The following is a 144,179-nucleotide window of genomic DNA, read 5'->3' on the forward strand; positions in this document are numbered from 1 at the left end:
TCATTCGCATTCTGGTCTACAGATACTATTGGTCCATTCCCTCAATTCTCATTCCTTCCTCTCTCTCTCCCCCCTGTCTTCCTCTCTTCCTCTCTTCCTCTCTTTCTCTCTCTCTTCTACTTCAGTTTCTCTCTTTCTCCAATCCTAATTCTCTCCATCTGACATTCTGGCACTTTTTGCATTTATACACATTTAGCTGCCCCTTAAAGAGAGGGGAGAGAGAGAGAGAGAGAGAGAGAGAGAGAGAGAGAGAGAGAGAGAGAGAGAGAGAGAGAGAGGGGAAGATAGAAAGGGGGAGCTAAAATGAACGACCATGTTGAAGTTATAGGATTGGACTGGTACAATTAAAACACGTAGAGCCTCGATTTCATCATAAAATTCAAAATTGAATCAAAACAAAAACTAGTTTTGTGTTTGTAGAGCTGCTACCAATCTGTTGTACGACGAAGTATAGCGAACCCTTCCTTTTTATAGATGAAGAATGCTATCTGCAGCAGAGCCTGGTTTCTGCAGGAGGCACAAAAGGGCAGTTCTTTGGCCTCGGGGTGGGTTAGCTCCAGGATTAGAGGACTGCCTTCATGGGGCCGCAGGGACCCACATCTCACAACCTTAACAGGCAGGTAGAGAGGAGGCTGACGGGCTGCATGTTTTAGCTGTTGGAGCCCAAGTACCGGAGAGAGGAGTTTGGGGATTGCGGGCTATTTCTATGCTTGGGTGTGTGTGTGTGTGTGTGTGTGTGTGTGTGTGTGTGTGTGTGTGTGTGTGTGTGTGTGTGTGTGTGTGTGTGTGTGTGTGTGTGTGTGTGTGTGTGTGTGTGTGTGTGTGTGTGTGTGTGCGCGTGTGCGTGTGCGCATGCACGTGGGAGTTGAGATATATTTAGAGGCCTGTGATATGGAGGGATGCGTCTGGGGTTTGTAGGATGGGGCTATTAACGCTAGCGCCAGGAAAGCACACGTGCGTGTGTGAGTGCGTGCGTGCGCGTGTGTGCTCGTCTTTAGGGGGCAGGATTGGGTGCCAGAGGTGGTACATCAGAGTGCTATCAAACCAAAGCCGCGGATCATAACTGGCTAGACGGAACAGCATGAGAACGGAAGGTGAGAGGAGAGGAGCACTGAGAGAGAGCAGAGGTGAAGGGAGCAGTGCCGAGAAGACAGAAGATATGGTGGTGGTGCTGGGGTGGGGTGGGGGGGGGGGGGGGGGATAACGGGATGGTGAGGAGAGGTAAGGCTGCAGAATGCAGCACAGGGAAGGGGGGGGGGTTATGCTAGAGATAGGGAGTGAGAGCGGTGGGGTCATTAGGAGGATGTTAGAGAGTGCATGGGGAGAGTAACGGAGGAGGGGAAAAGAGGTGGGAAGGCATTATAGGTAGAGCAGTTGTTCTCAAACATTTTCATGCCAAGGACCCCCAAATTGACACAGACCCCCATTTTTCAAAAGTATTCACATTTTTTCAAGATTTTTCAAAAATAGATCTGTAAGCTCACATGTGAGCTTGTAGATTGGCTATACTTTTGAATAGCCGAAAAAGTACAAGATATTGTTGAGGTGGTTCAACTGAATTTGATGCTATATTAGCAGGAACCCCCTGACGGACACTTGGGGGTCCCTGGACCTCATTTTGAGAATCACACTGAGGAAGAGGGATATGGAGGAAGGTGTTAAGCAGAGCTGGTGGAGTGAGAGAGAGTGGTGGTGTAGGTCGTTGGTTCTCGGGGACCCCCAGGCGTCCACAGGGGGGTACCAGGGGGTCCCCAGCAAAATTAGTTGATATAGCGTCACACTCATTTTAACCACTTTAACCATATTTTATACTTTGGCTATATTCAAAAATAGCAGATATACAAGCTCATCAAGTGCCGTGCCGTGCTATGAGCTTGTAGATCTGAAGAAAAAAAAGGATCCCTGGCACAAAATATTAATTGAGATGGGGGGGTCCGCAGCCAAATAAATATGACATGAAAAAGTTTGAGAACTGCTGGTGTAGGTATACAGTGTAGCAGACATGCTATGGGAAAAGTAGGGGCACGGAATGTAGGTGAAGGTGAGAAAGAACTGATTGGGGGCTATCAGGGAAGCAGGGGATATACTTGGAGTAACAGAGAGGCTGTATGTCCTTACCCAGCTACATTTTTTGGCACAGTGCTCGTTCACTCAACGTCCTGTGTATTATGTGCAAGGTTTTATAACCTGACTTTTTTAACCCATTAAGACCGGGGAAAGCATCTGTGTATTTTTTGTATTTCTTTGGCAATTCAAATAATTGCAGATATACAAGCTCTGGTGCTATTTTTTGAAAAATCGTGGAAAATGTGTGCAAATCTTTGTATGTATGTATGTATTTTTTTAAAGCGAACATTTTTAACTCAAATCTTTATGGGGATTCTACAAATGTCTTCTAAATCCTAACAGTTTTTTTGTTTAAACGTATGTTGCTATCAGTGGTGCTCAAGCTCTTTCATGTCAAGGACCGCCCAAAATGATATGTATTTGGCCACGGACCCCCATCTGAAAATATTTTGTTCCAGGGACCCCCCCCCCCCCCCCCCCCCAGAAGCAAAGATTTGAGTTACAAATGTTCGCTTTGAAAATATATATATATTAAAAGATTTGCCCAAATGTTCACAATTTTTCAAAAATAGCAGATCTACAAGCTCATGAACAAAGCTCAACAAAAAATGACGCGTTCCTGGTCCTAATGGATTAATCACCTGAGAACAAGGCAGGTGCGGCCGGCAGCCAATGGCCTGGAGCATGAGGAGCATGCCGTCCGAGTTGGCACACCGTGGTGGAGGGAATAGGTTATCTGGGTGACTCCAAAACCTTGGTCCGGGGCCCACTTTTCTTTAGAACCTTGACAAAATGTGTCACTGTCTTCAAAGTGATACCAATAAATAAAAACCTAAAGTATACTATCGTTGCTGCTGGGCAGAAACCTCTTATCTCCATATTCTAACTTTTTGAGTTTTTTCGTAAATTAATGCCCTACTTGATCATGCTTCATCGTCACACAAAAGCATTGCAGTTTTTTTAAATATATATATTTTTTTTGGGGGCTTTTATGCCTTTTTTGATAGGATAGTAGGTTGACAGGAAATGGGGAGAGAGATGGGGGGTGTCATGCTGCAAAGGCCGTCGGGATCGGGACTCGAACCAGCAACGGCGCAACGCGATGTCAGACTACTTTAGAGCCTAGGCGCCTGGTCCAGGCCTGCATTGCTGTTTTTGAATTTGAATCCTGAAAAGTAACAGTTTTGAACATGTGAGGTTTCCACCCGACAGAGACGCTATGTTGATTCCATTGATACAAGATTGATCTATAATTTAAATGAACATGCTCCACAAATGCATGCGTCCCACCCGCCCATCTGTCCACTTAAAACGGCAGCTGAAAGGCTTCCGTGTTAAGTGGTCAGATGGGTGGGCCGCGAACGCCTTGAAAACTTTCATGTGGGCCCTGATCAAAGGGTGGGAACCACTGGGCTATCACATGAAACAAAACGAGAGCTCCCTCCGTGCGTCAGAGTCCTGCACGGGTCCAATTTTGACAACTCACATCCGCCCCGCCCGTCAATAATCAGATCCGTAGACCGACCCGCCACCATGATTATATCAAAATACAAACCACACCCGCCCCATCCGTCAAATAATGGACCCGTTGTCTGCCGCGTTACCTGTGATTACTTGCAGTAAATAGCCAACAGACAGTCACTCAATTTAATTTTTTAAACACAAGATAGCAGCCTTCAACAATAGCAGTACATTCAGTGGTCAGGTTCATTCAGAAATCTGCATGTCAAGTGAAGAACGGAGGACAGTTGACTTAACTCACAAAAACATGTTGAACATCCTGTTCAACCTTTAAATGAAAATAATCTCACAATGTAAACAACTACACGTATGTACTGTGTATATGCGTGTTCACCTGCATGCTGTGTTAACTGCCAGCTTTTTGAATTTTTACCTTCAGCTGGCTGCCAGACTTTTTCAATGAGAAAAAAAAAGCACTTAGGAGCCGAGATACATAATTTTTAAGTTTTCAGTTATAAGGAAGTGTCTGGGAGCAAAACTCTTCGGAAAATCATATCTCCTTGGTCTTTGGGTTTTTTTGAAAAATTAAAAAAAAAAAAAAAAAAAAAAAAAAAAAACTTTTATTTTGAAAAAAATTTTTTTTTGAAAGAACGCAGATCTGCGTCAATGGCAGCCAACGGGCTTTTGCGCAAATGAACGCAGATCTGCGTCAATGGCAGCCAATAAGTGACTTGTTAGGGTGGAAACACAATAAAATGTTACCTGCGTTTAGTGCAGTACCGCCTGTCCCCGTGCACTTATACAAGTATATTTTTCACCGTTTGTCAAACGCGGGTGCCCGTCGTATATCCGTGGGTACCCGGCCCGTTGCAGGACTCTGCCATGTGTCACCCGCTCCCTCCACGTGTCTCAGACAGACATACACACAGCAGAGAGATATTCCCATGGTGGCCATTTTGCTCTTACATCATACTCGGGAAACCTCACCCCATTAGGGTGGGAGGGGGGTATGGAGTCGGACGATGTAGAATAGAAGTATTGCGATATAAAAGACATATGGTATGGTAAGGATCATTCTACTGTAGATGTCTTCATCGCTCCGTCGGTCCATGTTTTATTATGGTCTACTCTCTACTGGGTCCGGGTCTAGTCCCATTCTATTTTTGTTATAGGCGCTGCATAGACGAGAATCATATTGCTGTCTATAAGAGTAAACAATACAAGTGAGATGGTGGACGGTTATCCCGTCATTGATGCTGTGTTTTAAATCTATGATATGGACTGCAAGGTGCCGTGGTGAAGCACAAATGGGCTGGGTTAGTGCAGTGGGGTCCGGCTGGGACCCCCAGGGGTCCTTGAGGGTTCCAAAGGGTCCCCATCAAAATGTGTTAATATAGCATCAAAATCAGTTAACCACTTTAACCCTATTTACATTGTCATTTTGAAAATAGCCGATCATTTTTTTTTATATTTTGGAAACATTTTCGCAACACAAATCCTGTATAGGGATTCCTCGCACAGAATGTTTTCAGATTGGTGTCTGTGGCCAAATACATATTCACACACGCACACGCACACGCACACGCACCCCATATACCTCAGAACCACTGAGGTATATGGGGTGCAGCAGAGTTGAGCAGGGCTTGGAGAAGGCATGGAGTTGGGGGTGCGGATGAGGGTGTGGAGAGAGAGAGAGAGAGCACAGTAGAGCGGTATGGGGATGTTCCAGAGATCAGGAGGTATAAGGAAGAGATACTTCCACTACTGTAGATGAGTAGGAGATAGGAGGTTAGGGTGTGTAGCAGAGGTGGTGGGGGTGGACGATAGGGGGTATGGGGGTGTAAGGGGTTTAGGGGCAGCGGGGCTGGTGGGGGGGGGGGCAGTACAGATGCTCTGTGACCGAGTGTCACAGCTCGGGCCAGGAGGCTGAATCCAGCGATTAATCACGGGGCCCCTCTGCCTGTAATCAAACAGGCCCCGGCTGTGATGTATGGGCCGTGTCACCACTACTGACTCATACACACACATTCACACACGCACGCACGCACGCACGCACGCACGCACGCACGCACGCACGCACGCACGCACGCACACACACACACACACACACACACACACACACACACACACACACACACACACACACACACACACACACACACACACACACACACACACACACACACACACACACACAGATGTACTATGCACACAGATGCTCATGTACACATATGCCGACATATGTACATGAATACGCCACAGACTGACACGCGTGCACAATGTAACACATGCACTTCATACTACACGCACAGGTGCTCATAGACAATTATGCGCACATGCTGCATGTGCATGAATACACACAAAAGACTGTTCACACGCACACACACAAACACTGACCAACCTCCGGCTGCTTGCTAGGATTATGGCCGACTAGCAAAAGGCCACTGGGGCAGAATTCACAGACACAAACATAAACATACTACAAAGCCGACACATTATAATCTGAGTCAGCAACACAGGGGAGCAGAGGAGGGAGAGGGAGAGGCAGAGAGAGAGAGAGAGAGAGAGCATCAGTGGGACTTGAAGACTAATGAGGAAGATGGCTGAGTAACAGCGGTGGAGGCGAGATGAAAGGCTATTGGATAAGACTGAGAGAAGGGAAGGGATAATAAGAGAGAGGAAATAAGGAGAGGAAGGGGGACAGAGAAAGGGGGGGAGAGAAATGGAGAGATGAAGAAAGACAGGTAGAGCAAGAGGTGCAAGGAGCTGAAGCATGCAAACGAGTAATGCCTAATTCTACTCCATCGTGCGCCGGTGTCCCACGCCGAAAATAGTAGATATGCAAGCTTGTGATGCATCGTGAGCTTGTATATCGGCTATTTTTTGGTGCACAGAATCGTCGTATACAATGACGTATAAATCAGGCTTAAATGGGAAGAAAAAGACGGAGTGAGGATGAAAAAGAGAGAGAGAGCCTAGCTAAGCGAGCAAAAGAGAGTGTGAGCGAGAGAGAGGAGGAAGTGAGGGCTGAGGAGGGGATAGAGGGGTGAATCCATGGGGATGCGGGGTAAAGCCCGTGGTCAGCGGTTTCACGCGTGCGATGGTGGACAGGCCAGCTGACAGGATGAATAATTTAGGACGAGGTGTGGACATCGATCCCACCATGCACCTCTGCCTGACCACGCTGTCCAAAGCACACACACACACACACACACACACACACACACACACACACACACACACACACACACACACACACACACACACATACTGTACACACACGCGCGCACCCACCCATACACACACATCACACACTGCACTCACACGCACGCAAATCATTCCCAGCAGTTTCTTGGATCAGAAGTGACCTCTTTTCAAATCTCCATGCATCTACAAAAGACATTTCTCTGTTCATCATCTCGCATCAACTGCCTCAGTTTTCGAAACATGAAACATTCCTTTTTATCTCTCTCTACAGTATTAGCAGTAATTCTCACCTTTAATAAGATGTGATATTCACTTATGAATGATAAAATCTGGACTAAAACATGTTTAGAGATTAAGGCACACCAGTCATGCTCTCATGCATGCGAACATACATACATGAAACAGAATAAAAGCAAAGGCATGTGGCATGTATATAGTACAAGCACGCACACGCACACGCACACGCACACACACACACACACACACACACACACACACACACACACACACACACACACACACACACACACACACACACACATGCACAGAGTATTTTCCAGTCCCATGCTGACAGACAGAGCAGACTGTGGATCCACCAGCGGTTCGGTAGCCTCCTCTGAGCGATGTCTTTCCTGTTTGATCCATGGACTTCCTGCCTACTGCAACCTGATACTTCCTGTTTGAAGTCAGATGTCTTTGACCCCCTGGTCTGCTGCCCAAAACCAAACACAGACACTTCCAGCTCTCCATCTCCTGAAGGGGAAGCCCGAATGGACGGACAGAGACAGAGGGAATTACACACTTCCTCTTTTTTCTCCATGCCTTGCAAAAAAAATCTCGTAGAAAACACAACTCCGCATTGAACGGGATAACATTAATATTTTACTAGCTTATTACCATGTTGGACTTGATATTAACCATTTGAAATGATGAACACCTTTCCAAATTGCAGTCTCGCATTTTTTTCTATTTTTTTCTTTTGCAACATTCCCCCCAGCCTCTGGCGTAACACAGAGCGATTTTTAACCCTGCACAACAATGTTTCTCCTGAATCTCTCCGGCTTTGCAGCCACCTCGCCTCTTCATTCATCACACAGCCTGAACGACTGACCGGGGAATGACCTCGCTCGAGCACACACACACACACACACACACACACACACACACACACACACACTCACACACACACACACAAACACACAATATCAGCTCTCCTGCACAAGCACAAACCATTTATCACAAACGATGGATACCCAGCAACACACTCTCATACGCGCACGCGCCATTCACTCACACACACACGCACGCACACAAGCACACAAACGCACGTAGCCGCTCCTATCACATCCGTCACAGATGGGTTCTCCTCCTCCCCGGTCCTAAATGAATATAAATATGTCGGTTTGACATCATTCGTCTGCCAAAGATGAACGCGCTCATACCCAGAGTGACCGGGAGAGGCAGTATGACTCTCCAACTGTGCTGGGAAGTCAAGGATGCGGCCGGGGGGAGAGGAAGGGGAAGGGGGAGATGGAAGCAGGGGAAGGAGGAGATGAAAAGACTTCCAGAGATAAGGGTGATCCAAGAGCAACTAATAGCGTTGGCGCAAAGCCCTAAATGAAATATGGCTTATGAAGTCTCTCGCTCTCTCTTTCCTTATCTTATCGCTCTCTCTCTCTCACTCTCTCACCCTCTCTCTTCCTCCCCCTCGCAAATTCACACACACACACACACACACACACACACACACACACACACACACACACACACACACACACACACACACACACACACACACACACACACACACACACACACACACACACACACTCTCTCTCCTCTTCTCTGGATTTTCCCCGCTTGCAGATACGCACACAGACACACAAAGCTTATATGCCTTTGAAAATGCATTTTATTCTGCCATCGTCCTCTTGATCAAATCTGATCGTATCTCGCCTCGCGGTGACAGGTTGCATTCACAATAAAGTGTTTGAAAGCCCATTAGCTCGGGGGCTCCAGTGCCGAGAGGACAATCCCATTCTGATACCATCAATAAGAGTCCAACAGAAGATGACAGCCAGACGACAAGTGAGATCTGGACAGCCCGTAGGACCTGAGAGGGAAAGAGAGAGATATGGGTGACGGGAACAAATTGAACCAAAATGGCGGTTGATGCTTCTGTCATGCGGCAGGGACGAGCACAGACAGATGTCACATCATCACGCACCGCTGGAATTTGTTTAAGAACGAAGGCAAATTGTCACACAGGGTGTCTTTCTAAAAACACTAAAGAAAAACAAACTGTCGTACACTTTGATTTAGCTTGTTTCCACTTCCAGGAACAGTGGAATAAATAGTCAAATATAAGTCTTCGAGGTGAACAAAAGATGTTGTGACTTATAATCTGATAACTGCGGAAGTTCAACAGACTTGACCTTCCGTGTCCTTATATCGTATTTGCCGTTGTGCTCAGTGTTGTACTGCTGGCTCAGGCCTGAGGGAGGCGGCAGTGGTATCGCCCTGCCGCCTCTGCTCCAATCTGGGCTTCATATGTCACTGAGCCCATTAGCAAGGCGCTACATTAACAACGCGGCTCACACCAGGCTTTGCTGTGGCTCCACGCTACCCTATGGTTAGACATTAAAACGCTGTCTCACTTATTCCCCCTTCCTGCCTTTGTCTCGCCACTCGTTTGACCAACCAGTGGCATTTTACTCTCCATTACTCTCTGCTAAGTGTATGCCCCTATTTCCTTGCCCAGACTTGCCCAGTCTGTCTTTCTCTCTGTACTTTTAACTCTGACTGCCCCCATGCTTTCAGCCAGTAGGGGCAGTAGAGGAAAGAATGTCTGCTGTTAGGGAGACTTGGTACACTTCAGTCTAAACGAATGCCTACTCCGAGACTCGCCTACAATGTGATATGCACTCTGGAAAGCATCATGGTGTGTTTGTGAAAGCTTTCTATAAGCGCGGTTTGTCATCACTCCGAAAAACTTTTCTCGGCAGGAAAAAAAAAAGAGGACCAATCAGAACATTCCTTACAGGAAAGTTCAGAGGCAGGAAACCAATGGGGCATGCTCACCTAGAGGTCAGGTGGAGGTCAGCCTGAAATGTCATGCCCCACCACCCCTCCCTCCCAGCTCCCCCCATCCTACTCCTCCGTTCCGTGACAAAGAGAGGCAGTTCGGTTGCCACGGAAACAGGCTTTTTTTCCACTGAGATGTTGGAGCACGTGGGGAAGGGCAGGGCGGCTTTGTTCCGTCCGTGATGAAGGATTCTCCCCATGCGTGTTTAATTGTGAGAGTGATGGTCCTCGAAAAGCCGCCAGCCCGGGCCCCATCTCACACAGCCTGATCATGTTCAATGGAGCCCCTGACACCATCATTTGACCAGTTTTATCATACGCCACAGCTCGCATCGCCAACGCCTCGGCTATTGTTGCAGAGTGTTCCGCCGAGTACAGCTGACACCACAGATAGCCAGACCAAACAAGGAAAAGGCACACATAGCGTCTCTTCAGCTAACAGCAACAGAAACACACTCGCTCAAATAAACACTCCCCTGCATACATACACACACACTCAAACGCAAACTGCACACAGGCACAGTCAGGCACACAATTCCTTTTTGTCTTTTCCTCCTTTCTTGCGTCTCGGCACCCACCCACCACTGTTTGGCTTAGCGCTACGGGAGGAGGGGGGAGAAGGGGGAAAAAATGGCTGATTGCCATGGCAACCGTGTGTGCCGTTCTGCTACAGCTGTGATGTATGTGGTGACATTTTTGACCCTCTGGTGAACCCTGTGAGGCAGGAGACGTGCAGAGTCCGGATAGACTTGGCTGATTGTGTCTGCCCTGCCTTCCACTGCCACGACGGCGTACCTTATAGCTTCTGTTAGCGTTCGCTAAGCCCCCGGGGCGCCACGGAATCTCAGGGAAAAGCAGGAACCAGAGGAAAGCAGGGGGGCGCCACTCGCCTCCGCGCCGCCATAACACAACATGGTCCCTGAAACACACCAAGCTGCTACGGCCACAAGAATATTACCTGTTAATTGCAGGAATTGCATTCCAGCAGCTGTTATGAGTTAAACCACTTTCAACTTGGCGTCCCTATTTTGTGCAAGTCATTATAGTTGAGAATTGTAAAAAACAAATCTAAGGTTTTCTAATATCTTCCTTAACATCAAAACAATAGTTTTTCTATAGCAATATTAGCAGATATGTTTGCTTTTTTTGGTGCTATTTTTGCTATTCGTCGTACAACCAAGTATATAGGGCGTAAGTGGTTAAATCAACAATGTATGTAACAATGTTTGATACACTTTTGTTTGAGTAAAAAAAAAAAACACATTCTCAAATGGATGAAATCGATGCTCTATAGGGACAAACCATTGTACCACTCACCAGTCCAGTCAAGGTGACTTTCCTGTACCCACTGTAAACATTTCACTCCCCATTTGTCATATTTGAAGCGTGTCAAATCTTTGGTTTAAGGGGCGGAGCTGGCCGAGATGGGATCAAAGGTGACGTCAGACACAGATGCACACTTCCGCAATGAACTCCCACAATGCCTTTGCCTTGATGTTGTCTGTCACAGCAAGAGCACCTGACCTGCTGCAGTCCCCATAGCCCGCAAAATCTTTGAACGTTAATTTGACTCTCACAGTTAAAGGAGTAGTTCACCCAATGAAATACTTATTTTCTATCAATTGCACACCCCGTGAAGCCTTGTATTCATGGAGATTGTTTTGTTTTGTCGCATTCCTGAGCCAATAATTTGATGACCAGCGGAGTCTCCTACTGACCCTCGAATTATTGGCTCAGGAATGCAACAAAAACAAAAAAATCTCCATGAATTCAAGGCTTCCTCGTGTGTAATTGATAGAAAATAAGTCTATTTTGGGTGAACTACTCCTTTAAACTAACACTCACTGTGTACGGGGGGGGGGGGGGGGGGGTGAGGACAGACAGCAATATATTTTGGTGTTGGACGGGGTTCAAGGGTTTGTTTGGCCCTCATGCATTTCATTGCCAGCTTGCTCACCTTTCAGTTGTGTCCACACAGACGTACGTGTGTGCACGCCTCTTTTCGGGGGCCTGTGTTGGCACGCCATCTCCAATGACATTTAAGTTTATACTTAACCCTACGATGGTGTCCCGTGCCAAAGAATTGCAGATCTACAAGCTCGCACATGATACGCTATTTTCATCACACGGGACACCGTCCAACGACGGAGTGTAGATTTGGCATTCGAGAAGATGATACACACGGCGCATAAATACCGCCGCTGAGAGGTCAAATGTGCAGCCACGCGAAGAGCAGTAAAGTGTCACACAGACACAGCCCTGGCAAGGATATACAGCTGAACACACACAGAGCCAGTGCTGTAGACAGGGTGTCCAATGATACGCTCTCGCACACACGCGCACACACACACACACACACACACACACTCGGGCTCAGGCTCGGGCTGCATACCACACACACTGGTATGCTGCTTCTTTAGGCCGACAGGCTGACAGACGGGCAGGCACATATGCATGCGCGTGCTAGCATCTCGCTATCTCATGCTGGCACAGGCGCACATATGCATGAACACGGACATGCTCGCCCGCACACACGCATGCAAGCACGCACGCACGCACACACACACACACACACGATAAAGCTGCAGACAAGCACAAAACTGAATTCTATACTTTCTTCATATGTGCTAATATATTTATAGACAGAGAATGTATACGGGGAGTAAAGACGTTTTACAGTGTAACATATGCCATGCAATTGGAGTACTCTCAATCATCACCAGTCTTCTGCATGGTGCCATTTCCAGAGCCCTGGTGTCCCACTGTGTGTTCGCCACTAGAGGTGCTGCAGCTTTGCACAAACCCAGAGCTCCAGCACCCTGCTGCTGCCTCTCAGCCATGCAGCCTTCTGTGTGGAGGAGGCAATGGGCGGGAGGGGATCTGACACCCAGTAAACGCAGACAGTAGACACCTCTTTAATCATTCACTTGGCCCTTTTTTTTATTACAAAACAATTGATTCCACATGGTGCCCGACACACTGTGCACACACACATATATATTACACAGTGCATATAGGCCAGGAGATAACGCGCAGAAGTGGCTGCGGTAATGACAAAAAGATGTTTGCTCCCGCCCCAAAAAAACTGTGGTGTCAAGATGTGCCGTTAAAATAAATACATTTATCAGCCCATTTAAAAGAAAGCCATTCGAAATGAGAAAGAATAACACGTCCAACTCCCAACCGCACATCGTTGCAGCGCAACTTTCATGATATGCTTAACGGTCACATAACAAAGTTTCTTTTTCTCTCTGTTTTCTTTTAAAGAATGCAATATTTTTTTTCGTCGAAGCGAATGTTTTCCTTTGAAGTGGAGAATGAGGAATTGTCCACATTTTCATCAGAAAAGAAGAGGCCAAACAAAAGCAGCAGAGGACATTGTGTGTATCCTGTTGCAGCTCCTCAGACCTGTTTGTCCACTTCACAGTCCTGGGGAGGTCGTGACCCTCTGTTGTGCCAGATGAACCACAAACTCAACCTGAGAGACAGCCGGAGAAAGAGAGCTGTTGGAAAAAGAAAACCAGCACAGGTGAAAAGGTAAGGTAACATATTCAATCTAATCTGATAACAAGACAAGGTCTAAAAATGGCATGGCGTCCATGTGGATCTATAACGTCATGTTGATGACACGTCAGTGTATGGAGGGACTGGGGAACAGTGGATGAATTCACAAAATTTGAAGAATATTCACACACAAAAGAAAATAATATTCATATAATATGTTAAACATATTCAGGGATTTACTTCCAAAAGGCCAGACCGCACCAATGCAACTAGTTGCAACTCCTTGCAACAAAACAGCTTTAAGGCCAGTCCACACCAATGCAACTGCCATTGGGGATAATATTTGCAAGTAGTTGCTAGTAGTTGCATGTTACAGGGAGTTGCAAGGAGTTGCATTGGTGTGGACTGGCCTTTAGAATTAGACTGCTGGCAGAGTGCAAAGAGAATTTAGACCCATAAGTAGCTATATAATTAAATAACTATTAATTCCATGCACAGCTAAATCTGTTCATTTGAATAAACTGTGGCAGTTATAATCCGCACAATTTGTATACATCCACCTGTGCATGTGTATGCATGTGAGTACACAAGTGTCTATATCTGCATGTCATGTGTAATTTGCATATGAGTGTCCGCATGCATGGCTATGTGTGTGTGTGTGTGTGTGTGTGTGTGTGTGTGTGTGTGTGTGTGTGTGTGTGTGTGTGTGTGTGTGTGTGTGTGTGTGTGTGTGTGTGTGTGTGTCTGTGTGATTATCTGCATGTCCGTGCGTCCCTTTCTTTCTGGGTGTCTATCCCAATGTACCCAGCTGCCAATTGTGATCTTCAGGTTTGGGGACGACACCCCCCTTCCCCACCCCACCCCACCCACCACGGTCCCCTCATCTCCCATTCCCCTGTGCCTGTGGGTCCCTGCCAGTGTGATGTTGAGCGGGTGACCTTTTCTCCCAGCTAATCCACACCAAAAAGCCCTAATTACTGCTGCCTCTTCAGCAGCCATCCCCTGGCCCGATAATCAATACAGCCGATCGGCCCCGCGGATCACCACGTCAGACGCCTGCACTCTACGTGCGGCTCATTTTGTGTGTGTGTGTGTGTGTGTGTGTGTGTGTGTGTGTGTGTGTGTGTGTGTGTGTGTGTGTGTGTGTGTGTGTGTGTGTGTGTGTGTGTGTGTGTGTGTGTGTGTGTGTGCACATGCATATGTGTGTATCAGTGTGTCTGTGTGTGCCTGCATGAGAAACGGGAGCAGAGAGACGATGGGGAGACATTTCAGAGAGAGAGCGAGAGAGCGAGAGAAAAAGAAAAGGACAGAGTGTGTGTGTGTGTGTGTGTGTGTGTGTGTGTGTGTGTGTGTGTGTGTGTGTGTGTGTGCACGCGCGTGTGTGTGCGATAAAGTAGTAACCAGGGTATACAATCTACATTTATGAGTGTCTTAACATGCTGGTATGAGGAGGGTGCAATGCAGCCAGTAACAAGAGAAAGAAAATGAGAACAACCAAATATAGAAACGGTGCAGACACCATATGCACAGTTGAGATCCTCATTTGGGTCCATTTTTACCCTCTCGGAGTTAAACCAACACTAAGGATTTCACTATGTTCTGGACTGAGTGTGGGACAGAGAAAGACTGCAAAGTACCCACACCCCATCCCTCCCTTCCTCCCCCTCCCTCCATCCTGGATGTTGTGACACCAGTTGACCTTATTGAGCCGGCCGTCGAATAAAGAGTCCCTGATTAGAATATCTTCCCTTTAACCTTTAACGGAGTGACGTATCTCTGGAATGTGGAGACCCATACGGGAGGGAAAAAAAAAAAAATATATATATATATATATATATATATATATATATATATATACATAGCGCCTATATATTAATCACTCTAACAAATGGCTCAGAAATGTGCACTATATATGCCAGATAATACACTTTGAAAGTGCTAAGATATATTTAGTTATATTAACATAAAATGTATCTTCATAGGCATTTTCAGAAATGTTGCTGTGCTCAGAAACTCACAACATATTGTGTTATTTCAGTAAACTTTATCTCCTGGTTGCATTGCTCCGATGAGGACACGTCTTAAAAGTAATATTCTTTTCTTGGTTGTGTGTACTTGAGAGTGCAGGTGTAAAGACTGCAGGGGGTTATACTTTGTGAAAAGCTGACAGTGTAGAAAGTATGCTGCCCTGAGCTCATACTTGTATCATTGCATTTTCTCACCTACGAGAGAGAGTGTGTGTGTGTGTGTGTGTGTGTGTGTGTGTGTGTGTGTGTGTGTGTGTGTGTGTGTGTGTGTGTGTGTGTGTGTGTGTGTGTGTGTGTGTGTGTGTGTGTGTGTGTGTGTGTGTGTTCTGTCCCGGGGCCGCAACAAAAGGACAGACACAATGTTATTGAACTATTGAAAGTTAATTTTAGATGTAGCTGCATGATGAGAGACATGACTGGCGATTTTCTCTCTCTCTCTCTCTCTCTCTCTCTCTCTCTCTCTCTCTCTCTCTCTCTCTCTCTCTCTCTCTCTCTCTCTCTCTCTCTCTCTCTCTCTCTCTCTCTCTCTCTCTCTCTCTCTCTCTCTCTCTCTCTCTCTCTCTCTCTCTCTCTCTCTCTCTCTCTCTCTCTCTCTCTCCCTCCCCCGTCTCACTCTTTCTTCTCGCTCACTCTCTCGCTCTTTCAACCCCTCTCCCCACTTTCTCTGTTGCTGACAGTCTTTGATTCTATCAGACAACTTAATGAAAAGCAACACGGAGGTAAAACATTGTCGGTTCCTCAGCCGGGCTGCACCTGCAAGCGTGTTTGTCTGTCTGTCTGTCTGTCTGTCTGTCTGTCTGTCTGCCTGCCTGCCTGTGTGTCCGTCTGTCTGCTTGTCTGTGCATACCTGCCAGTGTCTCTGTCTCTCACTCTCTCCTGCCCTCGGGTGAGCCAGCCAGTCAACATGATGTCGATGACAGTACCGAAGTGATGAGAAGCCGGTCCTTCGCTCCAGGGTGAAGTTTGGTCTAGCCACAAAAGAGATACATTCATACATATGAATATAAACTATTATTTCCCACAGTCACAGTGTGAGAGACAAAAACATTTGTCAGTAGGGAGTTGAAGAACTGCGGGCCGGGGCCTGAAATGGGTCGTAGTACTTCTGTCATATGGATTTCTTTAGCTTGGGTGTGAAGTAACTACAAATAAGGAAGTCTGTTCAACTTGGATCCAAGTCCAAAACGGGTTTGCCAATACGGCATCATGAGACTTTGAGCTTTCTACCATAAAACTAATGAACCTACCCTCTGAGAAAAAGAAAGGTGCTTAACAGCAGATAGTTGGCTGTTCAGCTAATAATCACCAGGAAATAATTTAAAAAATAAACACTTTGTGCCTGAAGGGCTTCATTAGCTTCTTTCAAGTACCATTTTCCCTTACAAAAATCCCCAGATGAAAGAGGCATAGAGTACAAGAACAACGAACAAAAACATTTTCTCCCGTAGCTTTTATGACCACGAGCTTCTTTCTCTAATGACCACCGCTGGTTTTTATTTTGTCAGCTGTGCTCAGTATCTCAAAGCACTTGGTATGCAAATAAAGATTATTTTTATGGTTATTGTTTGGATTATGGTTATGAGTCAATCTGCTGTTGACCTAACACTGTGACCTAAAATCAGTCATGGTTAAACCTATTGCCTCTGTGGCTCGTGACCTGGACAGAAATGGTCAATAGCTTATGAGTATTGAGTGTGACGATATGGCCTGTTGCCAATATATCTTCCTCACACTCAGACCTGGCAAGCCTGACATAGTTTCCCCTGCTTTTCTGCTGTGAAGTAACACAGCAGAAATGGTGTGTGCATGTGGTTGACCACTTATACCCCATTTCAAAAATACAAAAAAATAACAGATCTAGAAAATAGTTTTTCTCTATTTTTGAACATTTTTGAAAATTCTTTCTCATAAAAACATGAGCAGTTGAGCACAAAATAGGATTGCAAGGTTGAAAGGGGTGAAAGGGTGTGTGTGTGTATGTATGTGTGTGTGTGTGTGTGTGTGTGTGTGTGTGTGTGTGTGTGTGTGTGTGTGTGTGTGTGTGTGTGTGTGTGTGTGTGTGTGTGTGTGTGTGTGTGTGTGTGTGTGTGTGTGTGTGTGTCTCAGTTTGGTCAGGTGCAAATGCATATGCGCGTATCGCTGACTCTGACTGAGAGGATTTATATAGTCACTTATGTGACTATGTTTTGTACGCACTAACTACATATCCGTGTGCTAGTATCCGTGTGCGTGCGTGCGCGCGTGCGTGAGCCGTGTGATCCTACGTATGAGGGCCGACCGAAGACATGCAGCCCCGGAGAGAGCTGCCCCGGTCAGCCAGCCGTGCTGAGTGAGACCCCGTGGAAATGTTTAGCTTAAGGGGGGTGAAACAGAGTGTGAGGGGGTGGGCTGCATTGGGTTGGGGGTTGAGGGGGTAAGGGCAAGGGATAGTATGGGACTGCTGTGGGGGGGGGGGGGTCAAAAGCAAGAGACAGAGAGCGAGAGAGCGAGAGAGAGAGATGAAGGGTAGAGGTTCAAGAAGGGAGGCACGGGGGGGCGGGGGTATCATACGGACAGCAGGATGGGGTCATAGAGGAGTTGACGTAGAGAAGGGAGAGGGACTTAACGGATGAAAGAGAGTCCAACGAGAAGGAAAAAGGTGGAGGGAAAAGTAAAGAGCGGAGAGAGGAGAAAGGAGAAAGGAAGAGAGGGGAGGAGAGGAGAGGAGAAAGGAGGAGAGGAGAAAAGAGAAAAGGAGAGAGGAGGATAGGAGAGGAGACAGGGAGGAGAGAGGAGAGGTCCCCGCTCGGTCGGTCTTGTCAGTCAGTCGTCTCTCACTGACACCTGAACCTCTGCTGACCGGGTCGTGACTGCCTCCCCGGCACAGGAGAGACCATGGGGGGGGGCTGACCTGTGACCTCTCAACCCCCTCATCACCACCGCTTACCCCTGCCGCGCCTGTTCACGCATCTCCCACACCCCCGCCTCCTCGCCCACCTCCCACAACCCCCCCGCCCTGCCTCCTCACCCACACATCCCCGCCCTAATTTCTTCTTTTTTTCCTCCAACACTTTCCTAGCCGTCCGTGTGCCAGCAATATGGCCGTCTACAGCTGCGTGTGTCCATGCACACCAGGAGGAAGCAGCCATTTTGAAGGCTTCCTCGTCCTAACCTAAGGACATTTGGTTTTGGTTTGGGAAAAAGTATAATTCCAGACTAAATACAAATACAATGATTTCATTTCACATATTTGTTTTTATATACTTCATCTTGGATATGCCCTTGTTTGTCCCCATCCTCTTCCGCATGTTGAGGAAATTATCCTGCAATTTATTGCTGGCCTAAATTTATTTTTACCACTTTTCACTATTATAGATTGGGATTATAGAAAATGTCCTCTAAAGAAAGATAATGTGGATCTTAATCAAGGACGTTGGAGAATGAACCACTTGAGCCTCATTTATGCTTTATACGGCGAAAATAGCCGATCACAATGTTCACAACTCATGGTGACACCAGTGTACAACAGTGTATAAATAGGCCATGGCTATTTTGGAGAATTGTCCCCTATAATGACATGTCCAAAATAGGACACCAGGTTGAATGTGGTTAAAACAACTCAGAGGGCGAAATGGCAGAGGTTTGGCTCCAGAATGAGTTCAGGTGGCCAGAATACAAAATTGTTCTATAGTCATCAATGAGACAGAGTGAGACAGCAAATAGTTAAGGGGGTAAATGGTTACATTTAATTGTGCCAGCAATGTGCTTGCACAATTCATCACCAAGGTGACAAACACATAAGCAGTAAAGTACAACATGCTATCAACAGTGTCAACAAAGTGCTTAACTGAAGACTAACAATCAAGTGTCTTAGGAATGATGCTGAACAGAACATTGCTTGTTCTAGGTAAATGTTTTATTTAATGTGGAGTCAGTAGAACAGTACACAGGAAGCATAGTTACATTGAATTGTGAGGAGAAAAATATAATTCTCATTAGCAAAGCAGTTATTCTTGCCCATTAAGACAGAGGAAGTCAATACGTTGTTATACCTTTAAAAGCGGTAAATTATCTGTGTCATTTTAGATGTTACTATGTATATAGCAACAAGATTTCTTTCAAATTCTTTTAATGAAAAATATAAGTTTTTCTGAAAACTTTAATAGGTTAGGATTTAGAAGGCGTTTTTAAAATTGAATGGGCTAGAACAGTGGTTCTCAACCTTTTCTGGATCAGGGCCCACTTGAAAATCTTGAAATGTTCGCGGCTCGCCCATCTTATAAATAACATAGTATACTTTAAGTTCCTATTTATCGGTATCACAATGAAAACTCATTTTTCTAAGTTTTAAATAAAAAATACCATTACTTTCTTTTTTAAATAGTTTAGTTACATAATCAATAAAATCATATTGTTTTGTAAATTATTTGGGGGCCCACTTGCAATATCCTCATGGATGGTCTCCGGCCCACAGGTTGAGAATCGCTGGGGTAGACACTTAGGCTAAGTGCCTGGAATAACTGCCACATGCTGCAGGGTGACAATCGTGTCACATACTCATGTCACAAATCACACCGCTCAGGTTAACTTGATCCAAAACACAGGGCACTATAGTGACACTTGTTTTTTGCGCATGTGTATATTTGTTTGTGTGTCCTTTGAGAGTGAGGTTTTTAAACACTTTCAACCTGGCATCCCTATTTTGGGCATGTCATTTTATGTGACGATTTTCAGCAGGAATAAAATAAAATCTAAACAATTCAAAAGATTTCATTTTGTAAAAACAAAAACACTATTCACTATTCGTCGTACAAGGGCTTACGTAGGGCTTCAGTGGTTAAAATTGAAGGTTTACACAGTTAGGACAACACACACACACACACACACACATCCCCAGAGAGTTGGAGCTAATCCCAGGTTTACATTGTTGGGACAACAGGGCTAATCCCGCTAACAGGGTGTTTATCTAGGGGCTGCGACCATCGAATTAGCAACACACACATTATTGACCCAGACAGAGAGACAAAGAGAGAGAGAGAGAGAGAGAGAGAGAGAGAGAGAGAGAGAGAGAGAGAGAGAGAGAGACAGTTAGAGAGAGGTCCAAAAGGACAGCATGGAGAAACAAGGGGGGTATTTATTTATTTTTTTAAAGGGCAGTATGAGAAGAGAGGGAGAGAGGTAGAAGCAGAGAGAGGAAGAGAGATGGAGAGAGGAAGAGGAAGGTATGAGGAAGGTGGGAGAAGGTCCACGCTGTCAGGTATGCAGATGAGTGTGTGATGGCATCAATGCATGAGTGGACACAGGAAGTCCCCCAGGACCCCCCAGATCCACAGGCAGGCACACACACAGACACACACACACACACACACACACACACACACACACACACACACACACACACCGAATGACATACCAACGTGAACATAAGCCTACATTAAGAAGAGCACACACGCGCACATAAACGACACTCTCTCGTCAAGAGAATAACATCGGGGAAAGATAGACTGTAAACCTCCATAGGACAAAATAGTTGGCAAGCACAGTATAGAGAGACTATATGAGATTATTATAATAAATTAAAATTAACATTTACAAGAAAATCATAAACTGACAGAGTTTATAGAACATATTGTTTTTTATTAGTAGTAGTTTTATGAAGTTATTACTGTATCCAATTGATAACAAAAAAAAAGTTATTACTGTATTGATGATTTTTGGCTCGTATCTTTTCCATAGATTTTAAATAATGTCCCCACACACTGTGACCCCTGAGTGCCACTCTGTATCTGTCACCATCCCATGGAATCTGTGGCCACGCACACGCACACTTTTTACTTGGTATACTTTCACACACTCATGCCCACAATATGCATGTGAAGGGCGCACGCACACACACACACACACACACACACACACACACACACACACACACACACACACACACACACACACACACACACACACACACACACACACACACACACACACACACACACACACACACACACACACACACACTCCGCATCTCACTTTCACTCTAAATTCAGTGGCTAGCTGCCACTTCAGTATTGGCCCTCAATGTCTTAGCGCTGCCCGTCAGAATATTGCGCTGGCTGGCGTTAACTTCCTTCCTGTTGGGATACGGGAAGGAATAAGGGGCGAGGGGGGGAGGGGGGGGTCGAAGAGGAATCGGCAGCGGCGAGCTTTTAGCATGCACGTCAGGGCCAGTGGGGGCTGGGGGGGACACTCCTCGAGCCAAATGCCAGTCTATATAGATCGCGGAAGGGGGACGAGGGGTGTGGGGGGGGGTGTGGGGCGGCTAAAGATCACATCATCGTCCGCCAGGACACGGGTGACACTAGCCGGACAGCGGATGCAGAGGAGAAGGGTGGAGGAGGGGGGAGGAGGGGATGGTGGTGGGTGGTGGTGGGACCGAATGATCGCTGCCAGGACGAGCCATTATAGACAGCTGCTGTCATTATAGGCTGCGACATGCACACACACACACACACACACACACAGTCACGCACACCCGGGACTGTGGCGACGAGGTTATAGACAAGCGCTGTCATTAGGCCGGTCCCCACGGAGATCAAACGATAACGAGTGAGGAGGAGAGGACGGTGGAGGGGGCATGGATGGGGGGGGTTGAGGAGGAGCGAGCGGAGGGGGGGTGGGAGGGTGGTGAGACCAGGGTGACCGTCCGGCCGCCTGCAGGTGCGAACTCTGTTTCCACAACTTAAGCCCTATATAAAGTTTGAGAAAATAGCAGATCTACGAACATGCACCTCTGAGCTTGTAGATCAGCTAGTTTTGATCATTTTGTTTCACACACACAATTTTCACACACCACACCCTGCCACTGCTGACCCCTAATGTTTGGTCTTGGGGTGGGTGGGTAGACAGCCATGTGTGAGTGAGGAGTGAGGAGTTTCACTGGGAGGGTGTAACGCGTGTGGAGGAACACGCTATCCTTCCCAGTTCCGCTTCCTGCTGAACAGGCACCCTGACCAACCTGTAGAAGTCGCTAGCGCAACGACAAAGATCGTCCTCCCGAACCAGCTTCCCTAACTGTGAACCCGGCCAACTATGTTTGTTGGAGCACTCGGCCAAGCCAAAGGAACTGTGAAAGATTTGAACCCCAGTCTCCACAGTGATGGGCAGGAACTTTTCCCCTGTTGAGTGTTCACTTAGCTCAATAGCTCAGAGTTAAATTAGCACTAAGGATTATACAGTGCATGTTCATAAACACACCGTAAGTCACATAGTATTTGCGCTCTGTGTTCTTAAGCGGTACAGTAATGGGTGTTGAAGATTTACATCTCAGACTACTGCTTGCCTCGAGGGGACAGGCAGCCTATCTTTGCATAGTTTCACTCTGTCTCATCCTCTCACTGAGTTATGTGCTCCGGGGGGTGAACAAATGAGAGGCTTAGAGTTACTCCAAAGTCTTGCCACTGTCACTGAAACATCCCTGTCATTCTTTTGCGATAACAAGCTGTTGTATAACCACTGACTGTTTGGACAGTGCCTCCACTGTTGAATCTGTCACCCCCAGCAGCAAAACACACCCATGTTTAATGCTGGCTACTGTATAGCAAGTGAACCGCAATGAAACATGTATTTCCATTGCTGACCAAGGGGGCTGCCAGGCCAACTGTTGAGACCAGGCTTATGCTTCAGAATTCTGAGCCCTATTGCAGCTTGACACACAGGTCTGCCAATATTTTATTCAACAAAATATACAATCTATGACATCGTCCATCCAGCGCCCTTGGAAACTTCCTATAACGTTTCACCCCTGAATTCAGCACTATGGTCACCCACGGTAACGATTTCCTTAATTGCTATTACTAACATTAAAAGTGATACATGGCACAGCAGTGACAATAAAAGCCACATTACACTTAATTGTGTGGCAGTATCGCGTGCCAAAAATAGCCGATGTACGAGCTCACAACGTGTTGTGTTGCCACGTTTTATGAGCTTATAGATCGGCCACCTTTGGCATACAACACTGTTGCACAACTACGTATACATCAGGCTTTAGTAGTCGTAGCACAGTACACTTTGCCACAGAGCGCACAAATCTACAGTTGAGTCCGGATGGAGTGACCCCAGTGACAGCAGCAGCAGCAGCAGCAAACCATCAGACAAGGTGAAGGTCCCAGTGTGTGTCAGTCAACTCACAAATTGCTCCCTAATCTCTCACCAATTGTGTTTCCATTGGCCCTCTGTCACAGTGCACGTGAGAGCCATTGCTCTTCCAGGCGGGGAGACTGACAGCCTGAACACTGGAGCAGCTCTCAGGTAAAAACAGTGTCAGGTGAGCTCAAACGATCTGATGATCTCTACCGCCGCCATTGTGTTCCCCCCTAGGCAGAATCAAACGGTCACAGAACTCTCCCTGACATGGAGACGTTTAATCTGAGGTGCTGAAACCTCACTTCAAGCCCCAGGGTGCTGTGTGAGTGTGTGTGCGTGCGTGCGTGCGTGCGTGCGTGCGTGCGTGCGTAGGCTACTTGTGTGTATACGTGGATGGTGTGTGTGTGTGTGTGTGTGTGTGTGCATTCGTTTGTGTGTGTGTGTGTGTGTGTGTGTGTGTGTGTGTGTGTGTGTGTGTGTGTGTGTGTGTGTGTGTGTGTGTGTGTGTGTGTGTGTGTGTGTGTGTGTGTGTGTGTGTGTGTGTGTGTGTGTGTATTCGTTTATGTGTTCATCTAATTGTGTGTTTGTGAAAGATGCCTGTGGCTGTGTGGTTCTCAGTGATATGCTAGCAATGATCTCCTCAGGGTCATTTTAACACTTAGGTTTTCCACCTGTCAGCCTCACATCAAAGACTTGGCTTACGCTCTACCTGTTCATCAACAAGAGCACATCACCGTCTCATACTGAAGCAAATGCTTTTCACTTGAAACTGACTAAACTTTTAGCCTGGGACAGATTTAATTTAGATGTATTTTTGTAACTGAATTTTGCTTTTTGCTTTGCAACTGATCGGTGAAGACATGCTAGTGTAGGTGATTTAGATTACAGTGGCCAGCCCATAAAAAAAAAGCCACTTACAGTGAACGCTAAAAGTTTTGTAAACATTGAGTAAACTGCAGTTTACTCAACAACCTTATGTGGGGAGGGTTTTTTGTAAGTGATGAATGCAATATCAAGCAAACTTTGATAAAAACCCTCCTCACTGCCAGCATGCAGTATTGTAGATATATGTTTGTCAAAGTGTTTACGTAGCATTAGTCCTTGTAGTTGTCAATAGATATTAAATAAAATAAAAATGATTTAGCAACAGTAATGCACTATCCATGTATTCAAATCAAACTTAATTTGTTGGTCTGAAGCTTCAACATGCATTGTTATGGTCAATAACGAATGCAGACCCAATAGATGGTCAACAAGATTAGATATAGGTATCTGTGAAAGAACTAAAATACCAGATCTACAAGCTCGCAACGCATTGCATCGGCTATTTTTGGCACACGACACCGACGTATGTCGTAGTGTAAATCAGGCTTGCGATACAATGGAACCAATGAGCCAGTGGGACCAATGAGCCAGTGCTGCTAATGAGGCCTATACAGAAGCCTTGCAGAATGTACAGTGACACCCTAGAGACATCAATTGCATTTTCAAACAAGTGACCCTGACTTAATACAAATGTCACGACGACTAACTTACTTTTCGTAAAATGCAATTCAAAAGAGGACACAACTTCAGCCGACTGGAGGACAGAGAAGTCAGTGCAGTGCAATAGTTATGTTGCACCAGCAGAGATCAAATACAACAACATCTTTTTGACGATACAGTACGCTAACCTTTCTGATTACCCGACATTCTTAACTCCTTACACTCCTTACACGTACTATTTCCATCTACAACTATTCACCAGCGGTTGTTCCTGTCTGTCTGTCTGTCTGTCTGTGTCTTTGTCTCTCCCAGTTCCTTGAATGGTGCAAGGGTCTCCACCCTTGCACGATGATGTCAGTCAGTCAGTCTGTGTGTGTGTGTGTGTGTGTGTGTGTGTGTGTGTGTGTGTGTGTGTGTGTGTGTGTGTGTGTGTGTGTGTGTGTGTGTGTGTGTGTGTGTGTGTGTGTGTGTGTGTGTGTGTGTGTGTGTGTGCTCGTGTGTATGGTGCACAGTGTCTGGATGAGTCGGCTGTCCATCAGGTGTTGGTACTCACATTAGTCACGTAAAAACAAAGCATTCTGGGAAGCGATGATGGCTGACACAAAGAATATCCAGACGCCACTCAGCGCCACAGATACCCGATCCTTCTGTGTGTGTGTGTGTGTGTGTGTGTGTGTGTGTGTGTGTGTGTGTGTGTGTGTGTGTGTGTGTGTGTGTGTGTGTGTGTGTGTGTGTGTGTGTGTGTGTGTGTGTGTGTGTGGGGGGGCACATATGTGTGTCTGTGTGTGGTGGTGGGGCTTTAGGGGGTGAGGGCGCCTCATTGGCTGCCAGGGTGGGGTCAACCCGAGGTCAGGGCGTGCGTGATGGATGGACTTTTCTGTCTCTACACCGCTGCCCTTCTCCTGGCCCTTTCTCTCCCTCTCTCTCTCCCTCTCTTTCAATAGGCCTCAGACCGCAACAGCATTCTGGTTCTACGCACCTCTATTTGTCTCTCTTTGTGCCCCTCTGCCCTGCCAAAGTGGAACCGGTATACAACAGACAAAAGGATGTCAACGACAGCCAAGGAGAAGCTATGGAAGGCGTCTTTTGGAGGTGAGTTCCACTGGCCAGCAGTCACAGCAAGTACAGCGTTCATTCGAGCAATCTCTACTGTTCTCAGCGGCCTGTTATTTTTGGCACCTTTCTAACATCTCTCCTCTCAACCGCAGTGAGTCTTGACCGTTACGGATCCATTTTGACACTCTCAGGGTTTACATCAGCAGTCTGGATTTTACAGTGTACCATTGTTCGACCAAAGTGTCTGCTACCACCAAAGATCACACGTACCGCACAGCGGGCTGCAGCCAAGAACATGATGTCATCTCTCTCTCTGCTCCCTTTCCCCCCGCACTCTTCTCTTCCTCCATCATACTGTCAATTCCTCCATCGGCTCCAGCCCTTATATCGGCACACAGGGACGAGCATCTGTCGATGGAGGAATTCATTTCGCTTGCCAATCAGAACGGGGGAGTGGTCAATGAGTGCAGAGACGTGCCAATACCTCGACTAGCCTGATGAGTGACTTCTGTCTGTCCGAGTCTCTTGTCTATATGCGGTTCATGCTCCTCTGTCCCTCTCCCTGTCTTTCCACCCAGTCTAGACCTGCTAGAACCTCAGGACCAATTCATCTAGCGGGGAGCTGAAAAGGTCTTCTTTGTTTTGCCTCTTTAACTTATAGGTGCAAAAAAGTGTGTGTGTGTGTGTGTGTGTGTGTGTGTGTGTGTGTGTGTGTGTGTGTGTGTGTGTGTGTGTGTGTGTGTGTGTGTGTGTGTGTGTGTGTGTACTTTGTTGTACGTCTGTAATGATATATTTTAGGCTTGATGTGCCATTATCTGTTTGTACTGATTTACTCTCATCTAGAAGCATATAGATATTATACTTGCGATACCATTGTCTCCACTTTATCATTTACTGTATGCCCTGTGATGAGATGCAACTGTTAAAACATGATGTTCTTCAATGTAGATTAGTTGTCCTTAAAGTGTATAACAAGTATATAAATATAATGCTTATGCTGATGCGAGTGGATGAGTACAAACAGATAAAGGTTAAGCATGTCATGCCTGAAATATATCATATCAAATAGTGAAAATAGCCGACCTAGAACGTCTATTTTCAACTGTTGTTCAAATATTTGATGAATGCTCGCCTATTTTAGCCAAATGTTCGCCTATTACGCCATGCCCAGAATAGGGACGTATAGGGTGCATGTGGCCAAAAAAACAATGTCCAGAAACGTGATGATACGATGGATACGAATTGGTCCTCACTAATGCTCATGATAAAATGGTACTATTTTTTCCTACTCCTTCTGTGTCTCATAGGAGAGCTGTGGACACTTCAGAAACCCACCTACCAGTGACATCATCGTAGACAGGATTTCTTTTTCAAACAAGATTTTGTTTTTTTAATTTAGATTTTTATTATTGCGAGAACAATGGCTTCCATTATAGCATGCTAACTTTCCAGGAATAGAAAGCCTACAGTTTCTATTAGCTTGGATTCCCCATCGATTATGTCACTATAGGCGGGTTTCTGAACTGTCCACAGCCCTCCTCTGAAACACAGACTGAGTGGACAAAAATGGTACCATATTATAATGAGCATTGGTGAGGACCAGTTATGTGAAGATTGGTTGAAAATTGGTGAAGTCGTCCTTTAATGTTGGCTTGTCTATTTATCATTATTCGGGTATGTTTAGGGCCAGCTTACTGTGGGCAGCCAAGAGTGAGAGAGAGAGCTCTACATTAAAAAAGCAGAGAGTCATCAGTGCAGGTGCATGCAAAGATCTCCTAGTCACAGCCAGGGCCCGAGGACAGACGTTGTCATTGGGCTGTTGATTTCCCCCACACCTATCATTTGAATAATGTCCCAGAACAACACATATAGGCGTCCCCCATTACAAGGAAGAAATGATGCTTACAAAAAAGCTCCAGTCAATAAATTACAACAGCAACATGAATGCCAAATGGATATTTGCCGTGGGTGGTACGAGGCGATTCATCAGCGCGTTCTGAACTTTCTCCTTATGCTTTTCTTTCTGCACAACACCGTACACAATGAAACTTATGGGTCTATTTTCACACTCTCAGGAGTTAGACTACGCACTTAAACCCTATATACTTCAGTTATCGGAGTCCCCTAGGGGTCTATACTTGGCCCAATCCTTTTTCCCCTGTTCACACCAAATCGCTTTGCGCAAAATACAAGTAGGCTTGCAGATCAGCTAATGTTGCCAACATGCCCAGAATAGGGATGCCATAGGGTGGCACAGTGATGTGGTAGGATTTTTACAGTGCACGTTTTCTGTTTTGCTTCTCTCGTCTCTATCTTCCTCCTCATTTTCTCATGGCTTCACGGTCCATTCCTCTGCCTTTCGGTACGCCTCTCCTCTGCACTCATCCCTCTGAGAAAATGAAATGTACCGGGAGGGACTTTGGGAGCAGAGGCATCAATTTCACACTGCGGGGGTGACATCTGTTCAAATCTCTCTTCTCTCTTTTGTGTGTGTGCCCGTGCATGCATGTGTGAACTTGTCTGTGTGCCCTGTGTCTACAACGCTGTCTACATTTGCATGAATCTTCTGTTAGTATGCATTGGCTTTGGGACAAAAAAAAAGCACTTGTATATGAATAGACATGTTTGAGGGAGAAATAGAGAATGTGTGCGTGTGTGTGTGTGTGTGTGTGTGTGTGTGTGTGTGTGTGTGTGTGTGTGTGTGTGTGTGTGTGTGTGTGTGTGTGTGTGTGGGAGAGATATGAAAACCTACTGTACATGCCAATACAGAGGGAAATCTGGGGTGATAATTGACTGCAGAGTGTCAAAATAGACCCTTACAGATAAGGCTACCCTACCCTTATCTGGTAGCCTTTGGTTGGTATTTTGGCTGGTGGAAGCTACCCGCTGACATCATCTTTGAATCTGTCATTCAACAGTCTGAATGTATTTTTAACCTATATCATCCAAAACAAATTAATGCTTTATCTTGCTGTATAGTCCAACAACGCATGCGCACTTATGCAAAATAGCACTGGGCTGGCACAGAGACAAACACAAATAACCCAAATAGGCATGCACGAGCGTGTGCACACACACACACACACACACACACACACACACACACACACACACACACACACACACACACACACACACACACACACACACACACACACACACACACATGTGTGTTTGTATTACTATACTTGTGAGGACATCAAGATTTTAGGATGGTGATTTTATGAATGACATTTTTATCTTTTTGGGTCATTTTGACCCTAATCCTAAAGCCGAAAATAGCCAATGTACAAGCTCACAATGTGTCCCAGCTTGAGGCTCTGTGGGCTTGTAGATCTGCTATTTTCAGTAACACTGGTAAATCAGTCAATAAACCTAACCTAAATGTTTAATCCTAATCTGAATCTTTTCCTATTTGTAAATCTAACTAGCCCCCCTTGGGATGACAATGCATATTTGGGATGTAGGCTACCATCATCTGCTCATCCCAATACAAAAAGGAATGCAGTGTTCCAAAAGGGGCTAATCTAACTCTATAAGCGGTTTTAATTATTTTTTTAAAATCCAGAAAATAAAGTATGCACGCGTGCGCACGCACAAAAAAACACAGACACACACACACACACACACACACGGAAAGGAAATTTAGACGCGTTTGGCGGATATGTAAATCATAGTTGGCTTGTTTGGATATGTGTGCCACTTGGCTTCACAGTAGACCACAAGCCACTCGCCTGCCATACTTGCACGCACCTGTGAAACACTATCTAATTTCACAACACTGATTCACACCTAGAACAACAGAAACGCGCTGATGGAAAAAACAACCTCCGATCGTTGCCCAAATGAACCTGGTCTAGAGACTAGGACGTCAAGTCACTGATAGAGATGACATAAAGAAATAATGACAGCTTTTGTTTCTACGATTTAATTTGTGTACGGCTCCGACTTGTTCACAAACTTTCTAATAATAATAATAATATTAATAATAATACTTTTTATTATCAATAATAACAAAATAAAACTATAACTACAAACCACCAACCAGCTACAAGAAGATAAAATGTTCATTTAACATTTCTGGAGCCAGAAATGTTTTATTTTTTTTAAAGGAATTTAAAAAAGGCATCTCTATGGCTTGGACAAACACACGCACACACACACACACACACACACACACACACACACACACACACACACACACACACACACACACACACACACACACACACACACACACACACACACACACACACACACACACACACACACACACTTTGAACAACAGAATTTGAGATCACTTTTTAAATAATGTTACCTCTATTAATCCAGTTTTCATTATCATGACCTAACAAATGTATTGTCCACATAGCCCGTCTGAAACTATGACATTCACTCAGCAATGTGCTGAACAAAGCACACCAGCCAAACTTTGAATGCTATAAGTCATAATATATCAAAGGACATATTTTAGGTCGATAATTGCTCTCAACTTGAAAACATTATTTATGGCATACGCGCAGCCTACGAATGCTTTAGCCTGTTTTATTAGTACCGCTATTAAAAAAATGAGATTAGATTAGTATATTTGAAATAGAGATAAATGGTTTAGCGTCATGCCAAAGGGAAAGGCCTAAAAGCTATTACAACTATAAATAACACGCGCAAATTTCATTAGACCTGCTGAGAAATATTGGCCTCTATCGCTGTACAGCTTTGGCTGGTCGACTTTCAACATAGTTATAGGCCCTTATAGTTATTATGGTTATAGCTATTACATTCTGACCACTCTGTCAAAATGCGGTGCATTCCATCCGAGGCACAAACGACTGACTGGCACAAGATGTCGGTCTATTTGAGGCCCGCACGTCAAAGGACGCATATAGAGCCAGGCCTAAATGATGACTAAATGGTCAATCTAATTTCTACGTCAGCTCCTTAAGTCAAAAAGCTTTAAGGAGCCACTGTTTCTCAACGTCGGGTCCGGGGACCACCAGGGGTCAAAATGAGACCCTTAAAGCCTCTGTCTGTATCAGGGTACAAATGTGGGATATACAAGTAGCCTAGAGTGCATGGGCACTAAATGAGGAGTGGGCACCTCAATGCAAAATTGGCTATTTTGTCCAAAATGTTTTTTCTAAATGGAAAAAAAAAGAAAAATGGTCATAAGTAATGAAAAGTATAGTCTACATTATGTGAACATGGACGGTACATCAATATCAGACTTAAGTTTACCATTCAACGTCTTGTTTATGCCCAAAATGATTGGATATCAGGTTTTGTAGCCATTTGTATAGCAATTGTAGAAATATTTTTCTAAATCATGTATGCTTCACATTACTTGAGACCGTTTTCCAAATATTTAATTTTTTTAACATTTTGGACCAAATAGTTAATTTTACATGGAGGTGCCTGCTCTTCCTTGGTGCCCACTCTTCCTGTTACCCAAACGCGTATACACTCTCAATAAACACTGAGGATTTTATAGTGTAGATTGGGGTCCTAGAGATAAAGAAATACAATTTTAAAAAAATCGATCGAATGGGGGCCCGTGGCCAGCCTAGCCTATAATAGGCCTACATATCAAACTGGGGGTCCTTGAAATGAAAAAAGGTTGAGAATCACTGCTTTAAACATCTCTCCCCCCTTTCACAGAGCGTTTATAGCTGACGTAAGACGTCTGTCATCGTCCGGTGTTTAACCAAGAGCCTCTAAAGGGAACCAGGAACCACACGAGGCCACAAGCTGTTGGGTCGAACCGGGGACTATAATACTGAGGTCATTATACCTGTTTTAGTGGTGGACGTGTTTTACTAAACAGGCCGTGGTAGTGGTATGTGGGATGTGGACTGTGACTGTGTTGTGGAGGTGTGTGTGTGTGTGTGTGTGTGTGTGTGTGTGTGTGTGTGTGTGTGTGTGTGTGTGTGTGTGTGTGTGTGTGTGTGTGTGTGTGTGTGTGTGTCCTGTGTGGTCTGTAAACTGTTGTTTAGGTTTGGCGCTGCTGCGAGTGCATGCGACAACAACCCCTGCGGTGACCGACGCTTGACCCCACGATTCCTATTAGAGGGTCAGCTGCGTTTCTAATCCAGTCCTCTGGTGCACGGGGTTCTAACCATAGAGGTTCTTACGGGGGCTCTGGCGCTTTTTGCCTTTCGCCTTTCTTGGCTTCAACATGCATGTAGGCTTACAGCGATACATCCTAAACTTTATAATGCAAAAACGACACATATGGGCCAGTAGGATATAGGACGCCAGGCTGCAATATTATAAAGCTGTATTGAGCTACAGAGAAAAAAAAAGAATATTACAGTTTTTGAATGAATAGCCTGAACCCCAATGGAAACTAGCCATGGTGCTTTCTTGGGGTTAATCCCTTTTAGCATCCCATTCCCATCCCATTCTGTGCCTTTTTTGCAAACTGCTAAATAAAGTATTCAATCAATCAATCAATCAATCAAAGCTCAGCCATTGTCACAATCAAAATCAAATCAGGAGCATACATTTCAGAGATTAGCCAATCGAAAAACAATAGTACATACTCTATATATGTAAAAAATGTTCAATAGTGGAAGGTGTTGGTTGTTAGGTGTGATCACCGTGGTGCGCAAATTAGGACGCACTTCTTTCCTATTGTTTGTTTTTATTTTTCACACTGTGCAGGGGGTTAGAGGACATGCAGTTTAGTTGTGTGTGGTTTTCTGTATATCAGACAAAATACAGAAGGAGAAAAGTTACCCACATGTAAACAAAGAAACATAAACATAATTCGGTTATACTGCACATCAAACATCCAAACTCAAAACAAACTTACTTATAATGGACGCACACACTGCAGCCTCTGCTGTTGCTCTCTGCACCAGACCTGACACACTGACCAAACACTTGCTTTTAAAGTGCATGGGATTGGAAATCAAATCAACAGCAGGTGCAACTAAATGGCCAATTAACTGCTGTGCACTCAGCACACATTGAAGTGAAAACAAAGGGTCCATTTTGGAGGAAAAAACAGAAACAATAATACTAAACGTAGAGTTTGGGGAATCTTCTTAACAATATATAGTATGTATATATATATATATATATATATATATATATATATATATATATATATATATATATATATATATATATATATATATATATATAAATATATGTATATATATATATACATTACACACACACACACACACACACACACACACACACACACACACACACACACACACACACACACACACACACACACACACACTACATATACATATAGTAATCTCGCATTGCTCATTATCCAAACAAAAGGAATTATTTTGCTGTATGTGTACAGTGTAGTCCGTGTACTGCAGTCTATTGGCTAAAATAGCCTACACATTTGACACATTTTGTCAAATGTGCTTCTATAGGCCTGTTGACATGGTTTAAACTATACCTCCAGTAATCTTTTGATCTCTTTAATGCAACGCTTTTGGTTATAGCCTACTTTGTGAGTATATTAGGCGTATAATATAATATATAATATATATATATATATATATATATATATATATATATATATATATATATATATATATATATATATATATATATATATATACACACACACACACACACACACACACACACACACACACACACACGAATTAGTCTATGCATTTCACGTGTGAAATGCATAGAGTGTTATGTTACTATTCACCATCCCAATTATAAACACTTGATATTTTGTCTACAGATAATTGCCAAAATATACCGAAATGAAAGTTAAGAAATATATAAACCTATACGTGCCACTTTATGAAGTTGTCATACTTTTTTCTTTCCTTTTTTTCATAATGACGGCTATATCGTAGGACATATTTTTTGCTTTGTCTTGTCCTGAGTGGCGTGGCAAACCCAAACAGGACCTTTAAGCAAGAAGACTGTGTACCTTTAGATGACTATTTAGGCAAAAACAATTTATGCAGAAACAAATCTATTCAAAAATGAGGGTAGGCCTTCGTGGCTAACACTTAAAGTTTCCAAGATAACCATTCCAATAACGCCATTATTTTCTAATAATAAAAGAGAAGCCTTTGCAATTACCATAAAAATTACATACAATAAATACAATTAGTAAAATATTAATGCAATAACTCACTCTCTTTGTCATGTCTTTGAGCCGGGAATTTGGCCGTGTACTTGTTGCCTCGGCAGGCCTCCTCAAGTCCACAATAGCAGCTCGTGCAGGTGGATAAGGTGAACTTCGGTCATTAATCATGGCTCGATTTCAGCCTCGTGCTCCCTTTTATGGAAGCATGGACTCGCATCATGCACGCCAGGAATTAAAACATCAACGGAGACAGGAAGCCAGTGCTTTTCTTAGAGGTTAAGAAAGCGGATACAGGCTAAGTTTCTTTCTTTTCTTTTTTTAAGAAGATGGTTAACGCGACAAAACCATTGTGCATGTGATGGAGGCCTCAGGCCCATAGGCATTAATAATGCACAGCCATACATGAAAATACGCAGGCCACTATGTCGGTGCATAATGACATTTAATTTTATAGTAGCCTAAATATAATATTTAAAAGGAAAAAAAAGAGGAAAAGGAAGAAGTAGAACTAAAACAAATATATATAATGCTAATGTTGTCAATTTGAGTTTTTTTTTTCATAAGGCAAACGTAAGTAAGTCATGGACTGGAGTGGTACATTTGTATTGATTAGTTGTTTATGACACACTCCTGCAAGTTTTCACTGCTGATCTTGTCATCAGCGGGGATGATGATGATGACACCAACTTGGGGAGCTGAGGAGTCGACGTGCAGGAGGACCAAAGGGGCCCGGTCCCTGTCAATAGTCTAACCTCGATGTTTTAATCAATAGTTTCTTTTTGCCCCTTCAATAAGCCAAGGGCTCGATAAGGTTGTCATCACAAATGACGCTGACGTTCGCGCTCTCATCTCCTCCGTGGATAAACATGCCTTTATTATGCCAATAATTCCATACCCCAGGGACGGGAGCGCGCAGGACTGCATACATTGAGGGGTTCTAGTATATATGTGTAAAGGAAACTCATTCAGGCTGATCCTCAAATGAATTAACAAAAGGTTTGCCTTTGCATCATTGTAAAGCTTCGGACAAACGTTTTAGAAAGACTGTCAGTGTCAACGATTTATTTAAAACTGAAAACCACTTGAGTCCAAACTATAAGAACAATTGAACATGGAATCATGCCTATTACACAGGTGGTTTTAACTCTCTCCATCCTCTCTCGTTCGTTCTCGCTCTCTCCCCAGTGTACATGCAACAGAAGTTGCCCCTCGACAACAAAAAAAACAAGCAAAACATTTTCTTACAGGTAAAAGCACTTTAATACACTTTAATTGACCCGTAGACGTCGCTTTCGATAAAACACCTTGCGTGATTAAATAGATAACAGCTAAAAAGCCTACACAGGTCATACATCCAAACTCCCAAACTGATAAAACTCAGCGTCCATCAATAACAACATGAAAGCTTTACGCATCATGCAGATCTCACACAGAAGACATTCAGACTGACACTCGCGACACACAGACACGCAGTGGGACACAGGGTGACGGCAAGGAGGTAGGACTAATCTAGGAATGCAGCTACCAACGATGACTGATATTATACGAGGATTTACTCGTTGATTGTGTGATGCGTAAAACACGCGACATCCAGTGCAATCAAGTTGGCCAAGTGGCCTTCATGCACAACTTTGGCACACGTGAGGTATTTGTTTCTTTGTGCAGGTCGTGAATTTGCAATGGCACATTCAGCAGCATTAGACAGGAAATATAGATATACCCTCGCTCACTATAGACAGCTCTGCGACATTTAACGTCAACGTTAATAGGACGAAAATGGACACACATTTTAGACAATGGCCGACAACTTTGGTCAGCTTATGGTATCCTTTTCCTATTCACAGAACACAATATAAAACAAAGCTATAGCCCCGGGAAAATCATTGTCCATATCATTGTCCATGTGTCAAAGCCCCAAATAGTGCATTGAGTGATCCCAAATGTCCAATTTACGGTAGCTGAACCCCATGTTATCCATCAATGACTTTAACATGGTCTTTGGCATTATACAGGCCTCCTGTGGTGTACAAACGATTAAGTATCAGTTCGAGGTGTATGGATCAGCCCCGCTGGCAGAGGAGCCCGTGGAGGACGCAGGAGACGGTGTGGACGGGGCCGAGAGAGACTTTTCTGACGCGGCATCGTCCATTTTCTCTTGACCTCCGTCTCCCGGGTCGGAGGCGGGGACTTTGGCCGGCAGCAGCCCCTCCTTCTCCCGCTTCTTCTGCTTCATCCTCCGGTTCTGGAACCAGATCTTCACCTGAGTCTCGTTCAGCTGCAGCGCCGCCGCGATCTCCACACGCCGCGCCCGCGTCAGGTACTTGTTGAAGTGGAACTCCTTCTCCAGTTCCGTCAGCTGCTTGGTGGTGAAATTGGTCCGCACTGTGTTTGGCTGACCACCATAGCCGTATTCCCCTGACCTCCCTGTGGATACAGTAAAGCTTCAGTTATAGGCTATATTGGTAACTCCATCTCATGACGTTTATTTTCGGCAAGCGACACCATCGTAGCCTACTGCTAAGCTTAATTTCTGTCGTGCGCTGAAAATGTGCCACTTTGGCGCACAGAAGTAAGGCTTTAATTTGACAAAACAACGGAACAATCTGAAGGCTTGGCACACAACTTTTACGCACTATATTTTAGTCATTTCTGAGTGCAGCCAGCAAGCATTACGCACAAGCAACTAGGCCCCACACCTTAACGCTACGTTATACTTAGTTGTCCGCCGGTGTCGCACACCTAAAATAACTGATCTTTTAAAGCTCACAACACCTTGCAGCATAGGGGTTGTGGGCTTGTAGGTCTACTATTTTATGTGAGCAAGCAACACGGTGCTCAACCATTCAGGCATCTCTCTAGGACGAAGGCGAAGGTAGAACATCCGCACACTGGTTTAAAGCTCCCAAAACTTATTGTATTAATGGCATGTTAATACAATACAATAATGTGCGGATTTTACCATCTCCTTGATTCTTGCCTTGATGTCCAGTACCTGGCCTAAATACAGGCACAAGATGTGCACACAATCTCTTCTGTGATCTCTCTAGGACACCAATGTGCCATGCCATGTTGTACCAGGCTATAGCCTATACTGCCTATCCTTGAAAACATTTTACATCAAAATCTGCTTCCTGTCAGTCCAATAAAAGTGCCTGCAACAAAGGCAGTGTAAGTGGTGTGCTTATAATATCTAAATTGAATCCAAATGTTGCACTGTTCCAGCTCTGTCAGTAGACAGACATGTCATGCACCTTTACACCAATAATGGTTATTACAGCATGGTGAGTGTTAATCCACCCCTCATCATCATAATGGCACCCACCTGTTTTAGGAGGATTCCGCTTGACTTTCATCCAGTCGAAGGTCTGAGCTGACGACGCGCCCTCGGACAGGGGGGAGCAACACGCCTCCAAGTGGGCCGCGTGCAGCGGCGACAGCGGGTTCGAGCACCCGGGGAAGGGGGGCAGGCTCGCCTGCTCGTGCCCGCCGCCGTAGGCACTGGCGTGAGCGTATTGAAGCTGGCCCAGGGGCGCGCCCCCGTAGCCCTGGCGGTGTTGAGAGACCATGGACGACGAGATGTTGCCGGAGTACATCAGCGGGCCGCACTGGGGGAAGCTCCCCGACTCGACCTCCTGGCTGAGGGCGTAATGGTTATAGTTGGCACAGAAGGTCTGGGGTCCATAGCTGGGGCTACAGGTCGCGTGGGCCCCATATGCGAGACCTAGGGAGCCCGCCGGAGACTGATAGGAACCCGGCTGGTGAGGAATGCTGTCTGGGGAAGCCCTGCTGGCCATGAAGCGGTCATCCGCCCCGCAGTTGTTCACAGTCACCGCGCACGACTGGAAAGTTGTAATCCCGTGGTCGGAGTGGAAAGCCCTGACAGAACACGAGCCACCGTCTCCGCTCATCACCGAGTAGTCTAGGAAACCGCTCATTGTAGCATTGTCTCAACGGCAGGACTGAGGGACCGTCCGTTCACAGACCCCTCTGATGACACATGCACTCTCTCTCTCTATCTATCTCTATCTCTCTCTTCTGTTACCCTGAGTGACCGTGCCAACATTTACCTATACACTGTCCTTATCACCGGAGAGAGAGAGGGGGGACAAGGGCCGATATCAATGAAGGGGGGGATGTCACGTGGGGCCGGGTCAGCCAGTGAGGCACTTGTCCCTATCCTCTTTAGCGGTGACAGATCAGTGTTTGAGAGGGTATTTAAATTCCAGGCGCTCGTCGATCAAGGTGACGCGCGTCGCCACTAATGTATTGGCCGAGCAAACAATGAGCTGGGAGGCAGACGGCGCTGGACAGCTCCGGGGTCGCATGGAAGAGATGAGGAGGAGAACGGCAAACAAACACCAGGCGTCATTCAGCTATAGCCTACTAGTCGCCTTGGAAAGGTTCACGTTTCACCTTTGCAACCTCTCCCCACGAGGACAACGACCTACTCTGACCCCAAGCCAGGTACCGTATTTGCGGAAGAAAAGGGGTGGACAAATAGAGAAATCGAGGAGTGTGTGTGTGTGTGTGTGTGTGTGTGTGTGTGTGTGTGTGTGTGTGTGTGTGTGTGTGTGTGTGTGTGTGTGTGTGTGTGTGTGTGTGTGTGTGTGTGTGTGTGTGTGTGTGTGTGTGTGTGTGTGTGCGTGTGTGCACAGCGCGCGCGCAGGGCTGCCGTCATGTCATGCACGGTACGGTAGTGTTATCGTTCCAAGAAGGGCAACAATCATTTTCACTGGGGTGGATGACAGTACAGAGATGTCGCATGCTGCTGACACGCCGGCTATATCAGCGCGTGCAACAGGGTCCAGACGATGCAACGGTGCTTCTCGCTTGAATACAGTGACATAGTCACTCAGTAAAATATTGATAATGCCTAACGACGATGAAAAAGACGTTTTATGGAAATCATTATCATGCCCATTGTGACCCCATCACAAGGTAACAGGGACCGGGTGATTGCTGTTCAGTATTCCTGGAAGGTCACAGGTGACATTATGACAAGACTATATACAAATCTATAAAATGGTATCATTCATTTGATCACTTATAAAGGTCATGGGGTCTGCCATATACTCTGATTTTACTCCTACACATTTTCATTACGCATGCACTGTGATCAAGTGATTTGATAACGGCATGGGCCAGTCTTGCAGCTATAATGTGCGCCCCATAGCCCAGGGCGAGGATGTGGGTTGATTATTGCGTTAAGTTCATCAAATAAAGCTGCTGGGGAAATTAATGGCCATGAAAAGCACTGTTGAAAAGACGGAGCTAAGAGTGCGCGTGGGAGGGCTGGGAGTGGACCCGCAGGCTCACAGAGAGTGCACACAGAAAGGAGAGGGGAGGGGAGGAGGCGAGAAGCCAGAGAATAGGGTGAACCGATGTGCGCCCCTAGTGGACGTATATGTCCTGAAGTCTGAGTCTTTTCTAATTTATTTATTTTTAATACAGAGATGTAAACATCCGGGGAAGTATACTGGAAGACACATTTGTCCATGCTGAGCATATTCCATGCAGCTCGAGATGTTTTTGAAAAGGTCAGCATTAAAAACTCTATTTCTATTATGTCTATAAATACTGGTCAGTTTAAATAGACTACCCAACATTCCTGTGAGATCGGATTTGTCTATCCAATATCTTAACTCCATAACTTGGAATTGTCTTTACCATGGTCAACTATCTATGCAATTAAATTAATACTTAAAGGATGACTTCACCCATTTTTGACCTATCTTCATATAATTGGTCCTCCTCACTAATGCTCATGATAAAATGGTACAATGTGTTTTTCTATTCAGTGTGTGTGTGTCTCATAGGAGGGCTGTGAACACTTCAGAAACCCACATACCAGAGAGATCATCATTAGGCAAGTTTTTAACAAGAATTTGTATTTTCATTTTTATTAACGCTAGAACAATGGCTTCCATTATAGCATGCTAACTTTCCAGGAATAGAAAGTCTGCCTTTTCTATTAGCTTGGATTCCCAATCGATGATGTCACTGGTAGGCGGGTTTCTGAACTGTCCACAGTCCTTCTCTGAGACGCAGACCGAATAGACAAAAAATGTGCCATATTATAATGAGTATTAGTGGGGACCAATTATATGAAGATAGGTTGAAAATGGATGAAGTCGTCCTTTAAGTATTAATTTAACTCTCTGAGTAAAAATTAACAACATGAACACAGCTTGCATTGCTAGGCATGTCATAACAGGTGAACATTGGCAAAAATAGGCAAATATTTGGTGAAAATCACAGATCTACAAGCTCACAACACACCATGAAGTACTGTGAGCTTGTAGATCGGCTAATTTTGGAGAAGAGATTTGGAGTAGAGGGGAAAAAGCAGGGGGCCAAGTATAGACTCCAGGAGGACCCCGGTCAACAAAATATAAATGATTTACGTAGTTAAAGGAGTACTTCACTTATTTTAAGCATCTTCATATAATTGGTCCTGACTATAATACTCATAAGATGATACCCTTTCTGTGTCTCAAAGGTGCTGTGGACAGTTCAGAAACCTGTCTATATCATCGGTGTGCTCCAAGCTAATAGAAAATACTATTTCTGGAAAGTTAGCATGAAATAGACGCCATTGTATTTGTATCATAAAACTTCATCTGAAATTATAACTAATGATTTCAACAGTAGGCAGGTTTCTCAATTGAGCCCACCTATAAGATGCAGAGCGAGTACAGAAAATGGTTATAATGAGCAGCAGTGACGACCAGTTTATGAATACATAGTTAAAAATGGGTAAAATGCTCCTTTAACACTCACAGTGTAGCTATAGTCACTTGTTTTCACTTTAACCTATATCAAAGGCAACTTGAAGATAACTTGGCTTTCCTTCCCACTTGATGAAACACCTGCCTGCAGCCTTAAAGTTTAGGAGATGCCTACATACACTGCTACACTGCAATCTCTTTTAGTTGGCTACCAGAGACTACAAACACATTCCTTATTTGTGCAATAGCAACCACCAAGAAACCAGAGCTCAATAAGCACTTACACTTGGATTCACAGGTCTTCTTCATCTGCCAGACCGTCGGGTTGCCACAGGAGTTACCGATGATACTAATTAAGGTTCTGTTCCATTTAGTGTAGCAGAGCCTTTCCAATGAGCCAACATGCACATTGCAGCGCCCCGACTCTGGCTGAACTGAATGGAACACGACCTTAATTAGTATCATTGGTAACATTGACACATTTAGCCTACATCAATATGGCTGCTGTGGAAATAGGCCTAATCATCAACTGGATGAACCTGGGTCCCCCAGCACACACAATATTCACATGGATGACCCATTTCTAAGTCAAAACTTGCCAAAAGTTGACATATTTGTATAACCTGGTTATGCAGTGTAAAATGTCTATATGTCTACAATGTCCTTTCTTCTAATTTAGCAAAGAAGAGCCTATCCTACTCACTAATGAAGAACTTGGAAAAAGCAGAGATGATGCAAGATTCACTCAAACGCCCCACCAGTGAAAAGCTATGCCCATGTGATCCCCCTCCCCCCCTGTCCGCAGCTGCCTCTGACTGCAACAGAGTGCGTGGGCGCACTGACTGAATCCCTTGCTGTCGAAAGTTTGCCAGGACTTGGAGGAGCTCCTTCGGCCTTTGTGTGAACACATGTGCGTAGAAAAGGCGCGTTGTCACGGAATGATTTTGTTACCGGCCCTCGGCAAGTTGTTTGGTTGTACAGCTCGACTACTACTGCCCCCCCCCCCCCCCCCCCCCCCCCCCCACACACACACACACACACACACACACACACACACACACACACACACACACACACACACACACACACACACACACACTGTCACACGCACTGTCACGCACGCACGCGCGCGCGCACACACACACACACACACACACACACACACACACACACACACACACACACACACACACACAAACACTTGACACACTCAGTCTCTGAGATCACATAGTGTAGCTATGAGTCAAGTCAGTCGATGGCCTAATTATGGCTTATGAGATTATTCAATAATAGCAATCGTCAGGACACAGCACACAACATTGAGATTATGAACTTCACGACAAGTTCCTGAATCGATCCAGAAGGGTTGGCTTCGCAACCGGTGGTTGTTTGCTATAAGTGGGGTAGCCTTGAGTCAGCTGTTCCATAGTTCCACAGACCAATAACAGATTTTACATAAATCAAAGCAAGTGTAATGCAATGGATCGAGATTATTCATAATGTCAGTCTGTTTATTCTCTCAATTAAATTCGTGAGATTTTATTCCAGTGTTACAAACTAATGTTATGAAAATCCAGAATTGACCTAACTCGGCATTAAATCAAGTCAGACCATGCTGTATGTTTCTCCACAGCAAGAGAGTTATTCCTAATAAATGTGAGTTTGTAAAATACTTGCAGCAGTCTGCTTCGAATTAGGCTACTCTTAACACAAGGGAAAGAGTGTAGCTTTAGCCTGGGCAGGCCGCTACTACTGCCGTGTTGTAGTCGTGCCAGATCCTTGTTTAAACAAGCTATAAAAATGAATTATTGCCAAACGCATGTAGAGCCTCTGCATTTTTTTGCCCTGGAATCGGGTGTCCCGTATGAAAATGTAAGTGGTGTTTTATTTGCGCACACAGCGTCACCATTGCTCTCTTTAATGTCCGTCTCATTCATGCCACGGATTGATTTATGAGCACTCGAAGGCAAACATGGCTCCGGTATTTGCCTTCACATGCACACAGCATTATAGAGACTGCTGCCATGATGTGAGGATCCTTGCTTGCTTAGGCTATTTGTTATCTCTCTCTATATCTAACTTTTCTTAAAGCCACTTCAAGTTTTCCCGAGTGACTTTTGGTCAGCAAAATTGTAGGCTAACGTTCTCTCCCAATTTAAATAAAACAAAACAAAGCGCAACAGGATTTCAAAAAACAAGTGTTGTTATTATTGGACTTATAATACACTGTTAATTAAGGAGTATAGTTGCATTTTAAAGTTTATGAAAGAATTAAACGTTTGGGTTCATTTGGGTTGATGTGAGTGAGCCATAACGCCGTTATGATTTATTGTTATCATTTCATAAAGGCTATTCACTTATCTTATAGCACGCTATTAAAGTTCAGCATTGTGTTCGAAATTAGCACAAATTCTAGAGTTAAAATCGTATTCCAATGAGATATTTTGAAAACCAAACTGCCCACTAAGTGGACAATTTATATTCATTGCCAACCTGTTGTCAGTATTTGCATAACGTCTTATCTACGTCCTAATTATTTTATTTAGCATATCTAAAGCATCAATAATTTAAATAAAAATAATATCTGTGAAAATACGAGAAATGACTCAGAAAACCAGAGAAACCATTGTAGCAAGTTAAATGTATTCTAACAAAAATATTCAAGACATTGGAAGCTATACAAAAATAAAAACGACCAGATTCCATATAGGCCTAATACTGTATAATTATTCATATACACTCATAATTTCCACTTCAAGAGATCAGTTTGTTATGGTAATTACAAGCCACGTTTGATAGGGTCTATTTTAATGATTTAATTCCATTCTTACCTTGAATTAACGGTCAAGTCAGATATCAATAGAATAAATGTGCCGAATATACAAATAACCACAAAATTAACATCAGAATTAATACCACCGTATCCTGACTTTCATTGTCCCGAATTGAAAAGAGAAAAAAAACGATATTTTGATTGTGTTCAATTAATAGTTCAGATGCTGTAGGTCGATTGTAGTTAGGGATTCTGAGAAAAAATAGAAGTTGTCCGCCGATATGTCCACGGGACTGTCCAGGGACTCTGACAAGCTAGGCGAGGCTGCATCGGAGAGCTGTAGGCAAGAATCCGAAGAGAATGCTTGGAAATCGTGTATAGAAACATCCAGGGTCGTGGGACTGTCACCATTGTCCGGGCCAGAGGCAGAGCCGGGCCCTATTGTTGACATGCAGCCCGGAACAGTAGGTGACGGGTTGGGGAAATGTTTCAGATTTTTGTCATTGCTGTTGAGCGGTGACACGGCAAAGCTCAGAGCCTCGCCATTGTGAGCCGCTGCATTCTGCAAATGCTGCTGCTGCGTGGAGCTCAGAGAGTTCTGCTGAAAGGAGCAGGTATCTCTCTCCAAAAGGGCCCCGCTCACAGGGTTGCAGCTCTGCTCGAACATGGAGTCCTCCTCCTCGTCGTCCTCCATGTCACTGTGGATGCCGTCCTCGGCGCCCGGCCCTTTCCCCTCGCCGCTGTGGTTCTCCTTGCTCTGGGTCTGACGCTTGTGCTTCATCCGCCGGTTCTGGAACCACACTTTGACCTGCCTCTCGGTGAGGTCCAGCAGGGCGGCTATCTCCACCCGCCTCGGTCTGCACAGATACTTGTTGAAGTGGAATTCCTTCTCCAGCTCCAGCAGCTGCGTGTTGGTGTACGCCGTCCTCAGTCGACGGGAACCCCCTCCTCCCCCACTGCTCTCCAGGATCTCAGGCGAGCCTGCGGACAGCACCAGACAACACACCACGGGGTTAAGATTAAATAAAAGCACATAGGAGTTACAATATTATCACACACACTAGACATGAATCCATAGCTTTGGGTTATGACACACCAGAGAACGCTTCTCAACACACTAGGCACTGCAGCAAAATGGCCGCTGAAGCTACAAGCATGTATGTAGTGTAGCCCACAGCTTTTATCCCCAAAAAAATCATTAGTGCATAATAAGGCTGCTTGACACATCAAATAGCGTACCATATCAGCCCAGTTGAAACCAAAACACAGCTAAGAGCATGCTATAAAGCCAGTGAGGTCTAGAGTAGTGTGGGCTACTAATGAATGCTCCAGCTGCCCTCCACGGCAACGGCACTCCATCACTCTTCATTACTGTCACACATCAAAACTCTGGCACGGCTCGGCGAGGAAGGGCAGCGTGGAAATCAAATAAATCATTTTACATTACGAAAGTTTGGCCAAACTTTTTTTCTCCGAGCATAACTATAGGAAACCGATGTTCATATCTAACTCGGTTATTACTGTGTAATAAGGCTATACAATTTAGCTGCAGCGCACTTAATAAGCACAATAGCTGTGTGTCGTGCTTAAAATTTCCTCTGTTTTGTATAAATATAAATGTCCCTGCTTTTAAAAAAATAAGCCCATTATACCTTTCGGGGAAAAGCACACGGGTCCATTGGAGATGGTGGTCGCGGTGGAAGTTGGCAGGTGATTCTTCTTGGAGGCTTTCTTCTCCCGCATCCAGGGGTATTCCGGGGGTAAGGAGGCTGTGGGCAGCGGGCTGCATCCATCGGGGCTGTGTCTAGGCCGGCTGTGCCGCGGATGGCTGCCCGGGTTGAGGCTGGGAATGGTCTGCTCAAAAGGAGGAGGAATCAGTGTCGGGCGTGAAAGCGTCGAGCTCTTGATTGATGAACTTTGAAATGAATCACCGACAGGGGGGAAAGATGTCAGGCACTCAGCAAGCGACGGCTGACTATTGATAAAACCGCTCTCTCGCTCGAATTCGTAATTCATCTCCGCTCCCTGAGAGCCGAGGAAAGTTTGCACGCGTATTTTTATAAACGTTGCGGCTCAGTGAGAAAGAGGGAGAAAAAATCATTAAAAAAATCTCCTGGTGGCGTTTTTTTTCTATTTCACTGATTACGGCCGTATGGGGACCGAGCTACTATTAAACTATTGAATTCATGGAGACAAGGTTGAAATTGGACCGAATTGCCTGTCACATGATTACTTCTGCCCAATGACAATTTGGGGTTTAATCAAAAGAAGCCACTGTCTCCCTGATTGATCCAAAAACTCTGGTGAAGAACGCCTCGCTCAGTGGGGACGGCTGTTTTTATTTACATCTTTGTCCGCTCAGTTTATCCTCCTCTCGCCTCCCAGTCCACTCCACTAAGCTACAGAATGTGTTTTTAGTATGGCTGACGCTCTCTATTACAGGGAAGTAGCTATAGCCTACGGTGCACTCCTCTTTCTCGTATTGTTTGAGAATGTCAGTCGTGAACGCCCCCACCGTGCACACACACATCACGCCAGTAGCCTAGCTTCATGCTATGCCTGCGGTCATTAGCCAAGTTACTTATTCATATAGGCGAGACTCGAGCTGATGAAAAAAAAAGAAACCTACACACACACACACACACACACACATGCACCCACACACACTCACAACCGGAAAACTGATGTTGAAAGCACTTGACAGAAGCAAAGCACAACAATCCAATGTGCTCTGTATCTGTGACCCATGGGCTGCTCACTGTATGACTGTGCTGTTCAGGCAATGTACCATACACTACAATATGTAATGCATATGAAAGCTTCACGACATCACAGTGAGATGCAATATAGGCATCACTTGTGCTGCAAGTGGTTCCTGCAGAATAATATCCCCTTCAGTAGAAATGTTGCTGGTATGTGGGATATATGACACGAATGGTGCAAAATGCAACGACCATTCTAACCATAATATTCACAGAGATGTATAAAGTAGCCAATTAAACAGAATGACTGACATTTAGGCTATATATTTCCATATGGCTAATAGGCTAGCATACACAGTGTTGCATTTGGCTACTTGAAAACAGCCTATACGTTAAGATATTAATATAGCTAATATTAACCCTTAGCACTCCCTTGATTAAAATAACGGTAATTCACGCCAACACACAGACATACACATGCAAAAAGACAAACACATGCACAATCTCACGCACACACACACACACACACACACACACACACACACACACACACACACACACACACACACACACACACACACACACACACACACACACACACACACACACACACACACACCAACAACAACAACACAGCACAACACACACGCGCACGATTCATCTTCCCACAATCATTTGATCCAAGCTGCAATTAAAACATTCGATCAGGGAATGCAAGACTCCTGCAACAGCCACATTCACCTCCACAAAAAAAATCACCCAATTATCTCAATATGGTTAATCCAACGATTTTTAAGTTTAGGCAGGCCACAGCAGAAGCTATTCGCGATTGATGAGTGGTCAGACAAAAAAAACTATAGACTTTATGCTGATTCAGTCGTTGCATAAGGTATTTTCAATAAAAAAAATGTGCAGTGCAATGAAACAAACACCACTGTCATTATAATTGGTCATTTGCAACGAATCTAACGGAGTTCTAACGCAGATGGAAATGTCTATTGACTGGGTCTTCCCCACAGTGTTTGGTTTCATTGCCTTCCAGAATAATCTGTGAAAGCCACATTTGGGATGTTTTTCGTCAAGCCAGTGTGTGCATGTTGTATTTTCACCCCCCTAAAAAATGGAATAGTGAGTGAGAGAGTGGTGGAAGAGAAGTGGTAGGCCTCGCTCAGTTTATTGCTTATACACCAAACAAAGAGTCCTGGAAGCCTGCGCGCGATCAATCTTACTCGCCAAAAGGTCTGACAGCTCGGTGCCCTCAGAACACATTTAAGGCTCCTAACTCTCCCCCGGATCAAATGCAGCCAGGAAGTAGAGAGAAACACTGGTCACTCAGATTATGGCCAGTTTCTGTTCGCAGTCGTAGCCGGGCTGTCGCTGGAGGGACGTGTTTTAAAAAGATAAATAAGAAGAGAGGCGATTTCCTTAACGAGAGAGCGAAATTGCGCAAACGGTGAGTAGGGGCTGAGCGGCGCATATTCCATCGTTTATTTTCCTCATCATGGTCCCTGCGTTTGAGCTTTTTAGGCAACACAATTATTTTCGTTTTGATAAACATACACATTTTTGAGGTGAGTGTGTGGTATAGGACAGGGCTGCTAGGGGGAAAGATGGATGGCTTTTTGGAATTATGCACAGGCTTTGTGTGCAAGGAATGGAGTGGGTGGCAGTATTCTGTGGAGCCCAGCCTGTCCACTTGTCTTTACAGGAGGATTGATTTAAGAGCACTTTCCCACGGATGGAAATGCAATGAAGGAAATAATAAGCTTTCTATTTCAGCTAAAAAACGTTATATTTATGTGCTACCTGTGTATGCCACATATGGGTCAAATCAGTGTCTCACATTGTGTGTGCGCGCGTGTGTGCGTGTGTGTGTGTGTGTGTGTGTGTGTGTGTGTGTGTGTGTGTGTGTGTGTGTGTGTGTGTGTGTGTGTGTGTGTGTGTGTGTGTGTGTGTGTGTGTGTGTGTGTGTGCGTGCGTGCGTGTGTGCGTGCGTGCGTGCGTGTTTTGGATCCAGAATTGCCCAGTAGTCTACACGAGCCTTTCTACACAGCCACACCACACCATGGTTCAATTGTTCTAGGTTCCCCTGCTAGCCATATGTCAGGGCTAGTAATGTCCATGCCCTGTAATATCAATCATATTCAGATGAAAACGATACACGGTGCAGCACACTAGTGTTATCAAATAATACTGCTATCACTTAAAGATAATATATAACTAGTAAACATGATCAGATGTTTCACTCGTCTGATGTACAGTGATAAAGAGGAAGAGAGAGAGAGAGAGAGAGAGAGAGAGAGAGAGAGAGAGAAGATAACATTAGCAAGAAAGGCATTGGTGTTTTTAACAACGTGAGAAACGTCCAGAACAAAGCAAACACATTATGACTTATAGCCTATACTCCCACCTATTTCTTGGGCGTTAAATGAAGAAAATATTGTGATCGTCGTTTACAATGCCAAAGTGGACTGATACAAATATAAATGTACGCATTTTGAAATTTAAAAACGTATTTAAAGAGGTGGGCCACATTTCTTATCAGCAGCTGCTTTGCTTCTTAAAAGCAGCCTATAAAATAGAAAAACATATGACCTGCAATGCTTTTAGTTGTGGCGTGTTTATGCATTAGTGCATTATTTTATTTTATTTTTTTACAATTGAAGCATTCACGTTCACTGCCTTTAAGCTGCCATCCGCAAATACTTGAAGGACCATGAACCCCGTTATGATTATTGTAGCCTACATTCTGTGGAAAGTGCCGGGAGTGAATTTGACTGACTGGATATATCAGATAATTATTTTTCGAACGATTTCTCATTTAGCTTGTTGTCTTCTTGCAGATCCACCAGAAGGCCCTTGTGACATTTTTATTATTATGGATGTGCCTATACGCTGATGAGAGGCAGGAAGGAGACCACCCGAGTGTTTTCATGCTGCCGAAAGGCGAGGATACAAAACTAGCAGCTTTTATTCAATGGGAGACTTATATCTTTTACTTCATGAATTGTGGAAACGTATATTGTATTTTCCTTTCTTGCATGAGGCAACTTCAATGCAATGTTTAGCCTACCATAATATGTTTACAATATAAAGAACTGTAACAAAAGCTTTTTTGATGTCATAAATTACAATTAAAATATATTCTATAATAAATACTTTTTATGATATGGCGTTAGGTAGCCTAATATAAATGATGGATTATGGGATAGCAAGAGGTAGCCTATACACTGGATTATTTTTCTTTTTTGTATTGGGGAGACTGTAATGTTTTGATTTATTTCTCTTTGATGTGTTATGTATCTGGGGTGCGTCAAATTAAAGCTGGGAGGATGAACTATAATTATATTTCAATTCATTTATTAATTTCTTCCAACTGGAGTGGAGCAGCATGGAATGTATGACATTGAAAAAGAAACAAAAAAAATAGCTGTTTGTTTGTTTTCTTCAATAAAGAAATTACTAACGTGTGTCCTTCTTTCCACCCTTATTGCATGATTGATTGATTTTACATTCGTTGAGAAAACAAATCACCTCCTCGAATGAGAATACGACGAATATTAGAAGAATAAAAATAAAAAATAAACAGAAACCGCAACAGCAGTGTCCTGCTGAGGAGCTGATAGCAGACTAAACAGGTACGGGCTGGAACGGGCCTATATTCCATCAACCTTCACCCCGCACGAAGCGAGCGGGGGTGTCAAATAATACTAAAAGGATTTCATCTTTTACACAGAACGAAATAAATAACATCAGAAAGTCCAACAGAATATAACACAAGCAGGGGGAGGTCGTGTGTCAGCTCTAGAGACCTTCCTTCTGCAAAACGTATCTCCTCATTAATCCCGGCTTGTGGTTCTTGAGGATCCATTCACAAGTGCAACAAAATGCAAAATGAAAAAAATAAAAAAAATAACACACAATTCTTCAAATGTGGATAAATAAAAAGGACGAACAAATTCACATTGAAAAAGAATACCATAATATTTGTTCATAATACCCTGTTTGATTTTCGATTTAAAAACGAGAGAAAAAAAATAAGATTAAATAGGTCTATGCATATATTGTGCCCACCCACCCCCACCCCCACCCCCTCCTCCTCGCGCTTGGCATCTGAGCCCAGATAAAGGTCTTTGTGGGACAATGACACGAGCAAATATAGAGAAAAAATTCAAGCAAGAGTGATTATTTTTCCTACGCTACGTCACACACACCAAAACTATAGAAAACATAAAGAAAAGCAGAGAGAAAAGTGGAAGCCATTTAAAGAAGGCGCAGAAACAAAGCGATAATGGGTCTGGAGATGTAAGACAATGGGCGGAGTGATCCGGGCTGCACCACCGCTACAGATGCGTCAATTTGGGCGCTTCCTGAATTCTTCCCTGAGAATAGTGCGGCGTAAGGTCTGTGTACGTCGGGTTCGGATCACACACTCCGTGATGGTGGCTGTTGCCCATTGTGATTGCTCCATTGTAGTCCATGTTTGTGGACGGCGGGTGCGGGAGGTGGGTCAGACCGAAAACAGAGGCCCCAGAATTGGGCATAGAATCGATGTAGCCTCCGCCAACATAGACGGGGCTGCCCTGCATGTGCGGCCCATAGTTGCCATTGCCTTGGAGAGGATGCGCGTCATACTCGGGCGTGGCCGAGTCGGTCCCAGGGTACCTCTTCTGGGAGGGCGGGCAGTTGTTGAGGGAGCTGTTCAAAGGAGGGGGATATGACGTGGCCATGCCGTATGCGTTTTGATGGGGTTTGTTGTAAGACGTCGGCGACTGTGATTCATAAGGTACACTGTTTACGAGAGAATGCATAGAGTTGAGGTATCCTCCACTGCCACCACCGGAGGCCGGGCCCACGGGACTCCGTGGAGACTGTCCCCCAGGAGAAGGCATCATGCCGACGCCCTTTTGATCTTTCTTGTACTTCATCCTGCGGTTCTGGAACCAGATTTTGATCTGCCTCTCGGTCAGGTTGAGAAGGTTCGCCATCTCCACCCTCCGGGGCCGGCAGAGGTAGCGGTTAAAATGAAACTCCTTCTCCAGTTCAACGAGCTGGGCGCTGGTGTAAGCTGTCCGGGCCCGCTTGGACGCTGCTGACCCGGGCGGACTCTTGTCTCCGGGGCAACTCTCCACTGTCGAGGAGAAGAGGGAGACGGGTGTCAATTAGTAATCCATTAATGGTGGGGGGCCGAGAGACACAGAAATACAGTGTGAGACAGAAACAGAGAGACCTAAGAAAGAAATGAATAAGGGAGAAGGGGTTAAAGAGGATGGGAGGGAGTAGTGTGACAATGCACATACACAGCTGATAGCTAATCTCCCCATCAGTAGTGGGACTGTGGCTGAAAGGAGAGCATAGTTTTACTAACTGCAATAAATATGCCATCCTCAGCTTGCTACAAATAAAGACTTTCTCATTATTTCTCTATTTCTCACTCTGTTTGCTGGGATCCTAATGTTCGCTGGAATCCTAACATTTTGATAAATCAGCTTTCTGTTGCAGTGCACAGAGGGTATATCAACGGGTTGCCATAAGACAATTAACAATCAATGCACACAAAGTGCTGCTCTGCGCGCGTTGCGGCAATGACAGAATAGAAAACTCGTAATCACGGTGTAGTAGGTCAATAACTGATCCGAGAACAGGCGACCCTAAAATATTTCCATGCTAAAGCATTTTGACCCTCATCTCTCCCTGTAGTCACACGCGTAATGCAAACACAGGCATTATGTATTCCTAGGGGTGCGTAATGCCCGCTCTCTTTGCCCCCACCGATAAGCAGTGGTGGGAAAAGTAGGCCTATTCACAAGTAAAAGTATCAATACTACAATGTAGAAATACTCTGTTACAAGTAAAAAATCTGGAATTAAAAATGTACTTGAGTAAAAGTACAAAAGTATTGGTATAAAAATACACTTACCAAAAGTAGAAAGTATAGCATGCAGAATGTCCCATTTCACAAGGTTTCAAATGCATAAAATGTCAAAAAAAATCTTTTGAAAATAGCAGATCTACAAGCTCACAATGTGTTGCATCGTGAGGCATTGTGAGCTTGTAGATCTGCTATTTTCAAATGGCCGAAATGTATATAGGGCTGAAGGAGTTAATGGTTAATGTTTTGTAATAATCAAAATCTACAAAGTAACTATAACTAAAGTAAAGTAAAAAGATTTGCCTCTGAGATGTAGTGGAGTAAAAGTCAAAGTACAGAAAATTGGAAATACTCCACTCTCCAGTCAAGTAAAAGTACCTCAAAATTGTACTTAAGTACAGTACTTGAGTAAATGTACTTAGTTACTTTACACGACTATACCAATAAGTCTCACCTTCCAAGAGGCTGGGGATTGGCTGCAGCACAGCAAGGTGTGGGTCTGCTTACCACGCGTGGCAGGCTGCCAGCACCTAATAAATTTTACTACCGGTCGTCTGAACCCAGAGCGAACCAAATACAGCATGACATAACGTAACCCATTAGCTTGTTTCAGAGCTGGAAAGGGAGCCTTAACACCGGGAATAGCGGACTTTGTACAAGGACAATTACTGATGATTGTGTCAATTAACGCGATTATGCATAACTGAATGCCATTAAGACATGTTTGTAAGTGATCGGATCATAAAGGAATTCTGATTAAAGGGCGCTGGAGACATTGCGTAAAAGGCACGGCCCTTGCGTAAAATGCGTAAGAAGACAACCAACATATTCAATCAAATATCGTGAGAAAGGCGTTAATGGCTCTCCGAGAGTGTGATAGTATCTAATATCATTTACAATACCTAATAAATAACTCTTCCGTAACTGCTATGATCATCGTGAATAATGGGGTTTCCATGGTCTCATGCAGAGAGTGCCAGAATGGTGCCTCATTGCTTTCCATTTTCAACTGTCATGGCGAAGTATAGCTACGTTGCAAAAAATACACACTAAAACCAGGCCTGTGTTGGGGGGAACACACACACACACACACACACACACACACACACACACACACACACACACACACACACACACACACACACACACACACACACACACACACACACACACAAGAACAAAAACACTGATGATAAGGCCATGTGATCATGCATAACTGAACCTTAGATCAGTGGTTCTCAACGTGGGGTCCTGGGACCCTCAGGGTTCCTTGAGGGGGACATATAATGGACGCATAAGGGTCCATTTGTACAGTGAGTTATGGGGGTCTTTGAAATTAGAAAAAGTTTGAGAACCACTGCACCAGGCCTGTAGGTTAAATAGCCGATCTACAAGCTCACAATGCCTTGTAGATCAGCTATTTAACCAAACAAAAAAAAACACTGATGATGCATTGCCAGATGATAAGACCATGTTGACCATGTGATTCGTAGCCTATAGTTGAACCGTAGATGGTTCCACAGTAAACAACCACCAACCCCCACCCAGAAAGTTCTCCTCTTATCAAAACAGGAGGACAAACTGAAACAACTGTTTTGGCTTGTTTGTTTGTTGTCTTGCAGAGGGACATCGTGTGATCAGAGGCGATGGCTGTTTACTGTAGCTCCAGGTCAAATGTAGGGCAGAGAGGGACCGCAAATGGTGGGATTCAGTCCTGAGGCATATACGTAGGCCCACAGAACAGTTTGACTCAAACACAATGTAAATATCTTACATTGTGTTTGAGGCGAACTGTTATGTGGGTCTATATGGTCTATCGATGTAAAGAGTCAAACATGTCATAATTTGCCAGTCGTCCCTTGTAAAAAAAAAAGAAAAAAAAGGACTTCAGCATGTCCCATTGAGGATCTCAATGGGACATGCTGGATAAATAAAGGTTAAAACAACTAAAGAGGTCATTATGTTGTGCCATGCAGCATGTGTGTGTGTGTGTGTGTGTGTGTGTGTGTGTGTGTGTGTGTGTGTGTGTGTGTGTGTGTGTGTGTGTGTGTGTGTGTGTGTGTGTGTGTGTGTGTGTGTGTGTGTGTGTGTGTCTGTGTGTGTGTGTGTGTGTGTGTGAGAGACAGAACAGAGCGTGCATATGTTAAGTGCGTGTGCGTGTATGCATGCACGCACGCCACCAGCAGTAGCTATAGAACAAGTACCTGAGCTGGAACTACTGGTGGGTTTTTGCTTGGCATTCTGACGGGACTCCTTCATCCAGGGGAAGATCCCCTTTCGCGTCGTGGAGGTCGGGGAGCCGTTCTTGGCACTGGGCTGGTTGGACCCGTTGCTCGCGTTTTGGGCGAGAGCACCGGGGGACTGTGGAGTGGGGGGTGGGCCTGACACTGGCACTGGCACCTGCGGTTGATTGCTTTCGGGATGAACCGTGGACTGCGCCGCCTGAATAGCCGTGCTCCTGTCGCAGCTCTCCGCCATCTCCCCCGGCTTCTGCAGGGCCACGGAGCCGTCAGGAGACTGCAGGGAGCAGGCAGGTCGATGGTACTCACTTTCCACATGAGAGGCCCGGGGATATTGGACCTGATTGGCATCATAACTGAAGCCATTTGCGCTTTGATACGGGTAGCCACTGTAAATTGCAGAGCTGTCGTAGTAGGTTGCCTTTTGCATCTCGCCGTTTCCCAATATTTATTTCAGAAACTGACAGGGTCTTGACACCCTTGTAGAATAACATTGGCACCCCGTGGTCACGTGACGCCTCTCCGCCAATGGCCTCCTCGTGTGAACCTAGGGTTACAAGAAGCACAGTGAGGAGGAGAAATGGTGGCGATCCATCTTACTTTTCAATACAGGCCTGACACGAGAGACTATGCAGGCAAGATAGGGCCAGCACTTCTGTAGACTATTACCGTTTACCTTATGGCTTTACACGGGGCACAAAGACACGCACTAACCTTGTATTACCATCTGTGCTGAGAAACCTCAAAACAAAAACGTTTTCAAACATATACTGCTAGATCATAACGGGAGCAATAACCAAATGCATGGCATGTTTAACTCTCTTACTGGCCAACCAACGTTGCAGTTTTGTTTATTTGTCATTGTTGTTTTTGTTTATTTTTAGAACACAAGTGCAATGCAGAATATATGGCCAAAAATAATAAATAAAGCATATAGGTAAAATGCATGTCTAATAGCACATTGAAAACAACAATTTGTTGTATTAACAGGGCTTTCATAATTATTAGCCTTTTGCCAAGGGAGAACACATGCCGCTGCTTAATCTCCTTGAAGCTAGACTGGGCCTATTTTTGTTTCTCACTATTACTCAAAAGGAGCTTCCATCAGTAACAGGATAGAGCTCGCTGCGGTCTGCTATCCCGGCCACCTGGCGCAAAGGATAAACAACCGCATTCTCTCCATTTCTTTTTTCCCTTTTGCATGTGTAGTTGCTACAAGACTAATGGAAGAGCCACGAGGAAACCTGAAAAACCGGGCGGGCATCCGCGGCATCTCCATGACCACGGCGTGAACTTTTTCCTCGCAGGCCCATAATAATGGCTGCTGTCGGTGCTGTCTGCGCGGCGGCCCGTCGCGGTGATGTATGGGGGTCAGTGGGCCGGGACGGCCCGCTCGAGAAGAACGGCCCGGTGAGCAGCCAGGCCCCATGTTGAAGTGGACAGAATTCCAGGACGCACAGCCAGCCTGCCACTAAACCACTACCATTATTCATTGAGGTAACCACGGGGATCTTATTCGCTGAAAATCTTATTGTGGAAACTATCAATAGTGTTTAGACACAGTTCCACAGGTTATAGGCCTATTTTTGTCGTTACTATTTTTACGTGAGTATGTCTCTTTCATTCAGGGGTCAGAGATTAGGTGGAGTAGCCTAAATATTTTCTAAATACAGCCCTACAGCTATAATGAGAATAATGATTATGCTAATAACAATACTACTATGCTGCTACAATAAGATTAATATAAATATAAATATCATTGTTATTATTAAGCAATTATTCATAATAATAATAATGATAATAGGTAATAATATAGTAGTAATATAGTAGCAATAAAAGTAGCAGAAAAGTAAAAATAAATCTCTAATAGCATCACCGCTTTGTATAACCTACAGCCTACAACAGATATGAGCAAGCACAGTGCATCATATGGAACATACAATTGTCAAAATATTTTTTTAGATTATAAAAAATAGATAAATGTGAGTGTTTCAGGTCGAATTTCACTTGAAAAATAGTAGATGCACTGAAACTGATGTACTATTGCTGTACATACAGTATATAGGCTACCAATAAAACATGGACAAACAAAGAATGTTTAATGTCAAATTAGTAATTATGTTGATCTTAAAGTTAACAGAAATGCTTCGTTAATTGATTGACCTATGAATATCAAAGAATGAACTAAAAATAAAATGAACAGGGGGGAAAAAACCCAAAATGGAAATGTTGAACAGCTCCGTCTTTGTGCAGCAGTGAATTACTACAGGCGAATCTGTACAAAATCAGACCCACTGAAGTTACCTTCAACACAAGTTAAACCACAGACTGAAAGAGGATCTCTTCACTACATCTGCTATTCAAAGGATGCTCTGGAATACATTTCAGAACGATTTTTTGGTGTATTTCCAACAGAAATAATGCGATAGCAATAAATGGCATGGGGAGAGAGAAGCAAGACAGACTCGAGCTTTCTGTTCAGCCCCCAGCTCTGCTGCCTTGACTGTGTGTGAACTCTTCCTGAACCGAGATGTAAGTCATACGGTGATAAATCACCGCACGACACACAAACTCCGCCATTTACAACCGAGGGAGCCTATTTCTGGCCTGCTTACCTTATCCTCTGACGACGAATACAAAGCACGACGCAATATTTTCTCATTCAGCGACGAAATCGATCAAAGCGGTAATCCAGAGAAAAGTTTAGGCAAAGCGAGCTGAGCACAGCAGCAATGGACTGCGCCTATAGCCCCACGCCCGGCATTAGCAGCCACAACAAAAAGGAAGAGCCGAGGGGCTCTGTGTGCACAAGAAACGAAATCCCCCCTTTTTTTTCTTTTTCTCTTTTTTTCCTTTCCTATTCGACGTGGATGGGTAAACCAAGATTACGAAAGCAGGCGTGAGCAGTCAGGTCAGCGAGATAAGCGCTATCTGCCCTCACGATTGAACTTATCACATGCTAGAGCAATGCCCAGGCTTCATACCAATATTAAACGTAGCCAGGGCTATGCTGGACTATGTGTTCGTTCACCAAGTACCATGCAGACACAACTCCCCCGAAACATAGCGTCACCATAGACAAGAAAAATTATGCAAATGAAGCAGCGCCTTGGAAAGCCAGTTCAAATCAAGAGGCTGCCTCTCCTCCCCCTACGGTATGAGGTAGTAGCTTATGTATGAGGTGGAAATATATATCATTATAAATACTATAGACTATTAGACGCCCACCCAAACGCGTTTTGAAGCATGTTTTTTATTTACTCTACGTGAGATTGTGTTTTGTTGAATGGAATTGTGATGTAGCCTAATAGAAGGGGGTAAGCAAGCGAAAACAACAAGGCATTTTCATTCCCTCGGAACATAAAGGGCTTCTATGCACGGCTTAATTATTAACCGACACTTTTTGCATTTGGGGTATCAATCCTGTGGCATAGGATCGGGTCATTCATTTTCATTCCAAATGCCAAATACTCCTCGCTGGTTGTCAGTGGACGTGCTGGTCGCACGGCCTGCTGTTATAGAGGAAGGCTATTGAATGACCAAATAATAACAATAATAATCAACTACAAAATTTGCGAGCTTGGCCAAACGGTGGATCAAAGTCTTGTTCGATGTAAACGAAGGGAAAGACCCCCACCAGGAGCTGGGCGAGAAAAATGGAAATAAGTTTCATCACCAAAAGGCAAGCAGAGGACACGCAGTGAGAAACAGAAGAGATGAGAGCCGAGAGCAGGGGGAATCCCTCAGCATGTTAATGGTGTCTTTTGCAGCCAGAGGAGGGAGAAAAAAGAGATTTATGTCCTTTCGCATCTCCAGGCTGTAAATACGTCCAGAGCAGCCTCTCTGTTTGAGGCGCTGGACTGGAAGCACAGATCCAACGGCCCTATTAAAAAGGTATACAGAACGCACAACCGGCGTAGGATGGTGAGTGGGACAAAAATCCACGCATGAGGATTTTTTCTTTTTTTTAGCCAACGTGGCTTTTCTTTCCCCACCCAAAAAAAAAGAAAATCACAGTAGAAGCTTTGTTTAATTATTTACTCCTTTGTTTAGGTAAAATGCTGATTCTGGATTCTCTTTAATTTGGCACTGACCACGGGGTTAAATGTCAGTGTGTTGGTGGACGCGCAATAAGGCCCAAACAATGTAAAAAAAAAAAATGCAATGTCTAGGAAATAAAATCCCGTTCAAAACTTCAGCACAGTAAACCATGGCGTGGGCCGGGCAGATGGTTTTCAGGGAAAGTGGTTTTTGAAAGCAGTAAGGCACAGCTCCAAGAGGTGCGATTCCCCTCGTCACTTTTATAGTGACAAATTACACTACAAAGACAAGTGGATGAGAACGAATTATTGCTCTCGGGCCCTTCATATCGCTGCTTCGAGGAAATGTACAAGCCATAGGGCTACTCGTCCCTGCTCCTGGATGCTTTACACAGGACGTGCGTGGTACTTATTAGAAATTGAATAAGGATATGACCATCAAGCATTCATAACACAAATCAATAAAGATATATGGACTCACCGAAGGCGGACAAGGGTGTCTCCACGACCGTGCAATCCCCTGGAATCACTTGGATGTAATTCTGCAATGGACAATAGGAGCATGTATTTTAATACTCACTGAAAATACCCAAATTATTTAGTTTTTTTTTATCATTCATTCTCAAGGCTATATTATTATTAACTAATTTCACATCTCGAAACCACGCGCCCTACACTGACCCTAAAACTAACTATATTAGACTAATATCAAGACTATCAATTATGTGTGTGCCATGGGTAAATGACGGATACATAACATATAAAGGTTATAAAAATGCAGATCCAGTCAAATTCGATGCGCAAATATTGAAGTTAATTATTGAGGCAATATTTTAACTTTGGAAAATTAGGCTGTCCTGTAGCCTGCATCTTAATATTTAATTGTAGGCTATATGGGTTCGATTTATTTCTAAAGTCCTGATTCATATAAGCATTTTTTGATCATAGCCCAGATAGAAATACATAACTCCCTACATGCAAAACGAATGTCAAAAATAGCCTAGCCATTAAAAAAACACCTTAACAAAGCATTACAAGCCTTAAGGCATATAAACACAATTACACAAATAATACAATAGGCTTATAATTAAAAAAAACACGATTTGTGTTCTTCTGTTGTTCCGTGTGTATTTTCTCCACCACTGGAAATGGATCGAATAGTCATTAGCTCTCGCACAACGGCTTCCCTAAGTCCCCGTGCCCATAAATCACACACGAGCGCCGTGACCTCAGCGCGGCCGCGCGGTCCTAGATGGCACTCCGTCTTCCATTATATTCTCGTTTCCCTGGCGGAGAGGCACAACCCCACTGCTTTCTCTTACTTCTTATGTAGCTCAACTTGATTTATCATTTACCCACAAAACCCATGTAAAGCCACAAACTGATGCATTTTTATAGGAAATGTATTACACTTTGGAACGGGACAGCGTGACTGCTTTCACCTGCTCTGTTTGGGTTTTTGTTAGCAGCCGAGATTTAAATGGCCGCGTTTATTTACAAACGGTTATATAGGCCAAGCACTAGCTCAGTGTCTCAGCATATGGGGTTGACCACCTGCAAGAGATGGGATCAAAAACAGGCCTAGCCTATATTAATCTGTGCAGCACCCGTTGTCATAATTTTCAAAATGGATTAAGTGTTTATTTAAATGTGTAGCCAAGCTTTCTGGAAGCACAAAATTAAGCAATTGCATACCATATTCATGAATATCTCAGCCAAATCCTCAACTGGCCACGCTTATGTGGCAATTTATGTTTCAATTGATTCACTTAAGGAGCTATTGCAATTTGGATAATCGACATATCTCCAGATGCAGGTGAATATTAATAGCCTCCTATTCCAGTTCAATTTTCCAGCCCAGGCTAAAGCCCTGCACTCCTTTTCTACTGACCTCTGCCTCGCGTGGCAATAACTCACGACAGTAATGAACAATCGACGGAAATACCTCAAAATAAAATCCATCCTCCCAAAGCACGGACTCTGACTCTGTCCGCGTGGAAAAACATATCCGTCCGTGACAGCAATATAATACCATCCACAAGACCGGGATCCTCGCGCGTGCGATCTGTCTCTCCGTCTGCCTTTCTCTCTTTCTTTCTGTTTCTTTGCCTCGATATAAAAACTACAAAGCCCGGACTCCCCTCACGGAAAGTGGGGGTAACGCGCATATAATCAGCATCATATGGCTAGACCGGGGCTCCGGTTTTCTTCCCCGTGCCATAACACCGCGCCGTATTATGCGCCGCGCGCTCACGTGACGCAACGTCAACTTAAATCCCTTTTATTTGAGCCCGTGAATCATTAATGGAGGCAGTCGTTGCCCCCGAGGAGAAACGGATCGGTGTTTGAGGGAGAAAAAAGAGGGGTACATGACACTACAATGTATCTGGCAGAGGAGCAGGTCTCTTGCAGAGCAGCAGCTTTTCCACATGTCACCAATTCAGATGAGAGGCTGTTCCGTCAGGCTTTAAAGTGCCATATATTTGGTGCCCATTAGCGCTGAGTGAGCGTTAGCGCTAATCCTGCTGTAGCTATTGTGCTGAGTTTCAAGTGGGAGCCACAGTTTTAGACTAGAACACGTTAAAGAACAGGATGCTTTAGCACTCCAGTGCGACAATTCGCACTATGCGAGGCAGAGAGGGGCTTTCCTCCAAAACACCCTTGTAATGATTATTCAACACTCTTAAAGGTGACATCTTCTATTTTCTGTGAGATTTACTGCACAGTCAAGGCTACGGGGCGTGTTAGCGGACTCAATGTCGCCCCCCGCCCTCTATACCCCAGGCTTCTGTGTAGGAGCGTTCCAGCCAGCGTCCACGTCCTCCATCACCAGCAACCTGCATGCTGGCGGCCAAATAGAAATCAAATGTCCACATAATTACCTTTCCTAACGCTATAGTCAAGGTGTGCGTCCTGGTGGCAGTGAGGAGTGCTTGTATGTCAATCAGCAGTAGGCGGAAAGTAGAGATGAGACAACCAAAGTGTGGGTCCTCGACCCCACTGATCGCTACATGGACCCCCTGTTCACTCTGCCAGCGCTTACGTGCTTCCTATGACCAGTTGACTGATGCTGGAAATTATAGGTTTGCGCACATAGGGTGAATGTTGGAATCTTAGTATGGGGAGGAGAAAATATATCAGACTGTTGGAAGTACTTAAAACGTCACTTTTACCCAGACCAAATGTCTAATGAGCGGAGGCCTATACCCCACTGATTTTGACTAAATCACAGATATTATCATGCGTAATTGTGCAGTTATGGAGGATATATGTGGGCCTCTTAGCCGGAAGAGCTTCTCTTCTCTCTGCACCGTTTGGCGCTTTTTTTCCGTCAACACCGAGCAGCGGGCGTGGAAAACCCCAGCTAAACTATTAATCACTCGGAGCGGACATGGACAGCACCCCACTCCCACACATTGTCTTCTCAAACTACAACTTGAGCGGTAAACTTTTAAAGCCCTAAAGCAGAGGCAGACCCATCTCCTTCTAGAAATGTCCAACATTAAGGACAGGAGGACAGAGCTTTACTAAGTATAGTGATGAGATTTCATTTCACATTTACATAATCAGTAGGCTAAATTAATTGTATTTGTTAACATTGATGTTTTTTTGTTTTGTTTTATAATGTTTGTAGCCTATAGCATATTGTCATTGTTTAATGTGTTGCTTGCTCTGTTTTTGTTTTTGTTCTACAGCACGAGTTCACTGGGGTCGTCTAAAGCAAGGCAATGTTGGAGAAGTTTTGGGGCTGGAGCTGACTAGAGATAGAAAACAGACACTCACTCCCACGCTGCCTCTCGCCACCGCACCTGAACTTTTCCCTGACCCGGGCAGAGGCAAAGACAGCCGAGTGTGAAATTATTTTGGGTCAAAAACAAGGAGAAGATGGAAACCTCTAAGGCCACGTTAATTGCTGTGTAACCTACGTTTTGTTGCAGCCTTTTTAATTGCTATTGCACCAACAGCAGTAACCGATTGAATGTTGTCTCATTTCTCAAACGTTTCAGCAGAGCTATAGTTGCACAAATCAAGGCGCCTTAATCGCTGACAACAAAGAGTTGTTAAAGGCGCAGACCTCTCCTCACCGCTCCGCCTTTGGATGTTAGCCAGACGACTATACATATCTCCCCACAATGTTGACATTCGGAGCTCTTAACTGGCAGACTTGGGTTACCGATACACTCAGCCGAAGATAAGTCTTTCTCGAGGGTTTACACCGGCCAACATCAAGGCTAATGCGAAATTCAACGCCGTACGCTGACTGGGAGCCCATTCTTATGAATGAGGCACACTATTGGGGAAACCTAAGTCGGTGTTTGAGGTGAATTCTGTGGATAGTCCTTATGGGTGATTGTAATAAAGCACTGAAGTTGAATTGTGATGTTATACTCTATTATTTTCTGTGACTTTTGATAATCTTAACGTTAGTTTAATGTGCGAGGTAAGTGCAAAACTGGCTGAATCTAATAAATGTATATGGCCTACTTATAGGCTACTAGCCTATAGTAATAACAATATAATAACAATAGTAATAATAATATAATGACAATAATAATAATAATAACAATAATGAACAATGATAGATGATAATAAGATGAATCCTGACATATAGCTCATCACTGGTTAATGTTTAACCTAGTTCTCAGTTGTCTTTTGTGTCCACTTTCAATACAGGGCTTTCTTTGCCAAAGCACAACTATTTGCATTTGTTAAGGTAGTTTTAATGCATTTGCCCCCACAACTAATAAATGTGAAACTCTTAACATCCACTTTAACTTAAATGTTGAATATTGTCTTGTTTTATTCCTATCTTAATGATACGCCTATGAAGCATATACATTCATTTAAACTTTAAAGTCAAGGTGGTGACTTGTCCATGTCCACCCACAGCCAACATTGAGGATGTTTTATTTATATAACTTGATTTATTTATTTTCTTTTAAATGTTTGTTATTTACGCAGAATTTAAGACATTGTATTTCGGACTTCACACCCAGAACTGTCGTGACTGAGAAATGGCCTTTATGTCTAGACTAGGATGTCACTTCATTTTTCATTTTTTTGCCAATTTAAATGTATTAAGTCTCGTGAAACATTTTCACTGCAAATGTTAGTTGGATTCAAGCTACTGTAGTTCGTTGCCTGTTCGTTGCCCTATACGTTAAATCACGAAAATCCACAAGTGATGACCTATGAAAAACTTTGTAACTCCCATTGTTAATGCGACGAAGAATGTTATAACACACTGTGTGTATGTATATATATATATATATATATATATATATATATATATATATATATATATATATATATATATATATATATATATATATGATATTAAGTGGCTTGAAGTTATTGTCACTTGAATATTGAAATATTAAGGCATAATGAACCCCTGATCCCCTGTGTTAGACTTTGAATAATTTGGCTCTGGTTACAAGTACATGGCCTATAACTGCAAAACCTGTGACGGCTGCATGAATCTTATGCATATAGAGGTAAGCCCTGTGAGCATATACTAGCCCTCTTCTAAATTAATCACCCTCTTGCTTGATGAGAGTAATCTGCCTAATGCGCACAAGGACCAAACCGCACCACTAAACGTTAGCACCACAAGTGAATATTCTTGTCTACCATTTCGAAATCCCCCACAGAGTAGGAAAAAAGACCCAAATCTACTCACAAGTAGTAAGATGATCGTTGTCCACAGGGAAACAGACGGACAGAACAGAACATAAATGTAGACGAGATATGCACCCAACTGAGGCTCACTTCAAATGAAAATATAGTACGGCAGATTTTCATATCTATTTCTGACCCGAGGGCATTCATTATTCAACAAGTCACGTGGATGAGCAAATTAAAATTTCAGAACACTGGAAGTGACCTCTATTCGTGCATCAAATGAGTTGAAATATGTAATTTAAGCAGCTCGACATCTCGAGAGGCACAGTAAAACCTGTGCCAATCTAACGCCATCTTCTGTACAATCTCCATGTCTCTGCCTGCCAAGTGCTGCACAGCAGCACCTGAAGGGGCAAGTAGACTTGTAATAATTATGACAAAAAGTCTGAAATCAAGCAAGTTACGTTCCATTTTGCTTGATTATGTGAAAAATATTAATTTAACAGATACCACCATGGTCATGGATGAAGCTGCACCATCACAATAATTGACAGGTAGACCTATAAACTATAGCAAGGTGCAGAGAAATGTTGTTTTGAAGTTACATCTGTGCCAGTTTGTGGATTTCACATAGTATTGCAACGACTTGGGCCTGATTAATACTTAGTTGCACGCCAAGTGTCTGTACTGAAAATAACAGATCTACAAGCTCACAACACTTCCTAAGGAGGCGTTGTGAGCTTGTAGATTTGATATCTTCGGTGCAAGACCAGAACAGAAGCAAGTATAAATCAGGCTACAAGCATGTCAATGTAGCCCTGCAGTGCAGACCTATACTTATAAGGGTTTATTATGAGCGTATTATCATTATGAATATGAGATCTCACATGCTCTTGCGGAACCATGACGTTCTGATATATACAAACTTGAAACAGAAAGAATTTCTACTTTGTGTACATGACTGCGACGTGTTTCTCCTCTTATTTGCCGTTTGCACACTCCGCCTGACAGATGTGTTTCTGTGACGAATAGCAGATGAGTGCGTCTCAAAGAACAGTTCGAATGAATTAGTGGCACAGATTCAGCACCTACACATCGTTTTTGTTTCCGCGTCGTCTCTGGGCAAATATATAAAATGAGAAAGAAGAAAAGCCCACGGAGGTCTTAACACTGATGTATGGTCTGAACATTGTGTGTGTCGTAAGGTCAGGGGTCAAGCGAAGTGCTCCGGGTCGGTGATTGGCTAGATCCTGCCATGTCCTCTGGGTGAACTCTCTATTGTTTGGCTGTAGCAGCCAGCAGGTAGTGACTGACCAACCCTTTACACACTGGTGCACCAAGGGATCGAGGTTTTTGAGGAGATCTCCTTATAAAATGCATGCGAAAACATGTGTGGTCAAATGCACTGGACATTTTTGGGGGTTTTAACTTATTACCCCTCGCTGGCGCACAGCCTAATACTTAAAGCCCAGAAGCTTATATCGGCATGTACACACTGCACCACAAATCAGCTTCGTCTATAAAAAGGCACATGACATTTATGGGCATAAAAAAGATATATATTGTACAGATAGGGCAGTAAAGTCAATTGAGCATTCAAAGATGTGCCGGAGTCGAATTAAGTTAGGCCTGTCTTGCCCAGCCTACGTAATTTACGCAGGGCGCTGTGCAAAGTATTGTTAAATATATGTTTAAAACAAACGTTACACTGAAGAAGTTACATTCCAATATCCTTTTATCTGTGTGGCAATTTACCTCTTCTAGGCTGTATCTGAGCATTAGTAAATGAAAGGAGAGGCCCAGCATTGCACGCATTTTCATCACCCCCGATTACAGATATTTGGGAATACAGCAGCTCCCAAGTGGATTTCCACAGAGTCAAACTCAGTTAGCAGATTCTTGCAAAATAATTTCAAGGTGTGACGCATTGAAATCTACATAATCCATTCCTGACACACACTTTTGACGTTTACGCACGTCATTTCACAATATTTCCCAGCATATTCAAATACATTACAATACAGATTTTTAATCAATTTTCTTTTATGGCAAAAAAATAAAATAATAACCAACATGAAATTAAAATTGTACAAGTGCTAATCATGTTTAACCCCGACACTGGAAACAACTGAACGTCTTCAGATCAGGCGTATTGCGTGTATTACGCACGACCGCTATAGCATTCATTGCTGAACTCGGAGAGTCAACACGTTACATATATCTACACCATAATATCCAAAGTCATATATCAACCATATAATTGAAGTACATATTTATTTCACAAGAACACCTTAGGTCTACACTAGCCTACATTACAACGTCCATTTTAGACAACACACAAATATTCACAGTTAAGAACACAACACCATAGAAGACGCACTAGCACAAATCAAATGTACAACCTACAACACGAACAGACATATTTCTACTTGACGAAATGTGTTTCCTTATTGTGCCTTTGCTATGATTTGTCTATGTACATTAGATGTGAAAGTCACCTGGACTACATTCAACAGTATACCAACCCATTCACACACACAAACTACATTGTGTTACTCTGAATGATGCCCTAAACAAAAACAGCTGACTGCTTTTCTAAAGGGCACCTAGAGCTTCTCTAAATATCTTTCAAGTATATTAGAACTTTCCATGAGCAATAATAATTATAATTAAAAAAATCATAAAGAACATAGAAAAATGACTTCCCACTTACTCTCACCCCATTTACAATTTTCTTCTTTTTTTTTTTACTGTAATGATACATTATGATCCAGGTCCTATCTGAATGTGCGTTATCCTTCTCTCATAATTATAAACAAATACATATACATTTCAGTTTGCCATCTTGGCAATTAGAGGTGAATTTCAAGCTTATATGCAGAGGGAGCGAACAGACGGAGACATGGGGTGGACTGTGAGGGCGAAGGGGTTGAGAGAATGCGAGCGGCCCAGTGGCCAAGGCGGGGGGAACGGGATAACACCATGTGTAACATACTGAAGAAACGGTCCAACAAAATTCCACTTGTGTGTTATTTGTCATTCTCAGTCTGTGTTGGGTTTTAGGGGGAGCTTTTCGCGGGACTCATGCACTATAGGCTTGCAGCGCACGGCGTGGGAACAAGCTGCTGGCCTGTTTTGATTTGCTGTACTGGGGCTCCCGAGGTCGCGGACGAGGCCGAGCTGGAGGAACGGATCTTGGTGTTGGGCAACTTGTGGTCCTTCTTCCACTTCATCCTCCGGTTCTGGAACCAGATCTTCACCTGGCGCTCGGACAGGCACATAGTGTGAGCAATCTCCACGCGCCTGCGTCGGGTCAGATAACGGTTGAAGTGGAATTCTTTCTCGAGCTCGAGAGCCTGCTGGCGGGTGTAGGCAGTGCGGGACCTCTTGGGCACTCCTACTCCATTGTAACTGGCGCTGACTGAAAAAGCAATACAGATGCAAGCAAGCAGGTGTTACGTGAGACTAATGGCGTTCGATCCAAACTAACCGCCGATTCTCCACTGGACACATTAAAAGAATGTAAAGCATTAAGGCGTTTTCCCCCTCTTTTCTTTTGGGGGTATTATAATGTCGCAATGTTTGAATCATTTTCTGTGTCATTTCTGTTGCGGGAACGACCTCAATTTGGAGATGCCATGTGTACAAGCGCTCGCATCAAGGGACAAATCAAGCTTAGAAATGATTAACCAAACAGCGGGGTTGGATATTACAGTTTGGCTTGGGTCCAGTCGTGGAGGTAGTTTGGGTTAAAAAGCAACAAAGGCGCATGGCCCCGGCAGACGAACACAGGCAATAAAATTTACGAGGGTCCTTAATTACCGACCCTGCTGCTCAATAGCCGTAAATTGCTGTTGTAAGGGGTGCTACTAGTGCTGCCTCAATGGGCTTGCGTATGTTCCAATGGTTGTTTCTCAGTGGTTCTACTATTTAACTGTGACGATAACTCACCGGTGCTAACGTGGACCTTTTTCATCCAGGGATAAACCACCGGCTCCTTGCCCTTCGGTATGCCGGGATATGCCTCACTGGCGTGGCTGCAGTCTTTGCTGGCATTCGCCCCTGCGCCACTCTCCGGAACCGTGTTGAGACGAGGACCGTGGTTCTGTGGAACGGGTTGGGGCTGTGCGTGATGCCCGTCGGTGAAATCATCGAGTCCGTTCGAGGGGACATTACCGTAATCGTAGCTCGGTTCTGTGTAGTTTGACCTCGGGTAGGATGCGTCGTCGTGGTGGGGAAAGCCCGTGTCTTTTGGTCGTTCGTAGTAATCAGCAGGGGCAGGGATGTATCCGCTCTGTTGATATTCGTCGCATGGAGGAAAGGAAGGTTCGATATAGTTCGAGTTTATCAAGTAGGAACTCATGGTCATTAATTTGTGAAGTGCAACAATACTAATTTTTATCGCGCTGTCGTTTTTCTGATCTCCACAAAACCCTCCTACTCCCTGTCAAATGTACAAAGTTGTCTGGTCACGTGTAAACCGCCACCAATCACAGTGTCTCCTGTGGGCATCATGTAAACAGGAACCAATGGAAAGCATGGCATTGGCACAACGAAAATTGCTCGGACTAGCTTACGTTGGTGTTTTCCTTATTAAATCAGAGTATATAAAGAAAACCCAATCAAGCAACTTGTTTACTGCATGGAGCAAACTTATGTAGGCGAGGTTACTGCAGACATGCTATAATTTCCTCCTAAAATCAACATCCTCTGAAAAGGGATGAAAATGTTGCATCAAATTCAACCCCTGAAAGAATACAGATTCTTTAGAAACAAAGGACTGAAGGGGGTGGCAAACAACGTGAATATTTGGTTACTGGAAATGAAAATGCGCTTAAAAATATACTCAAAAAACATGTAAAACTGTGAAAACAGTTGCATATGAATGTACCTGTGGCATGTTATTGAAAGTATCACACAATATAAAGCAAGCCGTATTGGACCAAGAACTGCCGAGCATAGACTGTCCATCAATAAAACCTTAATTAATAACCACCCAAACCAACTCTATAACAAATGAAACCAGATCAGTCAATTGTCTGTCCATGAGGCCCAAATAAATCTCAAAAATTCTAAATTCTATTTTTGCCAGATTCCTTAAGCATAACAAAGACTTTGAACTGTGTTTGGTCACACATTGCCATTTCATAACTTATAAAACGTTCGAGGGTGTGATTGCGTGCATCTCGCGCCTTTCTCCTTGAAAATACAAATACAACGTAGTGTGTTATCTGTATCAATAACTTTTTTCCAATTTCAACTGCAAACTGCTACCCAGAATCCGGTCAAAACAATGCACTATTTGCAATATTTTCCAGCCACACATTTTGCAAAAGCAATGACTACCCAGTAAGTAGCAATACAAAGCATATATAGTTTTAACAAATTGTCTATTACAAGGTAGGTCAATTAAATCAACCCAGTTTAACTTCTAAATATAAATACATTTCTATTGCCGAATTAATGCAGAAATATATCAAATAAACGCTACAAGAACTTCTCAAAGGCAACCATGTCATGTGTATAATTCTTTCAAAGTTCAGAGAAAGATTCTCGCTCTTCCTATTGTACCAGTCTACTGTAAACAACGGCAGGCAAATACTAGCAACAGTGTGTCGACAGAACATTAACCTCACTTAATGTCATATTTAGGGCAACCCCACAGTAACAATTAAAATAATGCTACTAATTATAGCAACCCAAACAACAGTAATAACAATAATAATGCCATAATATACAGTATAGAGCTGGCCCATTCGTACACACCATTATCCCACCATAACAGACATCTAAAGAAATTAAGGCTGAAAAAGAACAGAACAAAATAGCATCCTCTGACCGTATTCCTTCTGTGCCATCAGAGCTTCACCAAAAGCCATCCTTACTACGACCTGTTTCCTCTGCACCTCCCTACGGCTGCTACAGGACAAATCCGAGGCACAGCACTGTACAGCTCCCCGAAATCACCAGCAGTCCTTCAGAATTTGTCCGCAATTGTCCATCTAAAGAAGGCCCAGGCATCGTGAAAGAGGCCAAACTTCGGAAATATTGAAAGCTTTCCTTTCCCCCCCTTTTTTTCTCTCCCCTATTCTATTCGCTCCCCTAAACAGAAATAACTTCTGCCTGACCCCAAAGTGACACCGTTTCCATTTTGTTTCTGATTAATCTTGGGCATTGACAGTCTTTGTTAAACAACAAGGCGTGCCCTTCTGCAAAGAGGCTACATTTTCATATCTGTTAGACGCAGTGACCTGAAGTTCACCCCACGGCCTTGGACTTCAGTTTTCCAGGGTTTGTTCAACCCTGGTGATGTGGGGGAGCACTTAGCGTGGGTCAACACCCAGGAAGGTCCCAAAAGAGTTTTTAAAAAGTGCAAAAAAAAACTTAAGCCATTTGAAAAAGTCATGCGTCGAGGACGTGTAGCCTATTTCTAAAGTGGTGTTAAATGTGAGGGGTGATCTTGGCTATAAACTGCTAGAAACAGACTGCAGATGGACGCATTGCATCGATTTGCATTATTATATATCTAAACTCGCTCACTTCAGTTTCGGTTATTCTAACAAGACTTGGGAGCTGTCTATATAGCTTGAGGATATATTGTAGCTGACGCGCACTGGCTGAACGGACGGATTAGAATCGTTGTTGGTTTTTCAATTAATCAGAGGTTTTTATGTATCAATACAATCAGCACTTGTTAAATCGTGACACTAAATGTATGTCAACATTTGCTGTAAGTATAGGGCAGGTAGACCTAAATCTTGCGTCAAACTAATCGAGAATGACAGTGGACAGCACTCTGCCATAGCAGTATCCACGTGTAGCCATATCCTTATAGCCGTGAGACCACCTGAACGCCAATATATCAACTTAATGTCCACGGTAAGACGACTTCACATGATATCTAAATTTACAGTCTACTGCCAATGTATTATATATTGCCTGTATAAATATGGGCCAGGTCAGCTCGGCTATTATCCACTTACAGTGAGCTATCCTAGCGTGAATGACGGTTATCTGTTTTTACAGGTCATTCTACTTGTTGCTATAGCACAGGCCTGCGTAGACAAGGCTAAGAAAATTCCCAACTAGAAATAATTTACAAACAGAAATTCCACCATCATGGCTGTTTATGTAGCCTACCTAAAATGTCATAAATTGTATGATTTTTTATCACAGCCCCAGTAATATCACCCCGTTATCTATTACAAGAGGTCCACTTGCATGGCTATCTTGAACAAACCAAAAATAAAGGAAAATTATCATGATAATCTAATTCAGATATGGAGTAAAAAGTTGCACGTCTGAAAATAATTGGTGCTGGAAATAAGGCCACACTATCTTAGTAATTGTCTACATAATTGGAGACTATCTAGAAACAAAAACCATAGGCCTGAGGCGATTTCAGATTTTATCGTATAGGTTTAAATACGTGTACCTTCAAGCGTGCTATTCCTTTGCCAAGGGTATACTGTGAAGTGAAGGTCTACTTAAGCAATATACATCATGCTGACAGTTTACTGTAAATTTAGATTATCAGAGAAGTGCTGTGACGATAGTGACAGATTGCATATGGCTCTCACAAGGTCTCTTGTCTATATGGTGCCCAGACCGGAGAGTAAAATATCTCCTCTGCATTCAAGATGAGGTAAATGTTCGGGTAAAAACGCCATTAACCGTTTTATGTCACAAACACGTGGCTAAATCTCGAAATAACTAAAACGGTACTGGGACGAAACGTCGTTTCGTTTCATGCATTGGACCTCCGCACCACTCGACACCCACACAGCATGTATAAAGCACGTGCGCACTGAACAAGCTGTCTGAATTATTGGGCATGGTCACTTAGAACATGAAATCTAACAACAGCTGCAGCATTTCACTTGAGTATGAGACAAATATACGACCTATTAGTATAGGTCCGAATGTGAGAGGGGGGAAAAGAGAGTGAAATCCCTCTAAAAAGTGTATGGACAACAACTTTTCTGCCCTTGCAACTGATGAGGCACAAGTTGCCCCCCCCCCATGAAGAATACAATTGATAATTAAACATCATGTTTCTGTGCAGAAGTGGTACAAGGTACAAGGTAGTCTGCACTGGGTATTTTTGGGGACATTGTGTAACATTCACACACACCCAAATGCAACGGCAAACATATTGAAGGTTTAAAAATGAAAACAAAACATAGTTGTTTGCTGTGGGTATGATGATAGTATCAAAATATCTCAGTCATGATTAATATGACAAAGGGATTCATAAGCCAAATATCACGTTTAAAGTAGCCTAAAATAACAAGAAAGAAACGTTGATTCGAAAGTGGCGCCTGCTAATATAATAGGCAGCTGCTTACTGCTGCTCCATTGTGATTTCTTTTTAGCATTTTGTCGTTAGGCCTACTTCTCCCCGGTGCAGCTAAGTTATGTATTCTACATAATAAGCCTTGTTCTAGAGTGTGTTAGTATGATTAAGGCCTATAATAAAAGTTGACCTACATTTTTTTAAAGTACGTGTTCTTGTGTGTTTCTTTTAGCATTAATTTTAATAATTAGCAGATTATTAATTTCGCTTTGTGACATCGAAATGCAGTGTTATTTCATTCAGTTGAATAGACTACCTTATTCCAAAGAATACCAAAATGGGCAATTGTATTAGCTTGTTGAGCGGAAAGCAGGACTCATGTAAGCCTATAGTCGTCTTTCTCATGTGTTCATATATAAGAAAGTTTACACATTAAAATAAAGTAAACTTCAGTATGGTCTAAGCTTAAACAAATGAACATTGCGTTTTCGATAGTCTTTACTGGGTGGCATTTTTAAACACAGAGCACTACGGGCCTTTAGGCCTAATGCATACGTTCTATCATTTTAGTGTTTAAAATTGGGGAGCTGCCACTTTTCCTTGTACATTTTTTCCAAATATATCCCTATCTTTCCTCCAAATAGCACTGAAATACATTGAAGTTCGTCTCAGCGGTCTGTAATGACGCAAGATTGTGTAAAAGAAGAAATATTCCGCTATATTATATATTAAAATAAATCTCACCCACACACACATTTTTTTGCCATTTTTGTATAAGTCTTTTGAATATTCCCTTTCAGCAGGAGAGGGACTAAATGTTTTTTAAGGGGTCCGGGGGCTCAATTTGGGGGCGGTGGGTTTACCCATTACCCTGTGACCGGGTCGAGAGTATCAATCCTCAGAATGCAAATTTCGCCCTCGTCCCCTAAACATATCAAATGCAATTTATTCAAAGGAAATTCACCAATCAACCGCCCTAATAAAACGCCAGCCACTCAATCTTGGGGCTGGGACGGGTGGGGGGTCCCCTCCCCGTGGTCCCTGACGCGGGGTCACCCCGCATCCAGGGTTCACCTGGAGTGCACCGTCCAACATATGTAATTCAAAGCTATTCTATCTTTTGTGTGGAGAGTCAAGATCGCTATTATAGCGCTGGCATCAAGCTCCGAGTGAACAGATGACGGAGACTTGTTCAGTGCGTAAACTTTTGACCCCAATTTTTCCTCCTCTTCTCTCGGTATCTCACCCTCATCAGTCCCACCCCAGTGAGGCGGCCGCCCATGCGAGGTATATAGCCTATAGCTGGCCCCTTGGAACGAAAAATTGATTTTAACAATCCATAGCTGTTGTCATTACGGTAATTATTCACACAAATATCATAATTAGAGAAGATCCCTTCGTAACAAAAATGCATTTCTAATGTACGCAATCTTGTTGTAAAATATCGATCTAACACGCTTCTCGTGTACATGTCTAATTGGCCTGCCTAATGTGCAAGTCATTGATTGGGGGTTAGATCAAACAATGCAGCCAAAAATATCTTTATTAAGCTATAAGGATATAATAATTTGAATTAGACTTTCCTGCCCTTTGGTGCATATAGGATATAGGCATGCTGCTGCAATACACAGATATGCTATCACTACCTGCCGACATCCCATTTCGTTAAGTCATTTACATATAGACCTACTTACAAATGTGTGAACGTGTGTGGATGCTATTGTAGTGCAGTATGTGTGTGTATTGTGTGGTGAATGTGTGTTTGAGTGTTTTGCCTCTCGTAAGGTGAACAGGCGGAGGGTGACAGTGAACTTGGCCTAAAGCGAGCTCTGCTGGTGGCTCTGAGAGGATGCAGATTTATCTTTCTGCTGAAGCTGACCTCCCTGTGAACCTTTACTAGCGCAGGGAATGGCTTCTTTTCCTCGGCCTGGCATTATGCAGCTGGCTGTTGAGCAGAGCATATGGGGCCCGATTTAGACATTTCTCGTTTTTAAAAGGATGGCAGTGGCTTAATTCACACAGAACAGTGGTACAGATTGTTTCATCGAATGTACTTGCTTGTATTTTCGATCGGCCCATCAAGCCTATAAGACTAACTGCGGAAGGGGATGTGAATGCTACTTCGTTGAACTGGTGTCTTGTTTACATGACAATAGCAACATTTGCGAGGCGAAAAAGAACAGGGGAAATGAGCAATATGGTTTGGATCAGTCCTTATCAAAGTGCCAAGCAATGCAGCCTTCAAACTTTGGCTAGGAAAGTGAAGTCAGTCGTGAGGATTTCTTTATCTCGTGTGTCCCTAGGATATCAATTAATTCTCAGATGTGACCTGGAAAAATCTTCCAACTGGAATTTTGTTTCTAATTCCATTTAAATATTTAAACTTTATATTAATTTCAAAATGTCTCATTAAAACAAATTAGCATTTTTTGGGATGACAATCAAATCTATTTACGCGGAATGCGTCTGCATCAATACCAGGTTGTAACGAAGTAACGAAAAAAGAAATATGGTGTTAATACAGCAAACGAAACAGAGGGGATTGAAAGGAGTTAGCTAATCCAGACAAAGCTGAAAAATAGTCAAATATTGAATATAATTGTAGGCCTAAATATCCAATTAGGCTATTTCAATAGACCTTTAAAATGTAGGCCTATATGCATATTGACGACCATTTGTGAATTAGTCGACAATAATAGAACACAGTCAACTACGTGTTCCTTCAACAAGTTAAAAACATCCCAAAGGAAACAATTGATACAGTGAATGCGTCAGTAAATTTCAAAAGGTGGAATGATGATAACTCGTTTTTTTCCCATTCTGGGTAGTGGGTACATGCTTTTATATAGAATGAATCCTATATACGATGACCGGGTTCACCTCGTCCTTGGCCCGGACGCACGCACCGCGGCCCGCAGAAGAGGTCACAAAGCGAGAGTGACACTTTCTGAGAGGTCATCTGAACTTTACAACCCCACGACACGAAATGACGTGGCTGACACAAAACGGAATTCCTTTTCAACTGTCCTCCCTGCTGCTTTTTGTTCCCATGTTGTGTTTACTTGCCAGTGTTTACTGCCTGTTCTATTAAAGCCATTAGCGTATCAACATGTGGATTGCGGCTGCCCCGCACAACACACAGCTCCCAAACTTTTCACAGTACGAATCTGCAACTTTTCAACAGTAGCCCAACCATATCGAAATGAACCGAAAACACCCGGCTATTAGGCCCTAACAAATATATGTATGTTTGTACAACCGGACAGCTTTATCAGGGGAATCTACCCAATTCACACAGCTCTAGGCTACTTTTCTGGCTCGCCCCAGAATCTCTGGTGAGCTTGTGTTGGTCTGTTAATCCTCCTGTGTAATAAAACTACAGCAACTAGAGTTTGAGGGGGTGGATATGGACAGAGAGCTAATTATCCAACATGCAAAAATGGATTATGACTTACACCACAGATGGAGGGAAACAAGTTACGCGGGGAAGGAAGCAATTAAATAGCCATGAGCCGGACCCAGCCCTGCGCAACATCTGCCGAGACCAGTGCTATTCAGCACTACACAACTGACAAATTAGCGTAATGGACTTAATATGGACGGATAGAGAGGAGAGAGCGAATACAATCATAACGCTGTTTAACACAGGGTGGCTGTTCCGAGGCACGCGAGCAGCAGAACCAACAACAGGACTGCAGAAAACTCACCTCGAGACATGGTCTTTCTCCTCGCGTGCGTCCAGTCCATCTCCAGGCGGTTGTGAGAGCAGAGGGGACGGGCTGTAACGGTCAAGTAACACTTACACCCTGCGAAGGAGAGAGTCAGACCAAGCCGCGCGTCAGTGCGATTATATGTTATGTGCAATATACTGTCAACTCCCCAAAACCATAAAACTTACTTTAATGGCCACCACGTGACCGTTTATGGCCAGTGAGCCTATCTGGCCGCGCTCCGGATGATTTTTACGATCTAATTCATAGACAAAACCCCCATTCATTTAGCACCCAAATGTCAGAGAGCCAGAACCGGCCAAATAAAGTTTACAGCTTGAAAAAGTCGAACTGTGTTCCCTGGGAGTAGCCCGTGTTGTGTGTGTTGAGTACAGGGGACGTAACGGCCCCTAGGAGCCCGTCCACTGTCCAAGGACCTATTGTCCACGGCACGCACCAAGGTGAGTAAAAGCAACATTTGTTTCGGGCTACCTGTTGAATTCACAGACTTGGATTGTTAAGGGAGTTTTGAAACGTATACGTTCATTGTTAATTTAATGAGGCAAATATGTAAGCGTATATAGGCCTATGCTGCCATGCTGCTTGGCCTAACTTAAATTGGCAAATAAATGTTGAATTCAAAACTATGGCTCTACTTTTTCATTTACATTAGAAAAAAGGTACCACAAGAAAGTACATAAATATATAATAAATATGTTCTTACAAACAATCATACACACGATGCAGTGTTGCCGGTCCAGTAAAAAGTTTATTATAATTGCCATGATCATTATAGTATTTTCTCGATTTCCAGTCATTTAAAAACATTTACAAAAAGCTTATCACGATGGAGCTATACACGTATAGGCAATGGGAATCACTGTGGGTGTCGTCCACTTAAAAATATATAAGAAAACAAGACAAAACATGGCTTACTAAGATGCTGCGCCAGGTGAACAACGCAAAACAGGCTGTGTACATACATCATTTGGGTCGGAACCACCGTCCCTTTACGTGTTCACAAACGCACACAATAACCACACAAGGCTCATTTCAATGGTCTACGTTATAGGAAGCAAGTTATCTGACAAGTTTGATACAATACAGCGAACAAATAAATACATACTTACATACATATAAAACGAAGGCTAAACACAAAGGCAGCTCAACCTCTCACCAAACCCACTATTTATTCGGTTGCTATTGTTCTGAGTGCATTACACAACATTTACAAGGTTTATTATGTGGTATAACATTTCAAGCTTTGAGTTTTATTTTTTTTAATTTTCCGTCTGAACAAGAAATAAGTTAAACAAACATTTATTTTCATTTATTGTTTTTCCTTCTAAATCTAGACAGAACTGTACAGAATACACAATTTTTTTTTTGTTCACTTATGCATTAGCGCGGTCAAAAAACAAAATGAAATATATATAACGGAATTGAAGGGCTGGTACTTTTGGACACGTGGTATGCCCGCGGCCCATTACTTCCCACAACAAGTCTCTCACTTTTTTTGTTTTACTTGGGAGGGAAGATAACACAATCTTTGTATTCTTTTCTTTTAACTTTTTTATTGTATTTTTTATTTTTTTACATAGTGCTCATCCCAATATCAAGGCCGATATCCGCCCCCACCAGCCGCCGCCATGCTCATGCTCTTTAGCTTGTTGTCTTTTTTCCACTTCATCCGACGGTTCTGGAACCAGATTTTGATCTGTCTCTCTGACAGACAGAGGGCATGAGCTATCTCGATCCGCCGCCTGCGGGTCAGGTACCGGTTGAAGTGAAACTCCTTCTCCAACTCCAGGGTCTGGTAGCGTGTGTATGCAGTCCTCGCCCTCTTCCCCTCCGGTCCTGCTAACTCTGATAAGGATGGGACACACACACACACACACACACATACACATACATACATTACATGCACACACACACACACACACACACACACACACACACACACACACACACACACACACACACACACACACACACACACACACACACACACACACACACACACACACACACACACACACACACACACACACACACACACACACACACACACACACACACACAGATTAGTGCACCAATATTTAGACCAAATGTGACTTTTTTTGTGTATGTAATTTTTTGGTTACATGCTTGACGCACAGAGTCATGTTACTATAACTATATAGTAACTATATAGCTTGTTGCGTATATAACTACAGAATGCCAAAAATTAAGTGGTAAAGTTGAAAAGGAATTAATGACCAATTCACAAACTCAAAACACACCTTTTCAAAGACACATTGCGAACATGAATATCACAATTTTACTGATTATATAAATATGCCAAATCTGATCAATTACTGAGGATATTTTCCAAATTCAGAGAACAATACTGTATCATTTGACCTAAAGTGCGATTAGCCTATATAAATGCTTTAGGTAGGTATGCCTATTCTTTTAGTGCGTCTGACCCTGTTGAATAGCAATAACCCCAAACAGGTGAACCAGTGGCACGTAACCTATAGGTGCAATATGCTCTAAATGGAAAGCAAATTGTTGACTTTTTATTGTCGTCATTAAGGTATAATCGAAAATTGTCACATCCAGTTATGCCCTGCTTGTGGCAAAAAACACAAACACCGACTAAAAAGACATGGCACACCTCCTTTACTTATAGCTTACAGTGCCACCACTTGAACAAAACAAAACAAACAAAACAAAACGCAGATTCGAGATCGTAATCATCATCAAAAATGACTTTTTCTTTACCGTGATTTATGTGTAGTTTCCTCATCCAAGGGTATATCTGAGGCTGACTCGAATCGCTGACATTTTGGGAAGTTGTCTGTGCGCTTCCCGCGGGCTTCTCTTCCTCCAGGCTGGACGCTTGTTTGGACACACTACAGTCCCGGTTCAGCAGCGTGCCTCCGTTCGAACTCGAGCACGGGGTCGAGCAGGGGCTCTGGATGGAGTTCTTTATGGCTCGGTGTTGTTGTTGCTGCTGTTGAGACAGAGACTCGGTGACCGGAGACGAGCTTGTTGCGACCGGGGCGCACGGCAGAGGGTCAGGTGGAGGGGAGAGAGACGAGGTCCCGGTGTTGCTGGCGGTCTGGCTGTACCTGGCGGGCTCGACAGAGGACGTTGTCGCCGCCGAGTGAGTCGGCGAGAAGCCCGGCGTCCGCTGCTGCTGCTGCTGCTCGCTGCCCACAAAGTGTTCGGTGCCGCCCCGGCCGACAGTGAGGTCCATCCCGTTGTAGCCATAGCCGTACCTGCTGGAATGCATGGTTGTTGAGTCCCTGTATTGCTCGTTTGCCGAACTATGGTCTCCATAATTATGTAACTGGAAGTCCGCGCCATTGGGATAGCGACCGCAGAATGAGTTCACAAAATAGGAGCTCATTTGTTGACAATTCCAATGTTGTTCGTTGTAGGTATTGTTCTTTTTTTATTTTGGGGGGAAAATATTAAACGTGTGTGCTTGATTTGTGGCTCTTGATGGTTTAGCGCGGTCTATAGCACCCTTGCACAATTTATGATGAATTATGGAAATGAGTAGGACATGTACTTGATTCTCTCTTACGTAGACACCCAAATATGGGGTACGGCTGAGAATCACGTGCTTTTGTTGACCAGTCGTAAATCCTGCTTGATGACCTCCAGAGGTAAACTCGTGCACGGAGGAAATCTGGGTGGGATGTAAAGGGTACGCGCATCCATGCGCGCTTGGAGAGGGGCTCTTCCCAGCCAAGTTTCCATGTTTTGAATTGTCGTCGTGCGCCATCCTCTGGTTGAATCGCCGCACTGCCTGTCTGCGCCCAATATTTTAGCGTGGGCTCCAAACAGGGTCATACAGAGGTTAACGACCATTGCGGCAAAGAAAATGGGTTCCCAAACAATACAACAAGTGACGTGCTGAGAATGCAATCTTTCCTCGTCGTAGTGTACAGAAACCTCAAACAAAAAAAGCAGGCTATGAGCGACAATGTGCAGAGATTTGCAGATAATTACTTAATCAATGGGTTGCAGTTCTTCTGAACATTTCGGAAGATTCTTGAACTAATCCGAACAATATACGTAATTTGATCGTTTTCAATTCCACATGCAAAAGAAAGCTCATGGAAATATGCTGTAGTAACAGGTATCAATAAAAAGGTTAATTAATAAATAAATAAATAACACACACACACACACACACACACACACACGCACACACAATCGAACGGACATTCATGGGCCGCTAATGTGGCAAAATAATACATTATTGGGGGTTTACAAACCTTTTTATATGGCACTTTGATCATTTATGTCGCTCTCAGACCAGAGGAACTATTTTGTATTTAACGTTTGCCTTTTCACAGTTTTAAACAGTCGGTAGACTGAGTAGGCATATCCCAACTATACACTTAACATTATACATGTTATAGCACGTTGTGAGAGTAGATGAAAACATTAATGATAGGCCAACATCTTTTGTCTTAAAAGCAACGATAGTTTTGAATAATATTCATAGACCATGCTGGTTGCTTTGCGCATGATAGGCCGATATTTTTATCTCAAAAGCAAAGAAAGAGGTTTTTGAACATGTAATGTTCGCTTTGCGTGAGCTAAGATAGATTTAAATGATTGATTCATGAAAACGAGACCTACTGAGGAAATATGTTAAAGCGTGTTATGAATATAAGTTACTTCCCATGTCTAATTTGGAAAACAACCTAAAAATATAGACCACATGGCCCGGATCACTGGCCTAGTGGTCCGGGCACCTATAGGCTATAATATTATACAAATCCCGGTTCAAGTCCCGATCCCGACGACCTTTGCTGCGTGTCTCTCCCCGTGTCTCTATCCCCCTCTCCTCAGTCTCCACTTGAACTATCAATAAAGGCCAAAAAAAAAATCTTAAAAAAAGATATAGCCTACATATAGACCACATTCTCTTATTGTCGAAACATGAATGAATGAAACGTATTTCCTTTGGCCTTGCTCGGCAGAGTTCTGTCTTTGTTCTAGAGAGCTACTGGTAATGCAGTCAAATTTCAAATAAAAAGAGATACGTAAAAATAAATACATTTGTAGAACTAATATTTTGGCAACAAATATTAAATACAACAATCATATTAAGTAGCCTATACTACATGACTGTTTAGTGGAATCACAATGTAACATATTCTGATACTTTATCTGTTCTGATATGCTCTTATTATGAATATGTTATTTTTATGGAATAGATGCACACACTAAAAAGAGTGTTAAAATTAATATTAGTTAATGTGTCCTTGTCTATGAAAGCTAAAATGTTGGAAGCGTGAGAGGTGAAGTGAAAGCGGAGCAGAGACGCACACAGCCTAAATATAAAACCAAGATAATGTTTCCACAGTGCATTCCATCAGAACCTTCTCTCTTCGTTGACATTTTTATGGCACCGCTTCTTTCCGAGGGCTGGTTTGTGCCTCGGCTTCCCCCATGTTATCGCTGCAAAGCACCGCTCTCTATACCCAGCACCTCTTGCCTTGACAGCCAAGGCAAGCTGCTTGGCTCTGTCTGCTCTTGTCCTGTGGGCGCTCCGTGTAATAGACCGGATGGCACGGGGCATTATTGTGCGCAGATGTGCCAACCAAGGGGTGAGAATCACCCATTCCTAGCGTGACATGGGCCCCGCATCTGAGTGTGTATAGTCCCAATGATTCAATAAACTCCATACACTTTGGATGGAATTTCACACGTGTTCCTGATGGCATGCTTAGCCATGTGAACGTGTTTAATGCGTTGGTTCTGAGAGTGTGTTAGTTGAAATAGCCATGGCCCCAAACAGCTGATTTATCACTGACCAATAGCACGCAAGTTCTCACGAGAATTATTTGCCCCAAGGGAGCTAGGGACCGACGAAGAAAGTGCTGCGGGGGGAAACTGCAAGGATTCTTGTTGGTGCAAAGAAGAAAATAACAAAAAAAAAGATTTAGTGGTTGCTCAAATAGTTTCCAACATCTGGTGCGACGTCCGGGCCTCGAGGGGCAAGTTCTGCAGGCGCCAATAGAGACAATCTGCAACGTGTGAACAAACACCAAGCAAACGCAAAACAGTCTCCAACATATTACTACTTTGTTATAAATATTATGGCTTTGGCTCGGATTAGTCTTATACTGGGGAGCAGTATCATAATTTGAAGCCAATATTCATAGTATTATCTCCAGCAGACATAATTAAACGTTGGAGTTTTACATGGGGGGGGTGACCTGAAGCCACGAACAATCGCAGAAAACAACACTTTTATGGCTAACCGGATAAATAAATAACTTGTGCTACGTTTCTTAAGAGCATGACAATTTTTAATTCATGAATTATCTACAGAACGAAAATGCCAAGTGCGATTTGCGTTCACATTATTTGGTAAGAAACTTGTAAACCTTTAGAAATGTTGTGGAACAAGAACCAAATGATGTAACCAGATAGGCTACTGTTTGTACTCAATTCATCAATAAAACTAATTTTCATGACAGGGCCTATAATTAAGTAACCACTATACACTGCAGTGTAAAGATAAATTAGTGTATATACCACACACACACACACACACACACACACACACACACACACACACATACACACACACACACACACACACACACACACACACACACACACACACACACAACACACAAAATATATCTTTATATATGTGGCGTTATAGATCAATTCAAATCACCTCTTACTTAAAACATGTTTTTTGTTATGTTATAATAACTAATATGATATTCTGAGATTTCTGACATTGTTTTACCAATAGAGTTTATATTAAACTTTGGCCTGCGCAAACAAGCGGCAGAACAAAACAGTAAAAAACAGAACACTGGGCCTACGTACCAAATACCAGCATATAAACAGAAACAGGTTGACTTGTGTAACGTTCGTTAAACACACTGCAAGCAGGACAATGCATGGGAGGCTGAGCAGCCACTGCCACGCCATGTCTACTCGTTCCCACAAGAGGGCGACAAAGGGCATATTTGTCGGCCTCAGTTCACCCAATGAATCATGCAGCTGATCCTCGGCCTCATTTAAATCTAACAACAAACAAATTAAGCCTGGACAGCGTGCATCCCAACACGAGGAATACTGCGTGCACACACACGCACGCACGCACACACACACACACACACACACACACACACACACACACACACACACACACACACACACACACACACACACACACACACACACACACACACACACACACACACACACACACACACACACACACACTTTCTAGGCCATCCATATCATGCAAATAACCAACATGCATAAGCCAGCATTCCTCATAAGCATTACGTTTTCTTGAGTATTTGAATATATTAGGTAACTGACATACTTCATCTAAACGTTTTGTTTTTTTGTCTCTAATTTCTAAACCCGCAGCTCTTTGATAAATGGGTGGAAAATAACCAGCGGAACAAATGGCAAGTCAACAATGAACTGTCTTCTTACCTTGGTGAAGACATCTCCTGAGTCCAGAAGCTGGGGAACGGGAAGGATGCACCTGCGAATTCCCTCGCAGGTGCAGGCGCATGGTGACCGGCGGGGACAGTCTCCTGAGCCACGGGGTGGACGCAGGAGCTCCCGGGTCCGTGACGCGCTCGAGATCATTCCCATTCCTCGTGCTAAACCAAACAGGACAGCGGCAATAATGTAACCCAACGATGCGCCGAGGTCCCAGGGTGAAGAAAACTATACAAAAACAAAGGTCAGAAGGAGAATGTATAGAAACATGGAGGTAGAGTATAGGCTATGGTAGGAGAAAGGATGAGTGCGCGTGTGGCACACTGAGACACTGTTAAATGAAGGCTGCTCTATTCTGGCATTGGAAATTATATATAAAAAAGTTCATGTTCACGGCTCCTTGCCATGTGACCAGCTGTGGCCAATCGTAACCCGGGACGAGTCGTAAAGTTGTATTGCTATGTTGTAAATTTTCATAAACAACAACGGATTTATGACCCAGTGAGAGAGAGGGGGAGCGAGAAAGGCGATGGGAGGGAGGGAGAGAGGGAGGGGGCAGGTCACAGAGAGAGAGACGCCATCTTACCGAGGGAAGAGGGAATGCATGCAGAGTTCAACAGTAATTCCCCTTATGTGCGGCCTGCCCCATCTAGTGTTCTCATAGCTCGAATTCCTCAACTCCTCTGTTTACCTAAAGTCAAATGGATTTCGACGCATTTCCGTCACATGCTGTAACTCATGGTTAACCATGAGCCTACTGGTTAATGTGAACCTTTTATTATCATTATTATTATTGTATTTGTATTAGGCTACAAAGCCAATGCATCCCATAACCTGTTATTAATATAGCCAGTTCAAATACAAAGAATGCCTTGAAATCAAATGGAGCTATAGCCAGATACCAGCTTATTCTATATTCAGCCAAAATATTATAATACAGAAAAAGGAGAAAAGTTACCCACATGTATTCAAAGTAACATAAACATAATTTCATTATACTGCACATCAAAAACATATCCAAACTCAAAAACAAACTCACTTAGAATGGACGCACACACTAGCTGCTGCTGCTCTCTGTACCAGACCTGACACACTGGCCGAACACTTGCTTTTAAAGGTGCATGGGATTGCAAATCATGAAATCAACAGCAGGTGCAACTAGTTGGCCAATTAACTGCTGTGCACTCAGCACACATTGAAGTGGAAACAAAGGGTCAATTTTAGAGGAAAAAACATAAACAATAATACTAAACTTAGAGTTTGGGGAATCTTCTTAACAATTATATCAAATAATGTTTGATCATAGCACATCCACAATTGTCTTTTCTTTTTGAACTGGGGTGGGTGGGGGTGAAGAAAAAAGAAAATGCTTATTTCTGAAATGTTTATTTACACATTACGTACATATACACGGAACAGTTTCTGTTGAACTAAAATGAGTCATAACAGTCAATAAAAAATAAGGCTTTTTATTGAACACATGGGTGCGCATAGCTGGAATGCATGATAATCAAAATATAAGCGCATGCATTTACGATGGACATGAACCGAAATTGACAAACAAAAACAAATGTGGAAAATTAAGACCATGAATCAACATAATAATAATCATTATTATTGATATTATTATTATTATTATTATTATTACAGTGCAGTACAAGACTTCAAATCACTTCAAGCTATCACTGATAGAAGACCACAGACAATACATTAGGCTACTGGGCTTTCATAGGATCTGAGGTAGGCTACATGTGTCCTTTCCAAACAATGGGAATGGTTCTGTCATTCTTGGCACATTACACACAAGACAATATATGTATATATTCAAATTACACCAGTAATAATAATATATTAGTGGTTTTACGTCTTTCGAAGTCTACAATAATGCTATATTAAAGTCAGAAATTCGAAAACAGTAACAGAAAGTAAAACTCACTCAAATAACGGCAAATTAACATTTCATATCATTCGAAATAAGGCACGCAGAATTTTGTATTCGTTTCTTTATTAAATACAACCGCCTGCGGCAAAATCCCCTCTCTAATATTTGGCTCGGTTAATAATCATCTGCAATTAAGGTTAGATTTGTTGTCTATTAGCGGGCAATAATTATTTGTCAAGGAATGTTGTAGGTAAAATATTCTAGCTAAATAATTTGTAATTGGGTGTAGCCTTACAGACTACCACCACTGTACATATAAAACATCTTATAGTCTCAATAGGTAGTAACTGTTGCCTTTCAAGTGTGTATACAGCCTTTTTATGTCATTTGGAAAAGGCATCCCTGACATAAAGAGGCTTTGCTGTTAAATATCGTTAAGTGCCTTCAGTAGTCGCTCCTTCAATTAGGAAGCTCTAAATAGCATGGTCGAAGAGGCTGTATCGATTGCATGTGGATGCACATCTTGCATACATTCTTTATATAACCTTAACAAACATTTATGGAGTGTTTCTTAAATTAATTGCCCCTATACGTCTTTCTCTTGTCCATTGGCAGCTGTCCCTGACTCCACACCGTTGCCCTTGGTGTCCTCCTCAGCCTTGGACAGTCCGTTGATTCCCAAATCACCATCCCTGTCCCCAAGGACGGTGGCCTCGTCGTTTGGCCCAGTGGCAGTGCTGCTGTTCGAGGTGGCTTCGTCCTTGTGGTCCTTCTTCCATTTCATCCTCCGGTTCTGGAACCAAATTTTGATCTGGCGCTCCGTGAGGCAAAGCGCGTGCGCAATCTCCACGCGCCTCCGGCGGGTCAGGTACCGGTTGAAGTGAAACTCTTTCTCCAGCTCCAGTGTCTGATACCTGGAATAGGTCTGCCGTCCGCGTTTTCGATTTGGGTCTGTGAGAGATGAAAGATTTCATAGTGTATGCATGGCCATTTACTACTGTTTTGCATGCTACAACTGTCTGTCTGTGTGTGTGTGTGTGTGTGTGTGTGTGTGTGTGTGTGTGTGTGTGTGTGTGTGTGTGTGTGTGTGTGTGTGTGTGTGTGTGTTTGTGAATAAACACTCTGGGAATCCATCGTCAAAAAAAAGGAATCTGTTCTTGAGAGATTAGTGAATAAAGAACTGCATTATAATAGTTTGGAAACCCTTGTAAATTGTATTTTATATATCTGTTAAAAGTGCTGCAATTTGTATCAATGTAACAATAAATCATTTGCATCGGAAACATTGTGTATTGCTTATTTTAGTCCAACCATTTTTACAGTTCTATATTTAGGCCCAATTCATCTGAGGAAATAGCCAGGGCTTGCACCTCTTTAAGTAGTCATGCTGGGATAGCCATATGGCGATGGCTCCTTTGAAACACAGTGTTGCCTTTCTAATAAAATGACTGCATAGGCCTAGGTCTGCACACTCAACAGGCCATAATGCAATTATAGTGTTCACACATCTGTACACAAATTACGGGGGGGAAAAACATGTCTTTCATATAGTTTGCATGGCATTCACCCTACTTATTTTTAGTAGTCTATTTTTGCTTTAGCATATAGCATATATAGTCACGTCACGTGGACAAACAGGTTTCTGAAAACGTCAATAGTCACTGCTGTGCAGACCCAATTAAAAAGGCAGCTCTGCAGAGTGCAGGGGAGCTGATTTACACAACAGGCTGGTCTTTTTACAACCGCAAAGGGGAGAACAGGCTTAAGAGAGTAATAAGAGTCCAGGTAAAAAAAAAAACGGCGGCAAGGTCTGCGAAATGAACATTACAGAAGCGGTGGGCTAATGAATTTATGGCCACAGAACTCATTACTTGCGCAATAAAAGTTTTACGATTCTTTCCATGCAATACCAATGGCTTCACGAAATTAATTGAACCATTAAGGTCCAAGGTAAGTATCCCCAATGTTTTGTAAATGCGTAAGACTTTGAGAGCGTTGTCTACCGTATATAAGAACCATATCATAGGAAAATATACCTGAAGATCTCATCCAGGGGTACATCCGGTAGTGTTTGTCCGTCGGCGAGGTGAGGGTCCCTGGCCCCGTTTGGCTGCAGCTGTCGCTGAACAAACGGCTCTGGTGGTCGAATGGACTGCAGTGCAGGCTGTGCACGTCCGGTCCCTGGCCATAGCCAGCAGTAAACATGGGGTGGCTCTGGTACATAGCACTGTTGACGTTGTAAACTCCCGGCAGGGACGGTGGATACGCGATAGCTGCGGCGCTGGGAGCCTGCCCATAGTCCTCTCCACCGGGTCCAATGGTGCAAGAACCGCGGTCTGCGTTTGGGAAAAGAGAACTACTCGCCGTATATTTGCTAAAAAGACCATCCACATAATAAGAACTCATATTTTTTCTCTCTGATATGTTGGCCCAGAATCCTCAGTGTCGTTTTTACGAGGTAGTGTGATATATGACAGCAATACAGCCTAGATTTACACCAAACCCCATTTTCCCCAGGACCAAAGAACTCACCACGTGACTCCAGGGTTGACCGCCGCTATCCAATCACCACGCAGACATAGATTTCGTTATGGCGCAGTCTGCAGAATAGAATTAACACTTCACACACACACACACACACACACACACACACACACACACACACACACACACACACACACACACACACACACACACACACACACACACACACACACACACACACACACACACACACACACACACACACACACACACACACACACACACACACACACACAGAGAGAGAGAGAAAGAAAGAAAAGGGGGGCTACACAATCCCAACGATTTCATTAAACTTATAATCAAATCACTGCACTCTCCACCATCTTCTCTGTCTTTCTCTTTCTCTAGTACCGTTCGCTTTATCATTTGGATAATACATTTCGAAAAGTGGTTCTTATGTTTTCCTTTTTAAAGCTAAATGTAATTTAGGAATGAAATTATAGCAGCAAATAGAAATGTAGCTAACTCACACGCTGTTGATAATCAAACAAGGCCTAGTCAACTTTAAACGAAAAATAAATGCAGGCCTGTACCATTCCATTACAAATAATAGCCAAAACATGCACATGTGGCAATGTACTTGCAAAACATATAAAATCATTTATCAGAGGGAAACTGCATGAATAAACAAAATAAACCCAAAGTATTCTTATATAACTTCATATTTTGTGGGTTTGTGTCCACTGGATTCCTTCAAGTGAACAAAAACACAAAGGCCAAACAACTTCTAGAAGACATGTAAATACAGTAGCCTATTATGACAATATACGATACAAACCAACTAATATTATTATAGCTTAATGCTGAAATGGATCCTTATGTCTTATTTTCCTCCATGCATTAACACCAACGATTTTACGTTGTGCTGTGTTGGTCAAATTCACGTACAATATGGCTTATTAATAAGTGTATTTCACTTTTGTATTTAGTTATTATTCTCGTTCTATTGTTTGTAGGTTTAAGCAGATTTATCGTTATCACATATATTTAATTAATTGTCCTACTTAATATTTGTTATTCGGAACATTACATTAAGTCGTTCAATTGCTTTAGGCTGTAATAGGCCTATTTAGCTTGTAAAAAATAACAATAGCAAGAACATGACCAAAAAACCCAAGTCTAAAACTAGTGATTGCAAGAATCGAGCATGAAATACATGACGGTTGAAGCATAGACGGCTGAAGCATAGACCATTAATTCTCCATTTATTGTCTTAAATGATTAACTTAATCTTACGAACATTTTAGACCTATTGATTAAAATGTTTTTTGGCCTATTAGTTTACTACTAAATATGGATGGTTTATTTAAGCCAGTAAAATGTAAACAAAAGCTTAATACAATTTGGTTGAATACCAGCTAATGCTATGCCGTCCTAAAAACAGTCCATGAAAAAGACAATAAATAGAAGAAAGGTGGAATAATCATAAACGTTTTTTTCCCCCAAAGTAAACACAATTCCCTTTGGTTTTCACTTAGCCAACGTACAACAGTCCAAATGATGAGCTTTTTCAGCGAGACTGTAAAGTAAAGACGAGGTGTGAAATCACTTTGTTGGGCTCTTAAAAAGTTATGTTCCCGGGAGTGGGTTAATTATCCTAGAGAGGAGAGTTACACTCATTCTAATTCGAGTGATGTTATGGAACTTTGTCGCCATCGCCTGGTAGCTGCTAGGTACTGCGGCATGGTGACGGTGCAATGCGCAAGGATTTCCCCCCCTGCCCCCCAAACCCACCCCCTATGTTATAGGAGGGAATAGCAGGGGGGGATAAAATAAATAAAAACGCATGAATGCAAATTGAATGTTTATTCAGTCACAATTTTTGTTTGTTATAGGCAAAGGACGGGTGGTTCTAAATAGATGTGGACGTCTGAATGTTATCCGGATCTATTGCGTTTGAAACTAGCCGTGAGCGGTTAGCTTTATGGCCCCTTCTTCTTTAGAAGGCTCTCGGCTGCAGAAGAACAGAGGACGAAAGGTTCCCAGGGCAGGTAGAGACAAAGGGTTGCTCGAAATGACCGTGAGTCCTGCGCGTAACCGTTGCTGGAGAGTCCAATAAAGCCTATCATTTCCGCTGGAACCTTTTGTCCTGAGTGCAAGTCCCACAGAAAGAGGAGGAAAAAAACAAATGGGTGCCATTCTGGAAACGGCCTAATTGTGTCTGGACGGCCATAAAGCCATTAAAACTGGAATGCCAGACAGTATAGCTGAGCCAGGAGTTTTATTGCACTGTCTCTGGTCGAGTCTTTGAAGTTTGGGTCCATCTGTGTCCCCTAACGCGTCACAACAACACTAGGCTTAATTTCCCTAAAGTACAACTTTACTAATACCCCTAATAGTGTATTGATTTATCTAAGGCTCTGGTGACAATTAAAGACACAATGGTGGCCCACAATGAACGTTTACAGCTCCAAGTAGACCTGCGTTATGTTGATGCTTGTAACCTGTTTTCGGTTGGAAACATACTTTCCAACATGCAAGGACATGAAGGGAACCTAACCACAGAGTTCATGAAGAAGACAGGCCCAGGCTACTGACTAGTTATCGTTGAATTTAAACCACGCTTGCCTCGCAGTACTCAAATATAAGTAGGGCTTTATTTCAATATGCGGTAATGTGATTATTATGGATTGAAATACTATAGAGCTAAAACGATTATGCCAGTTTATAAACAGGTTGTAGCTAGCTACTACAGCTACTGGCTGTGAAGTGGTGAAGAGGCCACAGGTCTCCATGTCATAAGCTGACCAGAAATACATTCACTACATTATTTCAGGCCTCAGCTGTCTGGAGCTCACGACGTCTTTTCTTGTTTTGTGTCCTCTCGCCTCGCAGCGCTTTGCACCCCATAAACGGTTATAGCGGTAATTGTCTTTTATGGCGGTATACAGCTAACAACATCCTCTGCCAAGACGCGCTTGCTCGGCTCAGTCCGAAATCCACACCTCCGAAATAGCCAAAGATCTCACTCTCTCTGAGTGTGTGTGTGTGTGTGTGTGTGTGTGTGTGTGTGTGTGTGTGTGTGTGTGTGTGTGTGTGTGTGTGTGTGTGTGTGTGTGTGTGTGTGTGTGTGTGTGTGTGTGTGTGTGTGTGTGTGTGTGTGTGTGTGTGTGTGTGTGTGTGTCGTTATGCACACTTTTTCGTGCGTAATCCTCCTAATGTCCAGCAACACGAGCAATCTGTGCGTCTGCCACTACTTTTGGTATTGGAGAGAGAAAGAGTTTGGCTACTCTGATACTATCCATGTGTATGTGTAGCCTATGTATTTTCTATGTCCTACCAATGGGTATATATTTTCTCGTGTGTGTGTGTGTGTGTGTGTGTGTGTGTGTGTGTGTGTGTGTGTGTGTGTGTGTGTGTGTGTGTGTGTGTGTGTGGATGTAAGAGAGAGAGAGAGTGTGTGTGTGTGTGTGTGTGTGTGTGTGTGTGTGTGTGTGTGTGTGTGTGTGTGTGTGTGTGTGTGTGTGTGTGTGTGTGTGTGTGTGTGTGTGTGTGTGTGTGTGTGTGTGTACACACACACACACACACACACACACACACACACATGCTTCCCTTCATGTTATTAAGAACTATTTCAGCTATTCATTAAATTTAGATCATGACGCTTTTGGTAGCAATAAAATAAATGAAAATAGCCATAAAAATGAAAAATAAAATTTGAACGGGATACAGCAGTTAAGTCATCTTGACTTGACTAGATGGACCATTTCTTTTTAGAAATGGATGACTGTCCATTACCCTCAGTAGCCTAATTGAAGCCACTATTTGAATGTCAATACAAAATATTATTTTGAATAGATAATTATTCTTACCATAGCAATGTCAAAATATGTGGATGAATGCAAAAGACCTAAAGGAAATAAGAATGGAAGGTGCATGCATTCGCATATATAATTTGTTTTATTCAATAAATAAAATACAAATTACATTTGTGAACCAAAAAAAAAAATCTGAAAGGTCAGCAGACCATGAGGTATTCATTTAAGTAGCCTACAGTGTTTTGTTTTCACTCTCGCTCCATCTCTCTCGCTCTCTCTAACAAACAGAATGTCCTTTCAAAACGTTACTCCCTGAAATTCAGACATAGCTCGCAAGCAATCTATATATAGCCTACTGCCGTCGGGGAAAAATAGGATTATTGTAGGTAGTTGAGAGATACCTAGGTAGTCAAAAACAAGGTCATTGTTAAATAGCTTCTAACATCTGATAATTTCATATATGCATTTTCAAGTGGCTTCTGTGGCTCATGCACCTACTTCAAAATGCTGTCATGTCGGGGTTTGTCTACGGTTTCAATGTTAGATTCAAACTCATGGTTACCAATAATAATAACAATAATGATGCCCCATCAATAAGGGAGAAACAACAATAAAATTAAGTACATTTTACAAACTATAATACAGTTGACTCGGATCTAGACACCAAATAGCTACAAACCAGGGAACGCACAGCTAGCAACATCCGTACACAAACGAGCACACACTGACCAGGTCAAATAATGCACAGCGACTTTTACGAGGTATTAATTGGAATCAACATAAAAAACGAATGGGCACTGTAAAAATTGTGCAATATAAAGGTAGTCGCGTAAATCTGAAGCCAGACATGCTTTGTACAAGACAAATGGGCCTAACAGCTTCTGTTATATGGTAAAACAACAAAGACAAAGGTCTACAAACATAGTCCAGCAGAGTTAAAGAGCTTTCGTACACCTAAAAGCTCCGTAAATATCCGAAATATAACGTTTTTTAATCACTCGTCTTTCGGTCCGCCATCTTTGTTAAACTTCTTCATCTTCATCCTGCGGTTCTGGAACCAGATTTTAACCTGTCTCTCGGTGAGGTTTAGCTGCCTCGCCACCTCGTACCTACGGTCCCTCGTCAGGTACGTGTTAAAGAGGAATTCTTTCTCCAGCTCCAGAATCTGATGCTTGGTGTACGGACAGCGCTTTTTTCTCGTGGCACTTGCGTGGAGCCAGTTGGACACGGGGTTATCTGGAAAGAGGGAGGGGGGTGCGAGAACTTGGGGTGAGGTCCGGTGACTTGACTGGCCAAATATCAAAACACATCACTCATATATATAACAGGACAAGATGTTAAAATGGTCATCCATTTTGGAGAGTGAAAATGGCTGTTGCGCCGTAAACGGGGGGCTGCAATAAGAGGCCCACGCTGGCTGAAACGAGCCTCCCTCAGCTGTCTTAAATGTGATACCTACAGTGTCTCTGGTCCTAGTGAGAGTGAGTGAGACCTGGCATATTAACAGCCACCCATGAGAGAGAATGGCACGTTTAGAATGGCACCCCCGTCACTCCACACATGCAACTGAATCCCATACAACTTTTACGCATTAGCATGGCTGAATACAAAGCGGTAAACCACTTACTTGGATCGAGGGCCGGTTTCTCCTCGACCACCTCCCCGCCGCCGACGTCCCCGGCCTGGCTGGGCACCGTGTCCTTTTCCACCGGCGACGCCGTGGCCACCGTCCCGTTGGCGTAATCGGAGAGCAGCAGCGCCGTGTGGGAACCGGGCAGCGCACTGTCCGATCGCGCTCCCAGAGCCTCCGGTTTGATACCGTAGTGATGGCTCGCTGGTAATCCTGTCATAGGCAAGGAGCCGGACATAGGCTCCAATAACCACGACTGCATGTAGCGGCCGTCCGTATCCCCGCCGACCGGGCCTTGGGGATGCCCATAGTGGTGATGATAAACAGAGGAGACGGCGCCCGGGAACTGCGTCGGAACGTGGCTCCAGGACGGGCTAAAGACCGGGGATTTGGTCGGGAAGGTGCAAGCCCCGAGCTCATTGTGGTGGTCGCCGATTGAGGCGGGCTGCCTGGAGTGCTGGAGCCCCCCCGGACCGGAGGGATATCTCGGCGCCGAGAGCTCCTCGCTCTCGGGCAAGATGAGGGAATCGACGTAGTAACTAGTCAGTGTTCCGGATGTCGACATGGCAAAGGAAAAAACAGCAACACTCTCGCATCTACGCACTCATACACAGATACATGCAAAAACAAACGCGCGCACATACACATACACACACACATACACCCCCCACACACACACACATGCACTAAACCCGACCTTACAAAATAACAATGTGAAGAAATCAAGTAGCAACTTGGCTCCTCAAAGAACTACAGTCGACTAGTAGTGGGGACCCAGGCTGCCATGCCATTGGGCAACGGGGCGCACGTGATCATAAAGGCTGAACAATAAAGGATAAATCAATCCCTCTGGCCATTAAACGCTCGCGGGGCTCTCCTATAACAACCCCTAGTTTTAAAGCAAAGAATTAACATATACGACTAACATCTGACAGAGAAAACCGTGAGATATACGTAAACACTGTATATAATTAAGGTAAACCAAAGCACAGATTTGGAAATACCCTTTTTCAATCAGTGCTGGTGTTAAATTGCCCACGTATCTATCCAAAAAACGAAACAGTATGCTTTTGGAAGGCTCATTTTACGAGGTATTTTATAAGACACGTAAGCACCCTACCAACGTTGCTCACACAAAACACATGGATTTTTTGGGGTATTTTTTTTTTTACCACGGCCATATTGAAGAAACACAAAACACAAAGGTGTGTGCTATGATGAAGCAGGCGCCAGGGTTTTAAATTATTTATGAAATGTAGTTGTAGGCTACCTGGACCATTTCTTAGGCCATATGGGGCATATTCCAATCTGTTGCATGTTTCTTTGGTTATTTATGCTTAACTACCAATACACATAGTTCCCTTTCATTTTTCTGTGGTAGGATAGGCCTATGTGCAAATATAAGCAAAGGTATATCCAACCAGCCAAATAACGTAGCCTACATCATATAAATCGTAGCATGTATGGTATAGCAGTAAGCATTTGGGATTAAACCATTTGTTATACAATGTTTTAGTTAAGGGATAACAACTAGGCTATAATATATAATATAATTCAATTATTATTATGCGTACTTGAAATGGACAGATTGCGTGATTTAGACATTCACATCATCACTCCACGGGTAGACGGCCAAAAAACTGTAATAAAACTCATTCCATTCTAACCTCAATTAACTGTACAAAATTATGCAAGAGAATACACTAAATTACCAACATTTATAGATTAAGAAAGTGCCCTCTGTGAAAGGCAAAACATGCACAAAATATAAATAGAACGTCGTAAAATACGGTATAGCAACCCAGTCTATAGTTTAGACTACGGGAGAACATGTTCACTATTAGGAAATTAACAACTAAAAAGTGTAAACTGGCTGATAGATGGTTTGGTGCATGGATCTAATTGTCCTATCACGATATCCTTGCTGTATTATTTGTAAGGCCATTAACACTGTAGGCTATACTATATTTGTATAGGCTATATTTACATTAACAAATAATGATGTGCCAATAGGCAGCCACGATACACAATTTAACGTGGTAGTAAAATAAAAGATAAATATATTTATTGTGCTGTAGGCCTACGTGGTTGCCTACTTTTAAAATTGTAAGGTGCCGGGGAAGCGCACACGAAAAACAAAACAAAAAAAAACAAAACATTAGTAGCCTACTAAAATGTATGTATTATAGCCTCAAATTCAACTAAAAATAAATTAATGAATGAGCACTGAGCAGTGAGTCATTTATCCTGCAAAAATACGCCTATCTTGCTATTTTGATTCTTTAATGCTATTTATATTTATTTCAAGTACAGCTACAAAGAAAAAACAGTTAATTCTGCATAAAATATGGGAACCAAACAAACCTAATGCAGCCTATATTAAACAACTATTGAGTTAATTTTATTACAATGCCATATATGCTTTTAAAAAATGAAAATAAAGAAGGCTAATAATAATAGAATAGAATAGTCCCCACTCAAAGGTGACCGTGAATGCGTGCGTAAACGCGGATCAGACATAATTATCAAGTTACGTTCACTAAAGCTAACTGGATCAAAGCTAATTTGGTACACTAAACAACAACCACATTGTGCTATGTGTGTGCTATGTTTATTACCAGCAACTAAACAGGGAGTTGGGCCAACACCCCACAAGGCCACAGGCAATTCAACTCGAAGGAATCCTGTTCACTGGCTTTGCCTTTTTAGATTTAAGGGCAAATACAAAAGGTGCGTCATGTTGGGCCACACAGTTCTATCACCTTGTTGATATGAAGCCATCACATGGCCCAGAGACACCAAAACACATAGGGAAATAGCTAGGTAAGGATTGTACACACAAGTATGTGCACTAAACGTAGACAAACACCTTCAAAAAGGGGGGAAATGGAGACACAGTCCAATGGCTCTCAGGCAGTAAAAGTAAAGGGTGTTTTAACACGGACCCAGTTTACCGCAGGGGCTATTCACTTCTTTTGCCCACAGATAACAGCCTGTCTGGCGGATCTAAATATCGCCATAAAGCCCTTCCCCTCTTTTGTGTTGGCCACACTATTGCGCAGTGGAAGCATCCGGTACTATTAACCCTCTGGCGCGCCACTGAGGTCGCTGTTGCCCACTCAACTTCCCCTTCCCCTCCACTGCAGTGGTCGTAACCGAGGCCTTGTCTGACGTGTCTGCGTCACGACTGACATGGAGAGGAAAAAAAAAAACATCTTAGCTTTTACGCTAATTCCAAGTCCACGATGCATTATAGCTATAGCTTTCGACCAAGTTAAATATAGGATAAACGTCGACCGAGGCTTAATGTAAAGGAGAGAGAAAAACCCCAAGTCGAACGGACAAGAGAGAACATTAGAGGAGACAGGTTAGAAATCCAACAGCATGCAGCCACGCTCTCCGACTTAAGCCCATGGCTTTTATAAGCATGGTGACAAAATAGGCCTACCTTTCCTCCACTTTCAACAACTCCCCATCACATTTATGTTCCAGATTTGCTCGCCTGACAGGGTTCGGTGTGTATAACTGGGGCAATTAAGACAGTTTCGTGTTGCAGGGGTTTCAAATGGATCCCAACAACATGAAACTACCTAAACCACTCGACAGTCGATCCATGGCCTCGCGTAAAACACACCAGACAAGTCCCAAATGCACCATCGGCGTCGTGGGTTCCACCATCAAGTGCACAAAACAGTCAGTATTGGAGAAAATGCAATTACGTTGTTTACGCTAGTGATATATGCTAAAGAGTAGCAAGACGCAAAATCCCACATTCACAATAGTAAAAACGACTTACCCGTTGTTCCAGCAGTGAATCCAAGCATTCCCAAACTAACCCAAATTGACTATTTTATCCACCTTTTGTTCTATGCGTCCACATTTCCAGCACTGTGTCAGGCCTCCTCTCCGTCTTAAAGGCTCTCTCACGACTGAAGCTGGGCTTTGAGGAGGGCGAGAATCGTCATATACAGACGAGTCATAAAACTCTACAATAGCCGGCTAGGCATGCAGCTGGACGACCTAGACACGTTATAGCCTCCTTGGCTAGGATAATATACCTTCATTATATCCGACAGCCATTACAGTGGCCTATAGAAACATGTTTAGCTTATTCCTCCAAACAAGACAACATACAATTACAATCAGCTGCTATTACACCCATTTTGGTTACAAATGCATTGTTAATAATACCAAAAATATATAGGCTATAGCCAACAGCGCTTTAGACAAAGCTGTTCGAATCTCTGTTTGAGAATTTCAGACAGACCAAAATAAAAACAAATACCGGTAATAAATACAAATGAATGATACAAATATAAGTTGCTACTCATTAAATGCGAACTGATAATTTATTAAGCATTACACAAAAACACAAGGTCATATTTACACCATAATGTACAATAAAAACATTCCTCCACGTTGCACATGTTCCTCGGTTTACGCCCTTAAATCAATAGTTTTTTCCTCAATTTATACATTTAGCTCATACATAGAATAGGCCTATATCATGGTACTACAACTAATGACCAATGGTGAATTATTAATCCCGTGTGTATAGGCATTATTATGTTTCAAAGTGATCAAAATTGCTAAAAATGCAGAAAATAGTTTCTGAATAACGTTTAACCATGCAATTCCAATTAAAATAAAATAAACATGTTTTATATTTGGATAACTCAATTTAGAAAGACTATTTTGGCAAAATTTGAATAGGCTATTGGAGCCATGTTCCGTAGGAACGACTATTTTGAATTGCATTCATTTAATTCCACTGACGACATAATATCCAACTGGACGACAAAAATAACAGAATGGAATCAACAATACAAAACACAACATCATAAAGACAGGGTGAACCCATAACATTCACGATTCTTTTTTTTTCTCAGTAGCTTCAGAGGACGATGCATTGGGCTTTTAGCTTAGCCTGAAAATATGCCACCCCCTCCCCTCCACAAATGAAATGAGTCATTTGAGTAATTATACTTTCCACCAAAATTTCATCTTATCCCCCCCTCCCCTTTTTCTTGTTCATCACGAAAAGCCATAATTGGACGTGAGTTCGCGGATCCTGTTTTCTCGCGTCATTTTCTTGAGTTTCATTCTGCGGTTCTGGAACCAGATTTTGACCTGTCTGTCGGTCAGGTGCACGCCCTTACTGATCTCTAGGCGACGCTCGCGAGTCAGGTACATGTTGAAGAGGAACTCCTTCTCGAGCTCCAGTGTCTGGTGCTTGGTGTAAGGGCAACGTTTCTTCCGGCCGCTTTTAGCTGTCAGCCAGTTGGCCGTGCTTTCACTTTTTGTGTCTCCTATAGGGGAAAATATAGGAGATACATGATAATATAGGAGTTGCTATAGTTCGTGCTATATATAACATGATGGGGAACTATAGCTACATAGCTAATTAATGTAATTATGAGAGTGAATAAGGGTCCATTTGGGTAAATTATACGCTCTCAGTTAAATTCACATTGTGTAGCATTTTACTGTCTAGGACTAGCCATAGTCTCTTCCTCCCTACCTTTGTGTGTCTTGTTTTGGTGTGTGTGTGTTGGTGTGTGTGTGTTGGTGTGTGTGTGTGTGTTGGTGTGTGTGTGTGTGTGTGTGTGTGTGTGTGTGTGTGTGTGTGTGTGTGTGTGTGTGTGTGTGTGTGTGTGTGTGTGTGTGTGTGTGTGTGTGTGTTGGTGTGTGTGTGTGTGTGTGTGTGTGTGTGTGTGTTGGTGTGTGTGTGTGTGTGTGTTGGTGTGTGTGTGTGTGTGTGTGTGTGTTGGTGTGTGTGTGTGTGTGTGTGTGTGTGTGTGTGTGTGTGTGTGTGTGTGTGTGTGTGTGTGTGTGTGTGTGTGTGTGTGTGTGTGTGTGTGTGTGTGTGTGTGTGTGCGCGCGCGTGCGTGATGTGTTGGGTGTGTGTGTGTGTGTGTGTGTGTGTGTGTGTGTGTGTGTGTGTGTGTGTGTGTGTGTGTGTGTGTGTGTGTGTGTGTGTGTGTGTGTGTGTGTGTGTGTGTGTGTGTGTGTGTGTGTGTGGGGAAGGTATGCGTAAAATATAGGCCTCCCCATTTGATTCCTCTGACTGTATAGCCTAGCTTGAATGTACAAACTTGAAACGTGCTACTAACAATTGCAGAATTTATAATAATTGTCTATTACATGTTTACACCAGTGGTCGAACAAGGGTTAAAGTTCAAACATCACTACAACGCCATGGCAAAAACATGGTAGAAGATAAAGACATTATGGCTCTTGGACTTAGACCTATATGTCTGTGCCTGTCCGCTATATGCAGTTTTACGCAGCTGTAAAAAAAAAAATCTTTCAAATTACACGTTGTTTATATGCAGCTTAGTAGCCTATATTAACCTTTCACATTTATCTTTGCTGATGTTTAGACTTCACACAATTAGGTAAAACGTTCCCTGTCACTTTGACTCATATTCTTATGTCTAATGTTTTGGTTTAAGGCGCATCGACTGTTTGGGTGTTGTTTATATGCTATTGTTTAACAGATCATATCCCTGCATTTTGTAGAAAAATCCAAACAAAAAAATAATACAAAACAACAAAAAATATGTGTCAATGGCAGTAAGATACCCTACTGGTTTATACAGCTTTTTTTTTTTAAACGCCACTTTGAATTGTTGCTGGAGCCATAAAGTTTACCAAAAACTTCACTTGACAGGTGCGTGAAAATCCTTCAAGCGTCGCATACCTGCATAGCATGCAATCCAAACAAACTTGTGAAGAACCACACCTTAAATGATCCCAACGCTCACCTTTGGTGGCCTTTGACGCTTTCTCTTTGTCAGCCTCTTCTGCCTCGTCAGCAGAGGAAGCCTCTGCATCCGACGACTCCCGTGCCTCGTCGTCCGCCGGCGGCCGTGCGTGCTGCGCCTGCAGGGCTCCGTTTCCCGAGGAGACGGGCTCCTCGGTGTTTCTCCCCTCCTGCGCCGTGGCTGGTGCAGCGGAGGTCGGCGTCGGCGGAGTGTGGAAGCGAGCGGGAGCAGGGGGGTGTAGGCCAAAATGAGAATGGGAAGGGTTCGGCTGGGGGCCGTTGTAAAGTTTATGAGAATGTGCGTGCGTCTGAGACAAGCGGAAGTAGCCCGGCACAGGCACAGAGCCCCCGCCACCTCCATCCGTGACTGTGCACGAGCCCGAGCCGGCGCCAGCTGGAGTTAGCCGGGAGTACGTGAGGTCTTCGGCGGTGGAGGCTTTGGGGCACTTCTGCGGCTCATACAGACAGTAGGCACTCTCTTCCTTAATGTTCTGCGGGAAGGAGCAGGGCGCGACCTGGGGACCCACCGGCTGCTCTTGCTCCATTCGACATGACCTCTGCGCGTCCATCCACATCTCCATGCTAGACATGTATGCCCCCGAAGCGGGCACCATGGTCTGGGGGCCGACCTCGGTCCGCTTGCCCATACCTGGGAAGTATCCATAGTTGTGTAGTCCGTAAGGCACATCTGTGGCGGTGCTATGGGGCACACACACGGCGCTCCCTGGGTAGTGCCCTCCACCGCCCTCGGTGCGGCCACTGATCAGAGAATCCACTAAAAACGCATTTCCAGACGGACTGTCCGAACATGACATTATTGTGGTGTATTTTGGCGAAGGGAGAAGATAGCCCTTTCTGGCTGACATTTCTTGTGCAAAACATGCTGGATATGATTAGAGGTACCCCCCTCTCTGCTGTGCTGCCTGAGAAGCCAATGGAGAGGCTTAGAGCCGGGCAGTCCCTCCCACTCAGAGGCTACGTAGTCATATCCATCATGGGGCTGAGGCAGAGAAAGCAGACAGCACAGCAATCAGTGTGTTCTCTCACCTCGGTTTAATGCACCACCATTACCCTATATAAAGCAGAGAAGTCTTCCACAATATAAACTTTAGAACATATTAAAATTGCGCTCATGGACGCTCGCAAAGAGGTGAAATACACACAGGCTGCAGAAGCCACCGAATTATTTTTTTCCAGAGAAGAAGTTTTAGTTTTCCCGTTTGTAGTGTTACCATGAAGACCAGATTACAGGCTAAATGCAACCAAAAAAAATACAACTATTAGTTTGTGTTGACCTATAGTTTTAAATATATCAAAACATGATTGTGGACAATGGCTGAAAAACCCAAAACCAAATCCCTTTCGTTTCAAACATGACTGTAACTCATAAAAAAAATGCCAGCAGAGGTTAAATAAAGCATCCCATTATACTGGCCAATTGAGATTAAAAGCAATGGGTTACTGAAACCCATGCAACAACAAAGGCATAAAATAACAAGCCACTGAAGTGGATGGTGATAAAATGTTTTAATTGAGGAAGATTCGCCTTTGGCAAAGGAGTTAGCGAGATACTTTTTTTTGTGGTGCATCGTCTTGCCTGAAGATAAAGATAGTATGCGTCCCTCTGCAGTAAAAAGGAGGGGTGTTAAGGATAATCCTGACATTTTACCTGGTCGACTGAATAACAGGCGCCCAAATACACTATTTTTCCAGACAAACGACAGTTGCTAAAATTGTACGGGTCTTCAGTTGACATCCTCATATTATTACCCTTGTATTATCTTGTAATTTGTAAACTATACTCAAAAGTACAGTTTTCCTTAGTATGCCATTTTAGCGCAGAGGTTAGGATTTATGAGAATATTCATAATGATAAAAAGGGCCGTGCGTATAGCAAACGAGACCGATGGCAGTAAGCTACTGAAAGTCGCCATGCCAGGCAAAATGTATATACATGTTACAGTTTCGATAGTAGTTTATACAAAAACATATCAATTAACGTACTGTGTTAATTTAACATTAGCTGCTTTAATAAAAACATAATAGCTACGTCGATGTTGACATTACAAGCCGCTAAAGCCAAGTTCTAATTTCATAGCATGTGTCTCATGACAAAGTAAATTAGTATGACAATAAATGGAAACTGTACATACGTTATACTTCAGGTATATGTACAGTTCGGTTTACAAGACATTTCCTTACAATTTACGTCAGTTTAGTCCAATGTTTATTTAAAAATGATAATGGTTCCTTGCGGGCCAAACTGATCATTACGCACAGCGTGGTAAGAAGTAGTAAAAGCCTTTACTTTCGTTTATAGACTGTTACAACATGTAAATATTATTTCGTGTCACCACAAGCTTTACCCTATATGACCGGGGAACCACGTTTAAACAAGAAATTGTACAAAATGCTGTATAGAAACTAATATTTGTTTGCGCGCCAAACTTATTACAAGATTGGAAGGGCCATGGCAGTCCAGGGTGCCACAGCAATGCAGACATAATGCTTACACATACAACAAGTCATCCTGCCGGTCCAATTTGGTGCAATAAGGACCACAATAAAACTCTCCCACTATTTCGCAGTGTCCTTGGCCATGTGCTCCCAGCTCGCTCCAGGTTGAAGTTAATCTCACCCAGCTTTGCCATTACCAGGGCCAGGTGGCGGCGAGCCCTCCGGGTTTGTTTGTGGCCTGGAGTCCATATAGGGTAAAATTTGGGAGAAATGCGTAAATTAGGCTCATTTGAGTTTTCAAATAGTCTGTCAATTGGCAGGTCATTTGTCAGTGAAAGTACACTGGCTTGTCCATTAGCGCGTTGGCGCTGGAAATGGACAAATCGGCTCTAAAACAAAACGTTAAAAAATCCCAAACAATATATTTGTTTAATTGTTTGATACCATGTTGTACTACATAGATAGGGATAATACAATATAGGCTATATTGTTTCACGAGGGAGAGAAAGGGACTAAAAGGGATTCGTGCGCTGATGTATGCTTTGTCAAAGCCGCACTGACCATTTGTGCTTTAGTAATAAACTCCCCTAAACTTAAATTGGAAAACTACTACAGACACACACTAATCAAACACAATAGGTTTCAATTCCTAAATGACCATTTCCACAAACGTCGGGTCCTTATAAGACACATGAGCCACTATCGGAAAGTGAATACATCAATTAATTATGTGTGCCCAGTATTAAATAGTTTTGGTCCGCACACTTCATGGTGCTGTATTGGCATTGAGGCTTATCTATATCTTTGTGTTACAGTTATTAATTACATCTATTAAATCCTCATTTTCACAGCTGCCCAGCTATTATTTCCTTAAAACAGTTTACTCTGACCACTGGCTTTGATCAGGCCCATATAATCGTGGCCGGAGAGGCCGTTTGAGCCGGATCATGTTCGTCCCGAGTGCAGTTATGAACAATAATGCGGGGTTTTATTACATCCAGCGGAAGCATTTATATTTTTCACAAGAGACAAAGGAAAAGGAGGCTCTGGGTCCACACGCTTGTAGGTCCAGAATAACCCCTCACGCCTTGGACTGACACCGAATACCCCCCACCACCCCTCCTCCCTCTCGCTATTCCTCTGAAAGACAGGAAGGAAAGGGAGACACGATCTGCCATATCACAATCGAATCTACTTTCTCAATCACATCCTTCATACACTTGGCACACGCGGAGAATGATGTGTTTTGGAAGGACACCAAATGCTGCAGAGACGGATTTCTTGATGAAAAGCTGTGGACCATGAATGAGCAAAAGGCCCCACTATAGCGGTTGTTGTGATTTAAGAGGAGGGGTGCATTAGCACGGAGACCATCAGAAAATGGAATCATTAGCCTAATTTTGTATCCAACATCCACCAGCTCACTGCTCTGTCGTTAAGATGGACATTAACTACTTCCATTTTAAATAATTAGGCCACAGTTACCCAAACGCATAACAGCCGTGGCCGTGGGTTGTTGTACGGGCTGCGGATTTCGCCAGGTACACGCGCGTACCACGCTATACCTCAACCATAAATACTCCGGAGCTCAGCAAAATGAATAGCACATGCAGCGTGGAGGCTTGGCACAGATGTGTTGCCTTATTAGGGCCTCCAGTAATACTAGCCTACCGCACGGACCTTAAAACACCAGCAATATTAGCTATGCTATTGTCAGGGGCCAAACACACTGCCTCCACGTGCAATAGCAGGGTCTCAGTATATACTGGAACAAGTACACACACACATGTTGAATGGCACAGAGCAACGTATACACCATTGCCTGTGCGCGTAAACAACTTTTACCTGCATGCATGAATGTTGAGGGATTCTTGTTGTGAGCGCTTGCAGACGAAAAGATTCCACGGCCATGACATTGGTCCCATTAGCGCCGCCCGGCGGTAAGGAGCAGGTAGTCGTCAGTCCAGTCGCCACCACCGCCACCCCAGAATCTTGGTGGATAAACCGCGCAAAGGGGAAAACATTCTCAAATGAAGTCGATGGGAAAGCAGAAGCTTTTCCTATCCGTCCCCTCCCTGTTGTCGCTCTCGCCTCCCTGGTAACACAGTTAATAACCTTGGGTCTCAGACAGTTTATTGCACTGCACTCCAATTGTACAAATGCTCCAGACTCTCAGACAGCTTTTATGGTTGCGTTGCTGCGGCAACGGGGAGGATGTCCCGTAATTAGGGACGGAATTCCAGCGCGCAGTAAAGGATGCGCGAGGCAAGGCCGGACTATGGCAGAGAGAAGCAACCATAAACTTCAGCCTCTCTCCCCGCGTTTATGGCCCTTTTGACTGTCATATATGAACGCCAATGCGCTGCGGCTAGCTCCCATAAACACAGTGATAACAACAGCAAATATGGCGGTCCGTGCTAAAGGAGAATGTTGTTAGAAAAGTATTTTCAAACCCCAATGAGTGAATGACAGGTTATAAACACACTGACACACACAGAGAGACTCACACACACACATACAGACACACACACACACACACACACACACACACACACACACACACACACACACACACACACACACACACACACACACACACACACACACACACACACACACACACACACACACACACACACACACACACACACACACACACACACACAGAGACACACACACACACAGAGACACACACACACACACACACACACACACACACACACACACACACACACACACACACACACACACACACACACACACACACACACACACACACACACACACACACACACACACACACACACACACACACACACACACACACACACTTTAAATTAAAATGCGTGGTTACAACAGACGTTATAAGAGTGGACTTAAAGAAGTTCAAAGCCAATGAATTTCACTATGGTATAGGCTATGTTGAATTCAAATTGAACATACAAATTAAACTAAGATCCCCAGATCGCTCTGTTTCCTAAAAATATAGCCAATCTTACAATGTATCTGTTATTCTGTCTGTGTGGACTAGTTTTAAAATTTAGAAAAGCATGTCACTAAAACACACACTGAGATGAGTTTATAAATAAACCTGATTTCTTTTTTTTTTAATGGTCTTCCTTTATTTTTGTCTGACAAAAACAAACGCATTATTCTCATATTTTGTATATGGCCTAACTAACAAAGGTTCACCTAATGCAGTAGGTTGGGCGCAATAGGATTTGGTAATTACGCCGTTTTTACATGTTGTCTATATATACAAACATATGAATGCTACACCATTGGTATAAAGATACATTTCTTGTCCGAATTCTACGTGCGTAAATGTAAGGTGGCGCGGAATTTCCCTTCACATTTTCTTTTACAAACGTATACCTACGTTACATGCTAAATGGAATGAATGCGGGTTTATAAAACAACAACCAGGCACAATGTCAATTGTTTCAATAATCTTTTCCTTTTTAATTTCGAAATATAGGATAATACAGAATATTTTGGGCATATCATAGCAACTGATTCAATGCGATGACCCTGACCAATGACAAGACGTCTGAAAATGTATTTAATGTATTATATTTAGACAATAACGTACCAAAGGATCACTGAGTAATGAAAAAATATTCTGTCGTGTGAATCAATGTATCGACATACTGAGAAGGCCATTGCATATTACCTGTATGAGTGTGTTAGGCCTGTGTCTCAGTGCAAGTCGACCCGTGGATCTACTACAAGCTTATCTCTGGTTTGGCCTGTATAACTAATTATCAAATGATTTGTATTAATAGACTCCACAAATTCAAACCAAATGTGGAAAGGGTGATGAAAGCTATACACAAATAGATATATCAGCCCTTCATTGGTCTACTGAAGGTCAATAATACAATTTGTGGTCAGCCCAAACTGAACAGGGACTCCAACAGCCTGTTACTAGATGGACTTTAAACTTGGTTAGCCGTGACATTAAATGACATAGTAAACAAGTGGCTACAAAATAAATAAAGTTCACAAACAGAAAACACATTACATTCTCATCCACGCAGACGCATTATTTGGTCACACCAAAGTCTTTAGTCTCAGTTAAGTCCCATATTTACCATCACGAACCCACACGTTACAACTTTTCTGACTTAAAGACATAAAAAAATAAAAATACGTCTTTTGATTACAAAATACACTGGGTCAGTCAATTTCAAGACTGGTAATGTTGCCCGCGTGAAAAGTAAAATTAACAAGGCGTCTGTGACTCACAACAGTACGAGCCTTCACCAAGCGGCATGGCTTTTTAGTGAAGGCTAATTCCGCTTTAATATTTTCAAATGAAATCTGAGGAGCGAAATAAAGTCATTAGAGGGCCTCAATTCATGCTCATCCTTTAAATGACTCAAATCATGTTTTACAGCTGTCCTCGAACTTGAAATTAACCGTCGAGCATGTTGTTGCTGCTGTTGCGGCCATTGTTGAGGCAAAGACACCGCCCGTCAATCAGTCCGTCAGTCCCACCAGCAGAGGATCGCAGCTGTGGCGTTTGATCCCCCCCACCACCACCACCTACAGTAGAGGATTGGACGTGTAATATTGTAATCTGTCTCTGTTCAGTTTCTTCTCCTTCATGCGACGGTTCTGAAACCAAATCTTCACTTGTCGGTCGGTGAGGTTGAGCATCCGCGAGAGCTGCAGACGTTTCTCCTTGTTAATGTACACACTAAAAAAAAATTCTCGTTCAAGTTCTCTGATCTGGTATTTGGAATAAGGACACCGTTTCTTGCGTGTCCTCTGTCCATCTGCAGGAGAAAAAAAGAAGAGTATATATACCGGTCACAGAAAATATAAACAGCTCAAATTAGCCATGGCTATGTTGCTCAGAGGGTTATGCGCCTTAATGTTACCCATATTACGCATGGATGAAAAAAATCTCAATAAAGGGCTTATCAATTTTGGCTTATTTCTATATTTTAGGTGCTTTATGTAAAAAACTATAATCACACTTAGAAAGCTTTACAAACCAGTACAAACCATTGGATTGCCTGCTATACAACACACTGTAGCATTGACCTTTTCCCATCAAGAATAACAAAACAAAACAGCAAGCTTCCCCTCGAATCCTAGTGGGCCACGGCGATTGGATGAAAGAATATTTATAAAAAATCCAAATCCATGCAACACTATCTAATAATATGTTTATACCTCAGGAATCAAGAGGACATGCAAAAATGTACAATGGTAGAATATATGCACACTCCATAATGGCTTTAACACAAGGGCTAGTATGTGCTAAACCCTAAACCAGAGGCACCACCCTCATTACATGCAAGCGCTCCTTTAACGCTAAGAAACCGTGAAACTAGTACATTTATGATACACGGAATTAAGACCATGGTGTATTACGATACATACGCATACCCTATAGTTTCTTTTTTGCAAACATCAGGCAGCGTTAGAAAAATCACTGGCCTGATGTCTTTCACGGCCAATTTCAATTCCAAGCACGTGATCCCGCAGTTTATAACAAAGTTTTGTTGGGGAAATCTACAGGCCCTCAATAAACCTTATATGCTTATAAAACAGCATATAAAAATTTTAACAGCAGCGCGCTAGATTGCAAACTTTCTCTCATAACCAAGGCGCTGACTTAATACGTACTGCTGCTGCTCGATTTCTCCTCATTGTTGCCGGAAGATGACTCTGGGCTGCTGGCTTCCTCCCTCGGCTCCTTCCCCTCTGTGTCCCGGCACGACGGCGCGCTCTCCTGCGCAGAGCTCGGCTGCTTGGTGGCCGCCTTGTCCCCCGTGTAGTCATTTGTGGAGGAGCTCTCCGACGTGTTCCCGTACGCCGTCTCGAAAAACTGGTCGAATGCTTGGGGCAGCACACCGTTTCTGCCTACATGGTTCCCGTAGAAATTGGAGGCAGCAGAGCCCGCACCCGTGTGGTGGTGGTGGTGATAGGCGGCGGGGTTGTTTTTGGCGAACATGTCCCCAACTGCCGTCTGCGCCGACAGACAGTCCCTGTGCACCATGTCCTCCGCGGTGGGGTAGCACTGGGGCAAATTTCCCCGGTGCGGCCATTTAGCGGACGCATCTATGGCAGCATAGTCCCTGAACGTCACCTCTCGCACGGGCTGGACTTGCGGCAGGTTAGAGGAGTAGGAGTATGTCATGGGGCGGGTAGACGGGGTCTGGGACAAAAACGAGGGCAGACCGGAGAAGTCAGCCCCCGCCGACACGTAGTAGGTGCAACTGGGTAGATACATGTTCGATCCGACGGGAACCCTCTCGTCAAAATCCATCATTCCTTCACTCTACTTTTCTATGTGGGGTTCGCCTCTATAGCCGCCCTTAACATGGCTCTGAAGCGCCGTGACTCGTGCCTCTTTGAAGCAGGTTCGCGAGGCAGAAATTTTGAGACGTAAGCTGACGTGGAGGGCCATCTCCATCCATTCCAGGGAGGCGTAGGTCACGTGACCGACGGCAGAAATTGACAGATTTTCAGCTAGTGTGTGTGTGTGTGTGTGTGTGTGTGTGTGTGTGTGTGTGTGTGTGTGTGTGTGTGTGTGTGTGTGTGTGTGTGTGTGTGTGTGTGTGTGTGTGTGTGAGTGAGAGAGAGAGATCTTAAATGGAGTTATTCATTGAAGGTGTAGCCTAGGTGTGTGTGTGTGTGTGTGTGTGTGTGTGTGTGTGTGTGTGTGTGTGTGTGTGTGTGTGTGTGTGTGTGTGTGTGTGTGTGTGTGTGTGTGTGTGTGTGTGTGTGTGTGTGTGTGTGTGTGTGTGTGTGTGTGTGTGTAGGAGAGTGAATGAGTAAGAGACATACTACTGCATGTCCTGAAGCTTGACATTGGTGCTTTATCGCTATGTAGGTCTAAATGAATTCCTCAACATGCAGCAAGTCAGAGAAAAAATATATAAACGCACGGTTGTTAAAATGTATAGCCTATGACAAATCGCAATCGAAGGTTTAACTACATTGAATGTCAATTTCCCATATGCGATGTGCGTTTTGAAAATGCATTCTGGGGTTAGATGTAATTAGCACTTTATGGAATATCATAGTATTTCACAATAAACGTGTGAAAAATACGCATTAATGGCTATTTCTTAAAATACAAATTGTGCGCCTAAACGTTGAACCTAAAGGCTAAATGATTAGTCCGAGACATATCAAACAACATCAACCAAATGAGTCCATAGGCAATAGGCGTATAGGCTCGGTAAACAAGGTTTTGAAGTCTGTCTTTGGAAATGTTTGGTCATCATTAGTTAACGTTTTACAGCACTGCATTTGGCTTTAGTGAACATTTGGTTATCATGGTCATGTTCAAGTAACGCTTGATGTTTCTCCCTGGCTGTATAGACGGCAAAACGTTCGGCAAAAACTATTACTAATTTAGGCAGATTAATTTACCTAGAATAATCAACCATGTGGCTCTAAAATGTCGGATCAATAGGGTTGAACAGCTTCTAAAAATCAAATATTTAAAAATAGTACAATTTCGTTTACGACAGCAGTGAAAGAATACGAGATCAATGTCCTACAGAAACCATGGGCCTATGTAAATAGATTCAATAAAATCTACAGGAATTGATGGTCAAAGTCTTTACACTAGGCCTATATGTATACTTTACTGCACATTCAAAAAATAAAGTCTTCTATTCCATGATGCAAAAATAGCAGAACTCCCGTTTTGCTTTTTAGACTCGCACGTGGGCACTAGCCTACTCAAAGTGCCCCAAAAGTAGGCCCACACACCAGTCGACCATCCAGTTCCACCCAGTTTGGGAGCAAATATTTATTTCAATATGCACCAGTAATGTGCATTTAAAAAAATAGCCTACTGGAAACCACTAGACATGTTTTAGGTGTTCATCTAGTGATTTTTCCATCCATGTCATGTATCTTCTATTACCCAGTATTTTAAAATGCCTTTAACCCTGTTTTGTTGATATAAACATGTGATATATAGGAAAAAGACCAAAGGCGGAACATCATTTCAAAGAGGGCAATGCTGCACCGAAATTAAAAATGACCGCTGCTATATCTCACAGTTATTGCGCAAAATATTCTAGTAACATTTCATCCAGTGTGCCATTCTAAAATCAATTTTTAATCTGTAATGTCATTAGTGGAAATATGCGGTTGGTTATAGGCTATAGGGGGCTTGTATTTGAGGTTTCAGGGCAGCAAAATAAATAAGCAGACATTTTAAACTGAAAAACACACTGACTGTAGTCATTTTGAACCTCGCTTATCATAAAACACAAGTAAAACCATGTTTTAGTTTTAGTTTTTTTTTTGTATTTATCTATTAGCCTATACTGTTTAGAATGTAGTATTTGCAGAAACAGCATTAATATCACTTTGCGCATGAACACCTCAGTCAAAGAGGCCACCGCCGAGCTTGTTTGGGAGAGCCTGCAACCTGACGCTAATGTGCTGTGAATGAGAGACCTGAGCACGGATTAGGACCGCCGGGACTCTCTGTGCCCCCACCTAGCTTTACCCAAATCCAGCCGGTGTACACATGGGGCCGCAAGTTGTGCCTGGTGGCACATAGGCTATGTAACATAAGCTTAAAATATCCCCTTTGCTAAGAAGCTCCAGGTACAAATTAAAAACCGGTGACTGTATCAGGACGGGGGAATACCATGCAATCTGTGTCATCCATCGCCTCTTTGATAGGCCATTTTATTTGGATAAATTGTAGGGTCACAAACAACTCCAGTCTATGCGACCACACGCTCCGCCTCTCAGTCAATCCAGACAAATTCTACGACTTGTGTTGGAGCTTTTAAGCTGTAATTGAGCACAGGGTGCCTTGGAAAACCAAAGCCAGCTCTGCACAGACCTGCGTTTTTATAGCTCCTATATAGTGTTCTACAGCGTCTTTTTTTCTCCTCGGCCAGACACCACAAAACTGGCCAGGCGTGAAAGGAAGTCGCCACCTACACGGACTCAAAGTCAGCAGCCGAGATTTTCCTGCGACGTAGAAAAGGAAAAAAAAGACAATACGAATACAAACATAGTACAGGTAAGAGCTAAACTTACTTTTAACATGTATATGATAAACCCATATGGCTGTGCAGACATTTGCACATTTTTGTAAAACTTAGACATAGTTCAAGTTTGACCATAGTAGACCTATATCAAAGAGTTAGCACTTTTAAATATGCCTAGATTCTGTTTTGCTGATCCACAGGCGATCGACCCGATTCAGTTTTGATGGTTAAAAGTTAAACAGAGACAGTATGGCGCAGCGTAAACGCTCTCAACGCCAAAGCGTTTTGTCTGTGCGGTCGACTTCAAGTTCGGGGGAGGGAGAGGGTTGCCGCCCGCGGCGGAGGGCCTTGTTGTACTGAAGAGCCTCTGACCATTTAAGGGCACAGTATGCCCCGGATGGAGTTACTTGTGATTGCTTTTGCATTTACGCTCCTGCATGCCCGCGTGCAGTTACTGCAGTAAACTATGTACCAAACCAGGAGAGAAAGAGTGTGCATGGCTTTAGGTTACAAGATGGATCGATAACAATGTGCCAAAAGAAAAAAAAAAGAAAAGGAAAAAAAAACTTAGAGACGACGGTCTAGTTTAATGAACTTCACCTTCCAAATAAGCATAGCCTAATAGATCCAGGCCTATAAGGCTGTGTATAAATCTTAATTCACCTCCTTTGAACAGTAAAGCGACGGTGACACAGCACACTGATATCGTGTTGCATCGGAGACTTGTTATGATTAAACACCGTATTTATAGTGTTCTCTGTTGTACAATAACATCTGCGTTCAACATTTCACAAGATCAGATTATTTTTTTATGTGAATGAAGTGAAAAGCGCCATGGTCCTATGAGCTGCATGAATGTTTTTATGAAAGAGGTTTGCCAAAAGGGAAAAGCTAAATATTATTTCTGTATAGTGACACTTTTGTCCCAAACGTCATTGTATTCATTTCTGTTTCCATCCGCTGTGATGTTCTTATGAAAGGCGTTGGTCTACAACAACAACAACAAAAAAATGGAGCTAAAACTATTAGGCTTTCTACAAGTGAATTAAGAAAGATTCGAATTCAGCCTTGGCAAGCAGGGAAAGCTTAATGTTTATGACAATGACTAAGCTACAACATTTAGACTACCCGTAGCCTACCATAAAACCTTGTAAGACGACAACTGTGTTTGGCAGCTTCTAAAAGACAGTTAAAGACCTTTAGCTATCTTGCAAACAAAGTTTGTCTGTTTAAAACTTCTCAGATGGAAAAATGGTATCCCCCTTCTCGGCCACTTTATCATTTAATGATAAAAATGAGTAGACTAGCCTACGACTCATATCGGCACGAGTATAATTTTAAGCATTATAGAATAGCGTAAACTATCCAGCTGAAGAACAGGAATATATCAGAGCAGCTGTTTTAATCTTTACAACGCCCATCCAAAAAAAAGATAGAAATATACACTGTGTGTGGTAGCCTATATAAAAAGACGGAATATGAAATAGTCACTTGATGGAAAAGTGCCATGGCTTGTGGGCCTATGTGATGCGCAAGGATGAGCGCATAGCCTACAGGCAAAACAAGGCATACACTAACCACATCTAGTCAATTTTCCTTAATATATATATCACACAATTTCTTGTCCTGCAGTTGTCGCACGGCCGCTATAAGCATATTGAGGCTATTTGAAAAATGTGCTTTTGAACTTGAATCTTGGCTGATGAGACGTAGCCGGTTATTGGGTTGGGTATGAACATGGAGAAGGGGAATATATGGCCTACGCCTAAAAGACACCCGATACCTATACGAGCGAAACTTCAAACAAATAATCGCAGATACATTGGTACAAATTAACGTACGGGAATACACCCATAGGCGTTAACTTGTTTAAATCAGCGGAAAAAACTGTTGATTTATCCACAGGTGACAGAAATGTGGGGCGAGTACGATGGCGACGACAGAAGGCCAGAGGAGGGACCACACAGGGGAGGACAGTACGGCGCCGGACAGGAAAGGCAGCTCAACTCCATGGTCAACGGGAGGACCTTTGACAAACCAATGGATAAAGTCCAAATTATTGTTATCTGCCAAATTGTCAACTGTGAGAAATACGGCCTAAGGACTAATGTGGTTGGACATAAAGAATGATCCGAGTTTTGTAGATTCACCAGCTGAAGAAAACCATACTATATTTAACGAGGAAAATACTTTTTTGGGGAAAGCTCAATGAGCTGAATTATTATTTTTTGCTTTGAACACTATATGCCTAAACTACAGCCTAATATCTCATCAAGAACGGTGAACATGGCAACATTGGGAACCATGTCTTGCTATATTAAGCGAGGATTTGATGGTGCGTTGGAAGGTCTACTCAGAGAATTTAAAAAAAATAATTAATTGTCAATTAGTGCTCTAACAACTTCTGTGCAATTTGAATAAAGAAAGGAGGTTCCAGGAGAATATTTGTGTAAATAAAAGCCTTTCAATTTATGCATTTAAACTTGTTTTCTCATTGTGGTTTTGTTTGAGGATGGCAGTAGGCCACTGTCGACAAACAAAAAGATAATACGCTACTGTCTATCTCTGGATTTTAAAGCTTGGGCATTTGAGTGTGGTTGAATGTGACTATGAGCCTACAAAAGACAACAATAATAATAATAATACCTCAGATTTATAGCGCTAAGTAGCTACTCAAAGTAGCTTTACATCGGGGCAAAGAAAAGAGGATAATGTATAGAAGGATATTGTATTATCAATTAGGCTACTGGGTTAATATCTTTTTTAGTGAATTGACAATTCAAAGCATACAATTTCAATAAAATGTAATGCCACTCAAGTAAGTTTATATTAGCATTACATTTCCAATCATTTATGCCATAGGTTAAGGTTTGATATCAGCCCGGCCCTTTGCGCAACTGAATTAGGCGTTTTTGTTGTTTTGTTTTCGGTTTACACATGTAGCCAGTATTTTGGCTAAAACTGTGTATAACAGCATTAGTGTGGGCATATAGGCTACACAGGATCATAGATAAGTTAGGGTAGATTTTGATGAACATCTAACAGTAGGCTATATGCGTGATGAAAATATTCTGCAAGAAAGCCGTCTGATAATAAAATACGCCCTGGTTTTAATTCAGGCCAACAGTCACCTGCATTTGGTATTAAGCGCGTTGTCGTCTGTACATTATTAGAAAAGCAAATAGTGGCTAATGACTGAACTGATCACTAGTCATTCAACCCAATTAGGCTATCATTCTAAAACCTAGTCGAAGGTGATTCGGACAACACTGTATCAGACCGTGGTGGCCGATAAAACAGGCAGATACGAAATATAGTGAGAATATGACACATTTCCCTGTTGACCACACAGTTCCGTGGTCTCTTATTTAGCCCACACATTTAACAATACAATGTTACTCATTATATTCAGACAACTTTCCTAATCCTTGACAACATTAAATAGAAACTAACTTTGATTCGCGTGAATCATGTCCGTGCAACATTTAGAAGAGCCATTGTTTCCCTCGTCATTCTTCTGGTTAGGGGCAAAAACACATATAAGCTAGTAATTGGCGTATGGGTCGAAAAAGGCATTATAGGGTATGCCAGTTGTGGTTTAATTAGTTTGCTATGTACAATTATCGTCACATGATATTAGAGTTTCTAGATATTTAAAATAATATTCTTAACAACAACATCATGGGGATTGGAAGTTTGGCATAATATTAATAAACCAATCCGTGCATCCTTTAAAATGAGGCTATACTTTCAAGCCAAATTGGCTCAATGAGCTGCTTAGACTTAATGTATAACATCAGAGCGACGCGGAGGTGGCTTTCATGTAATCTCGGTCAAGTGCTTCTATTTGACCGCTGCTATGACCTTGGATCAGATTCTGTCTAAGGTATTTTCTGGCGTATTAAGATGAGGTCCACGCTCCATGCTCTGAGGCTTGGACAAAGCTATAGGTATATTGCCCACTGACTGAAGGTTGCAGCCTGGCCCTCATTAGCCTACGCCGAGAGACAGCGAAGGTCAATGTAAAGAGCATGGTATTGGCCGCGGCCTTTATTTATGTGACAGACTGGCGAGAGATGGCCCCCAGCGCCTTAGCTTTTTGGCTATTTTTCAACTATTTACAAGATCAGAAAGGTAACTATAGAAAATATATGCCAATGCATGGTAAAGTTTATTCACAAAGTGGTGTTATGTTGTTGTGGGGAGTATAGGCGCTGTGAGAATGCAAAATCCATTCAACCAAGATGCATTAAAAACAATATGACCTTTTCTGGAGGTTTAATCAAAACGGGCCAATTTCATTCAAGTTATGAAATGAAATGGAATCGTGAAATGGCACAGCCTTTAAAAATGTCAAGATGATTTGACAGAGCAGCAAAAAAGATTCACAAGTGAACATGTACTAGTTCCTTCTTCATTCCCCCATTTGCCATTAACTTCAAATCAGCAAGCCCGCAAGTAATGTACGGAGCTCCCTAAAAGTCTACGAGGGTTTTTCTTTTCATGTAAGGGAAATACGAAATGAAATAATTATAATTTTACAATTTCATTCATCATTTTAGAAGCATTGGAAAGAGCGTCGTTCCATATTTTGCCTTAAGATGGCAGCAAAACCTTATCTGCCAAAGAGGTAAATATACACCATAATGAAATCTTATCCAACCTACTACAGTTGTCTACCAATCAGAGGCTGGAAAGCCGATCTAGACAAAGATGGTATATTTTGTCAAGACCGTCGACTGGGCGGGGTAATGTTATTGTGCGCATTGGAGCCTTTGTAACAGCGTTGCCAGGTTTTGCAAGAGAAATAAGCAACCAGGTCTATGAAAACAAGTCCAAAAGAAGCAACGCCTAGTTGGCTATTTGAAAAGAAAAATCTAGTAAAGGAATATTTTTGAAACATTTTACCAACACAAATCTTGTTCCATGGCACAAAATATTTTCAGATGGGGGGGGCGAGGACAATGGCATATTAATCTGGGGGTCCTTTCGTTCCCATGAAAATGTTTGAGAAAACACTGGTTTAAACATAAGGAATCACGCCGAAATAAGCAACAACTACACTTTAGAAACAACACCAATATTTTCATACAACTTCACAGAAAAACAAGCCCAAAGTCACTTATAATAAGCGGACATGGCAACACCGCTTTGTACAATGGCTATGGTCATGGCCATTGTACAGACCATAGAGGGGGCGGGGCCCTTTCAGGTTTGTTTTGGTCTACAGCAAGCCAATAAAGCGCCGCTTTTCTTTCTCGCAGCCAATGGGTGGCGAGCCCTTTCACTACAAACCAACAAGGTCAGGCCGTTTCTTTTGGATTACAGGAAGTGAAGTTGCCAATCTCGCAACCCATCTCACGTCTCATTCTACAACCAGTGTTGCCATGTCCACTTATTATAAGCGACTTTGGGCTTCTTTTTCTGTAAAGTTACTTGTAAATATTGGTAGTTGCGGGTTTTTTAGGTTTGTTTTTTAGTTTTTTTAGTGTATTTGCTTATTTGGGCTTGTTTCCTAATAATGTTTCCTAATAATGTTGTTTAAACCATGTTCTCAAACATCTGCAAATATTTTATGCCAGGGACGCCCATATCAAATTAGTATATATTCAAAATGCATGTTTCCCCCCCAAGATTCTTTTGAAAATTGCTGGGACCCCCTTACCAAATTTGTGTTCAAATGTTTAAAAACATATTAAAAATGTATCACTTTTTTCCCCAAGACTTTTTGAAAATAGCAGATCTACAAGCTCACAACGGTGAGCAATGCGACGCGTTAGCTTGTAGATCTGCTATTTTCAAATAGCCTAGTCAACGCATATTGTTTTTTAAAGTGCTCATGTGTCTCATTAGGCCTAATAGTCGCTTCTTTTGGGCTTGTTTTCCTAGAGCTGGTTGCTTATTTGTCTCACATAATCTGGCAACACTGTCTACAACACGTGCACGCGCCGCCGTGGCTGCGTCAGAGGACGCAGCGACGTTGCAGCCCCACCCCACCCGCCTACGTAGGCCATGTCTCAGATATCGCTTGTGCATGGCTTAGATTGGTCACAGTCTGCCATTTACATGGTCGGTATCTGAACGATATTATGTGCAGACGGACATCCTGACATGATGAAACTACATTTACAAATCCAAAGTTTAGTTTGATTTAGTGATTTAGTGCAGCTCTATTTCAGGCAGCCAGGAGTATACTGTATAGTGTGTTTTTTTCCAGTCGATTAAAATATTTACTCACACATTCATGGTTGCCTTCATGCGTGTTCATGCTCTTAAACACGTTGCACATAATTAAAGCAACAGTCAAGATGCTGATGCAGACTTCACAGTGAAAACAATTAGGGAAGGATGCATTTTCCATTTTATTCCTTTCAGAAAGTATTAGAAACCGTCACTACTATTATCCTCCCACTACTACTACAGCTGCTATTACAATTAGGCATTGCTTAAAAACAATCCCCATAGCTCATCTAAAGACCATGTTGTTTTTAAAGTCTCTTACGCCCTTGATGTAATGAGGCCTAATACATAGGACATGTAATAGGCCTACATAGGACCACAGTGGAAACAAGTCCATGACTTTTTATTTTATTTTACTGTACCTCCGTGCTGTTTACATTTTTGATTAATAAATTATTCAATCAATGTTGTGAAGCACTTTGATTTAGGCTAGGCTGGGTGCAGATATCTAATAATAAAACACTTGGTTGTACAAATTGCAGTACTAGTAAGCCAAGCTAGTTGTATGAGTTTGAGGATTAGGATGTTTGAATTATGTTATGTGAAAATACAGGAATATCTATGATCGAACGGGTGTTATCTACAATATTAGTGATGGTTTATATATCATAATGAGCAACGTATTTGAGTTGCATGCAGCCTAAACATACCATTTTAACATTAGCGTGAACATTTTTAAAGTTATATGAAGCCTGCTGGATCTAAAGAAAGAAAACCCAAGCTGGAGTTGGGTTTGAATGTAGAATATTACTGCATAAGCGCAACATAGACCTAATGCTACCAGTTAAGAATGAATAGATAGGTTGCTATTGCTAACACATAAAACGTATGGGCCTCTCAAATCTAACCAAGGCCAAAACAACACAGATACGATAGCGGTGACTGCTGGTTAATATGTTCAGATGTTTGACTTTCAACAGACCTTCGCACATGCGATTTAGATCAAAAACGCTATATTCTGTCCTTTGTCAAGAATGCTATTCTAGTGTACTGGTCTATTGACTGCAGTAGGCTATTTACATTTTGCCGGTAATATTAAGAATATGTCTAATATTACAGGCAACAAATGTCATTCTTAATATTTCATTCCAATTGCATTCTAAGTAGTCACAGATTATGTCTGCGATATGGGATAACACTTGAATATCCTTCATTGCGTTTAATTAGACAACCTTTTTTTGTGTATATATATATATATATATATATATATATATATATATATATATATATATATATATATATATATATATATATATATATATATATATATATATATATATATATATATCGCTGCGGGGCTGAATATTCACATACATTTCCCCCATTTTGAAGTTTAAACTAAACCTATAGTTTAAGGCCGAATAATGGTCAATTTATTTATTCATATGGATTCCTTAATAACTGGATATACTAATGATCAGAATTCAGAAATACCAATTAATACAATGGCCTAATTCAAAGCAAATTTACCCGGTGCGCTGATGCAGTTTTTATTTCAGGAGAAGTCGAAGAACCCGTGAAGTTGTTAAATTACAGAGGTGTAGACCTGCTGGGTTTAGAAGGCATAGCTATTAGGCTATATGTGCAGGGCTGTGTCTTTATATACATATACAATACGTTGTATATTTTCTCACATTTAATGTTGATCTGCAGCAATAGGCGTTCACCTGGTGCTCCATATTGGCATTTTAATCTCATCCACGCGGACCAGATATCAGCTATATTCAAAAGCCTAATCCAATTTATGATCATTCTTTCAAAATACTGTAGCATATTCGAAGTAATGCAGCCTCTGAAGACAGGAGTTTAAATGCTTAAAGAAAATGAATTAAATTGGCTTTCTGAACTTTGAAATATAATGAAATAGCTTATTCAAATGTATGTTGTAGTAGCTATACCTGTCACGCGATTATTGCGTTTATTGCCACTTACATTCACTGGACATTCGCACTCTCTCACTCTATTTTGAATTGACTAAAAGTCTGCTGATTCCATAATTTATTTTGTATTTATTTGTATTTATTTTTAGGAGTCGGTTCTCGGTGGGCATCCTTTTTATTTCAGATTTTTTGTATATATAAACTACCTATTTATTGTGACCCGGGTTACAGAAGTCAACAACAACAACAATCAGCAGCTTGGCCTTAAATCACATAACATAATTCGTCAGAGGGGAAGGGTTTGACCAATGAAAACACTAATAGCTCAGATCTGCAGTACGAATGGCATTCTTATGAAAAAAGAAGCAAAATCGGTAAAAAAAAAAAAAATGTTGGGAGAGACAATTGTTTTAAATGTTCCCACTTAATCCCTCAATGTCTTGATTTTCTAATGATTTAATAATCTTTATGTTTAAACTGATGTGTCCATTCCATAGGCGCAAAAAAAGAATGTGATTGACATTCTGGTTAAGTGTCTGTAAAGTGTTATTAACTGTTATAACACGTAAAATATAAAATAGGCCTACCCCCCTCATCATTCATCCAGCCATCATAATTTGTAGATATTATATACATTATTATAATTATTATTATGCTATTATTACAGTATGGAATGTATGGCAGTGAAACGACAGCCTATATACTCGAGCTTGACACAAAGTCGTCGCTAGATGGCAATGTCCACTTATATTTCTAACAACTCAGCCTGGCGTTGACTAACACCTTTCACTCAAGTGAAATGTAAGGCCACGTTCAGCATTAATAATTCAGAACCATAGCCTTATCCCAAACAATATTTTGTGTATCAAACAAACATTTAGGCTATAATAGTGAGTCGACTGCAAGCTTTAGGCCTATATAGCTCGCTGCAGTGAAAACCAACATTAACGTCTGAGGGTAGAAGAACAATTAAGTAATAGCCTAATTTTCTCGCAAAACATAACCTTGGTCGGATTCAAAACAAAATGTGAAATAAATTGGTAATTTCTGTCGTCAAGTAGGCTATATACATACGTGAATTAGAGTCAACCAAGTCCATATTTTATTAAGGGACGGGCATTAACACCGACATATTAAGTGACACACAAATGGTCTTGATATCATGCCGGAAAATTTACTCTATATACAACCACATTAATACGCACACATAAAAAAAGAAGCTATGATTGATATGAACACACATATTCCGGACGATTATCTAAGCGTTATAATACGAATTGCACCATGGGATTTGGTATGGCTGAGAAGAATGGATCCGATGAGTCTAAACTTCATATAAGCATGTGAGTAGCTCTTAAAAAGGAAGTGGAATGGATTAATATTTAACAATCCCAACAAGTTCACATACTTCTGTCCGTCACTTCTTTTGAATCTCCTTTTCTGTTTTTTTCCCCCTGAGCTGATAGTGAGCATGCAAAAAAGAAAAAAACAGTCACAAATATTCTCCCCCCCCCCCCACTTGATGAGGACTCCGTGAACAATATTTTACAACAATGGGTGAAAATGGTGGCTCACCCAAGCATTTACAGGCTCAACACTTTGTTCCAAAAGCTCCGGGAACTCATTTGGCAACATACACATATGAATCATGTTCAGTCAGGAAACAGTTCGTTGTTTCAATCCAAAAGTATTATTGTGTGTGTGTGTGTGTGTGTGTGTGTGTGTGTGTGTGTGTGTGTGTGTGTGTGTGTGTGTGTGTGTGTGTGTGTGTGTGTGTGTGTGTGTGTGTGTGTGTGTGTGTGTGTGTGTGTGTAATAGTTTATTTTCCACCAATGTTGTCCTTTTAAAAAGAAAAAAAAACTAGCTGATCGTTTTCACTTTCTGGACAACTTTCTTCTCCTTTACGCGTCTGTTTTGAAACCATATTGTGACCTGTCTCTCGGACAGGTTGGTTTGAGCCGATATCCTCCTCCGTTTGTCCTTCGTGATAAATTTATTGGCGGCGTACTCGCGCTCAAGTTCCTTCAGTTGCACCTTGGTGTATGGCACGCGCTTCTTTCTTCCACGTCGGTATGAACCCGCGTCCCCTCCGACGTGAGACACCGCGTCTGAATGGGTAAACGACAAGACAAAGAGTTAGGATAAAAAAGAATTAGAAAAAAACACATTTCTAAAAACTACCCCTAAATAATTTAGCATAACTAATAACCGCAGGTCTACCCATTTACTGAATAGGTCATTTTTTAATCCTTTTTTTTTTAACAAAAAATACTCAATTTACATTTGCTTGCAGGCTATATTATTTGTGGTTACAACAAGGTAAAAGCTTGGATTGTGATTATGTAGCCTACCTGGTATCGAGGTCTTCCACATGTGGCTCGGCTGGGGCTGCTCCTTGGCGCAATAGACTTGGCTGTTCCATCCATTTGTGGTGAGAGTCCACGGTTGATAGCTTTCCATGGGCAGCAGTGGCTCGTGTCTGGCCTCCGCTGGCCCACTGATAGTTGGCACCACGGGCACGTCCAGGTAACTGGGCACAGGCTGGTAGGGGCCTGAGGGGTAGGTCGGATAGAAGGCGAATTCCTTTGCCCGAGAGGTGAAATCGTCACCCGAGGCGGACGTGTCCATGTATTTCTCTCCGTACGCGGAGGGGGGCTGCGTTCCGCATGACTTTATGCTGCTGTGATGCGACATTCTGCACGGGTAATAGCCACTACCAAAGTATCCATACGGTAGAGACGCACTTGACGAGCTCTGGGCGGCCGAGCAGGGGCTGCACTGCTTCACCGGCTCGCCCATGCCAGAGGTGGGCACGTCGCTAGACGAGTACGCGGTGCTCGGTGCCAAGGAGGCAGGGTGCGCCATCAGATTCCTGCACTGGTTCGCCGCAAAGTTGCCACCAGCGAAACCCTCCATGTTCTTGCTCACTTCATCGGAACCGCCGCCGTTGTCGTAGAGGAACATCACCGACGGGTCGACCCAGCGAGGACGGAGGAGCAGTGACGTTGTCATAGCACGACATCCAACATTGAGGCTTCTGGCTCTTTTTTAAAAAGCCCAGAGACTGAAAAAAGGAGATACTGATTCCGAGAGAGTAAGCGACTCTGACGCGCACGGGAGCACCAAAGCTCGCGTCCTCATTGGACAAGGCTTTACCACGTGACAGGGCTATGCAAAGAGGACGATAAACATCTCCCACAGCAGATAATTAAATGTAGAAAAATGCGGCGTAGTAAGGTGAACATACCTATCAAGGCAATTAGTTTTCCTTATGCATGTCAAATGAGACGACGCTGCATACATTTGAGGAAAAAATACGTAATTAAACATTAACATATCTATAAGATCATAATAGTGCAATTTCACAGGACTGAATGTTGGACTATTCATTTGAGATAGTCATTGAAATGCATACAATAACCTACAATTCACCAAAATGGTCGACTCTGTTAACCACAAATCAAAATATGGGCATTGCTTGAGGGCACTGTCTGTTGCAGTGACAAATTGACAATGCCTTTAGTTTTTATATAAGCTAGCTATGCCTGTACATATTCTTCTCCATGTCCATGATATGTTCACACATTCCCCAAAGCATAAATGTAAATGTTGAGCTTGCACAAACAATAGATAGGCCTACATTAAACTAAATATAACCATGCTTTCTCGATACAAAATGCATATTTTTAGTCATGTCTGCGCGGACCAGATCTACTACAGACTATGAAATAATCCACTGTATACAGTGTCATATAAAATGGAAAGCTTACGCATGTCTTGTAGTTGTCCTTATAAGCAGGGACATGTTGTAACAAAGTAAACATTCGTAGTAAAGGGCCTACTCTTTCACCTGGCAGGCTATAACGTTTACGTGGAGGGGTAAAAAAATAGTGAATTCGGATATAACGTCACGGTTTAGTGAATATTCCAGACGCTCAACTTCCGACATGTTTACAATATGTAAAGACAGAAAACAGCCCTTAGCTTGGCACTGCGTGCAGTTTTTTTTTTTTTTTTTTACATACGAGGTAGTCGCGGCTAGAGGCCAAGGTCAAGTTGAAAGTTGCTGTCTCGCCATCAAGCCTGTTGGGCTATTCAGTCTTTGAAGAGACCGTCTGAGTGCTTGAAAAGGACGGAAGAGGGGTGAGAATTCCTGCTTTGGAAGACATTAAATTTTACAGGCATTTTGTTTTCTCCTATACGTTGTATTCTCTCAAACCATGCTAACCTTGCACTTGGGTGGTGCACACTTTTGTGTTGCCTCGGCGTTGAAAATATAACCGGAATGTTTTTTTTTGCATTTGCAGGCTTTTAGAGGAGGTTTGGCGAATACGTGTGAAAATGATGTGATCTGTGAAGAGAAGGAGCGGGATAGACGCGTCGTTGTGTGGCTGTCTGGTGCGTGTTGGTGTTTACGACCAGTGGCTCTGTGACCGCACTGTGTTGAAGAAAACGGGACTGGTAGCCTAGATCTTTGACTGGGTTTGTGATCAACCGTGTCAAAATGCAACATGAGATTGGCCTTGCTCAGTATCTTTTCACAGATTTGTGGTGCTACAGAGGGTTGAACTTTGACGGGACCAGTAGGAGATACTCCGATGCAATGCGTAAAAGGCCAACTCAGTTATTTTCCTATCTAGCAATAATAACTATGCATTTGCGTAACTAAATAAATGCACCACTCACCACCTATTGCCGTTATAATGACACAAATATTCACAAAATATATGTAAAATATAATAAATCAGTTTAAATTCGCACTTTTAAGCTGCATGAACAAATACGCACTGATCAATGATAAACTCTTAGAGTAGGCCTATATTCATTTAGGCCTATGTTAATTTAGCTCCAGCTATATTGCTGACAGGTGGTATTTGATCATGTATATTCTCAACACACTCTCACTCAACCACTTCAGGCGTTACAGCCGTATAGTTCACGTGCTAGCTAGCTAGGGCTTTAGCACATTTTTAGCATTTGGTGCTGCAGAGACAGCAGGGGGGAATCACCAACATTATTTATATATTATATATACATATATGTGTACAAAAGACGATTGAGAGCAGCCTATATTATATGAAAACACAACAGTTATAGCAATATTCAATCTGTTGACTTGAAAATGGCCAGTGCAGGGCTGCTATATAGGTTTTTGTCTCTGCTAGGTCTCTGCTCTGCTGCTTGATACTGACTAAAATGATAAAACGAGGGAATGAGTTCCACGCAGCCATAAATCAATTATACGCATATTACTTCAAGTCATTGTTTAATCCCCCAAACAACCGACTAACATCTAAAATCTGAATAAGTAAAAGTTTAGGCCTATTAAGTTAGTGCTACGATTGCATACAACTTTCAAAACATTTCATCATAGTTTTATTTTCATCAATAGCCTACCCTATAACAATGTAAGCACTGATTGAAGCCCGTGATCGTTACCTGTTGTGACCATTTCACCATTGCACACATAGCAAGTTGTTTTGATATAATTAGCACATTACCATAAGTGAAATAAAACTGCATGTAGCTTATCATTTTATATTTCCAAGAATTGTATTTGCCATCTTCAGATTATATCAATTGTGCTTAGTGCTTCAGGTAGCCTATGACGTTTGCGATATAAATGAATTGCATTTAGCCTCAAGTGCTTGTTTAGCTCCTCATTTTAACATTAGGCGAAAAGAATAACCTGAAGAATGTGCTATGATTCTGATTCTGATGATTGGCTATATCAGTGACACCAGAATTGATCATAATATGATTCATGATAGACGGATGGATGGGCCAACAGGCCTCGCGCTCTATTGTTGAATAGAGCCGTGGTTCTGTCACACAGACAGACCGACGAGTCATTTTGACTTTGTTCTGTCCAAAACACATTTCTTTCCCCCCCACATATAAGTGCACATCTTTCAATCACAACACACGAGAGAGCCGTCATGCATGTGGTGTGTTGTGAGCCCAGCGGTCAGGCCAGACACTGTAGGACGGCTGAGACGACAAGAGCAGCAGACCACCACAGACCACCGCTGAGCGTCAAAACAATGGCCAGACATTCTGTAGTCATTACCCGGCACTGACGGACGTTCGAATTACGTGGCGAAACGCTTTCAGGAACAATTTCATCCCCCCAGCTTGAACATAACGACACAACGCATAAAAGGGGCATTCAGAAACTCGAGGAAAGCTGTATAAAGTTATGCTTTGCAATAACTTTGTAGGCTATACTTAATAGCGTTAGTTGTGATGTATAATGTGCTGCCATAAGATCTTACGAACTGCAGAACGGGGTCCATATAAATTTCAATCCGCTCGCCGACGTGCTGTTTTAGGGAGATAAAGTAGATGGCTGTCAAACTAGTTGCCAAAGCTATAACAGCCAATATGTTTCTGCGGTCAGGGCGGTCAAACTTAACATTTCCATGTTCTCTAGCTCAAATGTATAAAGGGCGGCATAACTACACAAAGCTCAAACTCAATTCAGTCTTTTTCTCGATGCACATTCGAAGCCACTTGTAGGCCCCGAGAGCAGGCGGACATTTACAATCACAAGGTGAACTTGATGTGTGCATATATGACCAGTATTATAGCCTAGTTTCTTTGTAGAAGTCGGTCTGGTTCTGAAGTATAGCTCTTAAATATTGCGTTAATGGCGTGCTAAACTATGGAAGGCTAAGCAGCACGTGCAAGCATTTATTGGCACAAAGGAATAACCGTTATAGGTCTACAGTTAATTTCAATGAAATTTCAGCCGCCGCCCATTCCCACATCTTTGTGTTAAGCTATTGGATCAATTGGCGGCAAAATAGACTCACAGGGATGGATGTATGTGAGTGGGAGCTATAGTCATCGTAATTTCATACAGTTTACCTATTAGGACGTATATGTGTATAGACCTAACGACTTTTGGAATAATAAGGCAGTGATCAGATCTTTTTGAGCCACATGTCCGCAAACAAATGTGGAAAAAACATTTTCCATCATACCGTTGATTAGGCCCACTTGTGAGCTTAATCAGAGCGCAGGATCCCCGTCAAAGCACAAATAATTGCATCCTCTGTCGAACCATTTAAATTGTCTCTACGTAATATGCGGGCTATAGGTAATTATTATTATTATTATTATTATTATTATTATTATTACTATTATTCACCAAGAGAGCTAGAATCACAGAAATCACAGATTTTCTTCCCAAGCGTGTCGACACTTTGCTTGCATCGAATATGATTATTTCAAATAGCCTACTTTGGGTTAGGCCTAAATTGTTTAATATTGCATTATGGTGACATGGGCTATTAGGCCACTTGTGCCTAGCGTCTCCAATTCGTTATGAAAACGTCCTATACCTAAAAATGGGCTGAATAAAAAGCAAAACAAAGACCGCGATACACGTTCTTTTTTCTTTTAAATAGGCTTCTGCACATACAGAAAAGTTCCCCTTTCATGTTCTCGATTCACCACCAGTTAGTTTCTTGTTTGCCTACACGTTTAATGAAATACAGTGAACATTTATTTGATTTCGCTCGCATTCAATTTTAAATTCAAGGTTTGATCGATTTTTTACTTCCTTTTTTCATGTAGCCCATTACCCCTCAGTCAATTTTAACTTTATTTATAAATTATGCTAACACAGAATGTTTAGTTAATGACTAAATCGTTCTTTATTTTGCATTTTTCATGCTCATGCCAAAATAATAATTATGAAAAAATAAATACAAAAAAATGATAAAACACCTTTCTTCTTGAATAACCACAGTGTATTCTGATGATCGTATTGTCAGTAATACAAGTAGCGTAGCCCATTACAATTTAAGAAAGGGTAGCCTGATTTTGTGAAAATATAATGCATTTGGGCCTCGCTCGCCAATTTACGCAGACTGAAACGTTGTATTTTCTCTTATTAAACGAGAAAAGACAACGTTGGAGGAAAGTGAATGTGAAAATCACGATGCTATTGACAGGCATAGGATACTGTAAACACACACACAGCGTTGAGAAAAAAGTTCAACACATTTGCCCTATATGTCCACTATCGTGTCCACCCATCACATCTAGGCTCATCAGAAGATCACCACTTAAGCCAACAATTTGGTGTGTAGTGCAAAAGCCGTGAAGTAGCTAGTTTTAGTATGGCGGGTAGAAATGTCAATATTTACTTCTGGACAGTGAATTGGCCTTGGTAATGTGGTCCAACAGCGGTCTAAATAGTGTGGTGGATCACAAGATACGACAGTCAAACTCTGCCCTATTGGGACATAGTTGAACAGACAGAATGCCAAGGGGCATGTGCACTAAGAGAGAGACAATTATCGGATTAAGTTAAAGAATAACGGAATGCAGAATAAGCGAAAGAGCACAGTCCATCTCGAAAAAGCATGGCAACGAGACGAAATCGTAAATATCAGCCTCACTTCCAGATAAAGAAGAAGCGGAGCTGAAGACAACTAAAAATACAAACTGTAGAGACGTTAGATCTTCCTTGTGCGCTCGCCTATATATCTAGCGTTGCTTTGCTACTGTTGGATTGGTGGTAAACCATACCCCATGATGTGTGCACTTTAATAGGGTAATATAGCCCTGATCTCAGTAGCCTTCTAAGCCGTTCGTGTTATAGTATACCGGGATTGTGGGATATTGCAGAATGGTGCTGCAAATGGCGATAAAACGGGGCAGATTTCCATCTATATAGTCACCTGGCATTCTCAAGACATATGCCGTGGTCCCAAGGTCAACGACTTAACGTTCTGGTAGCGTCATCCCGTTTCAAGGCCAAGTTGAACCTGAGGAGACGGGAGGGGCAGTATATAATGAAGGCTAATTTCTCTTCCTCCAGCGCATAATCGTGTCCACTCCAAATCAATCCAAGTCAGAACACATACTGGAATAAATCCAAAGCATGGTTCTAGCTCCTGATTGTTTTCTTTTTGTTTTCTTTTTTCCTCCCGCTAACCAAATATTCTCATAGCCCACTGCAAGGACAGGGGATTGGATTACATGCGTACTGCGCAGACTCCATGGTCAAGTTCAAGTTGGACTCGCTAGTAAAACTGAGGGGGCGCATTCTGCAATGTCTGCCGTGGGGGGCGCTCCCTTCTTTGATCTCCGCCATAGAGACACCAGAGCGAAGCCCACCACAAACACATTGAAGTCCACTTTTCGGCACTTCTTATGCCAAACAGGGCACAGCTTTGTGACAACAACACCGAGCATTTAACCTTCTGGTGGGTGTAGTGCATTTTATGAACAACCATTAGTGATGCACTTGTATTAGCAAACATCACCTTAAAGAAGAAAAGCCAAGCAAGCTTTCCAATCCCATCCGGTGTCCTTCACTATCTAAAATACACACCATATAAGTGACACTACTGTAAACGAACAAGGTCATTTCTGGATTGCGCAAAAAGCCATTGTAAGCGCTATCTCTCGACAGATCACAAGATACTGTTGGCCACGACCCATTGCATAACCCCTGCATAGTGTCAACATGCTGCCATCAACACAATCTGTCAGACGCTCTTCGGTGGCCTTCCACTAACATCCCCATACTTATATTGAAATGATTATTTGAATTATTATGAGGGGGGGGAGACAAATTGAAGTGAAATTAAATTAATTGGAAAATTGGTCGTTCCGCTAGCTATAGCCCACACCCTGGTCAACACTAGTTACTGATACAAAAACATGGCCTTTTTATATAGCATAGCATCCTCCTTCTCATATATATGTATGTAGTTGAAGTAGTAGCCAAGTAGTAGCCAATTCCATTGAATAGTTGCTTCTTATTGTTGAATTATCAGACTTATATGTGTTTATTTGACGAGTTGAGTGCGTTACATGCAACAAGAAGGCTATACACATAGATCTCCATAGAGTCGGTAAGTATAGCACACATTGACAAGATACATGAAAATATCCTTATTTATTTTGCTTAATAAATCAGAAATCATATTAGACTACATAGGCCACTGTATGGCTATAGCAAAATCCTCAGCATTTGTTAACCCTATAGTGTAACAAATTACCAAGGTAAGGGTCCATACTCTAACCAAATATGCATTTTCTAGCATTAGGTTTTAACTCCAGAAGAAGTCAAATGAACAAACCAACGTCACCAAATCGGACAGATGCCATTTCATTCTGTCAGCATTTAGGCTGTTAGTCTGATTCTATCTGGCCAACCACAATTCCATTCGGTTGTGGTCGTTGAGTCTCCAGCAATAATAACCCTCATGCATTGCAATGGCCTCTTATCTCAGACCCTAGTCCACAATGGTAACACAATGTCGGGTGTTCTGTACACAAACTAAACATATACAGTGTATGGAATGACTTACTTTAGGCACAACATACACGTCATTAGATGGAAATGATTGACAAGAATGTGGCTGATTCATGCAACTGGTGGTTGAATTAAGCCGTATGTCAATGCCAATACGGTTACAGCCTGTAACTTACAGCCATTGCTGACTCAGATTATATATATATATAGGCCTATCATATAAAGTCCAGGGGAAGGAAATAAAGAAAATAGATACTACTATATTACGTCCATCAAATTCCTCATTCCATGAGGGTACTACTATCTATTACTAGCCTATATGTCCATCAAATAAACTCCATGAGAGTAATTGGCAGTATATACAGTATAGAGATAGATATGATTGATAGATACATGGACAAAGAAGAAAGAAGGACATGCTAAGAGACAAAGACATGGGTTTTTAGGAGAGAGAGAGAGAGAGAGAGAGAGAGAGAGAGAGAGAGAGAGAGAGAGAGAGAGAGAAAGAAAGAGAGAGAGAGAGAGAAAGAGACCGAGAAACAGAGTCAGAGACCGAGAGAGAGAGAGACAGTAAGAGACAGACAGAGAGACAGAGAGACAGAGAGAGAGAGAGAGAGAGAGAGAGAGAGAGAGAGAGAGAGAGAGAGAGAGAGAGAGAGAGAGAGAGAGAGAGAGAGAGAGAGAGAGAGAGAGAGAGAGAGAGACAGTAAGAGACAGAGAAACAGAGAGACGGAGAGAGACAGAGTCAGAGACCAAGAGAGAGAGAGAGAGAGAGAGAGAGAGAGAGAGAGAGAGGAGGGGTAAACTTTTCCCCACACCGGAGAAAGCGCGAAGGAATTTCACTCACTTCTGTGCTTGCTCAGCTGGGGGAGGGGGTCTGGGGGAGGGGGTCTGCGGTGGCTGGGGCGTCTTTCCTCTTTCCAACAGGCGAGGGCGCACAAGGACAGCAGTGAGAATATCGAGGCTCCGCAGCTGACAGACGGAGACGGTCCCCATGCGTCACGCTCCTCTTTCTACAAGCACGTGACGTCACCCTCCTCCCTGGCATCCTCATGTGCGAGCAGAACCTGCAGGCATAAGAGTTCATATAAAATAAGACACATTTTCCTCTTGATGGTGATGATGATGATGTTGTACCTGCAAGCATGTGTTTATATGGATGATAGTAGGCCTATGCATGCACTACAAACTGAAATGGTCTGCTGAAGAGCATTGGGGGGGGGGGGGGGGGGGGACCAAATTGTCAAATGCTATAAGAAAGAGGCACACATTGTGAAAATAGCCAATCTACAAGCTATACTATTTTCACAATATCTATCTGTTGAGGCATCTAAATCGAAAGCCTCAACTGCTATACATTCCAAGTGCTTGTCAGGGTGCTTCAAATTATTATTTTGGGGGGGACTGAAAAGGTTGAGAACCACTGGGTTTTATATATGCATGAAATTGAATGAGCTACAAAGCTACTGATGATGACCGCATAATCCACATTGGCCGGGGATCCATCCAAACCATCAAATGCTAAGCCTACACAGATCAAAGTGACACACTTGTTCTTAAAATTCACATTGTGCTTCTGTTATGGAAAAAAACAACAGACAACTGCGCGTGCACCCTAAGCACTGAAAATGAGTAACGTTAGTAGTCTAATATCAAGTTCAAACCCAGGGTTAAAAGCCTTTTTCATTTATTGCTGGTTAGTGACTTTTTACTGCACGAGAGCATATCCTACATCAAAGAGATCTTCGAAAACGGCCCCCACCCTGAAAGCATGCAAAGAACCGTCTATCACTGTGCGTAATGTCAGGACGCTGGCGTCAGTGGCGTGCCAATTGGAATAATGTCAAGATTCGTGTGCGTGTTTGAACGCGCGCACGCGCGTTAGCTTTTGGGTCATATTTCGATTCCAAACTAAACAACAATTAATGTAACAGCAGAACAAACCCTGATTTATTATACAGTCAATCAGTTTTTTTTTACCGTCCCTATTTTGAGCATGTCATAAGCAAATATGGTCAAAATGTCATAACTTGGGGGGGGGGGGGGGGCTGAATAACACATCTAAAAGATCGCACGGAGTTACGAGTTCAGCTAGATCAGCTACTTTCAGTATTCGTCATATGACGAAGTATATAGGGAAGTGGTCAAAGTCCTGTTGTCTTGTGGTCCTTGTTGCTCTTCTAGACTCATGTCAAATGGTCTGTTATCTTAACTCTGACCACACGATTTGACCTTAGAGTGCTTTGTTTGACACCACTTTAGGAGAGAGAGAATTATGGGAGGAGCAGAGCAGGACGGGGTCTCTGCTAAAATGAACAACGGTGCATGCGAAAAAAAGCAATGTGCCCTACACATGCTTTCTTCTCTTTATGTAATCAATGTCCACTCAAAAGAGAACATACAATAGGCTACAATCATTGTAGTGCCTTTTATATCGCCAACATTGCCACTCTGCAAAAGGTATACAAAGTGGGTGGCTGGCTCGATGTATCTAAGCTATCATCAGATAAACAAATTATGTTTTTTTTTTATTTATATATGCTACACCAGACTTTCCCTATAAATAAATAACAAACTATTGCTGAACATGTAGGCCCTATGTATTTCACAATGCGACGAAAAATGTATAGCGTATGAAAACATGGAGAGATTAGACCACGTGTTACAATATGAACTACTATAGCCCACTATTGTTATATGTGCACACACATTGACATCCTCTATAGACCAGACAGTGGTCGTGGAGCCAACATAATGCTCTGCTCCATCCATGCATGTGTGTGTTATGTACTCATGTGTCTTGTTTTCCTATATCAGCCACCCCTTCATCTCTATAGCCACTGTGATTGCTCCTTCTGTTTATCCACATCCAATCAATGCGTGTCGTCATCGGGGGGTACCATCATGACGACTACACTATTAAGAATGACAGCTAGAGAGAGAGAGAGAGAGAAAGAGAGAGAGAGAGAGAGACAGACAGACAGGGCAAACGGTGATCCCTCCCAGAGCTCGTGCCGCACTCTGGAGCGCTCGCCACTCAGGGTCAGAACATAACGGACTGCATCCCCTCTGTCGCGCCTCTCCCCTTTTCCCTTCGACACCACGAGCCCCCACACACAATCGTCGCCTTGCCCCAAAGTCGGCTCTGCCCACCATAGTCGAGGATTTAGAAGAAGTGCTCGTTCGGCTCTCGCATCGCGCGCTCGGTTCCGTCCGGTGATGGAAAGCAGAAAGGAGATGCTGATGCTCGCGGAGGCAGGTCAGCTTCATGGCAAGAACCACGGCTCTCATTTATCGGAGGCAATCGGAAGCCCCGTGCGGGAACCCGTGCAGGGGAAAGCATCGGTGCAGAGGAACTGTGTGAGTCCCGGCTCTGCTGCGCCTTACTCCCGGGACAGGAGAACAACGGAGGAGGTGGACGAAAGTGCACGAAGGGGCATGTATCCCGACATGAGGCCGGTTGGTGTGTCCAGCGCCCCCATCACCGAGAGACACCGGACTGACCATCACCCCCATAAAGACGGCAGCAGTTCAGATACAGAGTCTGATTTCTACGAGGAAATCGACGTCAGCTGCACCCCAGAAAGCATGGATTACCCGACAGCTAAAGGTAGGCAAAAAACACTTGAATTCACATGCTTTTCTTGTTTGCTCAGTTGCATGAAGTCATATCGACTGTGCTTATAAAGCTTGATTGAATGCAACTGGCTATATCATGCACTGAGACAATTATAAATACAGGACTGTCTGCACCGGTTTGATGAGGGTCGGATTTGATTTCATTTTAAAACATCGGAATCCGATACGGAATATAATGCCTGATTAAATGCATTTTAGTCTCACTGCAACAAAGCAAAAATGCAACTTGGATTCGCTCTGCACAGCTGTTATGTCAAGTGTGGCTGGATCCATGCTGCGGTGACACCCACACGTTAACCAAGCATATTACCCAGCCAGCTCTAAAACGAGTCACCTCGGCGCCACTTCCTAGAGACCCCTCACACAAATCACCCTATATTTATATTTACTCCTCAAGGAAGAATGTAGGATTTTATAAGAACCACAGTGAAAAAAAGGAAGGGAAAAGGGCAACCGCCAGAGGAATTCTTTGGTGGGTTGAGTTGGCAGTATCCGAGGAGCAAAGACCAAGGACTAGGCCTATTGATAATAAAATAACATTCTTTTCAAAATCTATCATTAAAAAGAAATAGCCTAACGCGCAGACTAATTCATGTTAAGCTAAATAAACATTGTAGTCTATCACATTGTCAATTTCATAAGCAACTTGAAATACAAAGGATTCCACTACAAATTACAAAAATATTATATAATAAAGATTGTTTGGTCACTTATATATTTTTTCCCCACCATATTTTTTTTTATTACAATATCTACAATCTTTCATGCAATAATGATAATAAAAAATATATTATAATAATACTAAACCACTATATTATTACTAATAATTATCATCATTTGACACTTAACTCTTGAACGTTAAATTACTCCATTTGATCAAAGTCATGTAGGCCTAATCGAAGGTGCCAAGGCATTTTTTAAAAGCAAAACAATACAGCCTTTTAATAAATAGTTACAAATAAAATGCATAAACGTGACTATCTTAATACAACAAAGCCATTACATGTGTGTATAGCTTCATTTTGTGCTGTCTTGGGACGTCCTTGATGCGTTTTATGTCTATACTGTATTCCTTATAATAATTCAATAATTTGTCAAATAATTCCAGGTCTAAGAAGTGATTCCCCAAGCCATCCAAGCGACAACGGTGCAGACAAGGCTGTGGGCCCGGGTCCTCCGGGCTCTCTGTCCTACGCAGCGGACCAGATGCGGCGGTACCGGACGGCGTTCACGCGGGAGCAGATCGGGCGGCTGGAGAAGGAATTTTACCGGGAGAATTACGTCTCCAGACCACGGAGATGTGAACTGGCCGCTGCTCTTAACCTGCCCGAAACCACTATCAAAGTAAGATCACTGGATCTCTGATTTAGATAACTAAAACAGGGGGGATGTATGTGATATAGCCTATAGCATCGACGACACTAGCTATGATTTTGATGGCAAATTCCAGCCAGAGGCCTTGTCCTAAATTGGTAGCCTACATTCATAAATATTCTAAAACTCTAAATATTAAAAAATCTAGAGTTTGTGGAAATAATATTCTCCATAATTCTCTTTCGATTTTCCACGACCAAATGAAAAACAGTTTATAGGCCTATTTTCTAAATTTCGGCAAACTCGCAGTATTCCATTTCAGATGATCTCAATGTCTCTCAGAAGTTCCTCCTTTGTTGTTGTGTGCGGTTTCTAAAGAGCTATGTGGGTTAATATTTGACCTGGTGTGTCTGTCTCTGTTACAGGTGTGGTTCCAGAACCGCAGGATGAAGGACAAGCGCCAGCGTCTGGCCATGACGTGGCCTCATCCGGCCGACCCCGCCTTCTACACCTACATGATGAGCCACGCTGCCGCCACGGGGAACCTGCCCTACCCCTTCCCGACCCACCTGCCCCTGCCCTACTACTCCCACCTGGGCGTGGGGGCGGCCACGGCGCCCACCGCCACTCCCTTCGGCAACCCGCTGAGATCCCTGGACAGCTTCAGGATGCTGTCTCATCCCTACCAGAGGCCGGAGCTTCTCTGTGCCTTCAGACACCCCTCGCTGTACCCGAGTCCGGCCCACCACGGCCTGGGTCCCGGGGGAAGCCCCTGCTCCTGTCTAGCCTGTCACTCCAGCCAGTCGAATGGCATCTCGACGAGGCCGTCCGGCTCGGACTTCGGTTGTTCCCCCACCAGCAGGACTGAGGCTTTTCTAACATTCACCCCGTCGGTGCTCAGCAAGGCCTCACCGGTGACATTAGACCAGAGGGAAGAGGTGCCTCTGACCAGATAAAACGAAAAGACGAGAAAGTCACATAGGCTGCAGACTGGGGCTGGGATGAACATACAGTAGCCACATACAGTAAGAGTGGCATATCATAAGCTTTTTGCCATAAGCGTTTAAGCAAACGAAGAAAAAAAGAAACATTATCAGGACTCCATCAGCATGAGAGACACCTTGCTCCTGTGAAGAGCTAGTTATGTCAGAAGGAACAATATGAAAGTCAGATCTTGGCACACGTTGTATATGCACCCAAGGAGATGATTAACTTGGGGCAAGATCATTATCCACATCTTCAGCTTTGACGCACAATGGATCTCACATACAGTCCACTGAAAAAACTAAACATAACAATGCCATCGCAGAATGAGACGGTACGAGGCTGAAATATGACGACCAGAGATGAAACCACATTTTGATTCATAGAAGATTAATTTGGTGCAGGAAGTGCGCATGGGCGGAGTGAGAAGACACAGAAGAAACGTTTAAATCTCTGTGATGGATGGCGTTAACGTTTTATCATTATTTGTAGTTCTTCTTTGCGTCCAAATTGACCTACATGTATTGTACGAGAATGATGCCTTCCATCTCTCTCTTTTTTAACAAGGGGATTTGTTAACAGACTGCTGCGCCTCATTATAGCTCCCTCTCCACCGGGCCCTGACGGGCCTCGGGCCGAAAATGTGCAGATGCCGGTGAAAATTAGTAAATGATGTATATGTACGTACGGATGAATTTTGAGTGTTGAATTAATGATAATGCCAGGCCTTTTTCCGCGCCTGGCCGGGAAGGGATCGTTGCTGCCAAACGGTAACAAGGCGCCAGGGGAACGGATTAGCCTGCACGGCTTGACGGGGAAGAGAAGATGAGGCGACGGGCCTCAGAAGAGGATGGAGAGAGTGGGATTGAGAGAGAGAGTGCGTTTGAGAGAGAGAGAGAGGCAGGCAGGCAGACAGACAGGCAGGCAGACAGACACTGGACAATCACGCAAAGCTTGGGCGAGCTTGCCAGGGTTGAACGTTGTACCCTCTCTTCCACCTCTCTTCCACCTCTTACCCCCCCCCCCATGCAGACCTGACCTCATGCACTTCTCTTATAGTTCACTTATCCTCCTCACATGAGATCTAATTTTGATAAGTCAAATTAAAGTCTGTTTCCCAGTGTTCATGTCATATTATTCATTATTTTATTTTTTATTTTGTTTCCATTTCGCTTTGCACTGCTCTATTGGCATATCTCGTGGAGAGAGCGGATTCACAAGTGACTGATATTTATGCGCTGATTGTTTTTTTTTTGCTGGATTGTTCTCGACGTCTATTTGCAATAAATAACACTGTCAAATCATCCATGGAGTGTTTTCATTTTAAAACCCTTTTATGATTATGATATGAAAAAGCAAAACTTGTCACTAAAATAAACCCATTTATATGACAGAGAATTGACATTGATGTCAAAACAACGAAAGCGATAATAAAACTGAAAATAACTATCTTTTTGCTTCCATGTCATTTCCCCCTGCCTTTATATACACCTTCAACTTCATCAAGCACCCAGTTAACAGCAATAGCACACAGAATGCAGTGAATTCAGTATCATAACACCCAGCCATTTTTGCTCCCCTAGCTTTTAACAACACATATGAGATTGACCATGACACTTAAGTGGTCTCCATCCTCGGGCCCGTTAACGCCACTCATATTTTCTCTCCCACATACTTAATAGACACGACAGAATTGGTTGTCGGAAGATATTGGAATGTGAAAAGATCAATGATTCAAGCAGCCCCACCAATCAGCGAGATCTTAATTGGCCGCGTTTGACTGAGGCACGCGCCATGCGCAAATTAGAGCTCTCTGGCTATAATAGGTTGGCTAGGTAAGGTGCATGCATGCATGCATGCTACAAACAGAGCAAAAATAGCCCATTTAAAAGCATGTTCACATTTTAGAGAATGGATATCCAATGTTATTTCAGTTATTTAAACAAATACATCAAGTGCAAAGTCTGTATAGGGAGCTAGCTATAGGCCTATGTAGCCTATAGGCATTTAAGCCTATAACTGCCTTGCATTACATGTCCGAATGGTATAATATAACTAGCTTATTCCATGTGTTTTACCTATTATATTTCGACAGCTGTGAGGCATTATGAATGAATCGAATGATGTATTTTTTTACTGACGAATAAATACAGAGAAGCAGAATTTTCTCATTACAGAACCTCTCTGTATAGTTTATATTCTTATTTATTTCCCAAAAATGCAACGGAGAGAGAGGTGTGACAGAACAAAACGTGCTTTGAGTCAGCGTCGGTGGAGATGCTCAGCCTCCTCCTATAGGTAAAAGGTTCATCCTAATCAGACAGGCCCCCCAATGCACACACCACTCCTCCGAGACCCCCCTCCACCCCCTCCTTCCGCCCCACACTCGTTTGATTGATGGCCTTATTAACTGGAGTTCTTGTAAGTGTGACCGAGCTGATTAAAATGCATATGTTTGGAATAATACACCGTTTAAGCCGCGCGGGTCGGGGTGAAACTACGAGGCAGATTTATGTAAGCTATCAGGCAATGTCTTTAGTCTGATATGGATACGGGGACACGCAGGAAACTGCTTTTTGGTCTTGTGCATAATCAAACGATAACATAAAATAAAGATGAACGGGCCTTGAATATTAAGCAAGCGTATACAAGGCGAATCCAAAGTTGTTGTTTTCATTGGGCATTTCCCATTATGTGTTATCCTTAACAGGCCAGGATGCATGGTGCTGAGTTTGATTAGGTTGCTGCACGGTAGCAGCCGCAGCAACAACACCATATGATATTCCCCTAAATTCGCGTCGTATAGTGCCAGAATGACACATAAAAGTGGGGCAAATTACCCCACGACGCATATGGATCCTCTGCTCTCTTCCCTTTCTTGCTAAGCACGAATCCTCAATTGCCTAATCCAACATCAACACGCCATTTAATCGCTGGAAGACTGTGTATGACCGAGCCGCACGATATGATGGCTTCATAGATTGCGCCCATAACAGCAATTACCGCAGCCTTATAAGATCCTATTAGCGAGAATTGGCTCAGGGCTCCCCAGCTCCCCCCAGTCACACAAAGCGTTTTGATAGGGGCGGTGCAGTGCAGCTGTCCACCGGTAGAAATGTGTGTGTGTGTGTGTGTGTGTGTGTGTGTGTGTGTGTGTGTGTGTGTGTGTGTGTGTGTGTGTGTGTGTGTGTGTGTGTGTGTGTGTGTGTGTGTGTGTGTGTGTGTGTGTGTGTGTGTGTCCACCAATTGGATCCGTGGCTGCTGCTGCTACCGCTGTTTAAATTGTATTACAATCTAATTTACAGGCACTTGTCGTAACGCAGAGCCTGGCGAAGGCGTGGACGGACCAATCACAGCGTAATGATGATGAATGGGAGATTAATGCGCATACAAGCAAGACAATTTAAGCCTTCATCTGTTTAAATAGGCTTCCAATATCATTTGGAAACGGAGGTCACGTTAAATCAATCGGGGGGACGCGTGAAAGTCGTTTTCAGTGGCGTCTTTATCAACATTATTTACGGTGCACGGGAGACAGCTATGCGCGTACAGCCTGGGCTGAGAAAATGGCCCGGCTGGTGGTACGTGCTTATGTGACATACAAGAGCCACAAAAAGGGAAGGGAGAATAGAATGGGTTTGATGCTATGATGAAGCCTCCTCTTCAATCCTCTTTAGCTTGGTCGTTTAAATCAAGCGGTGCGCCACGTTTGCATGAAGTGGATACATTATTCCTCCTCGAATCTCTTTCATTCAAATAGGGCTATACTAGCACAGACACACTTGAGTTGTTAAGGAGCTACAGAAATAATCTCTGGCCCCGTTTAGACATAACTTGTGTTTCACCTCTATGTGCACTGCAAGGTTAAAGAGACATGTGTAGTGAACACTGTATTTTGAAATCTAGTCTGACTTACAATAGCCTTCGTGGCTCTGCCTCATTTGAATGTGAAATTGCTCATAATATAAAAACACTTGACAAATATGAACCAAGCATCAGCATGCTGCCAGCGCAGGTGGGGTGGTTAGTGGTTGAGTGCCTTGGTCAAGGACCACAGCCAGGGTCTTTCTCAGAGATCAGTAGTTATTTTTCAGTGTAATAAATGCAGCCTATTCTGTCTGCACGTATTGCAGTGTGTGATCTTTGTAGTTGTGTGTGTATATCCATTAGTTTATATTCCTGGGTGTGTCAACCCCGCTGACTGCTGTGCTGTGACATTTCCCATATTCAAACTGTCAACCTCTCCTTCGTGGTCTGATTGTCTAGTCTAACCTCGAGTCCTCTGCCATCCCAAAATGATTCACCATCTGCAGAATACAGCCATCTCGGGCAGTAGAGAGAGACAATATAAACGATCAGATTTAGGGTGAATTGTTGAGGTCTTTTACGGATTGATCATGGATGATTGACGATTGAAGATGTATTAGAAAAAATGTTTTTTTTAATAATGAAAAAGTCTAAGGTCCAAATTCTATTCAATATTATATCAATAAGAGGTGAGTCCACATTCCAAGGAACAACAGCAAATAGAAATCAAATGGTTGGTCATTATGTAAACAGTTTTGACATACAAAACCCATTGATAAATATACGCACAACTTAATTCATTATATTTCTTATGGATTTATTTTCTTCTGTCAAATTGATTGATTGACTGTCCGAACGAAGTACACAGTATTCAGCATAAAGTTCCTTTTTGGTTTCTTTTAAAGGTGGACATTATTTATTTAGAATTTAGCCTATAGGTTTATTTGTTTACATTAGGTAAGTGTCAAAATTTGCAAGGTTAATTTGCAAGTCTTTCCCACCAAAGACACAACAGAGCAAGGTGTTTGGGGAATTGGTCATCTGTCATAAGGACACATCATAGAATATACAGTAGTCTTTTTTACCAGATTACTGAGATATTATTTGGCATCCTATAGTTGTGCCGAGCATTCTGGGATGGTGGAGAAAAAAAAAGAAAAAAAGAGAAAAACTAAACAAAAAAATATTCATGATATAGCATGATAAGCAATGTTCAATCTTATTTATATTTTTAAATGTGGTCCATTAACAGATACTATGACGTTCCCAACGATCAACAGAATGGAAAATAGCTTTAAGTTATGTATTACCCACTTTTTTTCTAAGACCCATAGGCTGTGGAACCCTGAACAAAATGCGCTGATAGAAAACATGCTTTCACTTTCCATTCAAATTTAAATAGTTATTTTGAATCCAACGTTCACAAACAATGCGAACATAAAACCTTCAGTGTGTAATTATTTCAGGCTCATAAAAAGGGCTTTGTCAATCAATTTCAAAAATGAAAAACGTCTCCAGTCACATTTTATTGATTTTTGTGGTGAGGCTACAATTTTGTTTCTAAGTGGGGCTCTAATGCTCGTTTATTCCAGAGCTGTCTTCGAAGCCAGGCGGCCAAGCACATCGGTGCAAATGGGCCTGATGCGTTAAATGCTTGATGACGTTGATGCCATACAAAACAAACAAAAAAAACTAACAAATAAACATTAAGCTCTATATATCTAGCCTGATGAAATAAAATTGCGTTAAAATGTCAGCCAAACATGGCCCTATTTGGCTGTAATAGGCTACCAAATCCATTGTTTTGTTCCATAGACAGTACAACTCATATACAGCTGATAGGCAGTGGTGGAAAGTAACTAAGTACATGTACTCAAGTACTGTACTTAAGTACAATTTTGAGATATTTTTCCTTTACTGGAGTATTTCGAATTTTCAATACTTTTACTTCTACTCCATTATACCTCAGAGGCAAATATAGTACTTTTACTCCACTACAATTATTGGACAACTTTAGTTACTAGTTACTTTGTAGATTTAAAATATTATTACAAAACATACATTAACTACTTCAGCCCTATAGACACATGGCTATTTGCAAATAGCAAGTTGTGAGCTTGTAGATCTGCTATTTTCAAATAATTTTATACATTTTAAAAACATTAAATGGAATATTTCTGTACTTTTACAGAGTACTTTTACTTTAGGTACTTTAAGTACAGTTTCACATTTTCATGACAATACTTTTGTACTTTTACTCAAGTAAATTCTGAATACCAGACTTGTACTTGTATCAGAGTATTTCTGCATTGTAGTATTGATACTTTTTACTTAAGTAAAACATGTGAGTAGCCTACTTCTTCCACCAACTGACCAAATCCAAACTGTGGTTTTGTTTCATAGACAGAACACAGGATAACTCATACAGTTAGGCAAACGTTTGTGGAGGCGTTCTGCTGGTGGTGAGAGAGCTGACCACTTACCAGGACTCATTCTTCCATGACAGACACGTAGAACTAAACGTGAACCCTCCTTAAACGATGCACCTGCCGGGTATCAGAAAGGTAACATCTTCATCTACTCATTACAGGCGTTTCCACGGATTTTAACTATAAACGGCCCTTTCAAATCGGCGTGTAAACATAGTGCTTTCCAGGCATTCGTTCCGGTTCATCCAACTGGCGGAAATGGAACATGATTGGAGAGTTTCCGACTTATATAAACTCATTGGTTCGGTTGTCACAATTACTACATTATCTTGCTTGTCAGTATCTTTTGTCAAACTAAGCCTGTCAAAAAAAGTGTGTTAACATTTCTACTTAATAAGTAACAAAAAAATAAAATAACAAAATAAAAAGCACACAGCACATTAGCCATTTCACTTTAAGTGCCGAGCAGGGAGATTGCCAGGTGTCAATCATTTTTAATTGGTGACTGATGGCCCATTAATTAGAGTCAATTGTGACTCTGGCCGTCACACATACTAAGGTATTGAGGGGAACACAGGCCTAACATAACACAAACAACTTGAGTTCTTGTTTCTCAGTTTCAGTTCATTTAGGGATAGGGACAAATTCATAAATACACATGTTAAACAAAATGCCAGAATTAGCAATGGGGCAATTCTTCATATTACTGGTCAAGGTTTTAAGAAGGCTTCCTAAAATACATCAAAGCAAAAACAAAACAAGACATAAAGTTTAATATAAAATCATTTATAATTTAATATAAAATACATTATTAAACCAGTAGAAGCTATAATGACCTATGACATCGCAAACTAGGACATAACAGCTGCAAAATTAGAGTTTCACCTCTGACAGACTATTGGCTAAGAGTCAGACACTTTTCCGCAACAGAATATATTTCCTCTAGTGACATGATAAATATTGGTTATTTTGTTGATATAAGCTACAAGTGGCAGTAGAGTAAGTCATGGGTGACTTTGCATTATGTTTTATTTGAATATCCCAACTTAGGAACTGATATTCTTTATTCAGGCCATACAAAAATGCTAAAGATTAGGAGGCGGCCTCAAACAACTTACTGATTCAAATGTAGATGTGGATTGACATGCAAGCAAGTGAAAATGTATGGTCACTCATGTTCATATAGCTGCCTCCATGGCATCTTCAAACTGGGAATTTTAAAAGCTAAACTGGCCGTCTCCTTTTTACGGGTGTGCAAGTCTTGAGCTGGCAGAAAGTGGATTAGGCAAAACATTTGTGTTTAAGGACATCCATTTAGTTATACTGAATGTGACATTGACTATTCCTTCCTTCTCTGCAAACCACTGATACAGTGCATCTCAACATTTCAAGGCAGGCATGCTGTCAGCAGGGGGTTTGACTTTGAGTCCCGAGAGGTGCTCCCCAAGTGAGGGCGTTAGCTGAGCGAGTGGCTGCACAGAGCAGTGCAAAGTCCAATGCTGCCAACTCAGCGCCGTTTGCAGTGGCGTTCACAGACATTTTGAGGGGCAGGTGCTCAAGTAAATTATACTTTTTTTGTTTAGTTGGTCTGCTCTTTTTTCCCTCTACACCTATACCTCTTTGCCAAAAATAGCCGATCTACAAGCGCGAGGCGTTGTGGGCTTGTAGATCGGCTATTTTTGGCTAAAGTTCTCCTCAGAAAAGGGATGCTAGGTTTCGAGTGGTTATGGTAAAAAGAAAAATCATATCACATAAAGATTTGGCGGACCCCCTGTAGTAACTCTGAGGACCCCCTAGGGGTCCCGGACCCCCTGTTGAAGACCCCTGCTGTAAACTGGGCACACTTCAAAAGGGCACTTCTGGTCAAGAGGGCAAAGGGCAGGTGCTCTAGCACCACCTAGAGTCTATCTGTGCATGTCCCTGGCCGTTTGAGTTGCATATAAGCAAAGAATTGTAAATAATACATTCTCAGTTATAATGTACTTAAAATAGTGTTGCGTTGACA

The 144,179-nt window shown here is 42.9% G+C and overlaps 11 protein-coding genes and 3 long non-coding RNA genes across 16 annotated transcripts; 3 read left to right on the forward strand and 11 right to left on the reverse strand.

Annotated features, from left to right (window-relative positions):
* Window positions 1-12,733: 12,733 nt before the first annotated feature.
* On the reverse strand, window positions 12,734-34,267 carry LOC311061519. Its single transcript, XR_014602403.1, has 3 exons — window positions 34,147-34,267; window positions 16,198-16,318; window positions 12,734-13,297 (listed from the first exon to the last, which is right to left on the reverse strand). It is a non-coding gene; the product is annotated as an uncharacterized lncRNA (long non-coding RNA).
* Window positions 34,268-36,063: 1,796 nt separating this feature from the next.
* hoxa1a (homeobox A1a) lies at window positions 36,064-38,223 on the reverse strand. Its single transcript, XM_084080615.1, has 2 exons — window positions 37,421-38,223; window positions 36,064-36,522 (listed from the first exon to the last, which is right to left on the reverse strand). The coding sequence occupies exons 1-2, from the start codon at window positions 38,031-38,033 to the stop codon at window positions 36,140-36,142; spliced, it is 996 nt and encodes a 331-aa protein (XP_083936741.1). The 5' UTR covers window positions 38,034-38,223; the 3' UTR covers window positions 36,064-36,139.
* Window positions 38,224-43,450: 5,227 nt separating this feature from the next.
* Window positions 43,451-46,797, reverse strand: LOC311062300 (homeobox protein Hox-A2a). The gene is made up of 2 exons (XM_084081217.1): window positions 45,252-46,797; window positions 43,451-44,580 (listed from the first exon to the last, which is right to left on the reverse strand). The coding sequence occupies exons 1-2, from the start codon at window positions 45,613-45,615 to the stop codon at window positions 43,811-43,813; spliced, it is 1,134 nt and encodes a 377-aa protein (XP_083937343.1). The 5' UTR covers window positions 45,616-46,797; the 3' UTR covers window positions 43,451-43,810.
* Window positions 46,798-50,397: 3,600 nt separating this feature from the next.
* Window positions 50,398-61,445, reverse strand: hoxa3a (homeobox A3a). Of its 3 annotated transcripts, none has more exons than XM_084081215.1 (4): window positions 61,336-61,445; window positions 58,935-58,995; window positions 54,378-54,960; window positions 50,398-51,432 (listed from the first exon to the last, which is right to left on the reverse strand). In XM_084081215.1, exons 3-4 carry the CDS (start codon window positions 54,841-54,843, stop codon window positions 50,645-50,647), a joined length of 1,254 nt encoding a protein of 417 aa, XP_083937341.1. In that variant the 5' UTR covers window positions 54,844-54,960; window positions 58,935-58,995; window positions 61,336-61,445; the 3' UTR covers window positions 50,398-50,644. The 3 variants fall into 3 exon arrangements, with proteins under 3 accessions (XP_083937341.1, XP_083937340.1, XP_083937339.1); XM_084081214.1 differs by lacking the exon at window positions 61,336-61,445 and adding an exon at window positions 60,399-61,253; XM_084081213.1 differs by lacking the exons at window positions 58,935-58,995; window positions 61,336-61,445 and adding an exon at window positions 57,029-58,273.
* A 400-nt stretch (window positions 61,446-61,845) lies between these two features.
* On the forward strand, window positions 61,846-62,828 carry LOC311062305. Its single transcript, XR_014602485.1, has 2 exons — window positions 61,846-61,984; window positions 62,149-62,828. It is a non-coding gene; the product is annotated as an uncharacterized lncRNA (long non-coding RNA).
* A 3,275-nt stretch (window positions 62,829-66,103) lies between these two features.
* Window positions 66,104-68,686, reverse strand: hoxa4a (homeobox A4a). The gene is made up of 2 exons (XM_084081219.1): window positions 68,030-68,686; window positions 66,104-67,499 (listed from the first exon to the last, which is right to left on the reverse strand). The coding sequence occupies exons 1-2, from the start codon at window positions 68,445-68,447 to the stop codon at window positions 67,168-67,170; spliced, it is 750 nt and encodes a 249-aa protein (XP_083937345.1). The 5' UTR covers window positions 68,448-68,686; the 3' UTR covers window positions 66,104-67,167.
* Window positions 68,687-76,258: 7,572 nt separating this feature from the next.
* On the forward strand, window positions 76,259-86,191 carry LOC311062306. The gene is made up of 3 exons (XR_014602486.1): window positions 76,259-76,545; window positions 83,498-83,822; window positions 86,076-86,191. It is a non-coding gene; the product is annotated as an uncharacterized lncRNA (long non-coding RNA).
* hoxa5a (homeobox A5a) lies at window positions 76,842-79,610 on the reverse strand. The gene is made up of 2 exons (XM_084081218.1): window positions 78,851-79,610; window positions 76,842-77,950 (listed from the first exon to the last, which is right to left on the reverse strand). The coding sequence occupies exons 1-2, from the start codon at window positions 79,479-79,481 to the stop codon at window positions 77,700-77,702; spliced, it is 882 nt and encodes a 293-aa protein (XP_083937344.1). The 5' UTR covers window positions 79,482-79,610; the 3' UTR covers window positions 76,842-77,699.
* Window positions 86,021-87,881, reverse strand: LOC311062304 (homeobox protein Hox-A7-like). Its single transcript, XM_084081221.1, has 2 exons — window positions 87,497-87,881; window positions 86,021-86,411 (listed from the first exon to the last, which is right to left on the reverse strand). The coding sequence occupies exons 1-2, from the start codon at window positions 87,864-87,866 to the stop codon at window positions 86,047-86,049; spliced, it is 735 nt and encodes a 244-aa protein (XP_083937347.1). The 5' UTR covers window positions 87,867-87,881; the 3' UTR covers window positions 86,021-86,046.
* Window positions 87,882-92,756: 4,875 nt separating this feature from the next.
* On the reverse strand, window positions 92,757-93,957 carry hoxa9a (homeobox A9a; the record flags this gene model as incomplete). The annotated part of the gene is made up of 2 exons (XM_084080618.1): window positions 92,757-92,998; window positions 93,390-93,957. The coding sequence occupies 2 exons, from the start codon at window positions 93,955-93,957 to the stop codon at window positions 92,757-92,759; spliced, it is 810 nt and encodes a 269-aa protein (XP_083936744.1).
* A 4,469-nt stretch (window positions 93,958-98,426) lies between these two features.
* LOC311061920 (homeobox protein Hox-A10-like) lies at window positions 98,427-101,024 on the reverse strand (the record flags this gene model as incomplete). Its single annotated transcript, XM_084080624.1, has 2 exons — window positions 98,427-98,701; window positions 100,160-101,024. 2 exons carry the CDS (start codon window positions 101,022-101,024, stop codon window positions 98,427-98,429), a joined length of 1,140 nt encoding a protein of 379 aa, XP_083936750.1.
* Window positions 101,025-107,163: 6,139 nt separating this feature from the next.
* Window positions 107,164-109,049, reverse strand: hoxa11a (homeobox A11a; the record flags this gene model as incomplete). The annotated part of the gene is given in 5 exon segments (XM_084080105.1): window positions 107,164-107,396; window positions 108,256-108,910; window positions 108,914-108,972; window positions 108,975-109,019; window positions 109,022-109,049. Coding segments are annotated over 5 exon segments (1,020 nt in total).
* A 12,533-nt stretch (window positions 109,050-121,582) lies between these two features.
* Window positions 121,583-122,797, reverse strand: LOC311061431 (homeobox protein Hox-A13a; the record flags this gene model as incomplete). The annotated part of the gene is made up of 2 exons (XM_084080078.1): window positions 122,074-122,797; window positions 121,583-121,830 (listed from the first exon to the last, which is right to left on the reverse strand). The coding sequence occupies exons 1-2, from the start codon at window positions 122,732-122,734 to the stop codon at window positions 121,583-121,585; spliced, it is 909 nt and encodes a 302-aa protein (XP_083936204.1). The 5' UTR covers window positions 122,735-122,797.
* A 10,423-nt stretch (window positions 122,798-133,220) lies between these two features.
* Window positions 133,221-135,910, forward strand: evx1 (even-skipped homeobox 1; the record flags this gene model as incomplete). Its single annotated transcript, XM_084079724.1, has 3 exons — window positions 133,221-133,611; window positions 134,749-134,984; window positions 135,380-135,910. The coding sequence occupies 3 exons, from the start codon at window positions 133,221-133,223 to the stop codon at window positions 135,908-135,910; spliced, it is 1,158 nt and encodes a 385-aa protein (XP_083935850.1).
* Between the last annotated feature and the right edge of the window lie 8,269 nt (window positions 135,911-144,179).

The sequence above is a fragment of the Gymnoscopelus microlampas genome, assembly GCF_963454915.1.
Source record: "Gymnoscopelus microlampas genome assembly, chromosome: 15".
NCBI lineage: Eukaryota > Metazoa > Chordata > Actinopteri > Myctophiformes > Myctophidae > Gymnoscopelus > Gymnoscopelus microlampas.

Bases quoted from the DNA above. Each gene is read 5' to 3' on its own strand.
- hoxa1a (XM_084080615.1), bottom strand. From the start codon at position 38,033: ATGAGCGGTTTCCTAGACTACTCGGTGATGAGCGGAGACGGTGGCTCG. The intron at 36,523-37,420 runs GTGGGTGCCATT...CTGTATCCACAG, and splicing joins GCGGAATCCTCCTAAAACAG to GGAGGTCAGGGGAATACGGC.
- LOC311062300 (XM_084081217.1), bottom strand. From the start codon at position 45,615: ATGAATTACGAATTCGAGCGAGAGAGCGGTTTTATCAATAGTCAGCCG. The intron at 44,581-45,251 runs GTATAATGGGCT...TGCTGTCCGCAG, and splicing joins CGTGTGCTTTTCCCCGAAAG to GCTCGCCTGAGATCCTGGAG.
- hoxa3a (XM_084081215.1), bottom strand. From the start codon at position 54,843: ATGCAAAAGGCAACCTACTACGACAGCTCTGCAATTTACAGTGGCTAC. The intron at 51,433-54,377 runs GTACTTGTTCTA...TCTCCTCGACAG, and splicing joins CACCAGTAGTTCCAGCTCAG to TGGAGAGTTGCCCCGGAGAC.
- hoxa4a (XM_084081219.1), bottom strand. From the start codon at position 68,447: ATGACCATGAGTTCCTACTTGATAAACTCGAACTATATCGAACCTTCC. The intron at 67,500-68,029 runs GTGAGTTATCGT...TTGCTTTTTCAG, and splicing joins AAAGGTCCACGTTAGCACCG to TCAGCGCCAGTTACAATGGA.
- hoxa5a (XM_084081218.1), bottom strand. From the start codon at position 79,481: ATGAGCTCCTATTTTGTGAACTCATTCTGCGGTCGCTATCCCAATGGC. The intron at 77,951-78,850 runs GTAAAGAAAAAG...CATCCTTATCAG, and splicing joins GAAACTACACATAAATCACG to AGTTAGCAGGACCGGAGGGG.
- LOC311062304 (XM_084081221.1), bottom strand. From the start codon at position 87,866: ATGAGTTCTTATTATGTGGATGGTCTTTTTAGCAAATATACGGCGAGT. The intron at 86,412-87,496 runs GTATATTTTCCT...CATCTCTCACAG, and splicing joins CCCCTGGATGAGATCTTCAG to ACCCAAATCGAAAACGCGGA.